Raw genomic sequence first — 140,664 nt, forward strand, 5'->3', positions numbered from 1 at the left:
GCTGTGGGCTGCAAGGCGCTGTGAGCAGCCAGGAGGTGGTGGGTGGGGGCTTTTGGCTGGACTGCCCAGCCCGTAACCGCCTCTGGCTAGGCCAGGAGGGAGGAGAGTTTGGTCCCCAAGCAGGTGTCTCTTTCTTCTCTTAGTATCAGAGCCTGTGACTCCCTTTGTCCCTCACTCACCAAGGCATCGCCACCACCCCCTGCCCCTCGAGGACTCGGTTTCCCGTCCACACGTCCACACAGGGGCTCTCGGCTCCCTGTGGGGCTGTGATAGAGCTACGCTCTGCCAGCTCCAGGAGGGAGGGGCCCGCTTTCAGCAGTGAGAGCCCTGGAACTGGGCACTTGAACTTGTAAATACGGTCGCGGGGTTGCGGTCCCTGTGTTGGCAAGGGTTCCTATCGCTTTGCTTAGGGTCGATTTAAAAAGATAACACGGCCAGATAAATCCAGGCCAAGATGTAATCATGGCCTTTGTCCTTCAAGATGTTTAACTAAGATCCTAAAATCCAAAGAGAGCCGATGGCAGATTTCAGCTGTTGGAAAAGGGGGGCTGGTGCGGGAGGCAGGATGCTGGGGTTCTCACCCCAGGGCTGCCCTACCCTGCCTTGCCCAGTGACCTTGGACTTGTCATTTCTGCGCCTGGTTGCCCAGGGGTCGTGTGATAGGCGTGTGATAGGCGTGTGGGGGGAGTCCCTCCTTAGGGCTCTGAACTTTTGGGTTTGCCTCCACAAGTGTGGGGAGTGGGAAGTGGCCCCCGCCTCTCTCCTGCAGCTCTGCTCTGTGGGGCTGGGCTGTGATGGAAACAGCCTAACTGGAACTCTCCCGGAAAGGCCTTGCGGAGAACAATAGTGCTAATTAACTGCTGCCTTTTAACCTCTCTTACCTTTGTCTCTTACCTCTATTCACATCCCATTAAATGCCCTTTTGTCTCAGTCTGCCCTTGGGTTCCCTCACAATGTCAACCCTCCCAGGCAGACCTGGGAGGGACCTTGGGGAGCCTGAGACCAGCACCCTCATTGTATAGACGGAGAAAGCGAGGCTCCAAGTTACAGGCGCGTGGGTGGCAGGACCTGGACCGATGCCCCAGATCCAGGCAGGCTACGAGCTTCGGTCTGGAGTGTGGCCCACCCGGGTTCTGCCCCGGGTATCACAGCAGGAACTGGAGCAGGGGCGGGGCTCCATCCATGACTGTGGCCCCAGGAGGATGCTGCAAGGACAAGGCAACCTACGCCCTCTGGTTGCTTGGACGGGTCCACTAAGGCCCCTATGGCCATGCCCCTACTGTGCCCTTGGCAGGCATCACTAATTGATTGTGGATGTGTGTTGGTGCTTCAGGCAGTCACGACCAGTCCATCAAGATTGGTATTTATGGTGAAAATGAATTTCCTTATTGGAAAGCCATGGACTGGCCTGAGGTCGCTCTGAGGTGGCCTCCTGCTAGGCAGAGAGAGCCAAGCAAATTTGAACTGAAGGAGGCAGTGATAAAGGCCTGGTCTGGGCTATTCTGGGAAGACATTCTGGAGGGGGAGGTGGCCAGTTGGGTGGTGGGTTGGGTCTGATGGGAGCTGAACCCCTGGAGACCTGGCAGAGGTTGGTATAGAGCAGCCTTGGGCAAACTACAGCCCGCGGGCCGGATCCGGCTGTTCTATCCGGTTCTCTTGCTCTCCCCTCCGCTCCTTTACTTTGAATTTATATTAGTTCACACAAACACTCCATCCATGCTTTTGTTCCGGCCCTCCGGTCCAGTTTAAGAACCCATTGTGGCCCTCGAGTCAAAAAGTTTGCCCACCCCTGGTATAGAGGGTCTAGGCTTTGGTGCCAGGCTCGAGTCCCCATCCTGGCTCCATCACCACGGTGAAAGCCTCTCTGAACCTCAACTTCTTCGGTGAAATGGATTGTGTTCAGGTCAAATCGGGAGAGCTCTTGGCCCACAGTGGGTGCTGTGCCTCGATGGTAGACTCCATCTTTTCCCCAGAACTGGGCGCCATCACCATTGCAGGTCGGAGCCAGGCGACTAGCAGGCAGGTCTGACTTCTTTAGTAAGCCTACCACCCACCAGAGGAACAGATGTCTGAAGTGCAGCCTTCACCCCGCCCGAGTAGTGTGTGTGTGCCCGAGGGGAGGGGGCTGTCCCTCGAAGCACAAAATTCGGTCTCGCAACTTGCTGTGTGACCTGAGGCAGGTTGCTTGCCCTCTCTGCACTCCAACTGTCAACGGTGGGACAAGACTAGGTGATACTGTCATTTCCCTCTGGAAGTTCTAATTCACCTATGTTCTTAGGTGGGTTGTCGGGGGCGGGCGGTGAGAGGAGAAAATTGCTTCCTAATTTTAGGTGATATCTTGTTTTTATTTCTCCACTCCCAATGATTTGTAGTGAGAAAGAAAGAGCGGGGGCAATAAATTGGGACACTATGGATTGATTCTCCCACTACGGGGTTTTTATTAAGTCTACGGTAATGGGAGAAGCTGTTAATTTGCCAACTATATTGAGGGCAGAGTGGGAGAGCTATTGTCCGTATCTCTGTGTACAAGGGGAAATGTCATTTGTATCGATTTTACAAAGCTCATAATTGAAATTCGTTAAGGGCTTGTTTATTTGTGCTGTGTGTTTTTTTGTGTGTGTGTGTGTGTTTTGTTTGTTTTTTTATTTGGTTGGTTTTGTGTGTTTTTTCCCCTGGGGTTGGGGTGTTAGGGAGTTGGGCAGTGCTGGGTCTGGGGTGGCTGGCTCAGTGGCATCAGGGGCCATGGGGTCAGAGGGGCAGGGGCCTGGGGAAGCTGCAGATGGAGTAGCTTTCGCTGTATTGTGGCTGTTCACAGCGTCATTATCACATTATCTTTTTAACTCTGGAGGGGGGCTAATTAAGTGAAGTAAATGAAATCAGTGGGGAGGAGGAGGGGGGCGAGCCAGGCAGGAGGAGGGCAGGGAAGGAGCCAGCTCACGTCCTTCCCTCACCTTGTTCCTCTCTCAGCCTGGCCCCCCTAGAGCTCAACCCTCCTTCCTCCTTCCTCCTCCTCCTCCTCCTCCTCCTCCTCCTCCTCCTCCTCATTGCCAGCTTTCTCTGCCCTCTACTCTTTCTCTTCCACTCTTTAACCTTCTCCCTCCACCCTACCTATCTCTCCTCTCGTCTAACTTCCTCCTTATTTATCTACTTTCTGGCTAAGAAGGAACAAGGGCTGCCTGCCCGCGTACCCACCTGCCCGCCCACCAACAGCTTCACACAGATGGAACCTTCCAGGTGGAGAATGGAGGGAGACCTGCAAAGCAAAGGCATTTGCCCTTGCAGAGGCCTGGGGCAGCCAGCCCCAGAGGCCCACCCTGATTCCCAGGAGCATAGAGGATGGTTAGAGTCCCACCATCACTTGCCTCCCCATCACCATAGCAACTGCCTCTCTCCTTGGCCCTGGTACCTAACAGGGGAGTCCTTGGGCTCCAGCCAACCTCCCTTCCCCGGGTGTTTCCAAATCCTTCCCTCTGGATACTGCTTTCTCAGAGGACCAGAGCCTCTGGTCCAGGTGCCCTCAGCCCCACCCCCACCCCCAGCCTCCGGCTGAGTTCGGATCCCGCTCAATTCTGCCAAATTGCTCAGTCCGGGCTAACCTGGCAGCCTCGGGGACCGATGAGAATGGAAGTGGCAGCAGCTGTTTTGGTCCCCACCTCTTCCTCGTTGGTCCACTCTCCTCCACCCCCGCCCCCAGCTCCTGCCCCCCGCCCCGCAGTAATTATGGTGTGATTGAAGCCGCTCCGCAGAGAACTGCTGACACCTCTGTCTTTTTCCTGCAAACACGGGGAGATGAAAATAGACACTTGGAGCCGCTGTGCGTGTCACTCCGAAGATGTCTGTTGTCTCTTCCACAGTGACACCGAGTCTCAGCTGTCATTTCCTCCTTCTTTTGCTCAGTGGTTTGTATGCTGACTGTCAAAAGCCCCAAATCCCTCGTCTTTCAGCATCAGGCTTCTGTCACCGGTTTTTTTAGTCATTTTTTTTCTCCAGAAGAAATACATAGAACTCATCTACCCTTACCCCTGTGGAGAGGAGAGATCTTAAGATTCTCTCCCTCCCTCCCTCCCTCCCTCTTACACACACACACACACACACACACACACACACACACACCAGCAGCAACCGGAAAACAAGCCTTTTGATCAGTCACAATTAACTTTAACACCTTCGTAGAAAAGGAGCAGGAATATTAATTGTGCTGGTGTGTCCTGTGGCTGCCTGGGAGGGCTGACAGCTGGAGGCGGGTTCTGAGGGCTCAGGAGGGGGTAACCCTCTCTGCACTATTGGGAAGTGATGCTGGGGAGTTGGCTGCAGTGTCCTAGGGACAAAACCACTGTACGCATGCCCCTGGGGGTGGGCTGAGAGTGGGAAGAGAGTGTCTGGGCACTTAACTTCAGGCACGTGGTGTGGGACGTCAGGGCCCCAGCCCCAGCCCTGCAAATACAGCTGACACCATGCCCCACGCTGGCCCAGCCAAGGCCAGGAAAACAGGGGGGACAGGGGACAGGTTCCCCAGGAACTGAAAGTGAGCCCCGCTGTGTCGGCCTGCCCGGGATGGCGTGGGGCGACTGCCAGGGTGAGGGCCGTTTTTCAAAACGTGGCAAAACTCATCGTCAGAAGTCTGTTTCCAAACCAGTGAATCTTGAGTTCCGAGTCTGCCTGGCCCAGGAGACCAGCAGGCCTTGACATTATTGCTTTAGGTGACTCTTGGTGATGAGGTTCCTAGGATAATTGAATACTCACCACTTTAACATTGTGGTGGGCACCGCCATTTTGGAGACAGACATTCCCAAGCGTTCTGCACGCGTTTGGCTCTGCCAAGGGCTTTTCTCGGGGGCCACTTGGTGGTGGTGCCAGGAGTTTCCATAGGTTTTCCTTGCCCCCACCCCCCGCAGTTCTCTCTCCCGTCTCCCCCGCCCCCCATGCTACCCACAATGGCTTTTCTCAGCCATCCCTCCATCTCCTCCTCCGTCTGCCTTTCTCACCCCTTTCTGGGTTGTGTCTCTCCCCTCCAAACTGCTGACAAGAGCGAGGGCCTGAGGGCCTCCCCGGGAACGTTTCCCCAGAGGTCACAGCTGGACCCCGGGCAGCGCAGCCGAACAGGTGAACCAGGCAGGCTGTTCCGTAGCAGCTGGGATCATCCGTGCTGGGGTCTGGGACCCGCAGGTCCCCTGGGACTGGGAGCCCCGGAGCCACAGCAGGAGCCCAGGCCCTTCCTCTCGGCCACGGCACCTCGGACTTGGGTGCCCCCTTTCACACGCCGGGAGCTCCTGTCACTTTGCCAAAGGCCCCGAGGCCACCTGGGGCAGAGCTAGGACACCCACGGGCAGGCCCATGTCCTTTCCCTCCCCGGGCCTCAGTCTCCCCATCTGGAAGATGAGCATGTTGGACCGGATCAGACCTTTATTATTTTTTTTTAGTATATTTTATTGATACTTTACAGAGAGGAAGGGAGAGGGATAGAGAGCCAGAAACATCGATGAGAGAGAAACATCCATCAGCTGCCTCCTGCACACCTCAAACTGGGGATGTGCCCGCAACCAAGGTACATGCCCTTGACCGGAATCGAACCTGGGACCTTTCAGTCCGCAGGCCGACGCTCCATCCACTGAGCCACACCGGTTTCGGCCAGACCAGCCCTTTAAAGACCGCTTCGGGTGGGGGCGGGTTTACAGAGAGGCCTGCTCCCCACAGCAGGGCCGGGACTCTCTGTGCCCTGTGCCAGGCGCCTGCTGGAGACCTGGAATACTGGGTTTGCCACTAAAAGCTGGGAGAACACAGGGCGATCCTAAAGGGCCTTGCCTCCGAGTTGGGACTTTCCTGTGATCCCCAGACTTGAGCCCTGGGAGGGGAGGGGGTGGAGGAAATTCCTGGCTAGTCCCATGACTCAGCCCCCTTTGGATTTCAGAATTGAAAACAGTCTCCTTTGTAGTTTTCGCAGTTTTTAAAGGATGGTTTAAAATTGCGGTAAAATATACATACCATTAAGTTCACCGATTTGATCGTTTGGAAGTGTCCAGTTCGGTGACGTTCGGTACATTCACACGGTTGTGCAGCCGCCGCCATCCATCTCCAGAACTTTCTCCTCTTCCCAAACTGAAATTGTCCCCACTAAACCCTAAGCCCCCAGCCAGCCCCCCAGCCCCGACAGCCAGCGCTCTCCCCTCTGTCTCCCGAATTCGACTTCTGGGGGCCTCCTGTCCGCGGCATCACTCTACCTGTCCTTCGGCGCCTGGCTTCTCACTCAGCATCGCGTCCTCAGGGCGCATCCCTGCGGCAGCTGGGGTCAGAGTGGCCTTTGGTTGGGGAAGAACATGTGATCGTGTGGCTGGACCCACGTCGATCCATTCGTCCGCTGGCCAGCACGTCCTCGGCTCCCGCCTTTGGCTGTGAGGAGCAGCGCCGCTACGAACATGGGCGTGCAGATCCTTTCGAGGTTTCTGTGTGTGTGTGTAAGGCAGCGAGTTTGGAAAGACGAGGTGGTGCATTGTCAGGCTAACTGAAAACTTGCCCCTTTACTGCTGTGACGCGGGGAGGAAAAAGGTACCTTTCTGGGTAGCATTCGTGCGGGTGGGAGCAGTCATGGCCCCCCCTCCACTGGGACGAACAGGGGCGTTTGTCCAAGGTCAGCCACACAGGCTCAGGTGAACTCATCCGAGAGGCCGCAGCGCTGGGCCGACAGGGATCTGGCCGCGTGTGGTGCCTCATGTCCCCACGTGGAGCGGGGGCGCTGCTAATCGGCTAGATGGTGGGTTTGGGCCCGCATCGCCGGCTGACCCGCAGCGCTGCAGACAGCACCGGTCAGGGACTAGGGGCCTGAATGCAGTTCCAGCTCCACCTTGGCGGGTCCCTTCGTGGGCCTCGGTTTCCCCACCTGCGCAGGCCTGGGTCACACAGCAGTGATGAGCCCTCTCGGGAAAGGTGGGAGTGGCATGGGACTTCTGGGCCCCAGCCCCACCCCGGCTCCGGCCCTGCCAATGCAGCCTGTGCTGGGAGTCCCTCTCAAGGTCAGGGTCGCTCTGCAGAGACACGGCACAGCCACGGGCGGAGAGAGGCCTGGCCTGGCTGTGCGCACAGCAGCCCTTCCCGGGCTCCCCGGTGGAAGGGAGGAAGGGATATTTGGGGCCCTGGGCTCCTCCGTCGTCGGTTTAATTACAGGTTTTCAGCCGCGGGCCGGTGGGCACGCGTTGGGAAGGAGGGGGGCAGCTCCGAACCCTGTCATTTTCCAACGTCTGCGGCCTCTTCAAAGGGGGGCATCCAGACATTTTCTCCGCAAGCCGCAGAGTGGACTGTCGTGGCCCCAGCATGAACATAATGACAGATGCATTTTGCAGCAAGCTGGGACTGAATGGGTCCGACCGGCTTGTCTCCTGTCAGACGAGTCATTATTTTTTTTTTTTTTTTTTTTTGTCATTTGCTGACAGTTTGGGTTTCATGTGTTTCTGTCTTTTTTTCCTCCTTTTCCCCCTGCCTGGAAAAATGGCTAGGTATCTACGAGACCCCAGCAGGGACGGTCCTTTACCACGCTCATTTAGACATCGAGGCCTTCACCATGGATCGGGAGGTGCGCAAAATCAAGCAAGGCCTGGGCTTGAAATTCGCCGAGCTGGTGTACACCGGTGCGTAGTCCCCGCCGCTGCCCCTCCCCTCCGGCCCGCCCCGCCCACGGCCACGGCCCCAAGCAAGCAGGTCAAGTGGGGACAGGGAACGAGAGAGCAAGGAGGGGATGCCAGGACCTGCCCTGCTCACAGGGTGTCGGGGGAAAGGTGCCAGTCCCCTGAGGTGTCTGCTACCCCAGCCACCTGCAGTCTGTATGACTCCAAGGATGCATCCTGTGTCTCCCCCCCCAGGCTGCCGATCTTTATTCAGCACGTGCCCGTGCCAGGCACTGTGGGGGGACAAGCGCTGTCCCAGGGGGTCCCCCCTGCAACTTTCCTAGGAGCAGCCAGCTCCTTTTACAGATGAGGAAACTGAGGCTCAGAGTGGAAAGAGCTTGTACAAAGTTACACAACAGAAAGTGGCCTCGCTGGCTGTGACCCTAGGTCAGGCTGTCTCCAGGCAGAACCTGGAGCTCCTACATTAACTGTCGCAAGCAAGGCGACGGCTGCCTTGACCAAGAACTCGGCCCCGGGCCCAGGCAGTGCGTGAGCCGGACCTTAATGGAGAAATCACCGGGACCGCCACGTGCCCGGCCCATGCGTGGAATGGGTCGGGGGTGACAGGAGCACGCCGTGTGGGTGGGTTCCTGTTTCCCAGGGAGGAGACTGAGTTTCTGTGCCTTAGCTGGGTTGGAACCCAGGCCTTCTGACCCCACGTTGTATCACCTGTTTTTGTTCAGCTCGTGAGCTAAGGCTAGTGTTTATATATGTAAGTGGTTGGGGAACGTTTTTTAACGTGACACCCCTTGGTGACACGTGGAAGGTTTTATAGGCGTTTCGGTGACGGTGAGGAGTGTTTGGGCGGGGCCATGCTCCTTTCTCAGGTCGTCTGCGGCTGCTTCTGAGCTCCCGGAGGCTGAGTGGTCTCCGCAGAGGCCGCGTGGCCACAGAGCTCAGAGGCCTGTCCAGCCCTTTCCAACAACTGTTTGCTGGCTGGCCTGCTCTCTGCCCTTCAGAGCTCCCTGATTAGAGAAATCACACCCAACGGCCCCTGGGGGACAGGCTGCTGCCTGCGGCCAATCTTGACAGGCACAGGGGCCTGGATGTCGGGGCCCCGGGGGAAGTTAACATCCTACATAATAAAAGGCGAATATGCAAATCAACCAAACGGCAGAACAACCGGTCGCTATGACGCGCACTGACCACCAGGGGGCAGACGCTCAGTGCAGGAGCTGCCCCCGGTAGTCAGTGCACTCCCACGTGGGGAGCGCCGCTCAGCCACAAGCCGGTCTCACGGCGGGGAGCGGGCCTAAGCTGTCAGTCGGACATCCCCCGGGGGCTCCTCCCTGGATAAGCCTCCGTGCTCACCTCACCCCTACTCCAACAGGGGATTTTGAATTTTTGGGAGGGGACCCTCCTAACCACTGTCACCAGTCTTGGCATTTCAAGAAGACTCTCGTGGTTATTGGCTGGCGGCGTTTCTCCTACCATTGTTTCCGGCAGCTTTGAAGCCGGGCCCCCTGCCCAGGTACAGACAGGTGTTTAAATACCATTGTCTCCTGCGGACTCCCTTGCTCTGCGGGGTTCCAGTGCTGGAAGGTGGCTTTGGGGTAGAGTGGGAGAGCCATTAAGACATGGCAGGCTGCGATGGAGGGGCGCACACCTGGCCGGGCTGCTCCCGTGCAGGGGTTTCTCAGTGGCCGAGGAGGGGCCAGGCCCCAGCCTCAGGTGAGGACACTTGTCCGAGGTGTCAGGCTGCTGAGGGGCGGCTGTGAGCCCAGGACAGGTGGCTTCACAGGGGCTGGGCCGTTAGCAGGGGTGATCCTGGGGCTCAGCAGCAGGCACGGGGGAGCCCTGGGTGTCTGAGGCACAGCGTGGCCCTGGGCTGTGGGCTCGTGCCTCTCCACCAAGCCACCTGGGTTGTATTCTTGCTCTGTCGCCCGCCGAGCCCTCTAAATCCCAAAATGAGTTACAGTGATTAGGAGGTTTCAAAGGACATAAAACCCTCAGGGTGGGGGAGCAGGGGATGAGGGAGGGTCATGGAGACATATCCCGGGTAGACATTATTCATACCCACGTGGCCCGGGTGCCCCTGATGCCCATGCCCCCCAAAGATGTCAAGATTGGCCTCGGCAGCAGCCTGTCCCCCCAACAGCTCAGAGGGGCTGTTGGATGTGATTTCTCACGTAAATGTTATAGACCAGGGATCAGCTTGAGCAAGTCACCGGACCGCCCTGTGCCTCGGCTTCTTCATCTGCAAAGTGGGGATAACGATGCTACCCGTAGGGAGGACCGTGAATATTTCCGAAGCCTCTAGAACAGTGCCTGGCACGGCGCGCCAGTCCCGGCGTGGCTTCCGAGCAAAGCGTCAGGAGACAGAGGCCACGCCTCTGGTTGGGTTCTGACCTTGGGTGGGTCCGTGGCCTCCCTGAGCCTCGGTTTCCCCTCCTGTAAATAAAGGGCACCAGGTCTATTCAGCTCCTGTGATAGAGCCCGCCACTCCGCTCTGGCGCTTGGCTTCCCCGGGGCCCCTGTAGTCTTGGAGCCCAGCCAGGGAAACTGAGGCCTACCCTATTTTCCTCAGCCCCCTGCTAGATGCCCCGTTTATCATGACCGCTGTCTCCCTCTCCTCCTGGTCTGCCTGTATGGGACTTGTAAAGACCTTCTCCCTCCAAGAGCAGTCTCAATCCCGAGAGACCCTGCCCCCACTCTGCAGGTCATCCTGGCAGAACCCCAGCTTCAGGACCCACCTCATTTGGGGGCGTAGCTCCCTTCCTCTCCCCTCACCTCGGTTTCTTCAGCAGTAAAATGGGTGTAATGTAAGCTCGCACAGAGGGTTGTCATCCCCGTCAGTACAGTGCGTGGCCCAGGCCCCACCCACAGCACATCCACAGGCCCGGGACCTGCAGGGTCTCCCCCACGCAGCACGCCAAGCTCACTGACCCCCACCCCAGGCTGGGTCTGCTGGGAAAAGAAATCTGAGCGTAAGACCCTCATGGGATGAAGACGGGAGACCCTGTGATAGCCCAGGCCGGCTGCTCCCACGGGGTCCCCATGCCCCATCGTGTCTTCCTCTGCCGCCCATCGTTCAGCCTGGGAACTTAACCGTCTAATCACTGAGTCAGAAAGGTGGGGTGTGATGGGGGTGGGGCCATCGGGGTGAGTCAGGAGCACTCACAAGCTCTTCCCATTCCGGGTGTCTGCCTCCTGGATACAGGGAGGGCTGGCGGAGGCCGTGTTCAAATCTCAGATTCCTGCATCCCCTCGGAACCCACACAGCCCCCTGGAGAGCGCTCAGCAATGGAATCTCCTCGTGCAAAAGAGCAACTGAGGCACGAAGGCATAGCCTTGCTTGTCGAGGGAGAGCTGGGATGTGAACTCCAGTGGCAGGTCACTGAGCAGAACCTGACCTCTTCTGTTCCTGCCCGGCCCTCCCCCACCTCTGCCAGCCCCTGGCCCCATCCCGGAGGCGGCCTGCGCCCCTTTCCCACCGCGAGTCCCGGCCCATGCCCCCTGGAGGCCTGGAGCCCCAACAATAGCGCAGACCCCGGGCTGACCCGGCCTTTTATCAGGGCAGGAGATCACGAACCATCTGGCCCCACAGCTGCCCAGGTGGGCTCACCTTCCCAGCTCCATTTCAGAGAAACCCTACCCCGCCAGCGTCCTGTCCCTCCCCCAACCCTGGCCAGCCGCCTGCTGGCCCCTCAGCGGCCACTAGAAAGGAGCCGCTGTCCCAGGTCTGAGCCTGCGCTTCCTGGGGACTGAGCTCAGCTCCCCTGGCCTCAGGGAGCTGGAGACGGGTGGGTGCAGTGAGAGGCGGGGGTGGGGGGGGGGGTGCAGCCTGTTTCTCAGGCCCTGGCGGGATGCTCTGGCCCAGGCCCCTGGCAGCCTATGTGGTCTGGGAGAGGTTTCTCACCGGGCTGTTCATGAGGACTCAGAGCTCGGGCCCATGTTTGTGAGTGAAAATACAACAACATGGCGAAGCCAGTTCACTGATTTCTGTGGGGCCTGCCCAGCCCGGGGGTGGGCCTTCCTGGCTCTTGGTCAAGACACCAGTGTTCGCAGCAGCCCCTGACCCAGGGCCTCCAACCGCAGGAAGCCCTCCAGCTGGGGAGGGGGCTACTGAGTGCCCCCCCCAACACATGGGGACACAGACGTGAAGGCCACATACACAGGGTCTTCTTGACCCCAAAACTGCCACCCAGCTGCTGGGCCCCGGGTGACACGAGCCTGAGTCTTGCCTGGTCCCTCCCCTTTTGTGGGCAAAGGATGGGGTGCCTTCACCGCTGTGTCCCTGCCCAGGGTCCTCCCTGAATGTCTGGCCTGAAGCAGCGGGTTAGCGTCCCCCCTGACCCTGGGGGACAACTGCTCCTCCCTGCCCACAAGGTGGTTGCTGGGTGTGGTCGTTTGCGGGAACTCAGCGCCCTCCCCTTTCCTCCCCTCAGGCTTCTGGCACAGCCCTGAGTGTGAATTCGTCCGCCACTGCATCGCCAAGTCCCAGGAGCGCGTGGAAGGGAAAGTCCAGGTGTCTGTCTTCAAGGGCCAGGTGTACATCCTCGGCCGGGAGTCCCCGCTGTCCCTCTACAACGAGGAGCTGGTGAGGTAGGTGTCCCCCACCTGCCCCCTCGGGCTCATGCCCTGATGGCCATGCCCCTTCTGACTGGCTTTCTCATCAAACATGTGCCTGCACGCGGGCAGGGGAAGGGGGGAGGTTGGGGGGGGGGGGTACAGGAAGAACTTCCAGGCCAGATGCGGGGAGAGGCACCCAAGGATCGCCCGGATGTAGCATTAGGAACCGTGGCCCCGGCTGTGCGGAGGGAGACACGGGGCGCTCGGCCGTGGTCACTGAGAAGTCATCTCTGAGCTGATCTCCAAAAGCGTTTGTCATGTGCCACGGCTTTGAGCCTTGGAAGCATCCGGAACGTTTCAGCGACTACGAACGCGAGGGACAAGGGGCCGGACCGTGAGGGTCTGAGAGCCGGATCTTAGGGGGAGGGCGTGATCGGATCTGTGTTTCCAGGGCCCCCGCCCCGGCTGCTCTAGAGAATGGATCTGGGTGGGGGTGGCAGTGGGAGTGGTGAGGGTGGGCCCTGTGGGTGGCCTGGGCCAGGCTGACGGTTCTAGGAAAGGAGGGAAGCAGACAGATCTGGCCAATCCTCAGGAGGTGGAATCCAAAGGGCCTGGCTGTGGAGGGAGACGGAAGGTCCCGAATCAGCCTGGGGCTTGGAGGCCAGGCAGCTGGGTACCTTCTGGCGGCAGAGGCTGCGTTGAGAATGTTTTTGAGGAAAGAACGTGCTCTTGGGGGAGCGTTTGCTTTGAGACAGGCCAAGGGAACCATCTGGACGTGCGGGTGGCGTTGAGGAGAAGGTGCGTTGGGGACACTGGGCAGTGGTAGACATCTCGATGTCCTCTGACCCACGAGGGGCCCGGAGGGTCCGTGAGATGGACAGGAGCGAGGAGAGAACCTTGGGGGCTTCTCAGGACGCGCCGGGCGGGGGTGGCGAGGCCAGCAGGTGCCCGTTAGCCGTGCCTGTGTTGGCGTTGTGAGTGAGCGTGGCCTTGACCGAGGAGCGAGGCATCTGTTTGGAGGTCACCTGAGCGTGGGGGACAGACCCCTGGGGGACAGACAGCTGCACCTGACTCCAGGCCCGGGCCCAGCTTCGCTCAGCCTGAGGCCCGCACCCCGTCCCGGGGGCCAGGTGAGAATTACAGCACGAGTTTTGTTTGGCAGTCAATATAATTTTTCTCTTCCCCTCTCTTTGCCATGTCGCGTTTCTCCCCCCCCTTCAATCTTTCTAAACACTTTATAAGCCATAAATATAACCGAATCAGTTTAGATCAGTCGGGGTAAATGTCAAATTATCTTCTCTCTTTCTCTCTCTGGCTCTTTCTTCCCTCCCCCTCCAAATCAACAGCCTCTAATAATCTGTCCAACCCTTCATTAAGCCTTAGAGTCTCACTCAGGGAGATTAAATGAATAAAGTAAAAAGGGAAAGGGGAAAAAAAGAGAAAAGCAGGAGCATTTATTCTCACTGTGTCTCCGACGATTTCCCCTTTCTTCTGATTTCTACATCGCTGACTTGAAAGCCCTTGAGTGACAGCGGCACAGGGACCAGCGAGGAAGCCGCGAGAGGTAGCAGAACTGGAAATGCCGCGGCACAGTAGGTAGAAAGTAACGTAATTATAGAGCAGGTCAGAGCCACTCGAATGAACAGAAATAAAAGCACAGAGGTTTTCTGCAGACTGTCAGGGGAGGTAAAAAAAAAAAATCATTGTAAACTCTTTTCCGCCCGCCCCCCCCCCCCAACCCCAGACCTCGGTTTGAAAGAGAGGTTTGTCGGTTCCTGAGGAACACCTCTGGGAACCTGGCGGCAGCCTCGCCGGACAAGTTGGCCCCTGGACGGGCCCCCACCTGGCAAGGCTGGGGGGTGGTCCAGAGGGCCCATCTGGGGAAAGGGGGGGGGTTGTTTTGCCACAGGAGAGGGGGTGGAAGGACAGATGCACAGGCTGGGAGGTGGGAACGGACTCCTGCCTTCTCCCCCATCCCCCGCCCCCAGAGGGAACGCAGGGGCCCTCAGACAGGGGGAGCGAGGCCCGTGTCCCTCGGCTGATGCTTCAGTTGGGTCCAGCTTTTCCTCTGCCCGGGGAGGGGTGCCTCACCGCAGCCCCTCTGAAGTCTGACGTCGTGTCCCTCACAGGAAAGGTGCCGGCTAGTGGCCCTGGAGGGGCCGGCAGAGGTGGAGGGGAGGGCGGGGTGGGGGCGTGGGAGTTCTGTGTGCCAGCTTCAAGCCCCATGAAGGTCAGGGCAAGGGCAGAGGGGGAACAAGTTTGGGGTGTGGGGCAGGCCTGAGATCCCATTTGTTGTTGTAAAAAGTCCACAAAGAGCCAGTCAGGCACAGCCTGGGGGGGTGAGGAGGGGGCTAAGCATGGCGGCCCCCCTGTACCCTCCCCTCCCAGCCATGTGGGATTCCCACCTCTCCCGGAGAGGGCTCCTGAGGGGACAGGCCGCCTCCTTGTCATGGAGAACCTCGAAACAGTTGTGTCCTGAGGCTGGAGTTTGGCAGACAGGAGGACAAGGGGCTGATTCAGGGCAGGACCTAAGAAGGGGCCCGTGAGAAATGGGAGGGTCCCCCTTCCCGCCGAGGATGGAGGGAGGCCCCGTGGAGTCAGATCTGAGACCACAGCGCCCTGAACTTGTCCTCAGAGAGCTTGTCACGGTCCCGATGAACTGATAGGTGATCGATTGCTTCTGTCTGCGCCCCACCCCCGGGGCACTGTGCTTCGCTTGCTCCTGGTTCCTCGGTGCCAGGCAGGGCTCCTGGCAGGCAGTAGGTGCCTCATGAATACCTGAGTAAATGAAGGAGCGGGTGAATGGATGGTGCAGTGGTGAGCCCGATCCGGACGCCAGGTGCCAGCTGTATGGTTTCACATGGAGCCCCCTTTCCAAGGGAAGCCCGCAGCCCGGGGCGCAGGCAGGGTGTTGGTGCTGAGCTCTGCGATGGGGAGCGGGGGGTGCGGGGACGCACAAGGAGGCAGCGACCTTGAAGGACTGCGGCTCAGAAGGGTTTCGGAGGGCGACTAAGGGAGAGTTCCCAACCTCCGACCCTGGGGGATGGAAGTCGGAGGTGGGGAGCGAAAATACACATCTGTCCCGTGTGTGCCGCGGCGGTTGACCCGCACTTCCCCTGGCCCTGGCGGGGGGCGGGTGTCCAGTGTGAGGATGGAGTAGACGGGGTCGGGCTGGTTGGAAGGTGAAAGCTGACGGGCACATCCTGCCCTGGAGCCTGAGGGGTGCGTTGTGCAGATCCCAGGCTGTTCCATGTGCACCCGGGGCTCCCCGGGCCCTCGGCCCTGGACTTCATCGGCTATTCCTGGACGCCCCCAGCCCCGAGGGCGGAGCCGGCTCGAACACACGTCCTCAGGTTTCCCACGCAGTGCGCTGGCTGTTGGAGGACCTGCTCTTCCCACCTGTGGGCCCCAGGGGTCCCCCGGGGGCGGGGACGAGGCCGGGGGTGCTGACAGGCTCTGCTCTCTCCTTGCAGCATGAACGTGCAGGGCGATTACGAGCCGATCGACGCCACCGGTTTTATCAACATCAACTCCCTGAGGTGAGGAGCTCTGGGCCCTGACGGGTCCTCAGCGCCCCCGGGGTGGGGAGCAGACTTTCTGGGGCCTGACCACTCTGGCTGCTGCCTGCCCTGGACAAGCCCCGCCTTCCCGTCCCTCCGTCCACAGCATCCTCGGCGGGGCCAGAAGGCACCCCTGTAACAGCCAAAAGGGTCCTGGGCACGTGGGCTCCCGATTCTGGGGTCCTGCCCTTCGAACCTGACATTTCCTGACACTCTTTCCTGGGCAGATTGGAAGGGAGCCCCAGCAGGTCACCTGGCCAGCTCCTGCCTTCAGGTCACCACACCTGAGCTGCAGGTCCAGTTGGAACCCATCTTAGCCATGGGGATCTCCAGGACCCAATGGGGTGGCACACATCTGACCCTTAGCCCTGGGTTCAAACCCTGACTGCAGGGTGGTCTCCGACCCCTTCAGAACGTGGGAATCCCACGTGGAGTTGTAAACTGTGCCTGCCTCACAGGTGCAGGGAAGGTTGGATAGGAGCTCGTGGAAATCAAGCATGCCCTCTGCGTGGGCACGGCCCTGGGGCTGGCATGCACAGGGGCAAACAGGGGCATTTCTTGCCAGCAGCTACCAAAGACTAAGCCACTTCCAGGCATCTCCTAGGTTGTCTAATTTAATTGTTACACAAATTTGCAGCTCCAGAAACAGGCCCAGAGAGGTTAGGTAACTTGCCCATGGTCACACAGCTAGGAAGCCGGGATGCTGAGTCCAGAAGGGCTGTCTGTCCCACTGTGTGTTCCCAATCACCAACTTCCTTCTCCCAAGGCTTGGGGTTGGACACATGCACCAGGAACACACCACGATCTCCTCCCAGAGCCGGTCAAGATGGGGAGAGTCTTCAAATCCAGCCCACCACCCCAGGCGCCCTTCCCTCCGAGAATCACCTACCTCCACCACCCTGGCTCCTGTGCCCTCTCTTTGTGTTTTATGACTACAAACCTTTTTAAATGTCTCCAAACACAGTGGGTTTTCATAATGGCCTCTTCATGTCTCCCATTGCCAGTTAAATGTTTTGTCTTTAACAATGACAAGCAATGTTCCCCCCGCCCCTTAAAATAAATTAATTACATTATCCTGATTGGAGGGCAGAGGAAATAGAGGGAGGAAAAAAGACAACTTCACATACATCTTACCAAACAGCTGCCCCGAGGCCCCGCTCTGCCTGCATTAATTGGAGGGAGTGCGTGTTGTTATTGTTCATTTACATTTCTCTTTGTTTTGAATCTGGTCTACAGGCTGAAGGAGTATCATCGCCTCCAGAGCAAGGTCACCGGCAAATAGACCAGCTGACAATGAGGGCTGGGCCTCCTCGCTTTGCCCATCTCCCAAGTACAGGCGCTAATTGTCCTGATAATTTGTAGTTGTGACTTGTTCTCCGGGGCGGGGCTGGCAGCTTAGTGGGGGTGCCAGCCCCCAGCTTTGTTCCCTGATCCCCTGTAGCCCACGAAAGTGGTCAGTGACAGGACGGGTGGGGGGTGGCTATGGTGGGGACCTATACGATGACAAATAAAAAACAAGATACCTTGGTCTTTTGTTTCTTTATTTCTGCAGAGACATGGGGTAAGAGTGTGTGTGTGTGTGTGTGTGTGTGTGTGTGTGTGCACGTGTGTGTGCATGTGTGTAGTCAATCATGCTTTTCTTAGACCCACCTTTGTGTGTTCTGATTTAAGTGCTCCCGAAGGCCACCTTTTGCTTGAGGATCTGTTTATGAGGAAGAATCGACCCCTCTCTCCTCCGGCAAGAAATGGGGGGTCCGGGAATGCCCACCTGGGTGCAACTCTAGCCAGCAGCCTGGCATTTGTTCCCAACTGTGGCCCTGTGGCACGTGCCAGGGAAACCAAGAAGAGTTCAGGGGCCACTTGGGAGCCATCCTGCCCACAGCGCACAGTGAACTCCTGAGAATGGAGAAGGAGAACCCGCAGTAAAAAGGAGCCCCAGGGGAAGGGAGAGAAAAAAACAACTGAGTGGGCACCTGGCCTCCAAGCTTCCTTCTATCGCCTTCACAAAACTGCGCCCCACTAGCCACGTGTGTGCTGTGACCCCGCCCCCTTGGTCGTATCTGATTGGAGCACGATGGACACCTATCCAGAGCTGGGCCAATCAGAATCTCCTTCCCAGGAATTGCACCTGGAAAAAAAATGGCCAAAAGCAAGGCTATATTTGGTCAAACATTTCATTAACTCACCCTTAATGCGGTGGCAAGGCCAGACCAAATGATTTCACGGGCCTTATACGGCCCGCAGGCGGACGTTCCCCACCCCTGACTTAGGACTTCAGCGCGGTGAGAGAGTTGCTGCTACTTACAACCAGAAGCATCTTTCCTGGGAAGACTTGAGCGCTGGTTGCTCTGGGCCCGACCATGGCTCTGACCTCCACTCCACAGCCTTTGTCAGTGAGGGTTTCTTTCCAAAGAAGCTTCGCCTTTAAAACTTTTCCTCTGGCCCTAGCCGGTTTGGCTCAGTGGCTAGAGCATCAGCCTGAGGACCCCGGGTTCAATTCTGGTCAAGGGCACATGCCCAGGTTGCGGGCTTGATGCCCAGTGTGGGGTGTGCAGGAGGCAAGCCCATCCATGATTCTCTCTCATCATTGATGTTTTTATTTCTCTCTTCCTCTCTGAAATCAATAAAAATATATTTAAAAAAAAAACTTTGATTACATAAGTTATAAATGGATTACTTACTGTTAACTTTGTGTCAGGCACAAAGCTACACACTTTATTCACATTATTTCATGGACTCTTCAAAGCAATACTGTGGAGATGCTTCTATGTCCATTTTGCAGAGAAGGGGACAGAGGCAGAGAAACTGACTTGCCCGCGCTCACTCAGCAAGTGACAGAGCCAAGAACCAAGTCCTGGCCTCACTGACCCCCCCGCCCCAATCCTGTGTGTTTATGTCTTTAACCACTGTGATACGCTCATCGTCCTTAAAAAAATAATAATCCTATAAAAATAACTACCGCCCGTCATCTTACCACCCAGGTACAAACACTGCTTACTCTTAGTGGATTTCTTTTCAGTCACATATTTCTATGCTTACAAATATTTTTGCAGAGTTATTAGGTTAAAGTATTTTTTTAATATTTTTATTGATTTCAGACAGGGACAGAGAGAGAGAAACATCCATGATGAGAAGGAATCAATGACCAGCTGCCTCCTGCACGCACCCCACTGGGGATCAAGCCCACAACCCGGGCATGTGCCCTGACCAGGAATTGAACCCTGACCTCCTGGTTCATAGGTCGACACTCAACCACTGAGCCACCATGGTTGGGCTAAGTTATATCTTAATAAAGCTGTTAAGATAAATATTGTTTTCTAATGTAATTGTTGGGGGGGACGAGGGGGGGGATGACCAGTGTTAAAGAATTGAGAAGAACATGGGCCAGGAAAGCACTGGTCTGGAGCAGAGCAAGGCTGGGGTGGAGAAGGCGCTGGTCCGAGTGGAACAAAGGATTCTCCAGCGGCAGGCGGGTGGGAAGGGGGCAGTGTGAGCAGCTCGGGGACCAGACTTGAGCTGCCTGTACTGCATCCTGGCTGCTTCCCCTTCCCTGTGAGAACTCCACCGCCCTGAGCCTGGATTTCTCCATCCGTAGGATGGGGTCGTAATGGGCCCTTCCTCCCGGGGATACTGGAGAGCCCACTGAGGCTGCGGTGGGCTGGCAGGGCAGAGCCAGGGTCATCGCTCCTCCGCGGAGGGGCACCGCCCGCCTCGGCAGCAGCCGCCCACGAGAGCGCCCTCACACGTGCCCTGGGCGGACAGTTCAGAGGCCCTTCTCCCCTCCTTTAAGCCATGGGAGCCTCACAGCTGTCATGTGAGGAAGGGAGAACCCCATTTCCCAGGGAAAAATACATGAACCTCGGGTGGACGGCTGGGGGAGTCTTCCCCTGTGTCACCGCCACTCAGATGAAGGCGGAGCGCCTCCAGTGCCCCCGAGGCTGCCTGGCGCCGTGGTGAGGCGCTTGGAAATCCTTGGGTTAAAAAAGGAAAAGGAGAATCACGCCTTCCTTTAAAGAATCATGCCTGAATGAGGGCGTGTTGGGTTAAGGAGGAAGCTCACAGCCACCTGGGCTGCCCCCATCACAGCACTGATGGCAGGGCCAGCGAGGGCAGCTAGCTTGTCTGCTGCGAGCTCTGGGCTGGCACTGCTCCCTGCCCTGCAGGTTCTCTGAAGGAGGAAGGAGGGGATGAATGAAGGAGGCTGCACCTGGCCCTGCTCCCTCACTCTCAGCTGATTTCCATGAAAATCTGCAGCTCACACGTGGCAAGGTGCCCTGCCCCGGGCTGGGGGGCGGGGGGAGGTGGCAGCATGGGCAAGGAGGGTCACACACAGCCTCTGCCCTCACAGACCTGCCCCGAGGCCCAGGCCTTCCGTTTCCCATATCCAGTTCTCCGGTGCATGAATAGAGGGAGAGGGAGCAGCCCTTTGGAGCTGCCAGGAGCCGGGCTGCTGGGGAGGAGGCTAACATCTCAAGGGGACAAGGGTGGTGTTGAGACCTGTCACCCCCTGGCCCCAAAGCTCCTCCTGTCCGCCCAAATGCTGACATCGGACCGTCCTGCCCCAACAGCAGCCTCGCCTCTCACTTGCCACTCCCAGGGCCCGGCCCGATGGCCCCTCTGGAGGCTCGAAGCGGACCGTCCCTTTCTCGGCCTCACACCTTGGCTCCCGTGAAACTCCCCTCTCATTGGGCAGTTGTTTATCGCACCGGCCCTCTCCCCACCGCCCCTCTGGGAAGGAAAGAGCGTGGAATAGAGATTCAGGGGCTAGGCCTCAGCTAGCCCAGACCCGAGCACCCTCCAACACCCCCCCCCCCCCCCCCCGCCACCACCACCACCACCGTGGGGCCTGCTGTCTGTTTCACCGGCATCTGGAAGTGCCTGGCGGCTGTGGGAGGAGCTGCAGCCCCAGCGGCTGGGCCTGGGCCGGCACAGAGCTGATCTGCACGCCTCTCAGGCTGGGGAAAGGGCTCGCCTGGGGTCAGCACAATCGATATCTCATCTGCAGCTCTCCTAGCGGAAGTGATGGCTATTGGAACACGGTAATGGGTGTTGTCTAGTGGAAGAGACTAATCTTCCCAGCTGAGGAGGGCTCCGCAGGTGGCCCGTGCCTCACCGCCGCCCCTGGGGCTGTCCAGGCACTTTTAAAGCCGCAGTGGCCTCGCTGCATGCTGGTGTCTGTCCCAGCACCTTCCTGGCACAGAGCCTCAGAGGTGACCCGACCCAGCCCTTCTGAGCACACACTGGGAGCCCGAAGCCATTGATTTGCCCACGGTCACACCCTCAGTCAGAAGAGAGCCAGCCCAGCCGGCGTGGCTCAGTGGTTGAGCATCAACCTATGAACCGGGAGGTCACGGTTCGAGTCTCATCCGGGCACAGGCCCAGGTTGCAGGCTCCATCCCAGTGTGGGGAGTGCAGGAGGCAGCCGACCCATGATTCTCTTTCATCACTGATGTTTCTATCTCTCTCGCCCTCTCCCTTCCTCTCTGAAATCAATAAATATGTACATATGCTTTTAAAAGAACCAAACTGAATTCTGGCCTTCAGACTCCTTATCCAATAGCACCCAAAACGCTGGCCATGGCAAGCCCACAGCCGTGAGCCAGACTTGGCCTTCAAGTGTGCCGGGGTTGTCTGCTGGCTGGCTCAATACTTCTTGAAAACACTAGATTTCAAATGCCATTGATGTTGCCACAGTCCCTACCCGTCTCTTACGTCTCACACTCAGCCAGCCTCACTCATTTTGACCTTGGATCAGTAAAACTGAGGTGCTGGCATAGTAGGGTGGGAAGGGAGAGACTCGGGCTCCCCGCCTGGAGAAGTGGGGTCCCCCGCACAGTCTTCCTTACCCTGGCTTACCCTTCCTTACCACGGAGGTTCAACGGCTGTGAGCCCATGACGGCCAGGGCTGGTCTGTCTTGCCCACTGCTGTGGGTGACGCTCAGGGCAGGTTTCAAACATCCTCACTGAGCAGTTGCTATACGCCAGGCCATGTGCCAGCCTCAGGGGACACATCTAATGCAAAGCCCTTTACTTACTTATTTTTTAAAATATAGTTTTATTGATTTCAGAGAGGGAGGGAGAGGGAGAGATAGAAACATCAATGATGAGAGAGAATCATTGATCGGCTGCCTCCTGCACGCCCCCTATTGAGCTCGCAGCCCAGACATGTGCCCTTGACCAGAATCAAACCCGGGACCCTTCAGTCCACAGGCCGACGCTCTACCCACTGAGCCAAATCGGCTATGGCAGTGGTTGGCAAACCGCGGCTCGCGAGCCACATGCGGCTCTTTGGCCCCTTGAGTGTGGCTCTTCCACAAAATACCATGGCCTGGGCGAGTCTATTTTGAAGAAGTGGTGTTAGAAAAAGTTTAAGTTTAAAAAATTTGGCTCTCGCCCTAACCGGTTTGGCTCAGTGGATAGAGCGTCGGCCTGCGGACTCAAGGGTCCCAGGTTCGATTCCGGTCAAGGGCATGTACCTGGGTTGCGGGCACATCCCCAGTAGGGGGCGTGCAGGAGGCAGCTGATCCATGTCTCTCTCTCATCGATGTTTCTAACTCTATCCCTCTCTCTTCCTCTCTGTAAAAAATCAATAAAATATATTTTTTAAAAAAATTGGGCTCTCCAAAGAAATTTCAATAGTTATACTGTTGATATTTGGCTCTGTTGACTAATGAGTTTGCCGACCACTGGGCTATGGCAACAAAGCCCTTTATTCTAGTGAATGGTTTCATTTGTGCCTCTGGGACCCTGGCTGTCAGCACTGACCCTCCAGCAGAACCCCAGACACCTGTGACTGCCAGCAGCTCCCTGCCACAGGAAGTTGCCAAACTGCCTCTGCCTCCGCCTTGCTGTGTGGCCTTAGAAGGTGACTTCCCTTCGGGCCTGAGGGCCGTCCTGGAGAGGGAACCATGTGCGTAAAGAGCTCACGGCAGGGCAGGCACCTGGTCACTGTGGCTCTTTTTTGCTCGTTATGGAGATCCCACCAGCTCCCCACTCCCTCCCGGGCCCCTCCCTGCACCCTGACCCCGGGGTGGGGGCAGGCACCAGTTGTTTTTCATTTGTTGGTTTGATTGATTGAATTTATTGGGTGACATTGGTTAATAAAATTATATAGGTTTCAGGTGTACAATTCTACAGGCACCAATTGTGGCTAATGATGACATGAGCCACGCCCACTGGGCTCCCAGGGACCCAGCGGCCACTCAGTCAGACGGTAATGAAGAGGCTGTGAAAGCGGAGGCCTGTCCTTCGGGTCCCTGCTGGCCCTGACTCCTGCCTGAGGTTTGAGAAATCGCCCTGGGGACCTGGAGCCCCCTCCGTGCCGCCTGTACGCCTGGTGCGATCATTGACGCGTGTCCGTTACACACCCGCGCCCCGCCCCGGCTCCCATTGGTCTTCCCGGGTCTTCCCCTGGGCCTCGCCCTGCCCCTGCCAGGCCCGGTTCATGAAGACAGATGTCCGGGGCCCTGGATCCCACGGAGGCAGCCCCCAGCCCTTCGCACCACTCGGAGGACAGAGTGTGGGATGATGAGACAGAGGTAGGGGTACGCCCCCCCCATCTCGGGGTGGGAGTGGCCCAAGGGGGACGATAGCTGTGGGAGAGAGATCTTGAGGCCCCAGAAACGCTGTGGCATTAAACACGGGTGGGCCCTAGTGATGCCCCTCCCACTTGATGCCCCTCGGGAGCAGGGACACCGCTTTCATCGGCGGGTCCCGGGGCACTCAGCACTACTCTGTGCTGGGGACAGGGCAAGGGAAGCATGCAAGTCCCCCCCTTCTCCCCCCGCACTAGAGGGCAGGCTGAGGGGAGTGAGTGGGGCAGGAGGGGGCCCCTGGATGCAGGAGTAAGGACGCCTCTGAGAGGGTGGGCAGGGGCAGCCGTGTGAGAGGCTCAGGGAAGGCTTCCAGGCAGAGGGAACAGCATGACCAAGACCTGGGGTTGAAGGAACCCGATGAGCCTGAATGGGCGGGGCGGGTGGGGGGGTCAGCAAGGGGGCCCGAGGAGGCGGTGCAGCCATGTTACTCAGGGGGTCACGAGCCTTGGTTTTACTCTGAGAGCATCGGGAAGCAATGGGGGACGCTGTGGTTGAGAAGAGTCAGATCGAGAGGTAGCCAGGGCACCCCCAATCCCAGGCGTCCTGGTATCGGGGATCCAGGCCCTCAGCCCCACGCTCTGCCCTCCTGTGCCTGGGGCTCAGGGAGGCCGATGGCCCCACTTCTGGGAGCAGCTGGCCCCCTGCACCCTGAGAGCCCCTGAGGGGAGCGTCTCCCGGGGAATGGGGTCCCTGTTCCCCAGCCCTCCCAACAAGGCTGCTTTGTCTGGCGGCTCCGAGGGCCCCAGCGCTCCTGCTCCTCCCTGGCCCCCTGCAGCCGTCGGTGCTGAGCTCTGAAAGGCAGCTTTATCTGGGTCCCAGGCCAGATTGCGGGGAAGGGGCGGCCATCGCTGGGATCCGGGCGGGCAGGAGCCCCAACCCTGACTCCGGGGCTACAAAGAGAAAGCGGGGACAAAGGCTGCCCGGGGGGAGCAGGGATCAAAGCCGCGCCCAGGGGAGAACAAGAGGACCACAGGGCCCTCCCCCTCGCCACGCCTGCAACCGGTCACTCAAGCGCAGGGGTCAGTGACAGGGCCCTTTGTGCAGCCCCCGCCCCGTGGGAGGAAGGCACAGGTGAGGCCCCTCCATCGGTAACCGGACCTCCTGGGCCTGCTCCCCCATCCCTTTCTCGGGTCCTGGGAAGCATCAGAGAGTGAGGCCAAACCATCAAGGGGGGCAGCTTTCCCAATGAGAGGAGCTTCCAGAAAGATCTGTGCCCCCAGCCACCGCGGGGCAGGCTAGAGAAGGAGAATCAGAAAGAGGTGACGTCAGGAAGGCGGGAGTGCACAGAGCAACCGCTTCCCGGCTGCGCTGGGGGGTGCCTCCCAGCCGGTCTCCATCACCCCTGCTTGGCCCTCGTTAACCTCGATAATGGCAGCCCTGACATCCATGAAGTGCCTCCTGGGGCTTATCCCTGTGTCCACACCGACCCTTCGTGGCGGGGGCGGGAGAGGCGCAGAGAGGTTACAACACCTGCCTGAAGCCGCCCAGCTGGGGAGCAGAAGAGGCAGGATTCGAACCCAGGAGCACCTGAGGCCAGAGCCCAGGCCCTGAGCGCCACGCCTCCCCACAGCTGTGTGCAGAAGACACGCCTGCTCTGTCCCCGATGTAAGAACTGGAAGGAACTCGGCCACGCCACCTGCCGCCTGCAGGGAGCCGGCTTACTGTCATCACCTACTTACCGTTTTTCCTTTAAGGGACCCCTCGGGCCCTCTCTGCTAAAAAGAGAGTTTATTAACACTGCTGAGCTGTCCATTTAAAAACGGATAAGACTACATTTCTTTTCTTTTTTTCTTTTTTTTTTTTTTCTTCCTTAGGGTCTTCCTAGCTGTATTATAACTCTTTTTTTTTTTAAATATATTTTATTGCTTTTTTACAGAGAGGAAGAGAGAGGGATAGAGAGTTAGAAACATCGATGAGAGAGAAACATCGATCCTGCACACTCCCCACTGGGTATGTGCCCGCAACCAAGGTACAATGCCCTTGACCAGAATCGAACCCGGGACCCTTGAGTCCGCAGGCCGACGCTCTATCCACTGAGCCAAACCAGTCAGGGCAAGACTGCATTTCTTGTGACGTGTCTTTTACCACAATTTTTAAAGAAGTTCATGTTCCAACACAGAAGAAAAAGGCGAGTTTAGGGAACACCCACGAGGCACTGGAAGACAAACGGACACCAACCCGTCCCCCGCACCAGGAGACGGCGGGAGGGCACAAAAGGGGGCGCGCTGATCGCAGGGGGAGGGGGGGGGCCAGGCTGTTTATTACCCAAGAGCCAGCGTCCTCTGTGGGCCACCAGCCGGGCCTGCTGTTTTGAGGAAACACCCATCGTTGTACCAGCGGGGAGACTGAGGCCCAGCGAGAAGAAGGGGCAGCTCCCGGATGCAGGGCCGGTCATCGCAGAGCCAGGCCCGAGCCTGGGCCGCCGGCCTCTGGTTGCGCCTCCCTCCTGGCCAGGGGGCCTCTCGGGGGTCCAGCCAGGACGGTGAATGCAGCCAGGAGGGCAGGGGCGGGCGCCCCCATCCCCTGCGTCACACCTGTGCTGGGCCCATCGGTGCTGGCACCCCGCAGGTGTACCCCTTCCCTCTGGGGGGAGCCGAGGGTCCATCAGAGGGATACCGAGGCCACCTGCTGGGGGAGTGGACGACCCGGGCGGCCACGGCTGTGTCCCAGGTGCTGCTGGGCCTTGCACACGCAGAGGTGAGGATGGGGACGCTGAGGCTCAGAGAGGCGAAGGCGCTTGCCCACGTCCACACAGCCGGTCAGGGGCAGGGGTGGGATTTGAACTCAGGTCTGCCAGACCGACCCCGGGAACTGTGGGGCGAGTGGCTGGGAAGATGGTGGGGGCGGGGAGTGGTGCCGGGACGGAAGCTCAAGGGCTCAGCTCCCTCACTCCAGCCCACTCTGGCCACGCAAGCGTCCCCGCTCCCCGTCCCCGGCTCCCGGTGTGAGCGTTCTGAACACAAATTGCATCGTGTCATGCCCTGCCCGAGCTGAAACCCACCTGTGGCTCCTTGGGCTACGGAGCTGGCCCCTGGCCGCCTCTGGGGCCCCGCCCCCACCCGAACGGACCCCCTTGATTTCGTCTCCCAGCCAGACGGACCCATTTGCATTTCCTCAAAACCGCACCTCAAAAGTGGGGCCAAGTGCCGAAACCGGTTTGGCTCAGTGGATAGAGCGTCGGCCTGCGGACTCAAGGGTCCCGGGTTCGATTCCGGTCAAGGGCATGTACCTTGGTTGCGGGCACATCCCCAGTAGGGGGTGTGCAGGAGGCAGCTAATCGATGTTTCTCTCTCATCATCGATGTTTCTAACTCTCTATCCCTCTCTCTTCCTCTCTGTAAAAAAGCAATAAAATATACTTTAAAAAAAAAAAAAAAAAAAGTTGGGCCAAGAAATTTTGTTTTGGAAATAATAAGGAAGCTGGGCCACCCGGGGCAAGTCTGAGCCCAGTTTCCCCCGCCATCAGGTGGGCCCGTCACAGGCTGATCCAACAGGAACGGGGCATGGGAAGCAAGCTGTAAAGGGCTGCCCCCCCCCCCCTGCCCCGCCATGACATGATGACAAAGGAGCGCAGACGAGCGAGGCTGGCCAGGGGGTGCTAGGAGTCTAGCCAGTTGGGCCACGGCCTCTCATCCCAGGCAATCCCTTCCTGGCCTCCCCCCTTCACGCCCCCCCCCCCGTCCCCTGAGAAGCAGACCCACCCCCAGATTTACTAGGGCATGTTGCTAAGAACATGGTTCGAAGCCATCTCTGAGGTCACAGGTCATGGCAGTTTGCCACGGATCTATTTGCCCCTCCCTCGGCTGGAGCCCTTTGCCCCTGCCGGCCCTGGGAGCCATATCAAACTTCAGTGGCCTCCACCCGCCTCGCCGCTCCTGAGCCAGGCCCCGAGGCACCCAAACACAGGGCAGGGCTTTCAAACAGGCAGGCGGGCGGTTTACCAGCTGGGCTGCCCAACCCCTGACCTCCGGAGAAGATGTAATGCATCTCCCTGGTTTAGCCGGATCAATGGTGCCGTGGAAAACAGCCCCATGTGGGCCAGTTAGGGTAGCAGGGCGGGACCCCTCCCCCAGAAACCCACCGAGCTGAGGTCTGCCTGCACCAGGCTGGGGCATCTCTGGGTGTTCCAGCCTTCCCCGAAACATCTCAGGGACAAGCCTGCAAGAGCTGGGGTTACTGAGTTCAGCCACCCTGGTTAAGGTGGGGAAACTGAGGCTGGGAGCCCCTCAGGTCACAGTGCGAATACAAGGAGGTCGCCAGTTTCCCCTCGGGCTCTCTCCCTGCCCAGCACTTCTGCCTTCTCCTGTGGCAGGGGTGGCCATCATGCTACTTGGGGTATCGCTGGCACCTCAGAAGGCCAAGCTTACCCGCCTGGCCATGGCTCAGTTGTTGAATGTCAGTCTATAAAGGAGAAGGTCATGGGTTCAATTCCCAGTCAGGGAACATGCCCCAGTTATGGGCTCAATCCCCAGTGTAGGTCATGCAGGAGGCAGCTGATCAATGACTCTCTCTTCATTGATGTTTCTATCTCTTCTCCCTCTTCCTTCATCTCTGAAATCAATAAAAATATACTTATTTTTTTTAAAAAAAGAACCCTAGCCGGTTTGGTTCAGTGGATAGAGCGTGGGCCTGCGGACTGAAGGGTCCCGGGTTCAATTCCGGTCAAGGGCATGTACCTTGGTTGCAGGATCCTCCTCGGCCCCAGCCCTGGCCCTGGTCAGGGCGCGTGCAGGAAGCAACCAATGGATGTGTTTCTCTCACATCACTGTTTCTGTCTTTCCCTCTCTCTTCCACTCTCTCTAAGAAATCAATGAAAAAATATCCTCAGATGAGGAAGGAAGGAAGGAAGGAAAAGAAAGAAAGAAAGAAAGAAAAGAAAGAAAGAAAGAAAGAAAGAAAGAAAGAAAGAAAGAAAGGGGAAGAAAGAAAGAGAAAGAAAGAAAGAAAGAAAGAAAGAAAGAAAGAAAGAAAGGAAGGAAGGAAGGAAGGAAGGAAGGAAGGAAGGAAGGAAGGAAGGAAAGAAAGAAAGGAAAGAAGGAAGGAAGGAAGGAAGGAAGGAAGGAAGGAAGGAAGGAAGGAAGACACCAAGCTTTCTCTTCCACAGCCTTCCGGCAGGACCACAGCGGGCCCCTGGTGCCATCAGGCTGAGCTCCCTGCCTTTGACTCAGGTGCCAGGCCTCGGGACGGCTGCAGCCCCTCTGCCAGGGCAGAGGGCAGAGACCAGAGGCACAGAGCCACCCTGTGCTCAGACCCTGCATTCCCCAGAGAGAACAGCGGCCTTTTTTTTTTTTTTTTTTTGTATAGCGAAGTTGGAAATTTATTGAGAAACAAGCACAGACTCCCACGTGGGGAGGGAGAAAGAGTCCTAAGTGGCCTTTATTTAGGGAGGAAAGTTTGCAAGAGCTAGAGGGTCCTGAGTCCAAAGCTTTCTCAGTCCCCACGTGACTGGCCATCGCCCTCGCCTGGGCCAGCGGGGGACCCGGGAGCTGGCTAGAAAGGCAGAGTCGGCCCATTTCCCCAGATCCACGGGCAGAGTCTGCATTTTATTTTATTTATTTATTTTATATTTTATTGATATTGCACAGAGAGGAAGGGAGAGGGATAGAGAGCCAGAAACATCGATGAGAGAGAAACATCCATCAGCTGCCTCCTGCACACCTCCCACTGGGGATGTGCCCGCAACCAAGGTACATGCCCTTGACCGGAATCGAACCTGGGACCTTTCAGTCCGCAGGCCGACGCTCTATCCACTGAGCCAAACTGGTTTCGGCCAGAGTCTGCATTTTAACAAAGCTCCCCGCTAGCTCACATGCACCTGAAGGCGTGAGACGTGCCCTCCTAGAGTTAAACGAGGTGGGATGTGCGCATGTGCACGTAGGCACGCACGCACGCACGCACGCACGCACGTGAGCACACTTTCAGATCTTCCCCCTAAAGAGCCTGGAAATGAACCAGGAAGGGAGGAGGGGAAGGAAGGGAAGGATACTCGCCTGTGTCCCAAAAGAATCTGAAGGAACTTCAGAGCAGCACGTGGCCACTCATTGAAACAGAAGCAAACGGAACCGATCCCACCTGAAGGAGGCGGAGGTAGGCAGGGGGCTGGGACAGGGGTGGCCCCAGGTGGGCGGTGGGTTGGCCAGGCCCCCAATCACCCAGGCTCTTGCTCCGCTGGAGGCCTTTGGACGTGGGTGACATGCTCTGATTTATAGTTTGGAAAGATGGTCATTTGAAAAGAGCGGCCACCTCTACCCTCTAAATCAGCCGTGGGCAAACTACGGCCCGCGGGCCGGATCCGGCTGTTCTATCCGGTTCTCTTGCTCTCCCCTCCGCTCCTTTACTTTGAATTTATATTAGTTCACACAAACACTCCATCCATGCTTTTGTTCCGGCCCTCCAGTCCAGTTTAAGAACCCATTGTGGCCCTCGAGTCAAAAAGTTTGCCCACCCCTGCTCTAAATGCTACCTGAGTAGCAGGAAGGGGAGGGGGACGATGGCCTTGGTGGTCCTAGGTGCCTGGCTAGGGGAGAGAGGGTGGTGGGGGCAGGGAAGGGGGGAGGCTGGGATGGAAAACCGGGATCGGTTACATAGGGTAAATTGCACAAAACTTTTTTTTAAATATATTTTTATTGCTTTCAGAGAGGACAGGAGAGGGAGAGAGAGGTAGAAACATCAATGATGAGAGAGCATCATTGATTGGTTGCCTCCTGCATGCCCCACACTGGGGATCGAGCCCGCAACCTGGGCATGTGCCCTCGACCGGAATCGAACCTGGGACCCTTCAGTCCAGAGGCTGACGCTCTATCCACTGAGCCAAACCAGCGAGGGCTGCACAAATCTTAAGTATACAGCTTGATGACGTTTTACTCCTTAGTAACCACCACCCGAATCCAGATCCAGAGCATTCCCAGCATCCCTGAGGCCCCTCGGAGTCCCTCTCCCTCCTAAGCTGCATGACAAATGACCACAAACTTAGCAACTTGAAAAAGCATCCATTCACGATCTCACAGTCTCCGTGGGCCACGAGCTTGGGCTTCATTGGCTGCAGGCAGGGTCTCCCCCGGCTGCAGGCAGGGTGTCAGCTGGGCCGCGTTGCTAGCTGGCGCTCAGGGCGGTCTCCCAAGATCTCAGAGTTGTTGGCAGAATTCAGCCCCTTGCAGCCTTGTAGGACCCGGCTCCCAGTTACCTTGCTGGCTGTCAGCTCGGGGCTGCTTGTGCCACGTGGCCCTCTCAGCTTCTGCCACAGAAACTGGCTTCTTCAAACCAGTAGAAAAGCCTCTCCTTTTGCCCGGCCGCTGTGGTTCAGTGGTTGAGCATCAACCTATGAACCAGGAGGTTACGGTTCGATTCCTGGGCAGGGCATATGCCCAGGTTGTGGGTTCAACTCCCAGTGTGGGGTGTGTAGGAGGCAGCCGGTCAATGATTCTCTCTCATTATTGATGTATCTATCTCCCTCTCCTGAAATCAACTTTTTTTAAAAAAAGAAATATGGCCCTAACTGGTTTGGCTCAGTAGATAGAGCATCGGCCTGGGGACTGAGGGGTCCCAGGTTCGATTCCGGTCAAGGGCATGTACCTTGGTTGCGGGCACATCCCCAGTGGGGAGTGTGCAGGAGGCAACTGAATCGATGTTTCTCTCTCATTGATGTTTCTGGCTCTCTATCCCTCTCCCTTCCTCTCTGTAAAAAATCAATAAAATATGTTAAAAAATTAAAAAAAGAAATATGCATATATATAAATATGCATATATATATATATATACATATATATATATATATATATGAAGTCTCTTTTTAAGGCTTCCATCTGATTTAAGTCTGGCCTACTCAAAATCAAACTGATTTGGGACCTTAATTTATCTGCGTGAAACTCCTTCATTTTGTCATGTTCTGTTGGCTAAAAGCAGCTCACTGGTCCCACCCACAGTCCAGGGGAGGAGATTATGCAGGCTGGGAGTGCCCACGTGTTCTCCCAGGTCTGTCTGCCACAATGGGAATGTCAATTCGAACATCTCACAAATGGAATATCAGTGTCTCTTTGCATCAGACTCCTGTCACTCAACTCTGTGTCTATGCCATGTACCTATGTTGTTGCCTGCATCGGTAATTCGTTTCTTTTCATGGCTGCGTAGTATGTCATTACCCGAATGCACCACGGTTTATTTCCGTATCCTCTGTTGATGGATATTTGGGTGGTTCCCAGTGTCTGGCTATTCAAATAAAGCTGCTAGCCCTGTCTGGTGTGGCTCAGTGGGTTAGGCGTTGTCCCTTGCACAGAAAGGTTGCTGGTTCGATTCCTGGTCAGGGTATATGCCCGGGGTTGCAGGCTTGATCCCCGATAGGGGGCGTGTAGGAGGCAACCAATCGATGTCCTGTTCTCACCTTGATGTTTCTCTCTTCTCCCTTCCTCTCTCTCTAAAAATGAATAAACTGCTCTTTAAAAAAATAAAAAGAGAGCTGCTAGCATGTGGGATTCCGGATTGGATTCTAGAAGAGTAAAGAGAAATGAATGGGAAAACTGAAGTCAGATGAAATCTGTAGTTACTGCTCCAGCAACGTCACTGTCTTGGCTCGGGCAAAGGCATGGTGGGCTGTCCGATGTGACTGCCGGGGAAGCTGGCTGAGGGCACACAGGAGCTCTCTGTACTGTCTTTGCAACGGTTCTGTCGCTCTACGATGATCCCAAATAAATAAATAAAATGGTTCCGAAAGGAAAACTGAATTGAAGAAGCAACCCCCTACAGCTGCTGGCCAACGTCTGCCACTGGCCAGGGCGGCGTAGGGGGTGCGCCGCTAGCCCTCCCACATACACGTCCATCAAACAGAACAAAATCTATGAGGCAGCGGCTTTCAGGCAGCACAATACTGTGCTCCCCGAGAAATGGGAAACCGTGGGGTGAGCCCACAGCCACCCCGCCCTCTGCCTGGGGCCATTTCCCCAACCACAGGTTAGAGCGCTGGAGTCCCGCTGAGCCGGGGAGCAGAGGTGGGACCCTGGGCTGGGGAAGAGGGCGCTGCACCGGGGCGGGCTTCTCAGCAAGTGTCTGTCCAGCTCTGGGCTCAGGACAAGGCTGCTTGGGTCTCTCTGAGAGAGCGGCGGCTCCGGTGGGAACCGAGATGCCATGAGTCTGGCAAGGGGGGGTTGGGGATGTTGGTGCTCTGGTCCAGCCAGAGGGGAGAGGCCTCACGCCCATAGGGAGCATCCAGCTTCGATGTTGGAAGAGTCCCCCCTGGGCACTATGGGCCGTGCCCTGGAGCGAGCCTACAGGCCCTAGGAAAGCCTAAAACCACGCCCTGGCACAATCCACAGGTGAGGAGAGGAGGGGGGTGCCCGGCAGCCGAGATGGGGAAGGGAGGTTTCTGAGCAGAGAGCCCGCCGTGAATACGGGAGGCAGGAAAGTGTCTGTGGACTGCAGGGACGCCGAGATGTATGGAAAACAAGACATCATTGTAACCATCTTCTCAAAAAAGCCCTTTAAATGATGACTGTTCGTCAGGATGGATGGATAATCGGGTGCGAGGGTGGACGGATGGATGGGTAATGGGATGTGGGGATGAGCAGATAGATGGATGGATAAACAACGGGTTAAATCAAATCTCCTCCTTTCATGGAAGCAGAAACTGAGGCCTGGCGAGAACGGGGAGCTTCCCAGGGGGGCTGTGTTGCACGGAGGCTAAGGAAAGGCTGCTCTGACCGCCGGCGGTGACAACGCTTGGCTGAGTCGGTTATTCCGTTTCACCGGAACCCTCCCCCAAGGCCAGGGCAGGCCCCTTCTGTGGCCCAGGTTGCTCAGTGTCTCTGGCCATGACTTCTCCACTCATGGGGGTGGGATGTGCGAGCGAGCCTTTCCCACTGTCTACCCCTGTGTCACGGGTGCCTGCCGGCCACGCCCTCCTGCTCCCAGGACCCTCACCCGCCCAGCACTCCCTCCAGGGTAGCCACTTCCTTGCTCGCTCCTTTTCCCAAAGCTGGAGCAGAAGCCCTGGATGAGGGTGGCGAGGAGCCGGGCCCTTTCCCAGGCCTCCCTCGGTCCAGGTGGGAGCTCGCTCCAGCCGCTCCCTCTGCCACCGCTCCTGTTGATGCGATCCACCGTTTGGCCTTGGATTGTCTGCGCGTCAGAAGAGGCTGCGTTCCCTGCAGCCGGGCAGCCATTAGCAAGAGGTGGATGCATTACCCTCTCACCATACAATGCTCGGCTAAGTCCGTTATTCTGCTTCACCTGAAACTCCCCCAGGCCAGGGCAGGCCCCATCTGTGGCCCAGGTTGCTCAGTGTCTCTGGCCATTACGCCTCCACTCGGAGGGCGGGTGGTGCGAGCAAGCCTGTCCGGCTGTCTGCCCTCTCCCTCTTGTCTCTTTATCATCCTCCCAGGCCGAGCAGGCCTCGCTTCGGAGAGTGATGTCAGATGTGTGCAAAACAGACCGATAAAGCCTAATGCACTCACTCCCTTTGTCTGCCTGACTCTCCTCCAGAACATTTTCCACTCAGAAAGCCACTTAAAACACATCAGCAATAACTCCACAAAACAGCCACTTGTTGGCTAATTGTGCTAAGCAGCTGCCAGCAGGGCTGGGGGAGGGCTGGGAAGGGGACCTCAAGCCTGGCTCTCGGGCCTCACTTCTGGGAGAAACCCTCAGCGCCCAGCCGGAGCCCAGCTCCTGGGGAAGGGTGCTGAGCACCTCCCTCCCTGCCTCTGCACCAGGGGGCTCCCCCAGGAGAAAAGAGGCAGCGGTCACTGGGTGTGGGGGGGGGTCATCCCCCCACCAACTTGCTATGGGACCCGGGGGGGGAGGAGTTGTCACTCACTGCCCATCTCTAGTCCTCAGTTTCCCCATTCACCCCAAAAGCTGTTTGGACTGTGGCTTGTAAGGTCTCTTCCAGCTCCCAAAGACTGCCTGGTGTAGTCAGTGATCCAGAACCTCGGATGGGCCCAGCCGGCATGGCTCAGTGGTTGAGCGTTGACCTATGAACTAGGAGGTCTGGGTTCAATTTCCAGTCAGGGCACATGCCTGAGTTTTGGGCTCAATCCCCAGTGCGGGGCGTGCAGGAGGCAGCTGATCCATGATTCTCTCTCATCATTGATGTTTCTTTCTCTCCCTTCCTCTCTGATATCAATAAAGACATATATTTATATATGGTAACACTAAAAATGGGAAAAAAAACCAGAACCTCGGATGGATGGACCCATAATGGGGCAACCTGACCCAGTTTCAGGAATCAGAGTGAGCTAAGCTGAGACCTGGGCTCAGCACAGAGCCAGCGCAGGGTGTGGGCGGAGGGGGCAGGATCACAGGCGGAGAAATGGCGAGAGCCGGTCAGAAGGATCTCCGGGCCACAGCAGAGCTGGGCTTTCTCCTGAGGGCAGTAGGGAGCCACGGGAAGGACAGGAGCAGCAAGGTGTTCTCACCTGTCTCTTTTTCAAAGACCCCTTCCTTGCTTCCAGGTGGAGAAGGAGTTAGGGGGCAGAGGTCAAGGGCAGGAGCTCTCCCTCCACGGCTCCAGCCACCCACGCAGGCACTGGCTGGGGGGCTGAAGTGACCAACCCTCCGTCCGATGGGAAGAGGGAGGATGCTCTGATGCTCTGGTTCTCGGACCCCTCGCTCACTCGCCGGCCTCGCTGGTGTGGCCGCCGCCCAGCCTGGAGAGGCAGGGGTTAAGCACAGAAGAGTCTCGGAAATCAGAGGATTACAGGTTTGTCACACGGGCGGCCACGCACCCTGCTATCTCTAGGCTCAACTGTCACCGCAGAGCACTGTCCGGGACTCCATTAGGGAGGCCCAGGCAGCGGCTCACAGCTGTCAGGCCGGGGCCGCTGAGGGCACAAGCCCTCACGCTGGAGGACAGCTCTGCCCACTGGGCCACGACGCAGGCTCCACCTGGCCCTCACCGGGAAGCTGGGGAGCCCTGGTGCAGCTGGCACGCCTGGTCGGTCTGAGCGGCTCGGGTGTGAAGCCCCCTCCGCCGCTTCCTGCTCCTGGACCTCGGATGCGATGCTCAAACCCTCCGAGCCTCAGTGCTCTCACCTGCACAGGGAGGCCAGGGGTGGCACCTTCCCAAGGGGCACGGAAGAGGTGGCAGCCGGACGCAAGCTTCAGCAAACGGAGTGATTCGCCGCTTCCTGAGCTCTGCCTCTCCGTGCTGTGAGATTCCGGCTATTTTTATCATCCCATCTCCGCCTCTGCCCGTTTCCCTTTGGCCTTGCCTTAGGAAGTTCGTTCCAAGTCAAAGTGAACTGTTGGTCAAAATAATCCCGCTTCCCAGGGTCCTGGTATAGTTACCGCCCCCTCCTCCTCGTGGCTTCCAATGCCTCCTCTATGTTTCCTTTGTAAACTTCACTTTAACTGTCTTTTGTGAAGGTGATTTAAAGGAGGAGAAACCTTGCAAATGAAAATGACTTAATTGCTTTTTTCAGATTTTCAAAGGAACACAAGCTCGTTATGGAAATCATGCAGACAATACAGAAAGGTCGCAGGAAGAGAACGATAATGAGATGATTCTGAAGCAGCCTCAGGTAGTTTGCAGCTGAGTTGGAATAAAGCGTCTATGAAACCACCTGCCCCCCCCAGCACTGCCCGGCTCTGGCTCCCGCTGCCCCCAGCCCCAGCGGTGCCTTCCCTCACCACCCCCCCCCCACATCTTGCCCACCCCCTAAACCCCAGCTCAGCTTCTTGCTCCCCACCAATGCTCCCTAGACCTCTACAGCCCCGTGTTCTTTCCTTCCACTGAGCTCAACCAATTCTTTTCATCTCAACAAACATTTATTGAGCATCTGTCTGTTTGGGACCAAGACACAGGATCCAGCCGGATGGACTTGCCCGCTTCTGCCTGCGCTTAAATCGTGGTACGTGATTTCATTGCCCTGCATCTAGACTTCTGCTCCCCAGCCTGGATTGTCAGCAACTTGAGGGCAGAGCCACGGCTTCTTTCTCTTTGTAGCCCCATCCTCAGCCTCTGCTGTTCCCAAATGGGACTTCCCAGGCACCTGCAGGAGAGGCCGCTGCGTGGACCACGCATGCTGGACACCGGGCCACGCTCTGCGTACCATCTCCGCTGATTCTCACGCCGACTGTGGGCGGTGGGCATTGTGATGGCTCCCGAGGGGGAGACCGAGTTCAGGCAAGTCAGGAAGCTCACCCAGGGGACCACAGCGTTGAGCGGGGACCCAGGATTTGAACCCAGTTCTCTGAGACTGAGGCCCCAGTTCTGAATTCCTACAAGGGTCTGCCTGTTTGTACAGCTCAGGTCATACAAGATAGGTGATAAATGCTCTTGGCAAGGTATGCCCAAGGCAGGCAGGACTGTTAAAAATCACCCATGGGCCCTAACCGGTTTGGCTCAGTGGATAAAGCATCGGCCTGTGGACTGAAGGGTCCCAGGTTCGATTCCGGTCAAGGGCATGTACCTTGGTTGCGGGCGCATACCCAGTAGGGAGTGTGCAGGAGGCAGCTGATCGATGTTTCTCTCTCATCGATGTTTCTAACTCTCTATCCCTCTCCCTTCCTCTCTGTAAAAAATCAATAAAATATATTTTAATAAAATAAAATATATTTTTTTAAAAAATCACCCACGGGGCCCTGGGAAGGCTCCCTGAGGGAGGTGAGTTTTGAAGGATGCATAGGAGCTAGTTAGCTGCGTGGAAAGCACTGGAAAAGGAAGGAACGGTATGTAGGACAACCCAAAGGTGTGAGTCGGTGGGAGCTGGAGAACGGTAGTGACTCGGGTGCAGTGGGGGAAGCTAGGAGGTGAGGGGACTGGGGTGGTCAGCTGGCTGCACCGGGCAGGGCACACCTGGAACTTCAGGCATTTGAACTTGCACTTGAGGCCAACCATTCAAAGTGAGCTCCTGGAATGCTAGGGCTTCCTCAGAGACATCCCGGCAACCTGGAGGAAGCTAACCCAAAGGGAAGTGGCCCCAGCGCAGCCCTGCACCCAGCTCTCCACCCCGCCCTGGTCCTGGAGAGGGAGCCGGTCTCCCGCTGCTTGTACGTGTAGGTTTTCTGTGTCACCTTCCTTGGAAGGGTTCTGCTGCAAACGTGTTTGGAACTGCCCCTGCAGGCTGGGGGCAGTTTCCGCCCTGAGTGACAGGACCTATTGAGGATGCCTTTGTTCTTCAAAAGCCTTGGCTGAGCCCCACCCTCCACTTTCCCCGCCCCACGCTGCCAGGAGGGTGTGGTGTGTTCAGGGCGTGTTCTCCTGGCTGTGGGATGCTGTGTCCTGGGCAGGTCAAGGTGGGGAGTCACATCTAGGCATGTGACTTCTTTTCTAAGAGGCTTATCTTTGCCTCAAGCAAGCTCTGCCCCTCTAGTCTGTGCGTCTCTAGGTTTATACACCATTGAGATGCCTCTCTTCACACCCTCCTCCTAACCCTGGACCACTTTTTCAGACCCCCCCCCCCTTCTAAAGAGCAAGAGGTAAGCCAGGCCCCGCCTCCGTGTCTACCATCTCCACGTGATCTTCCCGCAAAACTGCTTTTCTTTGGCGCATTTGGAATCTTGCTCTCTGACGTTTGGCTCAAGTAACCTCATAAACATTCTCTACGTGTTTAGACATTTCTTACATCAGCACTAGTGGGTGGAGACCCGTGGAGGACAGGGACAGGCGAGTGGATTGTCATCGGCAGCAACGATTGTTAAATGATTGGAATATTTGTCTGTCCATTTCCCTCACCAGGGACCCACCGCACATGCCTCGCTGCCGTGCCCACCAACGCGTGGGTAAAGCCTGCCGCCAGCGGCCCTTCTGATGGTTCGATATTGTGCATGTTACCCCAAGTGCAGGGGCTCTGAGAGCTCTGAAGGGGGCGCCTCTGGCCTGGTGGGTGGGGAGGAGGGACCTGCAAGGCTCCTGGAGGAAGGGACCTTGATTTCGGTGACATCTGGGGCTGAGTGGGAGTCAGGTGGGTGAAGAGAGAGGCGAAGAGGAAGGCAGGTGGGAGGGCGCACAGCTGCAGAGGCCCAGGGCGGAAGGAGCTGGGAAGGAGGGAGGGAATTGATGCTGAAGCTGGAGGGGAGGTTGGCGCTGGACCTGCAAGACCTTGTGGGCCACGACTTGGTTTATATCCCAAGAGGCAGAAGGGGTTCTAGGCAAGGGAGGGGCCTGGCTTGGCGGGAGGAGCCAGAGGGGGGCTGTGGCCTTGTCCAGGGCACAGGTGGCGAGTGGCCCAGACCAAGGTCAGGGAAGTGGGGTGCAGAGAGGCACAGCCCACAGGTGAGTAGGGGTAAAATGGGCTGAAAAGTGCCCCTCCCTTTTGTCCCCACCTGTCATGGTCCTGGGGCCGGAAGCTCAGATACTTCCTTGGAGCCCCAGAGCCCCCCCAATAGAACTTTCTGGAAAAGAAAGCTACTACAGCGGGTTCTGAGGCTCAGCCCTGTGCCTGGCAGGGCAGAGCAGGTGCGAGCATAGCCGTCTCCAGGCCGGACTCCCCGGAGCACCAGTTCAGGAAATGAAAAGCGGGGGCCCAAGAGGAAGCCTGGGAGTGGGCACCTGTGCGCCTGCCTGTGTATGTCGCGGGGTTTGGAAACCGCTGAGATAGATGAAAGGGAGCCACACGGAGGGGGTGCCGCCGGGCAGACGGGCGAAAGGCCCAGAGGAGCTGCCGAAGGAAACTGCTGTCCGCAGGCGGCGAGCAGGAGCCAGGGCGGAGGAGGAAGGCCTCAGGAGCGGGTGGGGGTCAGGTCAAGGGACAGCAAAGGCAAGTTCAAGACCAAAATGACACACATCGACACGGACCCTCCCAAGATGAGTTGTGGTGTGGCCGGAGATGGAGTGTGTGTGTGTGTGTGTGTGTGTGTGTGTGTGTGTATGTGTGTGCGTGTGTGTGTGTGTGTGTGTGTGTGTGATGTGGACTTTGAAGAGCAATTCAAAAGCCTCCAGCCCTTAGCCCATCTGAACACCCCCTTCTCTCTTCACCCCCCAACAGCCAAGAGGAAAAAAAAAAAAGAGCAAGAGAGAGAGAGAGAGCAAGAGAAAGAAGGAAAACAAAATATCTACAGTTGTCGAGACAAGAGGAGAAAAATAGAGGCAAACATCCGTAATTTTCTCTGTGGGGCTTTGCGGTAATTGAGCCATTTGGGTAAAAATAAAGGCAGCGGGCCCTTTAGGTAAGAAGAGCTTTTGCAATCTAAGAAGCCGGAATTATGCGTCTTGTGTCACTTGAAATCCCCCGGCCCCCCCCCTCCCGAGGGCGACCCAAACCACTTTCCCTTTTCTTATTATTTTTTTCAGTCCCCTGTCAAATGTTGTCTGTAGAGCAGAGAATTTCAGCTGTCACAACTAATTTCAATTTTTCCACCTGCTTTTCCCCTTGGCGTCCCGGGGGAGGGCCCGGCTGAGCCCCCTTTCCTTCGCTGCTGGCTCTTGCATCCACTCACTCTTTTTATTTATCACTGTTGTTATTTCAAAAACAGATTTATATCATGCATCTGTTTGCGGAGTGTTTAAGGGCTGCGGTTTGCTCCTGTGGGAGGCGGGGCCTGGCCCTGTGGGGTGTCCAGCTTCCCTCCCCCCACTGCAATCCCCACCCCCCCCCATCCATGTCCCCACCTCTGCCACCTGAGCCCCCGGGACTCCCGCCACTCTCTTCCTTTCCCCCACCCCCACCCCCACTCCCACCCCACTCCCACCATTCACCAGGGAAAATCCAGGCCTCGGACACAACACTGATCCTTTTTTTAAAAAATATTTTTTATTGATTTCAGAGAGGAAGGGAGAGGGAGAGAGAGAGAGAAACATCAATGATGAGAGAATCATTGATTAGCTGCCTCCTGCACACCCCACACTGGGGATGGAGCCCACAACCCAGACATGTGCCCTGACTGGGAATTGAACTGTGACCTCCTGGTTCATAGGTCGACACTCAACCACTGAGCTACACTGGCCAGACACAACAGGGAATCCTTTCTTCCTTCCTTCCTTCCTTTCTTCCTTCCTTTCTTTCTATACAACACTGATTCTTGAGGTTCTATCAGAACCACATAAGTCTCCTCAGTAGAGGAAAAGGCCAGAGGGGGCAAGCATCATTGGTTTGCCGCCCCCTCCTGCTTCTCCATCTTTCTTTCCTTCTCAGTTCACGCCTTAATTCTATGGGCATTGACCCAGAGCCCCTCCTGTGTGCGGGTCCTGCCAGGGTGCTGGGCACACCGAGCTCAGGAAGGCACCTGAGGAGATGACAAGCTAATGAAGACAAAGACAGGTCGGTGCGAAGCATCGGAAGTGCTGGCCGGTGGCCGTGCAAGGACAGTGTGGCCCAACGGAGGGAGGTCACTTACCTCAGCTACGTACTGTGAGGCCTCTGCCGAGACACGTGCTCGAGCTGACTTCGGAAGCAACCGGATGCTGCCTGCTAGACAACTCGAGGAAGGGAGTTGCAGGCCGAGGGAACAGCATGGCCAAAGGCTGGTGTTAGGAGTCCAATTGTCCCCTCTCCCGCAATTCCTATGTTCAAGTCCTAGCCCCCAGTACCTCAGAATATGACCTCACTTGGAAATGGGATCATTGCAGAGGTCATCAGTCAAGACAAGGTCAGACAGGAGCAGGAGGGGACCCTAATCCAATAGGACTAGACGGAGACACACACAGAGGGGAGGCCCTGCAAGATGAAGGCGAAGAGATGATGCTGCCACAGCCCAAGAGCGCCAAGGATTGCCAGCAAACCAGCAGAAGGCGGGAAGCAGGACAGGTCCCCCCCGCAGCCCTCAGAAGGCACCAACCCAGCCCTGGCCGGTGTAGCTCAGTGGATAGAGCCTCGGCCTGTGGACCGAAGGTCCCGGGTTCGATTCCGGTCAAGGACACGTACCTTGGTTGCAGGCTCCTCCCTGGCCCGGGCCCTGGTCAGGGCACGTGCAGGAGGCAACCAATTGATGTGCTTCTCTCACATCGATGTTTCCCTCTGTCTTTCCCTCTCTCTAAAAATCAATGGGAAAATATCCTCGGGGTGAGGATTAACCAAAATAAAAATACAAGAAGGAGCCAGCCCTGTAGACACCTTGCTCTCAGCCGCGTAGACCCGGAACTGGGAGTCAGTGAATTCCTGTGCCCGAAGCCGCGGCCCAGCAACTAACACGCGTGGAGACGGGAAACGTGTTCTAGGAGCGCCTGTCATTCAGCAAGGCGGGTGCTTGGAGTTGGAGAGGGTAAGGCTGGGGTGCGGCGGGCAGACTCTGCAGAGTTGGGGGCATGACGTGGAGGGTAGGGGGAGGGCATGGGAGCTTGTTAAGCAGGAGGGAGGTGGGACCAGCTGAACATCATTAAATGCACACGCTGCTTACAGCACCAGAGGGAGGAGGCATCTCTTTCTCCCATTCCCCTGCTTTCCCACCCTCCTCCACACACACTGCGTCTCGGCTGAGGGTTCCAGGGGCCAGGACAGGGCCTGTCCATCATAGGCCACAAACAGGGATTGTTGAGTGAAGAAACAGGTGGACCAGTTCCTGCTTCCCCTGGTTAACAGCCCTCGCCGAGGCCCTGGTCTGCAGACGCTGATGAGTGAGGGCGCTGCTGACTGTGTGTCCAGCTGGGAGCCCCGCCCGGGTGTGAGAGCCGAGGCTGCTGGAGGAGAAGCTGCCGCCCTGGGCAGGCTGGGCGCCGCTTCCCAATCCCCTGGTTCCTCCTTGGCCCGCCCACGTTCCCAGGTGCTGCTTGGTTTTCTTCTGTGTGGTCCTACCTTCCTCTCCTGCCCCTGCTGTCCCTGGGAGAGAGCAGGGAAGGTCCCAGAAAAGGCCAGGACCTTCCTGGGGACAGGGCGGACCTGAGGCACAGAGAGGTTACGTGACCTACCCCAAGTCACACAGCTGGTAAGAGGCGGAGGCAGGGCACTGACCCCAGGAAGTGTGAGCCAGGGCCTTCCCTCTCTGCATGCACAGCCCCCACGGGGGCCGGGTGGGTGCTCCATTCCTGCTTGTTTCACTCACACCCACTTCCAGGAGGACGGCGCTGCCTGCAGGTTAAGGGCGTGCTCCCGGATCAGAGTGCCCATGCTGAGTCCCACCTGCCCCTCCAGCCAAGCAGCTGGACCGCTCTAAGCTCGGTTTCCTCCATGCAAAACTGGATGCTGATGGGTCCAACCAGTGACAAATTCTGGCTGCTGCCCACCAACTGCTCCCTAACCCTGACCATAACCCTAATCCTAACCCTAACCCTAACCAAACCCTAACCCTGACCCTGACCCTAACCCAAACCCTAACCCTGACCCTGACCCTGACCCTAACCCTAACCCAAACCCTAACCCTGACCCTGACCCTAAACCTGACCCTGACCCTGACCCTGACCTTAACCCAAACCCTGACCCTGACCCTGACCCTAACCCTAACCCAAACCCTAACCCTGACCCTGACCCTAAACCTGACCCTGACCCTGACCCTGACCCTAACCCTAACCCTAACCCTAACCCTTACCCTTACCCTAACCCAAACACTAACCCTAACCCAACACTTAACCTAACACTAACCCTAACCCTAACCCTTACCCTTACCCTAACCCTAACCCAAACACTAACCCTAACCCAACACTAACCCTAACCCTAACCCTAACCCTAACCCAAACACTAACCCTGACCCTAACCCTAACCCTAACAATAACCCTGTCCCTAACCCTAACCCTAACCCAAACCCTAACCCTGACCCTAACCCTAACCCTCACCCTTCCAGACACTCCCCACTAGACTACATTTCCCAGGCTCCCCTGCAGGCACCATGTACTGAGTTCTGGCTGCTGTCATGTTGGAGGAAGTGATGTCACAACTCCCAGGCCTGGCTCCCAAAGCTTCCTGCACCCTTTTCCCCACGGCTGCCCTGGGCCCACGAGTGCCTGTGTGGGGCAGACCCCCTTCCCAGCGCCCCTGCCCTGCACTGGACTGTGATGTGAGCAGGAAACGAGCTCTGGTTGTGGTGATTCGTTAAGGTAGACCCTGCTCTCTGAACACACTCCCCATTGGGCTCTCGTGGGGAGTGCAGAGTGCATCTCTCCAAGTGCTCACCCAGCTCCCTCCTGCTACAGGGTGAGCCCAGCACACGCTGGTGCCCACGAATCCACGCCAGAGGCCCCTGTGCCTGTGTCTGGTGCTGGGTCATGCTCCCCTCCCGGCCTCAGTCTCTCAGAGCTGGGCTCCTTGTATCAGGGACGCCTCCGGCTGGCGGCCGTGGCCTCTGCAGCCTCTCTCCTCCCTAGAGCTGTACACCTAGCCCTGCCCCACCCCCAGTTAAGGCAGATGGGCCAGCCTCCACCTCAGGGTCCCCCAACGTGGCCATGCCTCAAGCCTTGGCTCGGGTTCTTATGCAGGGACAGGAGCTCTCCTAGGACTTGGCTTCAGAGGCCCCACTGCCCCCCAAGTCATGTGCCATAGCCTGGGCTGTGCTAGCTGCCCCCCTCCCCGTACACGTCTCTGCGAAGGCCGCCAGGGCCCACAGGGCTGCACTGCTAGCTGGCCCTGGCTTGCTAGCATTTAGGAGCCCCTCGGGGAAACGGGGAGACCTTGGGCCATCATCTCTCTGAGCTCCGAGGCCTGGCCTGTTGGTTACGACGCACAGAGTAATGGCTCAGCCCATGCGTGGGGTCAAGGCTCTGCCCACCTTTCTCATGGCAACAGACTCTGGGAGGATGGGTGGAGAGCGCCCAGGAGCTGCTTCTGAGATGACGTCACCACGGGCAGCATCAGGGCAGCCCTGGGGCAGTTCGCTCCGTGCCAGGGCTGGGAGTCGTGGGGCTGGGAAGTGGCATCCGCCAGCCAGAGCCCACGCGCGAGCTGCACTACCATGAGGGAAATCGCCCTAAATGTGAATCCACCTATGAGCCGCGGAAAGTGATTTTGACGCTCGGGAGCACAGAGCGGCAGCCCTTCCGCGCACAATGTTTTCAGCTTGTCTGCCTTGCCATCACTCCGAAATAACATGTTTTCCTTGCGGTGGCTGCTCACGGGCCCCGGTCCACCCGGCACGGGCACGGAAGCACCACGTTTAGAACCACATCTGCTTTCCATTTGTGATGAACAACACGGCTGCACACTCCCACAGCCTGCTCGCCCGGCGCCAGGAGCAGCCTCGCCCGCATCGCTTTGGGCCCCTGGCAGGCCCATCGCGTGGTTCAGAGGGTTCGGGGTGGGGGGACCTGGGCCGCGGCTGGGAAGCAGCACTTCACACCGCTGTTCCGGCTCGAACCCTGCCTCCTCCACTTCCTGGCTCTGTGACTTCAGGCTGAGCCTCATTTCCCCAGATGCGGGATAAGGTCTTTGCCCACCAGTGGTTCCCTAACCCCCATCCCCCCAGAAGGGGCCAGTAGCAGGAGTTCTTGGTTTGCCCCCACCTTGACAGCGGCTTCAAAGACAGCTTCTATATTTGTACACCATGTTCACAGGAGCATTATTCTCAGTGGCCGAAGGGTGGAAACGGCCCCAAGGTCTGCTGATGGGTGACGGATAAAGTGCCGTCTAGCCATACAATGGGGTGTTATTCAACCTTAAAAAGGAAGGAAGTTCTGGCCGATATGGCTCAGTTGGTTAGGAGACATCCTGTTTACCGAAAGGGTGCTGGTTTGAGTCCCAGTCAGGGCACATGCCTGGGTTGCAGGCTCCCTCCCCAGTGCGGGGCAGGCAGGAGGTGGGGGTGAGGTGTTTCTCTCTCTCTCTCTCTCTCTCTCTCTCTCAAATCAATTTTTAAAAATGCGAACTGTCAGTTTCTACGACGGTCCATCTCGTGTAGAAGCAGGCGCTGCTGGAGAGGCCCCTTGCTGCTCAGAGATAAGGCCAAGGCCGCTGAGATAAACCAGAAAATAGACTTACAGACTTGCCTTGTTGTCCGCGGAAATGCTGAGACCTCGGGGCGGGGGGGGGGGGGGGGGGGGGAGGGGGTAGTTCTGGATACGTCAGGGGACAGGCGTATTACCTTGATTATTGACGTGTGGCTCCACACATGCAACATGTAAATGTCACAGAACAGCTCCAGCCTGGGTCCCGGGCCTCACATTATCCCCACGGGAGTCTGCAAGCAGGACTGGGCTCCATGAAGACATGGACTCCACCCCCGAGCAGCACTGACTGGCCGGCCCGTAGCCAGGCCCCACCTCCACAACCCCAGCCCAGCCCAAGCTTGTCCGTGGGCTTCTGTCCTCTCTCTGCCTGGGCAGTGTGCTCAGCCACAGGAGAGACAAACGGAAACCACGGAGGCGTGGGAGGTAGGGCAGTTCTGAGGTGTGCCCCACACGGTCATTCAGGGGACCCCAGAACAATGGAGCTCTAGGTCCCCCCTGTTCTAGTTACATTGCTGCAGAACAAACTACCCCAAAACTTAGTGACACAAAACAACCATTGGATTATGCCTACAGATTTATGGATCAGAAATTCAGACCGAGCACATGCGGCAACTTTGACTCTGCCCCATGGTATCTGGGACTCCACAGATGGAATGATGGCATAGCGAAGGGCCAGGGGCAACTTCAATGCCTGGGGATTAGCGTCATCCGCAGTGCCTTTACTCACACGCCTGGCTCTGAGCGGGGATGCCTTGAAGGCTCAGGTCAGGGGCTGCTGACGGAAGTGCACACACGTGGCCTCTTCATGTAGCTTGAGCTTCCTCACTGCATGGCGGCTTCAGGGCAGCCAAACTTCTTACGTGGCAGCTGAAGGCTCCAAAAGTAAGTGTCCCAGGAGCCCAGGCAGGAAGGTGCATTGCCTTTTATGACCTCACTTCAGAGGTCATATAGTGTCACTTCTGCTTTATTAGTGACGTAGATCTCACCTCTTAGTGGAAATCTGTGACCATTGCCAACCATCACCAGCTTAGGGAGCCTCTATCGGCTCTCCTCCTGCCCTGCTCCCCGTGGCCTCTCCCCCATTCTATTTGCACCCAGATCCTTGTCCCAGGGTCGATTTCTGGGGCAACTCAGCTACTTACCGTGTAAGTCCCTAACCTCTCCCAGCCTCAGTTTCCTCATCTATAAAATGTGGACACAAATGGTCCCTCCTCCTAGAGTCAGTATGAGGCTGGGATGATACAGTGAGTGTGAGGTGAGTGAAGCAGCGAGTCTGGCATGGAAAAAGTCCTCTGTGGGGGTGACTGGTTTTATGAGCTTGGCCAGAGCCAGCCCATCCCCACTCAAAAGAAATCGCTGATGCTCCACTGCCTTCGGGGTCCCCAGTCGCACCTGCCACTGGCTGGCCACTCCCTTGAGGAGGACAGCAGGTGACCAACCCAGAGGACGTAAGGTTATGGCAGGATGTGAGCCATTGCTTCTGCCAACCATGTCCCTCACCCGGTGCTTGCTGACAAGGTGACTGACATTCATCCAGAAGTGTGTCCCCTCTCCGTGGATCTGAGTGGGGTTTTGTTCCTGGTGCGGCTCATAGAGGAGGGCAGAGGTGAGTTTCCCGGGCGAGATCAAAGAGGTGTGTTCAGAGACTACCTCGCAGGGCTGCCTCATGGGATATCTGTCCTCAAAGCCTCAACCACCTTGTGACCAGTCCAGCTGCCCTGAGGCTGCCATAGTGTGCGGGAGCCCAATCGAGCCCCTGTGGAGAGATGTGTGGAGGAGACTTGAGACTTCATGATGAGAGAAGGATGCTCAGTAGCCCCCAGCCATCCCCAAACCACCACCCCCAGCAGTGGCTCCTGTCCCCACCCCTGCTGTTCCAGCTCACCAGCTTCTGACTACAGCTGCCTGCACAAGCCCCTCTCCCCCCCGCCCCCCTGCCTCCACACACACACACCAGAAACATCAGCCGAGCCTCTCCTAGATCCCTGGCCTGCAAATACTGAGCAAAACAAAACGGCTGTTTTAAAGTGGGGACACTTGCCTTAACTGGTTTGGCTCAGTGGATAGAGCATTGGCCTGCGGACTGAAGGGTCCCAGGTTCGATTCCGGTCAAGGGCATGTACCCGGGTTGCGGGCACATCCCCAGCAGGGGGAGTGTACAGGAGGCAGCTGATCGATGTTTCTCTCTCATCGATGTTTCTAACTCTCTATCCCTCTCCCTTCCTATCTACAAAAAATCAATAAAATATATTTAAAAATAAATAAATAAATAAAGTGGGGACACTTGGGGCAGTTTGTTACTTAGTGAGAGCCACCAGAAAAGAGATGGGGGGCCATTCTGCAGCAGGGAAATCGGTTAACAAAATCATCTCCCCTTAGCTTGCTGCTCTCTGAGACAGTCTGCCTACGGGAAGCAACGGAGGTTAACCTTCCTATGCCCAGGTTACCCAGCCAGGCACCTCCACGCTCCATGGCCGCAATGGTGCATGGCTTTATGGCCGCCACAGGGTTAAAATGTGCCAGATCATCTGACACTCCTGCAACTTCTCAGTAAGAGCCAAGAAATTGTTAAGGGCTTAGCAACCTGGACTGCCTCCCACCCAGGCCTTCCAAAAGGAATCCCTCGGCCCCGCGGCCCTCCTGTGATTGATGGGGACGCCGCTGCAGGGCCCGGCATTGGCAAAAGCTGCTGTCTCTGTTGAAGGATGGTGTTCCGGGTCTGGGCCTTGGCCAGGGCTGATCTGCCCTCAGGGCACCTCCGCCCACGAAGCACCCTCAGGGGAGAGGCAGGCCCGGCTGGGACCTGGGACTGGGACCGGAGCGCCTCCTGCTGCCGTGCATGCCCTGGCCTCACTTGCTCAGTCTCTGGGACACGGCCTTCAGCCCCGCTGGTGATGCCAATCCTAATAACTGGCACTTCCAGCTAGAAACCCAGCCGCTCTGTAACGTACCAACCTTGAGCAAGTCCCTTTCACTCTCTGAACCTCCGGTTCCTCGTCTGTAAAATGGGAATCACTAAAGGTACCCGATCCATAAGGTTACAGGCTTAAATTAGATAATAGAGATGAAGGGCTTTCCACAGCGGCTGCTCCTAGGCAATAAATGTTCCCTGCCATGTCCCCCCACCACGCCCACTGTCTCCATGCATGTGCATGTATGTGCATGCATGTGCATGTATGTGCACCCATCCTCCGAAATAAGCTGAGTGGTTTGTCTGGGTGGTGCGCTGCGTTTGTTTTTACACAAAAGGAAGGAGGGGGGGGTGGGGGTCCCAGGTCTGGGAGCGGGGCAAGCACGGTGACCTTGACATAGAGCCTGTAACACACACTACTTGTTAGTCCCCGGGGGCACTTGACTTTGGCGCACTCACCTTTGCTCACCCTGTGGCTTATCTATGTCATCTTTGCAAACAAACCACAGCCCTTCCCTGCCTGAATCGCCCTCAAGCCTCAGATGCTATAAAACAACATCCCTCTCTCCACTCAGCCCAGCTATCCATCAACTCTGGCCCATGGGAGGGGGCTCTGTGAGCTGCGTTTATTTCTTCTCTGCAAGAGAATGGAAAGGCAGGCAGCTCACGGACTGCAAGGCCTGTTGTCAAGGACTCTTTTCTTGAGCCCCGAATCTCTGGCAGCCGTGATAATCCACAGGAAAAACCAGAAAGGCTCACGCGTGGCTAAGCGTGGCATGCCCACCTGAGTGTCACAAAAGCAGCCTGAGAATGGCTCACGCCAGGGAAGCGGAGCCCAGAGACAGTGAAGGCAGGTCTCAGCGACCCGGTCTGAGTCCCCGCATCAGGCTCCAGGTCAGTTAAGCTGCTGTCCACATGGAAGCCACCTTTCCTCGCACCTGTGCTCACACGGGTCCCGTCACCAGGAACGCCCTGAGGCCACGTCTGCAAATATCCACGTGTCCCATCTGAGATGCCACCTTTTTCATCAAATTTCCTCTGCTCTCTCGTGTGTGTGTGTATGTGTGTGTGTGTGTGTGCCCATGCTGAAGTGACTTCCTCCTCTTCTGGGTGCTGAATATTATGGATGCCTCTTAGCGTTACTTATAACCATGTACTATTCCTAGTATGCATTATTTTGAAACAAAACGGTCAGCTCATTTGTGCTTGGATCCATGTCTGATCTTGGCTTTCTTCTCATAGCATGGCCTCTGAGAATATGTACTGGGAGAGATTTCTGGAGGTGGGAGCACAGGGAACCTTCGTTTTCTGCATGAGGCATTCCTGGGATGATTTATAAAAGCCAGGTGTTGCTTTTGTATTCAGAAATACATATATATAGACTTTCAAACTCATTGAATGAATTAACCACTGAATGCATTCAGGAGCTTTCATTCCACTCCCAGGTTTCTACAGGATGCAACCAATGCTATGTTCCCCTTTTGCTAGCCCTCCCACTTGCTCACATCCTTTTCACTTTATTTTATCCCCCATCAAGTTCTCCTTCCCTCCTGAAAGCACAAAGCGACAATCAGGGCGGCTGAGGGAGGCGGACTGGTGCATAAGGAGGGTGATCTTCAGCTTTCACAGGTCTGTTTCTTCCACTCCGTGAGTGACCAACTCATCCCAGTTTTCCTAGGACAGTCCTGATTTTAGCACAAAAAATCCCACATTCCCTAGACACCATTTCCAGGCAAAACTGAATGGTTGATCACCCTCTCTACTCCTCCCAAACCCACACATCTTAAGACATGGAAGATGAACTTTCATTGGTTCCTGTGGTGGACGGAATTGTAAGATGGCAGAGCTCCTGTCCCCTCCTGCAGGCATCCTGTGTGGACGTAGATGGGACCTATGAATATGGTGGGATAGCATTCCTGGGATTAGTTTACCAATGCCTTGGCTTTGCTTTGTGTTCATCAAAACAGAGATTCTCCTGGGTGAGCCTGACCTAATCAGGTGTGCCTTTAAAAGAAAATGAATTGTCAGAGAGATGTGCTCCGGCGGGTCATGAACGCCAGCCTCCACGAGTTCGACAGCCACAAAGAAATGAATCAAAAAAACCACATGAGCTTGGACCCCAAGCCTCAGATTAGGCCTCAGCCCCAGTGAACACCTTGACTTCAGCCCAGGTACACTGTGACATGATTCTCACCTACAGAATGTAAGATAACAAGTTTGTTTGAAGATGCTAAACTTGTGGGCATTTGTTACACGACAAAAGAAAGCATATACAATCCCATAAAGGACACGCTTGCCATAGAAGAGAAAGCTGAGCGGCTGTGGCAAGTTCCTCAGCCCGTCTGAGTCTTGATGTCCTTATCTATAGAACTAGAAGCCCGGTGCACGAATTCGTGCACAGGTGGGGTCCCTCCGCCTGGCTGGCGATCAGGGCCGATGTGGGAGGCCGGCCAGCCAGGGTGAGGGACCACAGGAGGTTGGCCCCAGCAGCAAGCTAACCAATGGCCAATTCCATGAGTAATCAGACTCGCTCCTCCCTCCTGTCTGGGTCCAAGGTGCAGTGAACCAGATTCAGGGCTGTCAGGGTCCCAGCAGCAAGGTCTGGGTCAGCGCATGGCAAGCTATGGGCCGGTCGGCCAGTCATTTTGGTCATTCTGGCCGTTGGATTGTAACGTTGCTTAGGCTTTTATATATAGAGAGGAGGAGGCCAGTACCCCATTCTGCACATATTCCTTGGAAATCCACTCCCTCCACTATCCCTGGCTCTCCGCTAAGCACCTGCAAATCTTGAACAGCCAAGGTCAAAGGTCAGTAGTTGGCTGTGCTATGCTTTGACTACCTTCCTTTGATGAACAAAGTGCTTCCTATCTCATGTAGCAACTATTTTGCTAGCAGTGAATAAGAACAAAACCCCAGCCCTGGCCGGTTTGGCTCAGTGGATAGAGCGTCGGCCTGCAGACTCAAGGGTCCCAGGTTCGATTCCGCTCAAGGGCATGTACCTGGGTTGCGGGCACATCCCCAGTAGGGGGTGTACAGGAGGCAGCTGATCAATGTTTCTCTCTCATCGATGTTTCTAACTCTATCCCTCTCCCTTCCTCTCTGTAAAAAATCAATAAAATATATTAAAAAAAAAAAAAAGAACAAAACCCCAAGTGGTCAGGTCTGGCTTAGAGAGCATGGTCCTTAGGACAATTCCTGTTGCTAAGAGGACATGGAACCTCCCTGTGAATAATCATAGGGAAGCCTGCCCATCAGACACCTAACCATGCCCAGATGAGGGTGAAATCTGACCTCTTTCTATCCAGGTGCCAATCATTCTTTTCTGAGTACATCTCAAGGGACCTACCTTCCCAGAGAGCTAGTATGAGCTCAACCTATGAAAAGAGCACGAATTAAAATTCATTTTTTGTGGCTACATTGAGACAGGTTATGCTTCCATCACAGTAATTTTATTACAGTGGTGACAATGAGACCTGTAACATTTAAAAAAATAAAATAAAAAAATTCATTTTTATTGAAATATCAGAGAGATATTTGCACAGCCATGTTTATAGCAACATTAGTCACAACCCAAATGTCCATCCACACACAAATGCATAGACAAAATATGGTCTGTTCATCCAATGGAATATCATTCAGTCTGAAGAAGGAAGGGAATTCTGACACATGCTGCAGTATGGGTGGAACCTGAAGACACTCGCTGAGTGAGATCAGCCAGTTACAAGAGGATAAATAGCACGAACCCATTGATGTGAGGTCCCGAGAGCAGTCAAACTCTCAGAGACAGAAAGGAGAAGGGTGGTCGCCGGGCCTCAGAGAGGGGGAAGCAGAGAGACCAGTTTTAACGGGGACAGTTCCATTCTGGAAAGATGAAGAAGTTCTGGAGATGGATGGTGGTGTGATTGCACCGCAATATGAATGCACTGAACGCCACGGAACTGTACACTTAAAAGTGGTTAACATGGTATTTTTTTTTAAATATATTTTATTGATATTTTACAGAGAGGAAGGGAGAGGGATAGAGAGTCAGAAACATTGATGAGAGAGAAACATCGATCAGCTGCCTCCTGCACACCTCCCACTGGGGATGTGCCCGCAACCAAGTTACATGCCCTTGACCGGAATCGAACCCGGGACCCTTGAGTCCGCAGGCCGACGCTCTATCCACTGAGCCAAACCGGTTTTGGCAAACATGGTATTTTTTATGTTATCTATATTTTACCACAGTATCACATTTTAATTTTAAAATTTATTTTTAAAATTTTAACTCATTAGATCTCAAAAAATAAAAATTCAGTCAGCAAGGAGGAGGCGTAGCAAGAGCTCCCTGCAGCTGGTGGGATGTGTGCCTCCCTTGGGAGATACTGTCCGGAATGGAGAGCAGTCAGCTTCTCTAGCAAAGGGAGGGCATATTCCCTACTCACTCTCATTCCCAGCAACTTCACCCCCGGGCACCTATCCTAGAAATCTCTCCCACAAGGTCACCGGAGACAAGTTCAAGATAGCTTGTTTGCAACAACATTTATAACGGAGAAAAAAATGGAAACAATCTAAATGGTTATACACAGGAGAAAGGATACATCATTTCTGGTTTATTCACATAGTGGACTCTAATGGAGCAAAAGCAACTGAAATATGGCTCCATATGTGAACTTTAGATAAACCTCAAAACAAAAAGGACTCAAACTACAGAAGGATACATAGAGCTTGGTCCCATTTATATACTGTTTAAAAGTGCTTGATTTTTATACACATAAGAGCAATCACTAAAAAACACACAAGAGAATATATCCAAAAAGCTCATTGGTAAATGAAACTGGAATCCTAAAAAAAATTTCCAAATAATCCACAATAAGACATAAAAGGGAAACAGGTGACAATATAGACAGGGGACAAACAGTAAACAAACAGTAAATGGGTAGTCCGAAGTCAAACCAAATCGATAATTACATTAAATGCAACTGATCTAAGCACACCAATGAACAGGCAGAGATTGTCAGATTGGATTTTATTAAAATTCATCGTTAAAACTTTAAAGCAATAACAACAAAAACACAAACAAAGCCTTCTAGGCCCAGATGTCTTCACTAGCAAATTCTACAAAACATTTAGGGAAGTAATAAAATCAGCTGCATCTTCCAGTAAATGGAAGAGAAGAAGGCAATACCTCTTAACGCGTTTTATGAGGCCAGCATTACCCTGATACCAAGCCAGACAAATAAATTACAAGTAAACTATAGACCAATATCCCTCATAAATGCCAAAACGCTCGACGAAATATTAGCAAATCAAATCCAGCTAAAGGATAAAATGCAATGAAAGGGATAGTCATCATGATTCAGTAGGGTTTATTATGGGAAAGAAAGACTGATTCAACACTTGAAAATCAATCAATGTAGTTCACCACGTGAACAGACTAAAAAGACAAAATGCTTATCGTCATCTTAATAAATATGGAAAAAGCATTTTGATAAAAATTCTCAACTGATTAGGAATAGAAGGGGAGTTCCTTAACTTGATAAAGGAGGTCTGCAAAAATGTACAAGGAATGTCCTGCACAATGGTAGAATGAATGCCACCCCCTGAGATCAGGAACATGTCAAGGATGTCCGCTCTCACCGCAGACAAGAAATAAGTAGTAAGAGACATGCAAATTGGGAAGGAAGAACTAAAACATCTCTATTGGTAGCTGACATAATTGTCAACATAGCAAAAATCTCAAGAAATCTACCCCCAAAAGCCACTAAAAGTAATAAATGAGTTTAACAAAGTTTTGGTTTTGTTTTTAGTTTTAAAACAAGAGGAAAAATAGCGTGAACCCATTGATATGAGGTCAAGTTTAAGGATAAAAGTTTAATATAAAAGATCAATATTTATATACCAGCAATGAACAATTGGAAATCACATTTTTAAAAGAGTTCCATTTACAATAGTAGAAAAAAAACATAAAAATTTAGGTCTATAGCTAACAAAACATATTCTGGATCTTTATGCTGACAGCTACAAAACAATGGTGAAAGAAATGAAAGAAAATGAAAATAAATACAGAGATACATAATGTCAATTGATTGGATGACTTGCAATTGTTAAGATGTTTCCCCCAAACTAATCTATAGATCCAACACAATTTCAATCAAGATCTCAATAAGATTTTTGTAGATACCAACAGGCTGATGTTTTGCTAAGATAAGGGAGCTTAAATAGCCAAGCAATTTTGATCAAGAATAAAGTTGGGGGACTTATCCTACCTAATTTTAAGATATACTATAAATCTACAGTAATCAAGACAGCATGGTGTTGGTGAAAAGATAGGCATATATGTCAACGGAGAGAAAAGAAATAGACCTGCACGTATGTGGTTGATATTTTTGACAAAAGTACAAAGCCAATTCCATACAGAGAGGCTCATCCCGTTTATGATTAGTGCAGAAACAATAGGATATGCTCATGAAAAGGAAATTCATTTGACCCATACTACACACCTTATGCCAAAGTGAACACAAAACGGATTAGTGCCTACAAAATGCCAGGCATTGCGCTAGGTGGTAGGGAGAGCAATGATAAAGGCAAGCACGGTGTGTCTCAGCAGAAGTTTTATTATAACAGAAAAGACAGCAAATAAACAAATAATTACATGGTGACGTAAAAGCAGTGGTGATAAGCATCAAGATGATGAAGTCCAGGGTGATAGTAGAACATATAACAGCAGACTTGAAGGGGTTTGGGTGATCTTCTTCTTCTGTGCCCCAAGAAATAAGTGAGTTGCCCAAAGTTGGTCAACCAGTAAAAGAGGGAGAAACAGAACCTTGTCTTCCTACCCATTCTGTGGTCTTGGGAGCAAACTTTAATGTACCTTATATTTGGGCCAATAACCCTGATTTCGCTATTTATACTCAGGGAGAGAACCAGCTGGAATTTGGATGAATAAACATACGAGATTTTTTTAAAATATTCAAAACACAAGTCTCACTAAAATTGGGTCAGTGAAACCATCCCTGTTCCTGAAGGCTGATGACGTATCTTTGACTTTTACAAGCAGAGCGAAGTTAGAACCATCAACCCACCAGGCTGGGCCACAACAGATATGCTGGCAGGTGTTGGTCCAGCCCCATGAAAGCAGTGACAGCAATGAACCCACTACCTGCTTTCCTACATGGGTTGAAACATTTTGTCTGAAAATGATCATCTTCCATGTTGCAATTTCCCCAAATTCTTTTATTTCCCCACAACCTAGGAATTATTCTAATTTGGCATTACTCAGTTCTAAAGAAGTTTCCTACGCACCTACTGTGTGCCAAACTCTAGAGATACAGGAACAAATAAAACTCAGACTCTGTTCCTAAGGAATTCACAGTCTGGTAATGAAGTCACTAACAAACGAAGAACTGCTCTTGTTATCGGCCAGTTATTGGTCTAGCATGCTGACACAAGGGATCAAGAGAAGTCACAATGAATTTTACTTCTTTTTTTATATGTTTTTATTGATTTCAGAGAGGAATGGAGAGGGGGAGAGAGATAGAAACATCAATGATGAGAGAGAATCATTGATCGGCTGCACACACCATACTGGGGATGGAGCCCACCACCCGGGCATATACCCTGACTGGGAATCCAACCGTGACCTGGGTCATAGGTGGACGCTCAACCACTGAGTCACACCGGCCAGGCGGATTTTACTTCTTTATTTCCCTTTCTCAGTGCCTATCTGCCTTCGTAACTTGAAATCAGGCATAAAATGCTTGACATGACTCTCCATTAAAATCCAACTCCTGGGTATCATACTTGCCTCCAACAAGATGTATTTAGAAACCCCTAAGCCTTGTTTCTTTTCTGGGGTTTTGTTTGCTCCTTTCTAAGATCCATCTCAAAGGCTCCGTGTGTTCCTGCAGGAGGACTCCTTCCCTTGCCTTGAAATATCTATACCAGCTACTACCATGGGAAAAATGCCAAGCATTCCAAGAAGCCCTCTTGCAATGACGTCAGTCTTGACTCAACAGGCACGCAAGCAAAGGTGGTCCTGCGGTGGGAGTTCCAGCTTCCTCCGAGTCCCAGAGTAAGTAATGTGCAAGAGGACGCCTTGCTGGTTTTCCACTGGGAGCGTCCTCCCCGCCCCCCCCAGCTGGGTCGCTAGGCAACCCCAGCTGTGTTGTTAGCCCATCCTCGAGCAAACCGATGAGGGTGCAGGAACTCAGATCTGGGACTCCCTGCAAACATGGGGCCCGGACATTGGTGGTCCTTTGTCCGCCAGCCTCCCTTTGGGTCCTCACCGTGCCATTTCAAAAAGCTCAGTTCCCAATATTCCCAAATCAATGGCCATGCCTGGGAGGGCTGCCAGGGTCAGGCTCTTCGTGAGCCAGCACTGCGGGGTGCTGTCTAGGAAGAGCCACGTCACCCTCTCTCAGTTTTCAAGCGGCCGAAAGCCGGACGCCTCGGCCCCATCCGAGCCGCAAGAGCCCGTTAGCATCATGGAGCAACCTGGACCAAATCACGCCTGGGGGGCGGGCCCCGACCAGTCCTCCCAGACCCGACGGCGGCCGCACGCGTTGGACCCGCCCCCCACTTCCGGCCGGACCGCAGTCACGTGGCCTGACCGGTCCCTCAGACGCGACGCGGCTTCTCTCGCGTCGAGTGTCCCGTCTTCCCTTCCGCCGGAAGTGGGGCGACTTTCCCTTTCCGGCTACGGGTCCCCAAGCGGCGGGGGAGGCCGGACCGGGAGCCGAGCGGCGGCGGGGGCGGTAATGGCGGAGCTGGTGCAGGGGCAGAGCGCTCCGGTGGGGATGAAGGCCGAGGGCTTCGTGGACGCCCTGCACCGGGTCCGGCAGGTACGGGCGCGGCCGGCTGGCGGGAGCAGGGGAGCCCGAGGCGGGGCCAGCCCGAGTCCGATGGGAGGAGGGGTCGTCTGGGGGCGGGAGGCAGCCCGGCTGACGCCTCAGTCGGGGTTGGCGGTTCCTTGGGGCTCCTGCAGCCCGAGGAACCCAGGCATGAGGCGCCTCCGCGAGGCCCAGGCCCAGCCTGTCGGGCGGGTCTCCCAGGTGCCGGCGGCCGCTGGGGAAGGGGCTGCCCCGGACGCCTGGCCCCGTCGCGTGGGGCCGGAGCTGGACCTTCAGGGCAGCCAGCGCGGGGTTCTGAGGCTCGCGATTGGGGAGCTCACGGTGAGGACTCGGGTATAGACAGAAGGCGGCTGTGTCAGGCCCAGCAGCTTCTTAAGACTTGGGAAACATCGTCTTGGGACTTTCTCTAATTCAGGAGTCTTTTATTTTTGAGGGTCCCCTTGGAGAGGGGAGAAAGGAGAATGTTAAGTGGATGTGGGTGGTCCATAAGAGGTAGAAATTCCTTATGAGCCATAGATTCTCTTCTCCGGGAGAATGTGATAGGGACTCATTCCAGCAATGAAACTTTATCACCTGACAGTGTAGTGCGTTTTGTCAGAATTAAATAAACTGATTTTAAGAGGTTACATGCTTCCCTGGAGAATGAATATCGGGCCTGCCATATGGAGCTTGGGGCATGGGACTTTGAATAGAACACATCCTTGTATTGTGGGTAAAGCTTGCAAGTTATAGCTCTAACACTTCAACTTCTGCTGTGTTCATCGCCTCTTCCTCTTTAATTGTAGGCATACTAAGTGACGTTTTAAAAGCCGGGCTGTAACTAATTACTGCTTGATTCCTAACAGAAAGCCACAGGACTCATTGTATTAGAAGATCCACTCGGTCGCTTGAAGATGTGGTCTTTACATCTCTTTCCAGTATTCCAGGGGAGGGAACCCTCCCTGTGTCCCAGATACTGACTTTCCATTTTAATACTGTTGCTCCTGTAGACATTCTGTTGGATCCCAGAACTTTCCAAACCTATGGTTCCACCTAAAATTTTATCTGATGACCTGTCACTGCCTAGGCACCAACCAGTACGTAGTGAGAATCCATCTTACTTAGACTTCAGAGCCAACCAGGGGCCTTAATGGATGAACATGCCATCCCGTTCCCCTTCCACTACTCTGCGTGCCAGCGTGTTACATGCTCTCCTCTCCAGCACAAGGTCCTGAACCTTGTTTCTCACTGGCTGCTAATATGTAACGGCTTTCGCTCTGTGCTGCTGTGTGACAGTCACCTTGTGGCCTCCTGTATCCAGGAAGAATTATAGTCACTACCCTAAAAGAGCTCAGACCCTCAGTTTGCAGAAGGCCTATGTAGTTGAACGTAAAATGAATTTTGGATCATTGAGAAGACTTTCTGCTTCTCTTGAGCCAGTGGTTGAACTCATATTCTTGGACAACCTCCTCAGGAGGGAGGGAGACCCTCTGTTAAATGCTGACCCAATGTGGATTGTTGGAGCAGTAGTTGTACTACTAGCAAAGGAACTTCATTGGAAATGTTCCCAGCTCTGAAATGCACCATTGCCTGGAGCAGTAATAAGCCCAATGAAGATACTGCTGTAAGTGTATTACGTCTGAATATTAACTGCTGGAGGTCGATACTGTCTCCAAGGATTTGATGGCCTTTAAAAACTAAAGAAAAAACCAGGTTTGTGGGTAATTTTAGATTTATTTATAGATTTACATTGGGCGAGAATGGCATGTTGGAGGTCTAAAATATTGTATGCTTATAGTAAAACTTACCTGAAAGGATCTCACGTTACTTGGTCATCTGGATGATGGTGGTTCTGCTTCTCCATTGTATACACAGCGTGTTGCAGAGACGTGGTTCTTCCCCAGCAGTAACTGGAAGTAAAAGCTATTTATTTAAATGATTGCAAAGCTTTTCCTCTCTTAGTGCCCTCATAAACACCCGCAACCGTCTGTAAGGCCCTCACCAGTTTGTCAGAGAGCAGGAAGCTCTGTGGTGCTCATTTGTCTAGATCTGTGGTCGGCAAACTGCGGCTCGCGAGCCACAGGCGGCTCTTTGGCCCCTTGAGTGTGGCTCTTCCACAAAATACCATGGCCTGGGCGAGTCTATTTTGAAGTAAAGTTAGAAGAAGTTTTAAGTTTAAAAAATTTGGCTCAAAAGAAATGTCCATCGTTGTACTGTTGATATTTGGCTCTGTTGACTAATGAGTTTGCCGACTGCTGATCTAGATCATAATAGCATCTGAGTTGATCCTGCTGGGATTTGAACCTGCAGTTTATTAAATCTGGGTACTTAGGGTTCAGTACCCAATCTACTCAACTTCCCTGCTAGCATCTAGAAGGCTCCTCGTGCCTTTGCTTACTTAATATATGATATTTCTGACTCATAAAGTCAAGTGTGCTGAATGCTCAGTCAGTTTCAGTTATACATCAATGTTTGGCACAAATGGATAATGCAGCCATTCTGTAGGGAAGTACACAAGTGTGGAAATGTGATCTGATTCAGTCCCAACGATGAATATCAGAAACTGCTGGGTATTAAAAAAACCATCCTGTTCAGTTCTCCTGTCATTGGCAGGTTAGCAAAAATGAAGTACTATTTTTTTCAACTTGTTTAGAGAGGGCAGGATCCTAGTAAGGGTGGGATGTGGACTTAAAACCAAAATAGGTTATCCTATAGTTACACTGCACCTCTACCCTGTCTGTCTAGGTCAGTGGTCGGCAAACCGCGGCTCGCGAGCCACATGCGGCTCTTTGGCCCCTTGAGTGTGGCTCTTCCACAAAATACCACGGCCTGGGCGAGTCTATGTTGAAGAAGTGGCGTTAGAAGAAGTTTAAGTTTAAAAAATTTGGCTCTCAAGAGATTTCCATCGTTGTCCTGCTGATATTGGGCTCTGTGGACAAATGAGTTTGCCGACCACTGGTCTAGATTATAAGGGGACCTTGTAGAGATTTTGGATGAGTAGATAAAAATCTGTTTTATCTTGTTTCCTAAGCATATAAAATCTTTCCAGAAAGCCCACTGCTGGTTTAGTAGCATCTGTCATCAAATGTCATCATTTGCATGTTAACAAGACAGTGCGAAATCCAGTGTATTACTCCCAGCAGCCTTCCATCAGCTCTACCAACTGTCTGCCGGTCATCAACTGCTAGTAAATAGAAGAAAGGATCTGGCCAAACTGCTAATGTTTTTTAGGACTTGAAGGTTCTATTTTGATCTAGACCCAGTCAGTGCCTCTGCATTGCGTAACTCCAGAGTATTCTATCCACATGTATACAGTGTAATGGGTGCCTCAGGGAGTTGATTGAGCATTATGTTGATTCTGCATTCAAATGATTTTGATCAAGCCATTGTAGAATCAATAGAGAGTAACATTAGAACCTATCCTTTACCAGCACTTTAAAAAAATATATATTGATTAGTGAGGGGCCTCCAGAGATTGCTTCCCCAGGCTGCTGTTTCACACGTTGAGCCTGGGCAGTAGGTGATTTGGCGTGAGTGCTGTTCACAAGCACCAGATCTCCTTCAAGGGAATGTGCATCCACCATTACAAGAAAAAGCCTCTGCTCGTTGGCTGTTGGGTACTCCCTGAGAAATACTGCCTTCACTTAATATATGATGTTTCTGACTCCTAAAGCCAAGTGTGCTGAATGTTCAGTCAGTTTAAGTTGTACTCCACTGAGATCATCTCTGACATGTTCAGTGGCTCAGTCTCTCAAGTCATTTCACTAGGGACTTACTCCTGCATGTACGTTCGTTTTAGCTTTCTCAGACACTCGAAGAAAACCAATGCCTACAGGAAATCTATGGGCTGCTTCTGTATCTTTGACAGGACCCAGCAGAGCACCCTGCAAAGAGCGAGCCCTTGTTAAAGAATTGGCAATTGGATTGAGTCCATTTGAGTCACCACACTGTAATGCAAACACTGAACCTCATGTTTGGTATTGAAAGGTAGACTCTAAGTGAATGGTATGTGTGCCTCTAAGGTTTTTCTCATTTTCATCTGAGACTTTCTTTAAAATTTTTTTAAATATATTTTTTTTATTGATTTCAGATGGGAAGGGATGGTTCTTTGAAGTCCCAATTATTTGTAGATACAAATTTACCTAGACCAGAGTTCTTAAACCCATGGCCCACGGGCTGGGGAAGGCTCACAGTGGGCCTGCAGGCGTGCTTTGTTTGACTCACACAGTGCCAGCACTTAGAAACCAGAATGATTTCACATAAAAATGGAGACTTCTAGCTCCCGCACTGCTCCCGCATTTTGCAGTGGCAGTATTCGGCAGGAGCTGGGTGGCCTCTGCCCCTTTGCACAGGCGTTGACTCTCGTTGCCTTCCTTCCCACCACTTTGCTCATGTTTTACACTGCCCGTTGGGATGCCTAGTCCACAGCCTTTTTTTCTTATCCTTTTTCAATTGTGAGCCCATCATTTCTAGGTTTTATTTGAAATTTATAATGAAAAAAACTGGGAGGAGAGTTGGGCAATCTAAGGCTCCTGCAAGCAGCTGTGTGACCTTGGACTAGGTTAGTCTTTCCTAACATTTGATCTACAGGCTGTTACTATCTTCCATGGGGAAAACAGGATTAAATAAAGTGAATTGGCTTCTTTACTACAAGACTTCTTGGAGCCTTTAATATGCTTACGTGCATTAAGGCCTAAATGTCCTGAAGTTAAATCACTTCATACCCTCTTTCCATAAAACCAAATTCTTTTTTTTTTTTTTTAAATATATTTTATTGATATTTTTACAGAGAGGAAGGGAGAGGGATAGAGAGTTAGAAACATCGATGAGAGAGAAACATCAGTCAGCTGCCTCCTGCACACCTCCCACTGGGGATGTGCCCGCAACCAAGGTACATGCCCTTGACTGGAATCGAACCCGGGACCCTTCAGTCTGCAGGCCGACGCTCTATCCACTGAGCCAAACCGGTTTCGGCCATAAAACCAAATTCTATTCTGTGGATCAAACTTAGGAAATGTTGACCTAAATAATCTCAGTGGTCCCTTCAACGCCATGAGCTGGATTTGAAAAAGAAAATTGGTCATATTATTTTCACTCTTTTGCTTTGTAATACACTAGAGGCCCGGTGCACGAAATTCATGCACAGGAGGGGGGAGGGTCCCCTCAGCCCAGCCTGCACCCTCTCCAATCCGGGACCCCTCAGGGGATGTCTGACAATCCTGGACCGCTGGCTCCTAACCACTCACCTGCCTGCCTGCCTGATTGCCCCTAACTGCCTCCGCCTGCTGGCCTGATCACCCCTAACTGCCTCTGCAGGCATGATTGCCCCCAACTGCCCCCCCCCCCAGCTGGCCTGGTCGCCCCTAACTGCCCCCCTCTGCCAGCCTGGTCGCCCCTAACTGCCCCCCCCACCCCCCGCTGGCCTGGTCACCCCACGCAGCCTGCTGTTCAGTTGTTTGGTTGTCCCTCACTGGCCCCCCCTGCTGACCTGGTCACCCCACGCAGCCTGCTGTTCAGCCATTTGTTCATCCCTCACTAATCCCCCTGCCGGCCTGGTTGCCCCACACAGCCTTTTCGGTAGTCCAGTTGTTTTGGTTGCAACGGTCGCTTAGGCTTTTATATATATAGATTATGCAGTAGGTCCTCAAATAACGTCTTTTCGTTCAATATTGTTTTGTTGTAATGTTGATGAGATGCCATAGGAATTTTACCCTTACTTATGTCGATTAGCGTAGTAAAATTAGTTTCTTTATATGTTGTTTCCTTGCAGTTCCAAGAACCTTTTGATGACATTAAGGGAGGACTTACTGTATTGGGTGTCTGTTAAAACTTTCCTCTCCCTAGCTTTTCTGTGCAGTCCTTTTACTCTTAAGAACTGTCTCTCTCGAAAATGTTTTGCATTTTGAGTTTCATTATAAGGACACGTGGGAAAGAATAGCCGATGTTTCTATTGGAGGCACTTTTCTCCTAATACCAGATGAAAACAAATCACTTGCAAGACTGAGGGGTGTTAATGGAAGTAGTGTTGTGATTCAGATTACCTACCTGCCATTATTTGAGTATCTGCTGAGTCCAAGGCTGCTTGCTGGATGCTGGGACAGTGCAAAGGTAAATAAGACAACTTTGCAGCTGGTTTTATCTTAACTGGATTAAATTCTCACAACAACCAGGTGCAATATTCAGGACAAGGGTTATATTTCTCATTTCATATTTGAAAATAAGCCAAAGGGAAACAGCAGTTTTCTCAGAGGCACACAAATAATGTATACATTGTTCTTGCACCCATGTCTTGTGCGTTCTAAGAAGGATTCGGTTCCTTTGCAGAGGTAGTTGCATAGTTTTCATCTCGCTGAGACATCAGCAGAGTCTTTGAACAAAGCATTGCAAGGATGCTGGTGAATTAGATGGCATGGAGGGGAGAAAACGAATGGACATGTCATCTTTAGGGCCTTTGGTGGGGCAATCCCAGCTGGAACAGTATTTCAGCGTACAGCCTCAAGTGGTCGTCTTAGCATTTTGCCCACAGATGGGTTTCTCCGTGTGCACTTTAAATTTAGCAAATGTTTTGTTTGTTTTTTGTTAATCCTCACCCAAGGATATTTTTCCATTGATTTTTAGGGAGAGTGGAAGAGAGAGGGAAAGACAGAAATATCGATGTGAGAGAAACACATCGATTGGTTGTCTCCTGTGTGAGCCCTGACCAGGGCCTGGGCTGCGGAGGAGCCTGCAGCCAAGGTATAATATGCCCTTGACTGGAATCAAACCTGGGACCCTTTGGTCCTCAAGCCAAGGCTCTATCCACTGAGCCAAACCAGCTAGGGAAATTTAGCAAATGTTTAATGAGAACCTTCCATGTGCCAAGCATTTTGCTATGCATTAGGGAAGCTGTTCTTTAACTTTGGTAACATGGGCCTTTTATTTTTTTAAGATATATTTTTATTGATTTTTTTTTTTAAGAAGGAGAGGGTGAGAGAGGTAGAAACATTGATGAGAAAGACACATTTATCAGCTGCCTCCTGCACTCCCCTCACTGGGGATCCAGGCCCAAACCCAGGCATGTGCCCTGACCGGGTATCGAACCAGCGGCTTCTTGGTTCATGGGTTGCAACCACTGAGCCACACCGGCTAGGCAGAACATGGACCTTTTAAAGACTCTCGAAAACTTTGAACTCCTCAGAATATTTATTGGTTTTGTATATAAATTCAAGAGTTTCTCAAGCTGAGGCCTGGAGCTCCCAGTTAAGGAATCTTTGTCCCAGGGTTACCGAGGCGATTGAGAAGATCCACTCTTCAAAGAGCTCCTTGTGAGGAGACCGTGGAGCCAATAACTGTCTCGTGAGATTCTGCTATTTAGAGCTGGGTTATCAAGTGCTTTGCCATCACAGATAAGGGAGTATTTAATTCTCCCCAATGTGGGCGGCACAAAGTTGTCAGGAAAAGGTACTAAGAAGAGCTGCTATCTTACTTGATTGGTACATAGAATTCCTTGTTTTGGCAATGCCAGTAAATAGGGCAGGACCAGCCGGGGCCCCCTCTCTGCCGACACTTACGCTGCCATTTGTTGAGCTTGTGTTCTGCTCGGTGCCAGGCACAACTTTTATAGACGTTCTCTCATTTGATAGTCACAAAATCCCAGGTGGTAGTGAAGTGAAGTGGTTCTTAAGAGCTTGACTTCAGACTCTATGAGCTCAAGTTCTGGTTATGCCACTTACTAGCTTAGTCATTGGACAAGTTATCTGTCTCCTTTAAGCCAAAGTTTGCTCATGTGTAAAATGGAGATCATTGATGTTAGTAATAATTTTTTTTAAATAGCTAATATTAAGTCAGCCCTCGACACAAGGGTTTGTAAAAAAAAAAAAAAAAAAGTAGCTAATATTAGAAGTTAGGAGGTTACTAGAGGCTAATATTAGAAGTTGGGGGAGGTGGGGTTGTGTAGTGACTGAGGGGGGCCTGAGGCAGGCTTCTGGGGTCCTGGTGATGTTCTGTTTCTTGACCTGGATGCTAGTTGCACAGGCATTTTCGTTAGTGAAAATTCAGTGAGCTGTAAACATATCCGTGTACTTTTCTGGAGCATTATTCTTCAGCTAGTGGCCCGGTACACAAAATTTGTGCACCTTAAAAGGGGATTAATTAGAGGAAATAATTTAATATTGCTATTTGCCCTTTCTCTATAATAGAAGTGTCAGAGACGAAAGAAAATTAGTAAAATGTATATGAAAACCTTCCTCCTGTCAGAGTCTGGGGCTCACCATGGGACCCAGAGTCAAGTCTCCACCCACCCACATGCACCTCAAAATTGTGTGAGACCCAGACCCGGCTGGCCCTCTACCCCATTGAGCTAGATCCAGACCCCACTGGGTGGGGGGCACGGCCTGAGGTCCCCTGTCAAGCCCAGCCAGGCAGGGGGGCGCAGCCTCAGGTCCCCCGGCCTGGTGCCGGGGTGGGGGGCGTGGCCTGAAGTCCCCTGTCAAGCCCCACCTGGTGGGGGGTGAGGCCTGAGGTCCACTGGCCTGGTGCCAAGGCGGGGGGCACGCCCTGAGGTCCCCTGTCAAGCCCCACTGGGGAGGGGGAGGGCGTAGCTTCAGGTCCCTACTGATTGCTCGTTAAGGCTCCTTAAGGGAACTTGGCCTCAGCTGTGGGTGCAGCCATCTTTTGTGACGGATGGTGGTCAATTAGCATATTCCCTCTTATTAGATAGGATTAAAGGTTAAAATAGCAAACGGTTCTTATTCCTTACCATGTGCCTGGCATTGTTCTACATTGTTACCCTGTCATCCCCATGGATACAGTTCCAGGCAGGCTCCAAACCCCACAGTGGTGAGAGTAGTAGCTACTTTATAAAGTCACTGTGAAGATTAAATGAGGGCAGCAGCAGGCTTTTAGTGGTTGTGCTGTAAATTTGACACAGTGCTGTCTTCACTGTGACCCACCAGGTAGTGGGGTGCAGAACTAGGACTTGCCCCTGGGCACTGACTCCAGCCCCTGCCCTCTGGAACTCCTCTTAGCCCCGACTCGGCCGCTCTGGCCACATCATGCTCCTGCCGTGGGCAGCACAGACTCTCAGTCCAGCCTGTGCATTCTCCAGGGCCCGAGCAGGCCACTCTGGGGAACTGTAGAGCAGAGGTTCCAGGGGGTAAGATGGGTTCCTGCTCCCTGGGTGGTCTGAGCTTCCACCTCTAGTTGCTGGATCCGTGAAAAGCATCAGAAGCCATATTGATAGCATGGACATCGTATGTGAATGACTTGGTGGTGCTCGATGGCTTTGCCCATTTCCATTTAGTATGAAGTTCTAATCAGTGTAAAGTTGTGGACATAGTCACAAGCTTCCTGTTGGGATTTAGAGGATGAACTACTTTGATTACAAAACCTGTCAACAGAGAAATTTAGTTCTAAAGGTGTGCACTGGGAATAATTAATTGCCATGCTTATGCACTTCAGTAATTTGTGTCCTACCTTTGTGATTTTTGCCATAGCAGTGAACCCTCAATATTCTGTTAATTTAAAATCATCTTAAAATTTGGATTTGTGCCCTAACTGGTTTGGCTTAGTGGCTAGAGCGTCGGCCTGCGGACTCAAGGGTCCCAGGTTCGATTCCGGTCAAGGGCATGGACCTTGGTTGCGGGCACATACTCAGTAGGGAGTATGCAGGAGGCAGCTGATAGATGTTTCTCTCTCATCGATGTTTCTAACTCTCTATCCTTCTCCCTTCCTCTCTGTAAAAAAATCAATAAAATATATTTTAAAAAATTGGGATTTTTTTGAAATATTTTTCAAAGGAAATGAAATCACTGTCATAAATGAAGAACTGTGCCATGTATTGAAGGTAACTGTAAAAAATATATATTCATCCATGCACCTTTCAAAATCACCTGTGCACCCCCCTGTGGAAAACACTGCATTTTACAGGTGTGTACACCAAGGCGCAAGGCCATTGAGGGTCGTGCCCAAGGTCACACACTGGAAGATCTGGATGGAAAACCAGACTCTTGACTGACTCCTGGTCCAGTGCTCCCTTCCTTCGTATTTCCGCTCACTACTGGCAGTGGAGGTTAAATTTAGTCTATCACATTTTCATCTTTTACTGTGCTTAAAATAGCACAGGTGGTGAGGTAACCCATCCTCTTCCCCACCTACCCTCCGAAGCAGGAAAAGTAATTGAGGTGGCAGAAAATCAGTAGCAGAGTCCCCTCAAGGTCATGCTTTCAGATAAGGACTGGAGTGGCCTTGGTTTTGTTGGAATATTCTGGCTTCGGTGACTTATTTTCTGGCCTATGCCCTTAACTGAGAATGTACCCCACTTTCCTCAGCAGGTGATGTTCAGAATGATCCGTTGCGGTGTGAGGAATTGGCTGAGGTCTGTGTACTGTGAACCACTAGGTTTAAGTCCTTGAGAAGTGAAATACGTTTAAGAAAGTATTCGGTGGAGGAAAGAGAGGTAGCTTAGTGCTGTGGTTATAGACTTGAGTCAGGCATGCCTGGGCTTAAATACCGTTTCTGCTACTTACAAGATGTGTGACTTTTGACAGGTCACTCAGCTTCTCTGAGCCTCACTTTTCCTTATCTTAAAAATGGAAATAATGCCCTAGACCGATGGTCGGCAAACGGCGGCTCGCGAGCCATATGTGGCTCTTTGGCCCCTTGAGTGTGGTTCTTCCACAAAATACCACGGCCTGGGCGAGTCTATTTTGAAGAAGTGGCGTTAGAAGAAGTTTAAGTTTAAAAAAATTGGCTCTCAAAAGAAATTTCAATTGTTGTACTGTTGATATTTGGCTCTGTTGACTAATGAGTTTGCTGACCACTGCCCTAGACCATTTTGCTCAGTGGATAGAGCGTCTGCCTGTGGACCGAAGGGTCCCAGGTTCGATTCCAGTCAGGGACACATGCCTGGGTTGTGGGCTCAGTCCACCGTGCAGGAGGCAGCCAATCAATGATTCCCTCTCATCATTGATGTTTCTATCTCTCTCTTCCTCTTTGCAATCAATAAAAAAAAATATTTTTAAAAAATGGAAATAATAACACCAGCTTCCTAGAGAATCATTGTAAGGAATAAATGAAATAGCATGTTTAAAATGCTCCTAGAGTACCTAGCACATAGTGAGCACTTATTAAATTTCAACTGGATATTTTAGTAGATATTTCATATCATTTCCTAGAATAAAGTTACATTTATATGAAGAAACGAACACATTGAATTTTATGGTATATTGTAATATACAATGAAATATCAATGTAAATTGTGATGCAATTGTATATTTTAATGTTAAACTTGTATCTGACATTTGTTTAGCCAAAGTTTAAATGCAATCTATTGACTTCAGAGCTACACCTCTTAACCATTATTACAAATTTCCCTAGTTATAGATGCCTGAAGCAAACATGACTTAACAAATCTGGCCCTGGCCAGATAAGTCAGTAGGTTAGAGCATTGTACCAACAGGCCAAGGTTGCAGGTTCAATCCCTGGTCAGGGCACATGCAAGAATCAACCAATGAATGCACAATTAAGAGGAACAACAAATCAATGTCTGTCTCTCTCTCTCTCCGTCCCACTGTCCCTCTGTCCCTCCTCCCTCTCTCTCTAAATTTTAAAAAATTAAAAATAAAATAGTGGATTAAAAAAACATTTGAAAGTCTCAGTCACAAATTTGAAAGAACACGTATTGATATAATCAATATTAGGAACAGGAAACTGTTGTAACATGTTTACCATTTGGCTTTGGGAGGAAAATAAGGCCGAGGACTCAGGAGTAACATTTAGCGAGGTTGGCAGGAAGAAAGAAGATTTGGGAGATGAGGTATCATCAGAAAGGAGCAGGGAGCGTGCCTAATGTGTAGAGTGTACGTATTGAGGCCCTGTCTTTGAGAGTGATGTCACATGCACACTGTTGGGGGACTCCACTGATAGTCATACCCTTTTCTTTTGTGATTTGGGGTAATCATGTCTTCTGAGAATGTTTTGGTCTGTCTTTAAAAAGACAACTAGACCAATCTTTTTTTTTTATTTTAGTTGATTTCAGAGAGGAAAGGAGAGGGAGAGATAGAAACATCAATGATGAGAGAGAATCATTGATTGGCTGCCTCCTGCACACCCCCTACTGGGGACTGAGCCTGCAACCCAGACATGTGCCCTTTTCCGGAATCAAACCTGGGACCCTTCAGTCCGCAGGCCGACGCTCTACCCATTGAGCCAAACTGGCTAGGGCAACTGGGCCCATTTTGAAAACCCTTACATTAGCCAGTTTATTGTGGCAGACGAGAGGGTCTCCGTGGACACAAGCTCTTGCAGTGTTCTCACCTTTTTAACCCACCTGCTTTACCAGCTGAGTCCTTATAGGGAACTTTTGCATCTTAAATTAAGTAGCCAACCTCTACAAGCTTTTCCAAAACAAATAAGGGGAGCAAGCTTGCAAGTAGATGATAGAACGCTGTTAGGCAGGTTATATATGGCCTTTTGTTTAAGAGCAAATGGCCATTTGCCCTTAGAGACTTACTTGGATATAGGAGGTGGGGTTTCTATCAGCTGTCTATCTTTAGTATTTGAGATTGTCAAACTTTTTCTTTAAAGGTCCAAATAGTATGGCTTTGCATACTATGGTCTCTGCAACTCCTTACCGATAACAGATGGGTGTGGCTCTGTTCTAATAAAGCTTTCCTTACAAAAGCAGGTGGTTCACCAAGCATAGTTTGCTTACCCTTGGCTTAGAATACCTCCCATTAGAACACCTAATGGTGTTTCTATTCTTGACCACTTAGAATCTATTTGTCTTGTCTAAGAGCATCCTTTAAAAACAAATTAGCACATTACTTCCCTTAGAAAGCCTCGTAGTTGCTTCTGATCACCCTTCCTATAAAATCCAAGCCCCTTACCATGATCAATAAAGCCCTGTGTGAGCTGGCTCTTGCCCACTTCTTAGTACACATCTAGTTCCTTCTCCTCTAATGACATTAACTTCTCTCTTTTAGGCTTAGACCTGCCAAACTTGCTCCTGCCTCAGGGCCTTCGTACAAGCTGTTTCTTCTCCCTGGACAGCTCTTCCTCAGATTTTTGTGTAGCCAGCTGCTGCTCATCATTTAGGTCTCAGATTACATGTCACCTCCCAGTGTCCTGCCCTGATCGCCCTATATAAAGTACCTCTCCCAAGCACTCCCTAAATGTCATTGTATTTTATTGGCATCATGCTGTTGCCACCTGAAATGCTCAGTTTATTGTGTACCCGTGACTCCCCACTGACTGCTGACTCCAGGGAACAGGGGCTTGGTTATTCTTGTTCGCCACAGGAGCCTTGGTGCCTGGAACAGCCTAGCACATAGTAGGCAGTCACCATTTGTTGGGTGATTTGCCTTGTTTTACAGCCCTGGTATTTGTGAAGTGCTTTTCAGTGTACAAAGCTCTTTTGTGTTCAGAGTATGTTGTTATCTTTTCAAAAACTATGAAGCAGATGGTATTATATCCAGAGGATCTTAAGCAGAGAAGAAATGGACTTGCCCAACATCATAGAACCAGTAAATGGAAGGGACAGGCGCTGACCCCAGGACATTTAAGTCTTGCCTGGGGTTTTCGTGATTGTCTTTAACTGTTTGTTTAAGGTAATTTATCTTCATGTTGGTCCTGGAAGGTCTCAGACTTCTGGGCACATTGGGACACGTTCAGAATTTCCACTAAAGATTTTGCTCTCTGAGACAGGTGTGCTAGGCTTAATTCAGGGAGTAACATCAAGAGCAACTGCTATAGACATTGATTAAATCAAAGAGTTGATTTATTGCGAAGATCACAATAATTTCCTAATGAGAACAAAGTAGATAAGTCTATGTAGCATTTGTTTCTGGGGGAAATTTTTTAATAGCTATGTTCTGTTATTTAACTTATAATAAATAAAGTATTAAAAGTTGAAATGGGTCTCAGATTATCTTATTTTCTCAAGTGCAGGAATCTTACAATAGTCTGGACAGTCATCCCCCCCCCCCCCCCCCGTTCAGACACTTCCAATGAAAAGCAGCTTATTGCCTTATATGATTGCATCATCACTTTTATAGATGTTACAGTTAATAGGATGGATATATTCTTAAAGGGTTGTCAGTTGAGCAAACATCGCCTTTTAAGTATTGTTGGGGAATTTGTTTCTTAAAGGAATCCTGTGATAAAACCTTTTGAGCAAAGTTTTTCTTATTGTTGGCCTGCTTTTTTTCTTCAAATGCAGTATGCCTGTATTTTAAGTGATGGCTCAGAAACACTAATTGCTTGTAAAAGACACATTTTTGGTACTATTTTATTTCTAAAGACACATTATTATTAAGACCAAAAGAAAACTCAGTTAACAGTGAAAAGTGTTTATCCTACCATGGCACGCCTTACTTACTGTAGGTTGGGGTGGGGGAGGGTGAAAAACAGCCTCTAAAGAGGACTCTCTGACAGAGCCGTGATTTGTTCCTGAATGTTTAAATCTGCTTCTTCTGTAGATTGCTGCTAAAATTGACTCAATTCCTCACTTGAATAACTCCACACCTCTAGTGGACCCCTCCATGTATGGGTATGGAGTCCAGAAACGGCCCCTGGATGATGGAGGTAAGTTGTTGCCAGTGCCTGCCTTTCAGGCGGTGGTGAACCTGTCAGTGCAGTTGGTGTCAGCCATTTCCTTAGCGGCGCTCCAGCACCGCTCTGAAGAGGAGTGGCTGAGGGAGGTATTTAGGGTGATTTTTCTCAGCACTTCTCCAGCATTTGAGTTCTTATTTGCCTTGATAATACAGGAATCTTCCAAGCTGGGCTCTCAGGGAAAGACTGGCCTTTGAGCGTCAGCTTGGAAGTAATTGGCAGATTTGATAGCTTTGCTGGATTTAGCCTTCCGTTCTTCCAGTGCCCATGTAAGAATTGAAGTTTCCACTTTGCTCAAAAGAAAAGCTAAGTTTTGGTGCATAGCTCTGAGGAAGCCATGGCTATATCTTGACCCTAAAGAAAGGAAAAGGGGGAGGGAGATGACCTTTCTCTGGTCTATCTGCTGGTTTTTCATCATTCCCATTTATGACAAGTTCTTTCTAGAAACATTCCTTTTCCTTTCACTCATTCATTTGTTATTTTGCTGGTTTGTTTATATATTCAACTCCACTCCACCCCCCCCAAAATTTGAAACCAATTAGCAGTGCCTATCACCAGCACCCTGGCAGAGAATCTACCAAATGTGCTTCTGCAGAGAACTTGGCCTTTCTTTATCTGATTTGGTCTTCCACAAAGTATGACTATAACAGGGATTGTGAAATATACTAGATGGTACATGAATGTTCACATAGTGGTGGGCCAGTGTCTCCTTCTGTCCTGCCAGTCTGCATATGCATCCAACCATGTATGTGTGTACGTATTTCTGTGATATGTTAAGTGAAAAAAAACAAGGTGTGCAACAAGATGTATTATATATGTAATCCCTTTTTCTGAAAAAATACATGTTTTTATATACATAGGAAAAATGTAATTTGGCTTGATTGATTTTTCTCTGGTTTCCTTGGGAATCTAAAAGAGGAGATTGCCATTATTTTTAGAATAGAGGCCCAGCACATGAAATCGTGCGCGGGTAGGGTCCCTAGGCCTAGCCTGCGATCGGGGCCATCTTCCGCCCGCTCACCAGTCCCGCCCCGCCGCCACCCACCCTGGTTCCCCGTGGTTCCCCGTTCGCCATCCTGCGATCGGGGGCTGAGGGGAGGGACCAAGAGGTCGGCTGTTCCACCCACTCGCCAGCCCCCAGTCCCGTCCCCCCCACCGCCACCCACCCCGGTTCCCCGTTCACCATCCTATGGGGCTGGGGGGAGGGCGGGACCGAGAGGTGTTCAATGCACCTCATAGTGACTGGTCGAGTGGTCATTCTGGTCGTTAAGCCGTTATGGTCACTGGGCTTTTATTATATAGGATGTGGGAACCTTTTTGGAATAACTGTATAGATTCACACTGTGAAGATTTTAAGGGGATAACATTTGGGTGTACAAGTTCTCTGTTTAAAACAACGGTTTATGTTTATGATCACGCATAGAAAGTCTATTCCAGGCCATTGGAACTGCGGTGACCATTTAAACTGCTGCTTCCAAACAATACGCCATGAGCTTCTTTTATTTGACTGGTGTTAGTGAGATCTTAGACCAAATATGACTAATGGCATTCTCTGCATTTTGCCTTAGCAAAAAGCTTTTTACCTTTTTAGGGCAATTATGCTTCTGCTTCTCCTATGAGACATCAATAGGAAAGTAGAACTGAGTTGTCTGGCACTGAACACGTATCTTGTTAATGGACAGAGTCTCGCTGGCCCACTGTTTCCAGAAATCGAGATCAATACGTTTCACAACTCTCGGCCTTGTTTTCACCCACGTGTGCAGTCGAGTTGCAGTGGAAACGGCACCCAGTGACTGGTGTGCACTGTGTTCTTTGCGTGGGAACACCCACATATTTGCAAATGTGACCATTGGCATTTTGCAGGCATTTTTCCCCGTTAATCCTCTGATACCCATTTGAAAGAAATGAGCAGAAGGTTCTGAACTTAATGAGAAAGAGACCTAGGAAGCCAGCAGCTGTAGTTAGTAAGTCACCAGTAAGTCCAGGATCTCCCTTGAAAGTTCAGTGCATTATCCTATTGTTTATTTCCACATTTTGTTGTTGTTGAACCTTTTACAGATTACCTTCATTTTCCCCCCTTTGCCCTCCTCCGCCCAGCTCCCGCACCTCTTTTTTGAGAACCATGCTTTTTTGCACGCCTGCCTTTTGGGGACTAAGTCCTTGTAATCAGAAAATGAACACAATTTCTCTCTTTCCTTCTTCTAAATAGGAAGCCATCTTACTAGTATAGTAGGCACGAACTGAGAGAGAACCTTTTGGCACCATGTTCGGCCTCTGGCATCCCTGGATGCCTGTGTCTTACACAACAGATGTATTCGGAGAACAAGAAATGTCACTCAGGCTTTTTGCATCCTGCATTACAGTTCGATGAAGTCAATCCTCTTCTTCTGAGCACCGTTTAAATAACAGAATCACAGGAATTCTTTTCCTCCACGTTGGTCCCCACATGTAGAGTTTGAGATTTGCTGTTGATCTTAGAGAAAACCCTGGGCAGTGGGGCCCGCCTCAGCCTCTGTAGTCAGCTGTCAACTTATTCTGATGGGGATAGGTCACTGGGCCAGTTCTGTTCCCCTGACTAGATATGTGAATAAACAGATCCTGTCAAGGAAAGTGTTTGTGTTTGCCCCACAGCTTTCTAGGGGGCACAGTCTTGCTGTTTGTGAGAGGAAAGGTTAGCAAAGCAGAGACAGACAACAAGCAGGAATTCCATCGCTTTTCCTTCGCAATGAGGATTTCCGAAGGCCTGCGGAGTTTGGTTCGGGTTGGCCTGGGCTTTCTGACAGAAGTGCACCAGATCACGTTTAGCAATGTGAACTTTCTAACTTGCCAGTGAATTGGAGTTCTTCAACCTTCAGGAGGTTAAAGTTCAGTCCACTAGCCGTTTTTGGAGGTGTTACTTAGGTCTCTGAAAGTATTTCAACTCTGAAGTTGACCACAAAGAACCTTAACCCAGGGTTTATTCGGGACACTGAGATAGACAGACAGGTGTGTGAATAGGAGGATTAGAACAAGTGCTAGGCCAGAAAGCCAGGGGACAGGTTTATTCCTGGTGCAGACGGGATTGGCGTGAGTGGTGTTGCCGCAGTTTGAGCCGTCTGTGAGCCTGCCCGTCAGCAGCCGCCTGGAACCCAGCAGGAAGCGTTTGGAGCTCAGCCTTCAGAGCCTGCCTTGGCGCCCTGCCCTCCAGCTTTGGGTCACATAACTTTAATTGTTAGCATCTTCAGTCTTGGCACCCACGCTTTCTACCAGCCTTTGAGGTGTAGAATCTTCAGTTCGGGAATCTCCCTGCTGGTGTCGGGTGTGGCACCCTTTCCATCCAGTACTTTCTTCTTGCCACTACTGGAGCCAGTCTGACCAGTTTCTGCCTCTTCTGTAAGGCCTGGGGCAGGTTCCAGTAACCAGGGAGGTCCAGCCTAACCTGGCTGTCACCTACCTGGCCTTCTGGTCTCTCCCCCATTCAGCAGCCTGATCATCTGTTCTCTTCGCTCTCCCAGAAACATGTCCTCCATCCCAGCTCTTACCTGGCTGATTCCCACTCAGCCCATAGGTCTCGAAATTGATAGGTAAGACTTCCTCCTAGCAGCCTGTCCTCATCCTCATCTTCTGCCTTTCTTCAACACCCGCTCAGGTGACACCCAGCCTCTTTATCTTCTCTTGTCTCCTGTTCTTCCTTCCTCCTCCTCTCCCTCTCTTCCTCCCTTTTTCCTACAGTCCCCTCACCATTCTGCTCTGGACTGCTAAGGTTCATTTGTCCCTTAAGGTACATGTCATTTCCTGCTTTATTCTGCAGATCCTAGGTGTCCTTCTCTGGCCAGACCCTACATGCCCTCACTCACCATCGAGGTGTTCTCTGTTTCTAGCCTGCCTTACGGCGGGAGGGAATAGATGCTCAATGCTAAATTCTCCTTCGTATCCTGTGATTTGCATTTAGAAAATTTTCTGAAAAGTAAGCTCCACATGTACGAGAACAGCATTGGCCACGTGTTTTAAAACTGTGAATTTCAGTTTAATCGAAATTAGGACTTGGCAAGCTTTTTCTTAAAGGAGCAGATAGTAAATATTTTAGGCTTTCAGGTCCTGGTCTCTGCCCACCTGCTCAGCTCTGCCATGAGCTTGGAAGCAGCCATGGACACACGTAAACAAATGTGGTGGCTGAGCTCCAGGACCTCCTTGTTTACAGAAACAGGCAGCTGGCCCTCAGGCTCGGCTTGCCAGCCTCTGATCTCAAACCAGCCTTGTCAAATGATTAACTCTAACACTTTCTTAATCTGCAGTTAGAGAGGCGTACAGAGGGTTCCCCCTCCCCCCTAATTTCCTTAAACAAGTCTCCCTGTCTCAGGTTCCACTGCTAACTGCCTCGCTGAGAAAACGAGTGATTTCTAATGTTTAGCCCAGAGCTGGCAGACAGATGGCAAAGCCGCTCTTCTTATCGTCCCCTCCGTCTTTCCAGGGGCAGTGGGAGCGTCTTCTCCAGGTTTCTACCCTGGGAGAGTCTGAGGTAATTATTGCCTCTTGGGCTTTTTACTTGAATCTAATAAAGCTCACTCTCCCTGCCCTCTCTGTAAAATGCGACTCCAAATCAGAACTTCGGTGAATGCAGCACTGTTTCTGTCATTGCTGGGGGCGGGGAGCGCACACAAGCAACTTTGAAATGGGCCTGCCTTTTCTACCAAAGGCTTCTCTCTGATATGGGTGCAGAACCTTTCCAATAGCCCCACACCTTCTGCTTCTATCTCCATGATGTTTCTGTGGGGTGACGGAAGAAGAATTTTTGGGTGTACTATCAAATGAAGTATTTACAGGAAAAATTGGAATAGAATTTTTTTTCTCTTTTAAAACAATTCATTTTGCCCTAGCTAGTTTTGCTCAGTGGATAGAGCCTCAGCCTGTGGACTGAAGGGTCCCAGGTTCGATTCCCATCAAGAGCACATGCCTGGGTTGCAGGCTCGATCCCCAGTGGGGGGTGTGCAGGAGGCAGCCAATCAATGATTCTCTCTCATTAATGTTTCTATCTCTCTCTCCCTCTCCCTTCTTATCTGAAATCAATAAAAATATATTTTTTTAAAAAAATCTTTTTGCATTCTGCACATTGACATAGAGGTAAAAAGAAAATGACTGAAACATTTAGATGAAAATTCTTTTTTTAAAAAAATGTATGTTGCCAAAACCGGTTTGGCTCAGTGGATAGAGCGTCGGCCTGCGGACTGAAAGGTCCCAGGTTCAATTCCGGTCAAGGGCATGTAACTTGGTTGCAGGCACATCCCCAGTAGGAGGTGTGCAGGAGGCAGCTGATCGATGTTTCTCTCTCATCAATGTTTCTGACTATCCCTCTTCCTTCCTCTCTGTAAAAAAAATCAATAAAATATATTTTTTTAAAAATGTATGTTTTTTATTTATTTCAGAGAGGAAGAGAGAGAGAAACATCAATGATAGAGAGTCATTGGCCTCCTGCACACCCGCTACTGGGGATGGAGCCCACAACCTGGGCATATGCCCTGACCGGGAATCGAACTGTGACCTCTTGGTTCATAGGTTGATGTTCAACTACTGATCCACACCAGCAAGGCAAATGAAGGATTCTTTACAATTAAATCCACAGTCCTAGCTAATAAAGAGGGAATATGCTAATTGACCATCATGCCCTCACAAGATGGTGGCGCCCAGTCTCCTCAGCCCTGCCTCATCCAACCGGAGTCCCCCAGTCCCCTCAGCCCCGCAGGGGAAGACAGTGGGGGCTATCGGGCCAGCAGGGGAGGGCAGTTGGGGACGATCATGCCAGCAGGGGAGTAGTTAGGCGTCAATCAGGCTGACAGGGGAGTGGTTAGGGGGCTATCAAGCTGGCAAGCAGAGGGGTTAGGGGCAATCAGGCACGCAGGCAGGTGAGTGGTTAGGAGCCAGTAGTCCCAATTGTGAGAGGGATGTCGACTGCCTGGATCAGACCTAAACCGGCAGTCGGACATCCCCTAAGGGGTCCCAGATTGGAGAGGGTGCAGGCTGGGCTGAGGGACACACACACCCCCACCCCATGCATGAATTTCGTGCACTGGGCCTCTGGTTTTATATATTTATATAAAATATGTATATATTTTATATATTTCTTTTACATGTCAGTGAGAAATCACCAACTATTATGAAATGACAAATTACATTTTAAAAACTAAAAGATCTCATAAAAAATATATCCACGGATGAAAAGTACTGTACTCTTGATGCTGTCACTTCCTCCTCTTCTGTGTGCTTAATGTGTAACACGTTGTTTCCTTGGATAAATGCATCTCTATACTCATTCCTCAGTTTTCAAAGTCTTCACCTACTCCAGGGCTCTATTCATGTAGCCACCCAGGCAAGCCAGGCCCCTGGATAATCCAGTCCAGAATTTCATTTTACCACTGGCGTCCAGGGATGTGCTTTAAGACGATGCTGGGGGTTTGCTCCCGCAGACTTACTTTAATCCTGATCAGAAATCGGGGAGGTGGGACACCTGAGTTCTAATCCCAGCTCTGCCACTTAATTAGCTGTGGGCCTTAGGTGACAGTTACACCTCTCAGGCCCTGCAGGTCCTCATCTCATGACTGGGACCCGGGATTACTACTCTAGGCGCCCCACAAGCCCGGCCTCCACCACCTGGAATAGAAGACTTCCGTGGCCCTTTCCAAGTGTTTTTCTCCCCCCTGGCACTTGGGGCATAGAGCAAAGACAAAAAGAGAGTGAGGAAGAACGTTGTTGTTTTTTTACTGATTAAGGTATTACATAGGTGTCCCTATACCCCCAATCCCCCCCCAACCCCTCCAGGAAGAAAGATTTTTGAAATTCCAAACTTTCAAGGAGGACAGTAGTGAGAGCCAAAGTTCTTGCTGCCAGCGGGCATGGGCGTCCAGGCGGCCTGTAGCCCGCACCACTCAGGTAGGAGCCCGCAAGTACCAGAGCTCTGCTTTGGAAAGAGAAAAGTGAATCTCAGAGATGTTGGTGCTTTCCCTCAGCGGAGGGTAATGATGGATGCTGCAGGGATAAAGGGCCAGGACGGAAACTCAGTTCCTGAGAGGTGGGAGGCGTAGGGGAAGGGGCAGATTGGCCTTTTCCGAAGGAAATGAAGTAAACCAGGGCCCCAGCTCTCAAGGGGTAGTCTTTAGGCTAGGTGAAGGAAGACCCACCAGGGGTTAGGTGGGCCTGATGGGTTTAAAGCAGCCTCTTCCAGCTCTTCACTTCTGTGCACTCTTTCCGAAAGTGGAGCTCTCTGAGACTGTGTCTGTGCTGGAGACGTGCCTTTTCACCTGTGTGTAAAATCCTCAAACACCTGCCGAAACCAGTTTGGCTCAGTGGATAGAGCGTCAGCCTGCGGACTGAAGGGTCCCGGGTTCGGTTCTGGTCAAGGGCATGTACCTTGGTTGCGGGCACATCCCCAGTGGGAGGTGTGCAGGAGGCAGCTGATCGATGTTTCTCTCTCATCGATGTTTCTAGCTCTCTATCCCTCTCCCTTCCTCTCTGTAAAATATCAATAAAAATATGTTTAAAAAAAATAAAAAAATAAAAATAAAATCCTCAAACCCCTCAAAGGGTGGGGAATCCCAAGGTAACAAGGCATGAGAGTCTTGACAAGAAATATGGGCCCTAGTCGATTTGGCTCAGTGGATAGAGTGTCGGCCTGCGAATGATGGGTCCTGGGTTTGATTCTGGTCAAGGGCACATGCCCAGGTTGTGGGCTCCATCCCCAGTAGAAGGCAGCTGATCAATGATTCTCTCTCATCATTGATGTTTCTCTCTCTCTCCCTGTCCCTTCTCTAAAATCAATTTAAAAAATATATGGTAGTGACAGGATCGGATTTTGATTTTATCCACGTAACTTGTGACAAAGGCTCATGCAGTCACCTCCCTTTCATCCATCCATTCATTTTAGGGTCAGAATTCAGAAGTGAGTGGCCGTTAAACAGTAGCCATTTTCCACAAAAATGAATGATCTAGACCTGTTTGCAGTTATTGATCTAGGGGCTAATTTTAGATGTCAAATTGAAAGGGGATTCATAGTTTATTCAAAATCCTTTTAGAAAGTATGTGACCCAGAGTGGCTTTCTACCCTGGCTGAGTGTTAGAACCACCGGAAGAGTTTTTTTGTTTGTTTGTACATCTGGTAAAACCCCTTTTTTTTATTATTTAAAATTTTTATTGTTTAAAGTATTACATGAGTCTCCTTTTCCCCCATTGACCTCTCCCCAGCCGCTCCCACCCCCAGCACATGCCTTCCCCCCACTGTCTGTGCCCATTGGTTATGCTCATAGGCAGCACCTGAGGAGCTTTTAAAACACATCAGCCTCTAGGAAATTTATAAGACGAAACATGCATTTCCATTTCCAGTCCACAGTTCTACTCCTGGGCTTTTATTCCTGAGAAGAGAAAACTTATTTACACAAAAACCTACCCACAGATCTTCATAGCAGCCCCACACTGAAAACAGCCCAGATGTCCTTCAGCAGGTGACGGCTAACAAACGGCTCCATCCAACACTCCTCAGCAGTAAAGGGAGCAAACTGGTGATGCACACAAGAGCCTGGCCGAAATCTCCAGGGAGTTGTGCCAAGTGAAAAAGCCAACGCAAATGGTTCAGACTGTACGAGCTCATTTCTCTAACCCTTTGGAATGAAGAAGAGATTAGTGATTGCCAGGTTTAAAGATGGAGTGCTGGGGGCTCCTGTATAGATTAAGAGTAGGTTAATCATTCGGTTCCTTCGCTTCTGGAAGGAACGTTGGTGCTTAAATTCCTTATTGTATAGCTAAAGAAACATGTTGAGAAATGATCTGACCAAGCTGATTCCTGATAAGAACCAGAAGGAAGACTTCAAACCTGGGGTCTCTGTCTCAAAGGCCATGATAGTGTCTGCTTGAAAATGTGGACTCCAAAGTCTGGTGGGTTAGGGCTTGAATCCTAGCTCTGCCAGTTAACTGTGTGACTTTGGGCATATTGCTTCACCATTCTGAGCCTTTGTTTTCTTACCTCAAGTTAAGATAATATCTACTTAATGAGACTACCATCGGGATTATAACAGGTTATTTTCAAACTTTCTAAATACTACTTACCATGTGACAAATGTTCACATTTCCACCAGAACTAGTTAGTAAACATATGTTGAAACATGTATAACTGAAGTAAAAGCTGTATTACTATATATGTGTATATTACTATATAAACACTTCGTTTTCTATTTCATTTTTTTATAAAGTTGGTCATGACCCTCTAAATGAATGTCATAACCACTGGATTAAATGAAAATAAGGCATAGTGCTGTCAATCAGTAGTGTTGACGTACTTTTCCTCTTAATTTGACTATAGAGACCCTTGGGTCAGGCCTTCAGTAGGCACTTGAACTGGGGTTCCTAACTCCTCCACATCCCTGGAGGCCAGGCCAGGTTTCTGCTCATGGAGCTTTCTGCTTTCCCAGCTGGACTCTGAAGCTTCTTGAGGGCAGAGATGATCTTGCTCACCATTTTATCCCCGGGACCTGGCACAGTGCCCAGCTCCCAGCACCTGGAAGGCGCGATGGGAAGAGGGCACGTGGGCACAGGCACTCATGGGCACTGTTCTGAGGGCCCGGGTGTGTTCGAACCTTCCTGGTTGGGTACCGTGGGACTGCTCATACCAGCGCCTGCCTCTTAGGGCTCTGTAGGACTAAGGGGGTGCATGCCGCTGCGGCACCGAGGAAAGCACCTTGGGAAGTAGAGCTGGTGTTCTTAGCCACTCACAAGAGCGTATTAGACTGCAAGTGAGGGGCATTCTTGAGATCAACTTGAATTTATTCTCACTTTTAAAAATAATAATTTGCAGAATTAGTAACAGATTACTTGTCTAGGGACTTGCAGCTGAACTCAGCATGTCAGTGTTTTGAGGCCCCGGGGCGAGAGTTGCTGCTTAGAACACAGGAAGCCTTTGTATTGTCCTTGGAAGAAAAGCTTTTTAAAATCGCTTGGAAAACTGCAGAAATGGCTGCAGCTAGCTCCAGAGACAGAGGAGTCTGGAATCCAAGCCAAGCACAGGAGGATTGTTTTCAAAACCTGAAGAGGAAGGTCTGGCTTATTTATTATTTTTGTCAGTTCTGCAAAAACAGCTGACATCTCTCTGCTGACCGCCACTCACCTGCCTCTGGTCCCTGCTGTGCGCGAGGCCAGCGTGCTGTCTGCGCTGGCGGAGGAGCGAGGGCGCTTTTCTTCCTGGGGCTTTTCTGAGGGAGGGTGGGGCTCACTATTCCATTTGATACCGGTTATAAGGTTGGCTGTGCTCCCCAGCGACACTTGTTAGCATTTCTTTTGGGGGAAGAAAAAATGAAGACTTTCTCCTTACTGATGGGTAAATAAATGTGTCCAGCTGCCGTTTTTCCCCCCAAAAAAATCATTATTGAAATTGGCAGAGTATTACTCTTCAGAAAGAGTTTCTCATGTTGTAGTGTGAATATTTTCTGTGGGGAGCTCATTTTTCCGTAGCCCAGGGGGCTGCCCATTATATAGTGGGCGAGACAAATGAGAACGACACCGGTGTGTGTGTTTACGCGTGCGTGCTAGAATTGAGCGCGCAGGTGAATTTCCGAGGCAAGAGGAACTGTTGTCAACCAGCATGCACCATTAGGGGAAATAGGACTGATATTTCAGCAGTTTTCCTTTTTGCAGTAAAATGATGGTAGTTACCATTAAATTGAGCTTTATAGGTGTTCCCATATGTCTCCCTCATTTGACCCCCTTCATCATGAAGACGGAGCAGAACCCCCCCAGGCCCCCACCCCCCTTTCGTGGAGTTGGACATTATCAGTGCGCTGAGTGAGTGCCCAGTGCCCCTGCCTAACTGCCGCTTTTCATTTTTAAGCACCAAATGGGAATGTTTTTGAAGGGAGTGCAACTTTAAATCAGGCGTCTCAGCCTTGGCTGCAGCACTGGCGTGGAGGATGGAGGCCATTTATCCTTAAGAGTCCACTAACTGAGAGTTGGGTCTGGATTTGAACTGATTGCCTTCCTGGGTGGTGTGGCTCTCAGCAGTCCATCTGTTTGTGTGCTGAGGGTGTGTGCGCTCTTGTTTTTGGTTTGTAAGCACCTGCACTCGTCAGCAGAGCAGTTGGCCATCAGAAAGGACACCGTGCGTGGTACCTGTGACACATACTTTGTCACCAAAAAGGAATTTCCTTTTCCGTGGTGAGCACAAAATTTCAAATGGCTTTTTGACCAGGAGCCTTCGAATGCTCCCCAGATCTCATGGAGTCCTTTACGGTAGCCTTGCCCTTTACTCTCCGTGCGTTTCTGTCTGAAATAGCTGAAGATCATCAGCCTTTTGACAAGTCTTTTTTTTAAAAATATATTTGATTGATTTTTTACAGAGAGGAAGGGAGAGGGATAGAGAGTTAGAAACATTGATGAGAGAGAAACATCGATCAGCTGCCTCCTGCACACTCCCTACTGGGTATGTGCCCGCAACCAAGGTACATGCCCTTGACCAGAATCGAACCTGGGACCCTTCAGTCCACAAGCCGACGCTCTGTCCACCGAGCCAAACCAGTTAGGGCCTTTTGACAAGTCTTAACCGCACAGCATGCAGGCCAGGAGCCACGGTCTGGCCGAGGTGCTCTGTTTAGGGAGCAGACGCCTCTCCTCTGTGTTCTCATCAGTTCCAGGCATTTAGGTTCCTCAGTCTGCAGTGGATTTTGTGCCCCTAAGAGAAGAATTCTGGCAGTAAGCAGGGAGGCTGAGCTTGACCCTTCACCGGGACAGCTGACCCAGCTGGAGGGCACTCTGAGCTTTTCCTTCCATTCCCACTGCCTTAGGTGATGGGCCTTCCTCTCTCACACATTCAGGGCTTGAGTGTGTGGTGAGGATTTCTTCCCTAAGCTGCTAATTGTCCCGTTTTCATGTGGAGTGAGAGTCCCCAAGCCAGAGCGTTTGTCATATGCAAACTGGAAATGCAAAAAGAAAAACTTAGGAGTCAATGCAAAACAACTCTTATCCCCGAGATAAGCAGGTTAATAGTATATGATGTCAATATTTTGGCTGCAGACCATTATCTTGCTATTGATCCAGAAGAAATACGGTATTGACTCAGTAGCTTCATTTACTTTTTGCTGGCATTATTTCTCTAGGTGTTTTTCTTCTCCTTTTAAAATAGCAGCATCTGGCTTCTTTTTTTTTTTTTTTTTTTTTTTTTTTTTTTTTTTTTTAAATATATTTTATTGATTTTTTACAGAGAGGAAGAGAGGAAGGGAGAGGGATAGAGAGTTAGAAACATCGATGAGAGAGAAACATCGATCAGCTGCCTCTTGCACGCCCCCTACTGGGGATGTGCCCGCAACCAAGGTACATGCCCTTGACCGGAATCGAACCTGGGACCCTTGAGTCCGCAGGCCGACGCTCTATCCACTGAGCCAAACCGGTTTTGGCACATCTGGCTTCTTTTTATGACCAGATCCTGTCCAGTCAGAGAAAGACGGTCAAGTTTAAGCAGAAGGAAGAGCAATTGGAATCCTGTATTTCAGATGCTAAACCATGTCACTCTTTGTCCTGAGGGTCATGTCATTGATCCTTCACACTTATCTCCTATCTGTCCTGCTTAGAACTTGCCCTAGCCATGTTTTTGAATGCTCTCATTAGCACATTATAAGGCTCATTCAGTTTCTTGCAATATGTGTAGGATTTATACTGTGCACTGTCTGCTGACTGTGTCTCCTGGGCTGCATTTGCCAGGAGAGAAACACCACAGAATCGTTTTTGCTCAGCAGTGACAGGGACACGAAAGAGGAGGAACTGAAATAAAAAGCGGAGCTGAGGAGGTTCGGTGGGAATGTGATGACGGAGCTGGTTTTCACAATCAGAGGCTGTTCGGCACTGTTATCTCTGTGAAATGGGCTTGAAAGGCAGGAGTTGTTCATTCGGAGCGTCTCACAGATTGCTAGGTGGGTCAGTGAAGAGGCCCGAGGAGGGAGGAAGCCAGATCCCCTCCTTGAGTTTATGCTCCTGGGAGGGTGGGGAGAATGGGGGCGCCCCATGGCAGGCAGGAGCATATGTGCATGGTCTTAGTGACTGCAGCTGCCAAGGGGCCGTCCCTAACAATGCTTCTGAGCTAGGGGGTCAGATCTTCTCATTTGTTTTAAAAAGAGAAAGAAGGAACCCTCGGTATCTTTGCATTGAGTTTGGATCCAGAGCAGGAGGGAGGGAGGAAGTGAGAGGGCTTTAGGCAAGCAGGATTTTCTCCCAGGCTTCTCAGCATGTGGACACACAGATCAATTTCTTATCCTGCGTTCAGCTGGACACTGAGTTAGAGACTGTGCTGATCAACACGTCCCCTCCTGTTTCATATCATATAACGCATTCATTTCAGCCACTGAGCCTAAATTACTATTTGCTTTCTTTCTGCCTTTCTTTTTTTCCCCTTGAAATGGTAAGAACTTGTGTAAGGATGAAGTTAGTTTATCCGCGCTAATGCTTTGATATTTCTTTTCTCTTTCTCTTTGCCACAGTAGGTAACCAGTTAGGGGCCTTGGTACATCAAAGGTAAGCAGTGGGTTATGTTTTATTATTTATTGATCATTTCTAATTGTTTATTGATCCACCATCTGTACTAGAGTGTTAGAAAGTCAGAGGTTGAGAGTGTGGAAAACCATGGGCTAATCTTTAAGACTTAAGTTTTTGTAGCCCTTTTTAAGCTCAAAGGATAAACTAACACAACGTATTAAAGATCAGCCGTTAGTGTATGTAAACTTAAAAGACTTCTAGAATGTTGGAGCTGTTCTTTCTGCTCACATACATTTAATTTAATTTAAAATGAGACAATGAAATTTTCCCTCTTGTTTTAACATTTTTCCCCGTGTTTTATGAATCCTTAACCTCTTCACTTCAGAAAATAGGTCCTTTTCCCAAGTGAAGATACAGCTTTTGGTCCTCAAGGAATCAGGGGCCTGGGAGGCCAGGAACCTGGTCTCTTCCCCCCCCGCCCCCCCCCCCAATAGTGATAGGGCCTTGCCAGAGAACCTTGGATCAGTACCCAGTTGATTCCCTGCCTCACTTTCCCCTCACGGCCTTCCCTTAAACACTGAGGATTAGAAAAATGAAAAGACCTCTGGGCTTAAAAAAGACCAGTCTGTAAGATAGGGTATTGTGGTCACATAGTTACCCTTCAAAAAGGATAAAATGTACTGGAACCGATGCTTTCGCTGCTTCTTGTGATGGATGAAATTGTGTGTTTTGTATCCGTTACTGTAACATATCCTTAACCTTCACCGGCAATTGTGTATGCGACACAATTCTTAGCGAGTTCCTAGCCATCCCCAGGCATCAGCTAATCAGAAGATTTATCCTGGGTTTTTTGTTCCCTTGTTTGCTTTGTTTTTGAATGAATTAAAGTACTTTAAATAAGGTTGTTAGTATCAAATGTAACTTTCCTATAAGACCTTAATTAATCAGGATTTCACTTTCCAAAACGATAATACTTTGTGCTCTAGACAAGTTTCAGCCTTGCATTTAAAATAGAGCTTTGTTTTGCTGGAGGCCCAAAGCAGTTCATCTTAATATGTTTCCTCCTCAATGAGAGTCTGCGAAACTTGTTCCTGAGGGCTGAGTTTTGTGACATTTTGTATTGTGATAGTGTTGAACCGCTTCTAGTACATTCCCCAGTATTATTTTTTGAGAATATAGATAGTTTGTGCTACACACGTGAGCAGCAGTCTCTTAGCTACAGGGACCCCGGCCTCTTGCAAGATGTTAGACCTGCTAAGGTTTAGCACCAGCATGCACAGTGTTACCGGTTAGGAAGCCCAGACTTGCCTGATGTGGGGATGAACCGAAGATCCCAAGAGGCAGAGAGCATCCCTGGGCATATGTAAACCTGAGGATGAAAACTCCACGAGGAAAAGACAGTTCGCGCTCATCATGATGTTACAGTGACAAGTGCTGTTTATGCCATTGCAGTTCTCCTAAGTGCTGCACGTTCCCTGAAAACATGCACTTTCTCCAGTTCTCTCCGTGATGGGTAAAACCCAGCTGTGTGCGAGATGTTTAAAAATGCTTACCTTTTTTTTTAAACTACTTGCATTTAGCTTCCTCCTAAGATACATGTTTAGATTTAATTGCTTCCTGGGGTGTTGGGCAAATTGGATATTGTCCACAATACTCTATATGGCAAATCTGACAGTTTGTTTGAAAGAGCCAGTGCAGTAGTTGTTTTTTTTAAAAAAAAGAAAGCAAGCACATAATGGATGGGATAGCATTTAACAGACGTACCGTGCAGAGTAACAGGTCATTATTCTGTCCTGGTCAACACTGATTAGGCCTCCGCTGGGTTCTGGCTCCATTTGGGGCGTTTCACCCTAAAAGACAGACAAATTAGAGGGAGGCCAGAAAGCAACACAAAGATAGGGAAACGGGTGCTGAAGAAAAGTTGGGTATTTCTCCGTCTAGAAAGGACACCAGAAGGAAGTCCAGCTTCCCCCCACTTCCCAAAGGATCTTTAAGTGTCCTGGCCTTGGTGATCTTTCAGCACTTGGCCACGCTCCTGGACACTGTCGCCGTATGAAGAAAAAGCAGTGTGAGAGGAGCTGATGGTTTCAATGACAGCCCAGAGGTTTCTTCCACTGACACAAGGTGATGGAAGCTTGGATCTTTTTTCTTTTCTTTCTTTTTTTTTTTTTTTTTTTTTTGCGAGAGAGAGAGAGAAAGAGAGAGAGAGAGAGAGAGAGAGAGAGAGAGAAAGAGAGAAAGAGAAAGAGAAAGAGAAACATGGATTTATTGTCCTATTTATTCATGCATTCATTGGTTGATTCTTGTCTGCACCTTGACTGGGGATCAAACCCACAACCTTGGCATTTCGGGACAATGCTCTAACCAACTGAGCTGCCTGGCCAGGGCGAGGCGTTATCTCTTCCAAGAGTGATTGACCAAGAGGTTCATCAGATGGTGCCCCTTGTAGATGGTTATGGACCTGCTGGCCAAGTTGGCACGATTCCTTTAAGCCTTATCTTCCAACATGGTCAGCATGGGACATGTGGGGAACCTCAAGTGGCTTCAGAATTCTTCTACATGGTTTTCCAAAATGTTCTTTGTTTTAGGGCGGTAATAACAGAAGAATTCAAAGTGCCTGATAAAATGGTTGGATTCAGTAAGTATCCACGTGTTGCACTTTCCCCCATTCCTGTCTGTCCCTTTCATTCCCGCTCTCGGCGTGAGCATCACCTTTAGTAGAATGCTTTTGCACACTCCGCTCCAGTCTCCTAGAGCTGCAGGCCTCGGTCCAGGCTGAGACCACCCTGCACTCTTCCCCCCCCCCCCCACTCTCCTTCCCGAGCTCGAGCACCCCCGGTCTGCTATGTTTCACATATGGTTGCTGTGGGCTTGCTGAAGCCAACCTGGTTTGTCTAGCTGTGAGCCATGTGTGAATGTTGGTCGGATTAAGTCATCCATGCATGGCTAAATATGGATGGGGGGCATATTCTGACCCTGTTCAATTTGTTTCAGTTATTGGCAGGGGAGGTGAGCAGATTTCACGGATTCAGACAGAATCTGGTTGCAAAATTCAGATTGCTTCAGGTAAGGGCTGCCTTTTTTTTTTTTTTTTCTTCCATAGATCTCAGTTTGGTAGAAATGAGTGTTATGCCAAGTTTTCCAGATTCAGTACTTTGCTTGTTGCTAGAAGTGTAGGAACATGGGTAAGTATGTGTGATTGCTGCTCTCCTCGCACTTCTGGAGCTGGACTCCCAGGAGGGAACCAGAGCAGAAGCAGGCTCAGAGGCGAGGCTGCCCCTCTGACCTCGTTGGAGACCCTCCACCGTTCCGTGGCCTGGCGTGGCCCCTCCCAAACACCCACCACTCTAGGACCTCTGTTTTCTGCACCAGAACGTTATGGCAGACACAGTGGGGCCTGCAGGGGGCCTGTGGCTTTGGAGTCACTCCTGGGGATTGCTCCCCGGCTCCCCGGGCTCGCACCATCCCTGCCCTTTGTGGAAAGAGGCCCCTGGCAGCTCTGGCTGAATCAGCACATGTTGAACACAGTGGGGAGGACCTTTCCCAGCTGGGTCCATTTTGACTGCAATATGGAGAGAGACAGATTGAGAAGAAGAGTTTATATTTTATTTATCCTTTTATCTAATTTGAGTTCTATCTCTTTCCATAGTGGAAGAGGGCGTTTAAAGGACATTTGACTAGAGAAACGTTTGTCATTTTAAAGGATACTTACTAGTATAATGTCTTGAAGGCAGTAACTGCTGTTTCTCTTTCTTTTTTGAGTAAAAATGTGGAGGCAGTATTTTTAGGAACAAAGTAAAGTGTCATGTGTGGTGTTGGAAAGTAAGACTTCCCTTTCTTGTCAAAGGGCCCAGAACCAATTCTACATCGATATCACTGGTCAGGATATTCACACAGTAACTGGCAGTAGTCCCAATGTGCATACCATGACATTTCTCCGCCCCCTCCCCTTTTGGTGGCAGCGGTGGGATACGAACCCATGACATTTCTTACTAGTGTGCCTCAGAGCTGTTTGCAAATAATGACCAGTAAACTACTCTGCACACAGAGAAACTGGGGAGTAGCGGGTTAAGTGACTCAAGCATTTACTAGCACACAATGGGTCAGAAGTGAAGTTGAAACTGGGAATTAGGACCAACTCACAAACCTCTGCTGCATTCTCCCACCTTCCCCTAGGGACTCGCTTCTGCTTTGAGAATCTTAGGGTACAGCCACCAGCTTAACATTCTGTCCACAAGCGGAAGCAAACTGTCTTTTTCTGGGAGCCCGGGCTTCTGTGGGGCCGGTGGAGGCACCAGCCCAGAGGCCGCCTTACACAGAGGCAAGGTGCATGGTTGCCCGATGCCCACCAACACACCTCGTCTTCTTGATTCTTCTTATAGAGAGTTCTGGGATTCCAGAGAGGCCCTGTGTACTTACCGGAACCCCAGAAAGTATTGAGTAAGTTTATTTTATTTACTTTCTCCTTTCACTCTTCTTCCTCCTTCCCCAAACGGGGAGAAATGGAAGGGCAAACTGTTACTGAACACTTTCGATCTGTGCTACATACAGTCCGGCCACAAAAGCAGGTGCTTCTGTAGAGAAGGATCTAGGAGGCTGCCACACCAGGGGAGTTGTTCTGTTCCCTAAACACACACGGTATCACCTTCTTAAAAACCCTGCAGAATCCTCACAGCTGTCATAACAACTACTTCATACACTGGGTTCTAAAGAGTGTGCGTCCACCCGCCTGAATGCTCTAATCAGCCCACTTCTTCCTCATTAATACCTCCTTTACCTGAACAGGTGTGGAGTAGTGAGCCTCTGACTTTGCGAGCCTTTGGGAATCCCGGGGCCGGGTCCTCTGCCTGAGTGCGATTCCATTGCTCTTCTGATACTCGTGAGCCCCATGAATTGACTTCCTGGCCATTGCTCCACTCAGAGGGCCACCTGGACCGGCCAGGGGGTGTTTCGGCTTTTGGGGCCCTGGTGACCGCCTGAAATCTAGTGTTGCATTCCTGCGTGGTGGAGCCTCGTGCCAGGCGGAGGCCTCATAAACCCAAGAGCCTCCTGGGGAGAGGGATGTACTAACTTCGCTTCGGCTCACTTTCCTCTTTCAGTCTGCTGAGCGGCATTGCCTTTGGGGGTAGGGGCGCTGAGATTATGCCCAGCTCAGGAGGTAGGGCTCTTTTTATTGTTTCCATTTCTCAGCGAGTCTAGATGAGTTGAAACTCTCGTGTTTTGCTGGAACATCGCAAGCAGTGGACCAGAATAAATAAGTCTGGCAGGCGTGCATCACAGGGCAAGCGAGATGGTTTTCTGGTGTGCGGGCACTTTCCTTCCGGCGCAGGTTAATCTAGCACACAAGCAAAATGCTAAGAAGCTGCTGTAACCGAGAAGACACACGAGGCTGATTCTGCACACAAAGGCTCAAGACTACAAAGGGCAACATCTATTTCCTGCCTTTTCCTTCTTCCCTCCTCCTCTTCTATTCCTGCTTCCTGTCCTGCCCGAGCATGGAGGCCACGGGATTATAACCTAAGGAAGAAACAATTTTGCTTTCTTCGGGGCACAGTACAGCCAGCCTGTTTAGTAGCAGAATTGTTTCCGAGTAGAGGAACCAAAAAAGAGATTGTGCCTGGTGATTTGAAGAGGAAACAATGCAAGTAACAGCCAGGGGAGATTCTGGTGCAGAAAAGGAAATGGTCTGACAGATGACCTCCTAGGCTGCAGTGTGCTGTTTCAGCATTGTAGCTTTCCCCCACCTCCTGATAAGTCAGCGCACAGTAGCGGTGCGTATGCAGTGCGGGCCCTGCACACCCAGCGGGGAAAGCGCAGAGCGGGTGTGTACGGCTGTGGGACTGCGCCAGGCACTGCCGCCTCCTTCTTCCCCCCGTGAAACCCACCTGGTGATGCGTAGCCTTAAAATCGGCTCAAAAATCAGGGCATTCTGGTTGGTGATGGAGAAATTTGGCACTTTGGGGATTCAAATGACTACTAACCCTCGCTTTCTTTCTTCCCGTCTTTCTCATTTCTTTCTCTCCTGCCCTTACTTAACAAATCTCTGTTGAGTGTATACGCTCTGGATTGGGGAACAGAGAGATGCAGAGGGTTCAGAGGTGGTCTCTGCCACCAGAGCAGCTGACATCCTAACGGGAGAAGAGTCACGTTTGTGGAGTGAACACAGACGCGAGCACAAGCAGAGGGCACACTTGAAAGGGGCCGTGCGGCGCGGTGGTATTGTGTGCGTTGTTTTTAAATTCCAGCCCAGTAGCTGGCGGATGGCAGAGGCTTCCCGGGTTGTGGGGGCAGGAGCTGGAGCTGGACGAGGGCTGCCTTGACTCCTCCATGTGTTCCCCGGTGCTGCTCCCCTTCGTGGGTACCTGCAGCGTTCCCTTAATGCCGCTGTCCTTGTGGTTCTCTCCCTCCCAAAGACAAGCCAAGCGACTCCTGGGCCAGATTGTGGACCGCTGTCGGAATGGGCCTGGCTTTCACAATGACATAGACAGCAACAGCACAATCCAGGAGATCCTCATCCCCGCGTCTAAAGTGGGTCTGGTCATCGGCAAAGGAGGGGAAACGATAAAGCAGTTGCAGGTATGTGAGCCCCGAGCAGAGGCCTTCGTCTTCCTCACCTTCCTGGTTTGGGAGGTCTTGTCATGACTCTCGCTTCCCTGGGTGACCTGGCTGTGCCTGCCATGGGCCAGAGCCCCCCTCCACCCCTGCCCGAGTGGTTCCACGCTTCTTCCGTTCGACTGCTGTGTTCTGGACACTTCCTGTAGCCAGGCCTGCTGCCAGGGATGATGTCGGTCCTGGGGCTTCGTGGCGGTGAAGCTCTGGTGCCATCACGTGACAGCATCTCAGATGAAGAGGCTGCATCCAGAGGCAGCAGCACTGCCTGCGCCAGTCGCGGGAGCTTGAATGTGTTCATGCACGAGGCCTGGGTCCTCGTCTGGGAGCGGGGGGAAGTGCCAGCCTCACTTGTACTGAAGCTGAACTAACACCATTATTTTATATTAAATGAGACCCTTAGCACCAGGCCTCTCACTGAGCTCATGCTCATGAACATTAGCTGCTGCTGGCTGTAGAATCCCTCATCTGAGACACGTGGGGCCGAACACGGTTCAGGATTTAACACCCAGCCAGTTCCGCGCTGCACCCTGTAGCCAAATGCTTATTTCCATAGCCAAGCAGAATAATAGCCACACTCAGGGAGAGTGACTAGAAATATGCTTCCATGCGTTCAGGGACACTCCAGTGTGTGCTCGAAGAGTTCAGGGTTTGGACTCCCAGAATCCAAGTTGTGGCCTCCACTCATCAGCCTGGACAGCTCTTGGGCAGCTGCCTGTCTGAGCCTCCTCACCCGGGGATGGCAGCACTGGCCTCACGTGCTGTGCACAAGCCCTTACCGGGTGTATTCGATCGAGTGCTCAGCTGAGGGCCTGGCGTTCCATAGAAAGGGCTCATTTGTATCTAGATGTTCTAGAGGCTGGACAGGAGGAGAGTGGGGAGTGGTTCTGTGTCACGCTTGGAAGCTCTCTAGCACGGTCTGTATGTCCGCAGTCTCAGAGGCCAGCCTCGTGGCCGGGTCTGAGGGCAGTGCCCTGCGGTAGGAGGGACATGTCTTCTGTGGACGTGATCCGGCCCCCGGCACCGTCTTGTGCCCTCCTGCATGTTCATGCATGGCAGTGAGGGGTGCACCTGTGTGTGTGTCCACAGGAGCGGACGGGTGTGAAAATGGTCATGATCCAGGACGGCCCGCTGCCTACGGGAGCAGACAAGCCTCTTCGCATCACTGGAGACCCGTTTAAAGTACAGGTAGGAAAGAAGCGAGCGGGCAGGTCCTGGTGTGATGAAAGAATCTAGGGTTGTGTTGCTCAATGCCAGAGCCACTGGCCACGTGTGGCTATCATTAAAATTAAGTAGACATTGAGTTCTTCATTTACACTGGCTATATTTCAAGTCCTTGGGCTACATGAGGATCGTGGCTGCTGTCATGGGCAGTGTATATTCGGAGCATTTCCTTAAATGCAGGTTTTGGTGGATGGCGTAGCACTGCTCAGGTGCAGTTTGTGACTTGTTCCCTGTCAGCTCAGATGCAGGCTCCATTTGGCTTTTATTTGCTTGTTCTCTCAACTCTTAAAAAAATTTTTTTAAATTGATTTTAGAGAGAGAAGGGAGAGGGATAGAGAGAAACATCGATTGGCTGCCTCCTGCACGCCCCCCACCAGGGATGGAGCCCACAAACCCCGGGCATGTGCCCTGGCTGGGAATCGAACCAGCGACCTCTTAATTCATGGGTTGATGCTCAGCCCATTTTTTTTTTTTAAATATATTTTATTGATATTTTACAGAGAGGAAGGGAGAGGGATAGAGAGCTAGAAACATCGATGAGAGAGAAACATCGATCAGCTGCCTCCTGCACACACCCCACTGGGGTTGTGCCTGCAACCAAGGTACATGCCCTTGACCGGAATCGAACCTGGGACCCTTCAGTCCACAGGCCGACGCTCTATCCACTGAGCCAAACCGGTTTCGGCACTCAGCCCATTTTTGCAAGAGCTCCAGCTGGTGTGGGAAGTAAGCAAAGGTGCCGGCACCCCCGAGGCATGTGTGCCCTCCTAGCAAGCATCCTGTGTTCTGAGCTCCTGGCCACAGAGGACAGTCCCAGTTGCTAAAAGCAGTGAGAGGCCCGGTTTTACATCACCTGGGGTGGTTTTACCTTGCTGTTAGCAGGACCGTGTATGGACTGTGGGTGTAGTGCCTGCCTGTGGAATAGGAACACTCTTTTTCTGCCTCTGCGACCTTCCTTGTCTTTGCTGCACTTAGTGTAGCTCCAGGGTGATGCTCCTGGGTGAGCCAGTCCATCAGGCAGCTGTTCCTCTGCAGGAGCTTTGGGGCTTGGATGAAGTGGAGGTTACCAGACTCAGGAAAATACTTCCCCCCCCCTTCTTAACACTGTCAAACTCAAATTGATATCATGGTTGCTTTTCCAAGGTACATTGTAAAACAGTGGTTTCAAAACTGGGTGGAAGGCGGTGATTGCAATGGCTTCTTCTCTGAGGCTCAGCCAGTACTGCAGCCCTTCACCCCCTCCTGCAGGCCAGGACCCCCTGGCTTTCCTCCCCCAGGGTCCCTAACCTCTCTGAATGGGAACAGGTGGGCTTTTAAAAAGACAGATGGCATCTAACCTCTCTTCATTTGGCTTATCCAGTCCGGCTGGCGGGGCTCCATGCGTGATATGGGGAAGTGTGGAAGGAACTGGAGGGCGGGCATTCCCCGAGAATGCTGGGCAACAGAGCCTGTCTCCCGGCAGCCCTCCCCTGCCTTCTCTTCTGGAACCTTTGGTTTTATCTGTGGCAGAAAAAAATACCCGAGCAAGGAGCTTATCTCATGGACGTTTCAGGAATTTGCAGGAAAATAATTGTAACAAAAGGTTTTTAGTGCTGGTGTTTTTATAATGTACTCTGCGTTTTGGGAGGGCGGGGAGCAGCTATTGTAGTTAGGGTAAATTGTTATTTGGGGTGTTTTTTTCTTTCTCCAACTTTTTATTATGAGAAACTTCAAACATCTAGAAAATTCGAAAAGCTAGCAAATATCCGTATAACCTCATCGTACCTATCATTTTGCCATTCATATGCATGCATTTGTTTGTTTGTTTTGTTTTTCCATTTATATGTAAGTGGCAGGTATTGTGACTCTCCACCCCTAAACCCTACAGTATGTGTCTGCTAAGAATAAGAACTTTTTGCTATATACCAGGCCAGAGAAAATGACAGTAACCCCATAATATCTCTTGAGCCAGAGTTCATAATATCTCATATTCAGAGTTCTCTGAGTGTCCTGAGACCTTAATTAATTGCTGTTTGGAGGTTGGGCAGGGGAGACGGTTGTTTTGGTTTGGTTTGGTTTGGTTTGGTTTGGTTTGGTTTGGTTTTTTCCAGAACCAAGACTCAGTCTGAGTTCCCACATTACCTTGAGTTGTTAGGTACAGTTGATCCTTAGTGCAGATTCCTGTGGGGCTGAGGCTGGCGTGGACAGGATAGACCAGTGGTCGGCAAACGGCGGCTTGCGAGCCATATGCTGCTCTTTGACCCCTTGAATGTGGCTCTTCCACAAAATACCACGTGCAGGCGCGCACGTACAGTGCGATTGAAACTTCGTGGCCCATGCGCAGAAGTCAGTTTTCGGCTCTCTAAAGAAAGTTCAATCGTTGTGCTGTGGATATTTGACTCTGTTGACTAATGAGTTTGCCGACCACTGGGATAGACTAACAAGTGCGTCCTTTGGGGAGAGGACACGGGGTGTGCCTTGGAGACAGTCAGGTCTGGGGGTCGTCTTGCCAGGCAGTAATCGGATATTTGATCTCTGAATGCTGGGAGGTACTCTGGGGCTCCAGGACTGGCCTTTTCCCTTGACCTTCCTGGAGCTCCGTTGTGGTAGATGCCTTGGTAACGTCTGTCTCCTGGAACCTGCCCACAGTCAGAGCTCTCAGAAAAACCCTCCCCTCACTAAGAAACGGCTGCTGGAAACACCTCGGGGCGACAGGAAACAAGTTCAAACCCAGCACAAAAATGCTAGTCCTACTATGGCTTTCAAGACAGTGGGCCCTTATCTGAGCATTTTGGGCAGTGTGAAAAAACCCATGTCATTTAAGATTTGATTTATGCAACCCTAAGCAGCAGCCTGCCCAGGCCCCGTCCATATATATAAAAGCCTAAGCGACCATCACAACCAAACGGACAACTAAACAGGCTGCGTGGGGCGACCAGGCCGGCAGGGGGGTTAGTGAGGGGCCACCAAACGACTGAGCAGCAGGCTGCGTGGGGCGACCAGGCCGGCAGGGGGGTTAGTGAGGGGCCACCAAACGACTGAGCAGCAGGCTGCGTGGGGCAACCAGGCTGGCGGGAGGGTTACTGAGGGGCCATCAAATGACCGAGCAGCAGGCTATGTGGGGCGATCAGGCTGTCGGGGGGTTAGTGAGGGGCCACCAAACGACCGAGCAGCAGGCTGCGTGGGGCAACCAGGCCGGCAGGGGGGTTAGTGAGGGGCGACCCAAACGACTGAGCAGCAGGCTGCGTGGGGCAACCAGACCCGCGGGGGGGGCAGTTGGGGGCGACCAGGACAGCATGGGGGGCAGTAAGGGGCGACCAGACCCACGGGGTTGGGGGGAGGGCGACTAGGCTGGCAAGGGGGTGCAGTTGGGGGTGACCAGGCCAGCAGGGGGAGCAGTTAGGGGCGATCAGGCAGGCAGGCAGGTGAGCAGTTAGAAGCCAGTGGTCCCGGATTGTGAGAGAGATGTCTGAGGGGTCCCAGATTGGAGAGGGTGCAGGCTAGGCTGAGGGGACCCCCCACCCCCCGCGTGCACGAATTTCGTGCACCGGGCCTCTAGTATAACAATAATAGAATAAGGGAGTTCTCCCATTGCTGAGCACCTTCTGAGTCTTTAAGCCCAACATAGAGGGTCTGATCTTGAAGTTTTACCTGGTGTCATGTCTTTTTTTAGGATTTTGTGTTCCATAACATCTTTTATCTGTGTTTACACAGCAAGCAAGAGAAATGGTATTAGAGATCATCCGAGAAAAAGACCAAGCTGACTTTCGAGGTGTACGTGGTGACTTCACCTCCCGAATGGGAGGAGGCAGTATAGAGGTATGCTTGAATCACAGGTTAGTAGGCAAATGAGATTAGGATCAAGGTCGTAGGTCGCACATCTGTTGGCTCTTTAACCTTGAGCAAGTTATTTCATTTTTGTCTCATCTGTGAAATCCTACAAGGACGCTTACTTCTCAGGGTGGGTGTGAGACTGAGACAGTCAGCCGTAGTGAGGGAGCTACTGCATGCTCTTGGGGCTTGGGGCCATCCCCTGGTTTTGAAGTTGTGCTTCAAAGCTTATCCCACTGCCCAGGTGAAGACCAAAGTCCACGTTTTCTCAGTGATCTGTGTTGTGATTGTATCAAACTTGGGAACCGTATTTATTGACAAGATGGAATGGGATCAGAATCTACCCTTCAGAGTGAAGTTTTGATAATATGCTACAATATGGATGGACCTTGCCATCATTATGCTTATAAAATAAGCCAGATACAGAAGGATAAGTATTGTGTCATTCCACTTATACCTAGAGTAGGCAAATCTGTAGAGTCAGAAAGTAGACTGGAGGTTGCCAGAGGCTGGGGAAAGCAGGAGCTACTGTTTAATGGATAGTTTTTATTGGGGATGATGAAAAGGTCTAGGGTATAGGTATCTGGGATGGTTACACAATATTGCGAATATACACCGAGTGGCCAGATTATTATGATCTCTGAACGCATAATAATCTGGCCACTCAGTGTATATCCTATGTAATAAAAGGCTAAAATGCAAATTGTCCCCTCGACCAGGAATTTGACCAGCAGCAGGCAGGCTGGCCAACCGCCCATGTCCCCTCCCTCTGGCCAGGCTGTCCGGACCCCTCATATATATATATATATATATATATATATATATATATATATATATATATTATTATTCTGTATATAATACACACACACACACACACACACACACCCCCGACCGAGTGGCCAGATTATTATGCGTTCAGAGATCATAATAATCTGGCCACTCAGTGTATTTAATACCACTGAATTGTGTAATTACGAATGGTTAAGATGATAAATGTTATATGTATATATCTTTTTTGTTAATCCTCACCCGAGGATATTTTTCCATTGATTTTTAAAGAGAGGGGAGAGCTGGGGGGGAGACACAGAGAGAAACATCGATGTGAGAGTGGCACATCGATTGGTTGCCTCCTGCACACGCCCCGACCAGGCCCCTGATTGATCTTGCATCTGAGGTATGTGCCCTTGACTGGAATTGAATCCGGGGGCCCTTCAGTCTGCAGGCCAACACTTATCCACTGAGCCAAAGAGGCTAGGGCTGAAAAACATACTTCGAAGGACCACTATAAATGTTTATGACATACTTAGGCTTATTTCATAGAGTTTAGAAGATAAATTTGTCATTTTTAATCTTTTATCTATGTATGCAGTTTATTCTTGCTTTTCTTCATTTTTATAACTATTTTGATCAAATCATGTATGCAGACTTAAATCTGCATTTAGCAGACAGAAATGTAATCATTAACCACAAAATTGTTCTTAAAAGAGAAAAAATATGCTTTATTATATCACTTCCACGAATGCACAGTAATACAAATCAAGTTGCACGCGCGCACACACACACACACACACACACACACACACCCATTGAGAAAAGACAGGTTTGCCAAAAGCTCTGATGAGGCTGTTTCTCATTGCTCAGGTGTCTGTGCCTAGGTTTGCTGTTGGGATTGTAATAGGAAGAAATGGGGAAATGATCAAAAAGATCCAGAATGACGCTGGTGTGAGGATTCAGTTCAAACCAGGTTGGTTTTGATAGTTCTCAAAAATCCTTTAATTAGCTGGGAGGATGGGGGGGGCGGGGGAGGGGGGGTGCGTTGCAGGAAGAAATTAACCAAAGAACTTACATGCATAGGTGCATAACCCGTGGACACAGACAATAGTGAGGGGAAGGGGGGCCAATGGGGTGACAAAGGGGGCATCTGTAATACTTCAATAATAAAGATAAATTTTTAAGAAATCCTTTAATTGGAAAACACCTCACAAAACAGGACTTTGTAACCAGCCCCTTTGGGTTCTTTCCTCTCCCTTTCTCTACCTCTGCTTCTGTCTGTCTTTTGCAACATTCTGTTACCAAGTGCCCGGGTCTGGGTTTCTCCCCCAGGCCCTCATTTCTTTCTTTGGATTTGTTGGTTTGGTTACCCTTGTGCCTGAACACACCAGCCCCGGTTTTCCAGGGCTTCACCCCCGCCCCCCCCGCCCCAGACTAATAAAATTGGGGAAAATCAACATAGCATTTCCAGTTTTTAATTTTGCCAATTAAAAACTTAAAAAAAATATGTTATTGTAATTTTATAAAATTAAAGATAACTTAAAACCATAAAAAAAGGGACAAACATTTTGGAATGAAGGACAATTCTTTAAATTTTGTAAGTTTATCTTTATAAGCAAACTTACAGTGTCTTTATTTTCTTTATTTCTCTAAAGATGGAAAAACATGGTGATGGGCTAATTTTGGGAAAATATTGCCATAGCTCAACTCTATTTTCCTTGTAATTTTTATGTTTGTTTTTGTTTTGTTTTTTTTACTGATATCTCCTTTAAATGTCTGGAATTGCATAAGTATTGGCAGGGGCCATGCAAAAAGGTGTATTCATACACCTTTCCCCAGCGAAAGAGGCCCTGAACCTGGTGAAAGGCCAGCCCTCTGACACTGGGAGGGATATTGATGGCAAATCAGATGGACCTTCGTCTCTAAAGCTGGCCTGCCCTAACCCCACCTCTCGCCTTGTTCCACAGACGATGGAATTAGTCCAGAGAGAGCTGCACAGGTCATGGGACCCCCCGACCGATGTCAGCATGCAGCGCATGTCATCAACGAGCTTATTCTTACAGCCCAGGTGGGTCTGGCTGGGTGGGATCACCTCACTGGCCATAGTGACAGGTGCCACTCGGGGCTCTAGCCTGTCGGGGCTCGGGGGCCGCTCCACAGCTGCTCTTTCCTGCTGGTTTATTACTCTGCTGCCTTGGTTGTCCCAGAAGTTAGGTTTTCTGACCAGTTAACGGGGGATACAGTGCAGATCCCAAGTTTCAAACAGTTGAGTAATTTAAGACTATAAGCAAAATATCATCCTAGCTTTAGAACGCACTTCAGGACCCACAGAGTCTTAAAGCTGTTTTCATGCACTGACTCCGGGCTCCTCCTCTGGAAAGGGAGCGGCCTTGTGTGCTGTTGGCATCTCCACTGGCCCCCTTGCTAGGAGCTCTGGGAAGCGCTGTAACGGGCGGTAGATTGGCACGTCCCCCCAGGTGTGTAGGGCTGAGGAAATTTGAGAACGATTGGAGCTGAAGAAAGCATTAGAAATTGTTGCCCAGCTCTGCCATCCGCCAAGTGACCTTGGATGAGCCTTTGAACCTGTCTAGGCCACGTATTCTCAGCAGCAAACGGTTTCGCACCAGATGGTCCCCTAAGTCACCTGAGAGTACAGGCCGGAGTAGCAAATTTGTAGAACCCTACCAAGATCTACTGAATCAAAATATCCAAGTCAGGGGCTTGGGTCGCAGCTGTAGCTAAATCCCAGCAATTCTTAGGATTAGACAAGTTCTAAAAAGAGTCACGAAGGGACCTCTCACGTCCTTTTTACTAGCAAGAGGGCGTGAGCCCAGAACTGCAGAGGCTTGAGAGAATGAGGAGGAGGCAGTCCTGTCCTCGAGACCCTGTGGCACACCCAGCAAATGGCTGTGTGCGTGTGTTTTAACATACGTCGCTAGGTTACCTTGTGTGTTTGTCCTCGGCCTCTCATAAAAGCAGAGTGCAGGAAGAAAGCACTGCAGTGACCCCTGCTTTCTGCTGGTTTAGATTCTGGTTAAACGTTCAATTTTCTCGTAATTGATATGGGCAGGTTTTGCCAAAATGTTCCTTCACCATGTTGAACCTCTGTTCAGCTTCTCCCTCCCATGAGGGGAGCTGGGCTTTTCCTCTGAGTTTAAAGGGTTTAAATGCTTCCGCTCCAGAGGGACTCGGGAATGAGATTTGTTGCCCTCAAATGAGAGGAAGCTTCCTCTGTTAGGTGCCCGGTGTGGGTTTGCTCTCTGGGGAGGGGGACGCGAGAATGAGTCCGATACTTCTCCAGCCCCAACCAGGCACCAGCCTGGCTTGGTCCCTCCCTCCTCTGGGGAGTGGGACAACCAGTTTTTCTCTTTTTCCTTTTAAATATATTTTTTATTGACTTCAGAGAGGAAGGGAGAGGGAGAGATAGAAACATCAATGATGAGAGAGAATCATTGATCAGCTGCCTCCTGCACGCCCCCTACTGGGGATCAAGCCCGCAACCCAGGCATGTGCCCTTGTCCGGAATCGAACCCAGGACCCTTCAGTCCACAGGCTCTATCCACTGAGCCAAACCAGCTAGGGCCAGTTTTTCTTTAAAATCCTTTTTGCTGGTTGGATTGCAATGTGTTCTGACTCATGTAGCGGTGTCTGAATGGTTCCTTACAGCAGTCTAGTCAGGGAAGATCAGAAGTCATCCATTGTCACTCATGTGTCACTGCAAATGGCCGTGGCTCTTCAGCATCTAGTATCTGGTTTCTGGTCGGCCACGGTGTGTTAGCCCCTGGGAAAGGCAGCTTCATTGAAAAGAAAATCACCTCTGACCCTGTAGGTTAGGGCCCAGTAATGCAAACTCCAGGGAAAGGGGCACTGGGCTTCGGACCTAGGAGTTCATATCTGCCCTGTTTCGTCGGGACTGTTTGTGCTGTTTATGTAACACATGCATTTATCGTCACATGTGCTCCTTGAATACACCTGTGATTTGCGCTAATTCTGCTTTTAAAGAGCCTTCACAATTTGAAATGTGGAATGATGCTCAGGTCCCGATGTGTGGCACTGATTACATCCTGTCACTGCACCTCCTCCCTGGGGATGAAAGTGGTGCCGGCGGCAGTGGCAGGAGTCTTCACCTGAGCTTTGCTCCTTTCCCAGGAGAGGGATGGCTTTGGAGGCCTCGCAGTAGCCCGAGGACGGGGCCGAGGCCGCGGCGACTGGAGCATGGGAACCCCGGGCGGCGTCCAGGAGATAACATACACGGTGCCAGCGGATAAGTGTGGCCTCGTCATCGGCAAAGGTAAGAGGCAGCTGCTGGGGTTTTAGGTTGCCTCTCCGGTATTTAACTTGAGAGCACATGGGTCACATACCTCCAGCGCACGCACGGCGTGGAGGCTGGTTGCTGCGCTTGCCTGAAGGCACCGGGTCTGTAGCATCAGCTGCCTTCTGCGGGGGCCCTGCTGTGCCTGGGCCTTCTCGTGAACGGGGCAGGGCGAGCAACAGATGATCCACGTCACCACTGCCTGGCGAAGCAGCTCAGTTGTTGAAAAGGCCGAATGTTTGCCTTTGGATGTTTGTGGATCGACTGGTCAGTAATTAATGCGCCTCCAAGGAACTTAGAGGACCAGTTAAGATGGTCTCCTCAAGGGAAGATGCTTTCTGAGAGGGTGTCCCTCACTGGGCTTGGGTATTTGGCCTTTATTGACACAACATGTGAAAATGGTTTTTATCCTTCCACCACTTTGACTGCGACACCCTGTGGAGAATAAAAAGAGATGGTTAGTTGTTTCTAGGCACTTAGAGAGCATGAGGTGAAGCCATCGTTACTGGCTGCTTCCTGCCCAGCTGTAGGTGAAAAGCGAAGGAGGGAGCAGGCGGATGTCTAGGCTGTCGGGCTGGTCCATCGGGGCTGGCCTTGCCTGGAACCAAGAAAGGCCCCTGAGAGCAGGTCTGTGCTCACCGGGCCCTTCCCCAGCCGCCGGCTCAGCTTCTCTCTGTGCTCCAGACAGTCTCCATGCCAACAGGAGACTCAAATTCAGTTGGGTGTTGTATTTGAGGAAATAATAGTCTTCTCCCCAGAGTTCCTCCAATTTCTGTGGTCACCAGGCTTGTGTTCGCTGTGGGAGGGGTGCTAGTATTCCACGGAATGTGATTTGGGAATGTCTCCACCAACAGAAAGGTGGGACCGAAGCGGCACATCCTCACGAGCTGGCGTGGGGTGGGCATTCCTCCTGCGCTGTCACTCACCTCCCAGAGTCTGCATTTGGCCCTGCCCTGGCCCTGCCCGTGGGCAGTGTTTTACGCTCTTTTCAAACGTTTATCTCCTGTGTCTGTGTCCTTCGGAGATTCTCATTGTGGGCTTGTTTTCATCTTCGGTGGGTGTCCATGCTGAGAAGTGTTTGACAGATACTGTTAGCTGCCCAAATGCTGTGATAAGCCAGTCACCCCCCCGCTTCCCCCCAGCCCTACGCCAGCCTGCCTGAGCATCAGTTCTGTGGATGCCGTAGGTTGAGAGTCCCCTCTGGGTTTCTGTGCCTTGTGAAAACCGTCTTTATCAACGAGGTTTTCCTGTGACTGCGTCTCCTCTAGAGCCGGGCTGCCCTCGCTGGGACAGTCCTCGTAGTCAGGGAGGCCTCGGTGCTCACAGGACGGCCTCTGCTGGCTCACCCGCCAGTCGCCCCAGTGACGCCCGGAGGGAAGCGACAGCAGAGGACGCGCTGTGGGTACTGTGGCGCTGCTCCAGTCGCAGCCTGGACAAGCCCAGGAGAAGTTTTGTTGGGGGTTGGGGGGCTTTCTGTCCCCACAAGGGCTGGGTATGAGGTGCTCCTCCTCCTTGGGAAAGATGCGTGGGGAGGAGGGGGAGAGCAGAGGGAGCCCCGCTCCTTCGGGCCCTGCTCCCCCTGCGCCAGCCCTTGGGCAGACGCTGCGCCTCCCGGGCCCCTGCTGGATTTCCATGATAAATACAGCAATAGTGACAGATAGTGTGGCCAGCCCTGCTCTTGTCACCAGGCCTTTTAGCAGGTTTGATTAATTGCTTTACGATTTCACAAGCAGCCAGGGGGCCACTGGGGGTGGCTTCTGCCCCCCATCAGGTGGAAGAATGGAGCAGGCTGCTGAATGAGTCTATAGACAGCCACCATGTGCCAAGCTGGTGACCTCATTTTGAAGGAAGATAAACTTAAATTAACTCCTTCCGGCCCCATGCAGTTTTGTGGGGCCTCCTCACCTCATTAGCATGCTCCCAAGGCCTCGGAAGAGGGGCTGTGGGTCTGCTGGGCTGAGTGCCCGCCGGATGGAGGGGGCTGCCGGGTCTCTGTCTCAGACAGACATGCGCGCCCTTTGTGCTCCTGCGCCACAGCCAAGCGGCGGCTGGGATTGCGTGGAAAGGTCTCCGCTGAGTCTAGGCTCTTCGTTGCTCCCCCAAAACGCTAATGCCGAGGAGCAAAGCTGCTCACTTTTCATGATGCCAAGATCAAATCCACCCCTCCGAGTGCAGGGCAGTAGGTACAGGCCTGGGACTTTCTGCATCGGCCACTGCTGTCCCGAGACAAGCATGTTTGCTCGAGGTGGAACATGTAAGGACACTTTCCTTAAACTGTCATAACTTTCTTAAACTGTCACGATTTTTTACAAAAATCGTGTACACAAGACTGTGGTCTGCTGAGTTCTTTTTTTAATGTGCTTTTAAATTTAAAGCCTCCCCATACTACCCAAGCTGATGTTGAACGAAGCTTTATCCAAACCCTCAGTTTCTTTCCCTGTGTGAGCGCCTCCAGCAAGGACGCCTGGACCCGGCTCCAGCTTTGCTTCTTGAGCCCTGGAGAGTCCCTCGGAGGGGACGGGGGTCCGCTGCTCACTTCCTCGGTGCAGGTTGTTCAGCCCAGGCCTCCCCTGTGCGGGTGGAGGCAGGTAGAGTGTTGAAGGTTGTGGACATGTTACAGGAAATGACATGTCATGTGAAGTTCGTTTTGACTCCGGGCAGGGAGGAGTGTCACAGACTGGCCTTCAGTCATTGCTTTTGATCATTGGGGCTCCCTGGTCCCCTGCACCAGATTTTCCACCGAGTGTCTTTTTCCAATTTTGCAAAAACTCTACTAGGCGTTTTCCTTGTATTCTGGCTCCCCCCATTGAGCCGTGCTGATCTGTAAGTTCTGTGAAATCTCAAAAGAAGAATCAAACCATTGTTACCCTGGTGCAGCTTTTGTTACACAAATTTCATTAAGAGACTGGGACTGTCACAGGTTTTTCAAAGAGTCCAACTAAATTTTCATTAGCCCGGCTCCACCCAGGCCTCTGTGACCCCCATCCTCCGGCTGACTCTCTGTCTAGACCTGTCCCCCCCACCCCATGGAGGAGGCAGGGACTTGAGAGTGACAGGATGAGATGGGATATTAAAGGCCCGAGTGGGCTTCAGGCATTGTCGGGGCCTGTGGCCGTCTGTTTGACCTGTGGAGGGAGGGAGAGCAGCAATGAGGTGGCCCACGCAGGGGCTGAAGGACCCCATTGTGCCATGGAGGGGCCATCAGGTCGCCATTCTTGTGCTGAGAAGGATGGAGTGCCTTTTCCGGGTGAGGCCTCTGGCTGGGGTGGGAGCTGGGCGCTGGCCTCCAGGGGCTGAGCTCCATGTGTGCAAATCCCTGGGCCTCCGCGCCTGGTTCCCGGCCTCTGCGAGGGGGAAGCCAGCAGGTGCAGGTGCCCGCGGTGTCTGTAGGGTCAGCCTGACTGGAGGAAAGGACCAGCTTCGCAGCCTGAACCTGGTTTCTGAGAAAGCGGGTGCAGGAAATGCCTTTCCTTTCTCCTGGAGCAGAGCACTGCGCAGCGTTGGGCTCCTCCTCATCCTTCTGTCTCGTGTCCTCCTGCCCACAGGGGGTGAGAACATCAAAAGCATAAACCAGCAGTCGGGAGCACACGTGGAGCTGCAGCGGAACCCCCCTCCCAACACCGACCCCAGCCTGCGGATATTCACCATCAGGGGGATTCCTCAGCAGATCGAGGTGGCCAGACATCTCATAGATGAGAAAGTTGGCGTACGTACAAGGTCCTTTCCCCACCGGGCTTACTAATAGCTGGATGTTCTGGTGGATGTCCAAGGTACCTGTCTTTCCCCAGAACCTTGTACTTCCTCAACCTTTTTCACCCTCACATCACGTGAGGGCCCCTCCTCTCACTTTGCCGAGGGGGAAGGTCGGGGCCCAGGGATGCCAGGGCCAGGCCCCGGCGATGAAGGAAGCCTTCTGGCAGATCTCCCCAAGGCCACCAGCTCAGGCCCTAGAGCCATGGCCCCTGCAGGCTTAGATGAGCAGCTGGGGCAGCAGCCTACCCCCAGTCCTGCCCCGGGACGCTGCCGTGGCCGCCAGCGCTGCCGGCAGCTCTCATTGACTCTGGCTTTAGTTTCAGGCGCCTCAAAGCAGATAAAGAAAGGGAGTGTTGATGGAGGACAGATGGGCCACTGCTCACCTCAAAGGGGACGTAGAATGGCAGAAAGAGCCATGGGCCAGCCTAAATTGACGGGAGAGTCAAGCAGGTTGGTCCCTACCCCCAGGGTGACATGCCAGGGCAAATGTGGTGGTGCCAGTATTGGCTGTGTGGTGGTATTGGTCACTCAAGGGGAAGGAAGGCTAGTGTGAGTGCCATAGGGTGTCTTTCCTTCACTTGGCTCTGTCTCCCCAAAAGCTGTGGTCTGCCTTGGGGGGCCCGGGCAGAGGGCAGAGCTGCGCCCAGCAGGAGGTGAGAGTTCCCTCTGTGCCACGACAGGGTACCAGTCTGGGAGCACCTGGAGCCTTTGGACAGAGCCCCTTCAGCCAGCCACCTGCCGCACCTCATCAGAAGTGAGTCTCTTACAGCCACCGGCCAGAAGAGTGCCCTCCCTCGTGAGAGACCCTCCTTTCCAGCTGCTCGTAGGGCACGGCAGCCTGGAGTTCTGCGTGTGGCAGGGCTGGGCAGGGCTCCTCCCACCGCTTCCCAGTGGCCCCTCCGGCCCCCCCCGTAGCTCACTGACCGGTGCAGGGGTGCGGGCCTCCCAGGGGCAGCATTCCTGAGGAGCACTCACCATCCTGGGACTGAGGGGCGGTTTTTTCGAAAGTCTTTGTGTTCGCCCTTTAACTGAGTTCTTCACTTTCTCTAGCACCTTTCCTCCGCGGAGCTCAGGGTGCTTCCCAAACATCGCTGCTAAAGTGAACGGGAACCCTCACAGCACCCCTGTGAGGTGGGTGCCCTGCTCCTGCTCGTCCGTGTAGTTCCCAGTCGGGACTGGGGTCGTGGTCACCTGGCCACTGTTGGGGGGCCGTTGTGCTTGCCTGGGGTGGAGGGGTGAGTGACAAAGAGACAGACCGCGGGATTACGGGCGGTGGACACGGGTTGGAGGGGGTGTGACCTGCGCTAGGAAAAGTGACTCCTTTTGTTCTCTGCAGTGGCCCTCCGGCCTTTCTGACCCAGGGCTGGGGCAGCACCTACCAGGCATGGCAGCAGCCCACACAGCAAGTCCCAAGTAAGTTTCTCCGGAGGCGGTGGAAGGGGTACCCCCGCCCCCATGGAAAGGCTCGAGGGGGGACGGGCCTGAAATGCTCTCATCCCAGCTCTGCCCACAGGCCCAGGATGCCCCTTCCCGGGGATGGCAGGGCGCCTCCTGGGCCATCGGGAGCTGTCGGCAGAGGAGGCTTCTCTGCAGATGGCACTGGCTTCCAGCCGGGCAGGGCAGAGGGGGCTGGCCCACCTTCTCAGACCTGTCTTTGCCATCCACTCTGTCCTCAGAGCTAGGGGTCAGAAAGCCTGTGGGCCACGGGCATGGTTTGGTGAGCCCCTCGGTTCCTCCTTCCTGCAGCTCTGCCTCTCGCTCTGCGTTCTCCTGAGCAGCCCCCTGCTTGCTGGGTGCCCTTCCCTCGCCCCTCCTTTGGCCACAAGGTGACCATCTCCCTCTTTTTCCAGCACCACCTCAGGGGCTCTTCCTGTCTCCGGGGCGTTTGGGAAAGCACACCTTAGAGGGCTCTGCTCAGTGGCGTCTGGGGGAAAGCTGATGTAAGAGGGGAGCTGTGTGGGGATGAGACCGCCCCCATGTCGGGCCCACTCTCGGTCAGGAGTTACTCCTGTTGTACTGCTGGTGGAGCCCACCTTGCAGCCTGCCCACAAACACAAACCTGACCTTGGGCCTTTCTGGCCCTCTCAGGGCCCGCCTGTGCCTGGAAGGCTGTCCCGTCTTCGGTGCGTCTGCGCGCATCTTCCCTGCGCACTGGGCTGCAGGACCGGGCATCACAGCTTTGCTCACGGGGACCGAGCCCGGGGCCCGGTGTGCCACCCCTTCCCCTTGAGCAGAGCGCTGCCAGACAGCGCTGCCCCCGACCCCAGTCATGGTCACAGCTGGGTGACACCCACGGGTCTGGAGGCCAGTGCTGTTCTCTGAGCTCAGTCTCGTGGTCTGAAAAGAAGGGTTTGGATTTGATTTCTAAAGTAACAGCGAGCCCTGAAATTGGTGGTTGTATTGTTCCTCCTCTGCAGTGTTTCTTAGGAAACATATTAAATATGCAGAATGTTTCAGAGAGTTTCCCCTGAGCACCTAACACTACCCTGACCCTTCCGTTCCCTGTCACTGGGCTACCTTTACCCTGGAGCTGGTCTGTTTGGTTTCCTCCTGTTCTGACCATCGGAGGGCGACCCCAGGCTGTGAGCTGACCTGGGGTGGGCTCACATGTGCCCCGTTGTCCAGGGCAGGACGGGACTGTGTCTTTACACTGAAGCCCAAGGGAACACGTCCTTCTGCCAGGGGGACGTCGACCCTGGGGCTGTGGTTCTTCAGAGGCCCGGCCTGCTGCTTGCCCGCGCCCAGGCAGGCCCGGAGGAGCTGGAAGCAGCATCGGCATGAGGAAGAGGACAGGGCAGATGCCTGGTTTCGTCCTCTGTTCACTAGCCTGCGTCTTTTTTTTTTTTTTTTTTTAATGTATTTTTATTGATGTCAGAGAGGAAGGGAGAGGGAGAGAGAGAAAGAAACATCTATGATGAGAATCATTGATCGGCTGCCTCCTGCACACACCCCCTCTGGGGATTGAGCCCGTAACCTGGGCATGTCCCCTGACTGGGGATTGAACTGTGACCTCCTGTTCACAGGTTGACGCTCAACCCCTGAGTCACGCCGGCCGGGCACCAGCCTGCATCTTGCGTGGAGCTTTGTTGCTTTACTCGGGGGATTTAGGAATTGAGAATTGGTTTTGGTCAGTGAAACCTTGTTTGAAAGAAAAACCCTGCTTGCCCGCATTCCTCACGCCTCGCCTTCCCCCCAACCAGGTCCTTCTACCCCTATGTCCTGGTCTGAGTTTCTTCCTGCCCTGGTGGGAGAGGAGGATGAGGGGGGCTTCTCCCCTCTCTTACCCTCCCCCCTCTTTTCTGTCCCCAGCCCACACCCAGGCCCCATGCCCCTCTGTCTTCAGTGAGTTCACTAGCAGGACGGATGCTGTGAGATGGCTGCTGGCAGGCCCGCCGTGCTGCTGCAGGCTCTTCTCACTGCAGCCAGCCTGGCCTCGGCACAAAGATCCCAACTAACTGAGCCACCGGCAGGGCTTGCTGAGTTCATTGAATGCTCTTCATGCACCTGGGCAGGCAGAGTCTACTCTACCCCTAGCCCGCCTTTACTGCCCCTGCTGCACAGAGCAGGCACCGGCTTGTGTACGGAAGAGGAGGGCGGGAGCGAGCCCACACATCCTCTCTCCTGCTCCTGCCCCAAAGGCAAAAGGCTGGCCTGTGTCGGGTGCATGTTGTGGCCACAGCCCCTTGCTGTGTGGGCCTCACCTTTGTCACCACCTTGAGCTCAGTGTCTGGACAGTTTCCCGAGTGTCTGCTCTATGGCTCTGCTTGTGCAGAGGTGCAGCCGTCAGTCTTTGAACAGAAGGCTCAGCTCAGGTGGAGAGTGGCTTAGCCCCATTTGGACTCTGTGTCCCATTTGAAGCCCCTCCAGGAAGCTTAGACGACAGTCAGTCTGGCCCTCGGGCTCTGCGCACCCACAGCACCTGTGTGAAGGGTGTGGGGTGTTCCCGACGGTCGCCCTGGAGGGGCATCAGTCTGCCCACCCCAGCCTCACGGGATCTTAGTTGCACACACACACCTGGGGCCTGAGCAGAGGCCCTCTTGGGTGTTGACATATCTCCTCCACAGCCATCTGCTGCCACCTTCCTCCCAGGCCACAGGGCCTGGAGCGGCTGTAGAGCGGTGTGTGGCCCCGGGGCGAGAGAGCCAGCGCAGAGCAGGGCCTGGAGTCGCCAGGCTGGGGCCTGACTGCTTTTGTGTTCTTCGCACAGGCCAGCAGAGCCAGCCGCAGAGCAGCCAGCACGACTACAGCAAGGCCTGGGAAGACTATTACAAAAAACAGAGTGAGTGCGATGGCCGTCCTGACAACCAGGTCCCCAGCCACAGAGCCCCTCGCCTGTAGCCTTCACTGCTCATGGTTCCCTGTCCCTGTCTAGCCCTCTGTGCGTCTCACAGAGGAGACGTGGGGTAGCCATTTGCTTTCCCCTCCCCCCCCCCTCTTTCCTCCCCCTTCTGAACTCTAAAGGACGTGCACCTCCCCTGGGGGGCCAGGGACCGCTGTCCTGGGCCCTTTTAGAGCTGCGTGGCCAGGACACAGACCAGCCGCCTCTTGCTCCCTGTGTAGCCGCCACCCGGCTCTTCTGGCTGCTTCAGAGCAGGTGAAGAGAAGAGAACAGTGGGACTCGGGGAAGGGAGCCTACAGTTGGAGTGAGTGATGAGAGGTTCGGTTTTCTTCAGAAACGAAAGCAGTCTTTTTAAAAAGAGGAGGGAAAACTGACAGCAGCCAGAAAACCCCAGGCGAATGATTGAAATGAGTGCTCGGTCCTCCGTGGGTATTCCAGAGCTCTGAGCCCGGTGGCCGGGCCTGGGGAGAGCTGTGTCGTGTGGCTTGCCTCTGAAGGATGTTACTGGCTGGTTGGAAGAGCTCAGGTCAAAGGCCATCCAAGAAACAGTCACCTGGTGTTTGAGTGATCACTGGGCCAGGAGGTCACCACCACCTGAGGGACCTGGTGGAAGGCCAGGCGCCCGTCTCCCCCACACCTCCCAAACCCAGAATCCCACACGGGGGCCTGGATACCCTGGGCAGGTGCACGCACACACTCCAGCCAGGCAGCCCTCCTCCCGCTCCCTCTCCCTGGGCGCTCACGAGTCAGGTGACGAAGGCAGAGAGTGATTCTGAAGAGACAGCCGGGAAGGTCGCGGGGACGCGGGGACGGAGCAGGGAGCAGCAGGGAAGAGCTAACGGGGACGGAGCAGGGAGCAGCAGGGAAGAGCCAACGGGGACGGAGCAGGGAGCAGCAGGGAAGAGCTAACGGGGACGGAGCAGGGAGCAGCAGGGAAGAGCTAACGGGGACGGAGCAGGGAGCAGCAGGGAAGAGCTAACGGGGACGGAGCAGGGAGCAGCAGGGAAGAGCTAACGGGGACGGAGCAGGGAGCAGCAGGGAAGAGCTAACCGTGTTTTTGCAGCCAGCACTCAGGCCCTCCTCACCGACATCCAGCGGCACTGCTTCCGGATGCCCACGTCTGTAGGAAGCGTCTCCAAGCTCCCTCCACGTCCCCGAGCACATCCCCGCCTGATGAGCTGTGTGTCCCTCTGTCCCCCAGGTCATGCTGCCAGCGCCGCTCCTCAGGCCAGCTCCCCGCCGGACTACACCATGGCCTGGGCGGAGTATTACCGACAGCAGGTTGCTTTCTACGGGCAGACGTTAGGGCAGGCTCAGGCCCACAGCCAGGTGTGTAGCCAGTGCCAGCACTGTGGAGACCTCCCAGACCAGCCCTACCCTACAGCCCCTCCTCCCGGGCCTCTGCGCCTGCTCCTGGGGCAAAAACACCAGCTCCGGGCTCGGGGCGGGGCGGGGGGGGGTGGGCAGCGCAGGCCCAGTGCTGCTCAGCATGGCCGCCATCTGCTCAGAGCCCAGCAGCAGCCGCTGGCCCCTCCTCGCCCCAGAGGGAGTAAGTGTGGGCCAAGTGGGAGAGGAGTTGGTTGGGCAGTCCCTCCAAGACAGTGCCTGGTCGTCCTTCAGATCCAGGCCCCAGCCCGCAGCGCTGAGTGGCCTCCGTTTCCCCAGCTGTGAATGAGAGCCCCAGGCTTGGATGGTTCTGGGCAAGCTTGGCACTGCGAGCAGGGACTGGAGCTCACGCCACTGCTGTTCTTGAGGGTGCGGGGGCAGGGGCAGGGCCCGTCCACCCCCTCGGAAGGCTGGGCAGGGCAGAGTGCCAGCTCTTCGTCCTGCCCAGAAACCTGGAGGGCTCTGTCCAGTCAGAGGCCAAAAACGGATTTCTTATTAATCGAGGGAGGAGGGCCAAGTGCTCCCGCAGGGCGTATTTCAGGTGACCCGATGCCGCTCAGATCCCCATGGACGGCATGGCAGTTACCAGAAGCCCTGGACCTAAAGTTGACTGGCCATCTCACTACCAAATTGGCCCCTTTGTGCCTGGGCGCAGTGGAAACAGGTGTCCAAGGCTGGGGGGTGACGGAGAAGTATCGCGAGCTCACTTCCCTCTCCCCTTCCCAGTATCCCCCACAGAAAGAGATGCCCGGGACCTCCTTCAAGGGAGGTTCCGTCTGGGCCAGAGACCCTGGCGGGGAGGCGCTGAGACACTGGCTGGTTCCGGTGTGTCAGCGCCTGCGGTGGAGCCAAGGGAAGGGGGTGACCTGCCACCTCCCATCAGCAAGCCCTTGAGAGCTGCCACAGGCTGACCTCTCCCCTTCCTTCCACAGGAGCAGTAGGACAGTGACCTGTGACCCCCTCCCCGAAATCATCGTGAGCGAAAGCCTATTTGTAACAGGCTTTTAGATTTGCAAACCTTTTGATGAAGAACCTTTGTTCTGTGAAACACTATATTTAGATTAACAGAATTTTTCTAAAAATCGGGAAATTAGTTACTAAAGATTGCTGATCATTTTTGTTTCCTTACTTTTGTTATTTCAAATGTGGAAGCTCTGGGATTCTTTTTGGAGCAATATCTGCAAATGCAGGCACCGGAATGTGCCTCGTAGCAGTGACATTTCAACTGGTGTGTTTTGTTCTGTTCTGTTTTGTGTCGTGTCTTTTTATTTACAGTTGTTTCTGTTGCAATGGAAAGTGGCTTGGAAGTCCTAGGAGGTGTGTAACAAATTATTTTTAAAAAATTTTAAACAGTATTTAAATGTGTAAATTCATTAAATGTTTTCTAATTTCTTGTATCTTGGCTGTCAATGGTTTTATTGCATTTTTTAAAAAACTGAACTATTCTGTATTGTAATTAATTATGTGAATTCTGAATTGAGACAGAGAATTGTACTGCTGTCCAAAGGGATCGGGCGGGGCATTTTTTAGGGTTTGTATAATTTCTAGAGTTCTAAAGGGTAATATAAAAATGTGTTCATGTGTCTAGCATATGTTTTTTTTTTTTTCATGTCTCATTACCAGTTGCAATTGTGTATCTAAGACCTCCAAGCTTGTTTTAAAAACAAAACAAAAAACCTTTCTCTATTCTCTCAGAAATATAAATGCTGTTATTTTTAATATTAAGAGGAAGTTGATATAACTTTTAACAAACACTGTGGAACATTAAACCGCATAAAAATGTAGTAACTATTTTTTAATTCCGAGGCATTTTTTTGCTTTTTTCTTTTAAATATTTTTTAATATTTGTCAAATTAACTAGATGAATAAATAAACCTAGTATTAACCACAATATGAATTCAATGATTTTGATTTAATAAAAGGGATACTATGATTTCCAGTGTTTACTGTAGTGTGTCTTGTACAGATAACATGTATTTTTAAAGGAAAGAAAAACGGAATTAAAGCTATTTTTTCTTGCATTTTTAATTGACCTGGGGGACATTCCGTTTGAAATGTGCTAAAGTTACTTTTCTGTTTTTTTTCTCCTTATTTTCTTTATAATGCTTGAAATGTCTAACTATTAAAAATAAATATTTGGAGAATGTTATGCATGTTGTTTTTAAAAAGAAAAGTGTTCTTTTTATTTGACTGACAATTCATTTTACACTCTATGTAATAAAATTTCCACAAGACGTCTTGTGGGTGAAATATTGTGAGTCTGTTTGCTTTCCATTCGCTTGTCCCTCCCTCCGCCCTCTGCCCGCTGCCCCCTGAAATCAAAGCAAGAGTTCATAGCCGACCCCCTTGCTCTACAGTCAGCCCCACTTGGTGCACACCTAGATTCCTAGCTACTTGGTTAAGCTCCTTTCAATGGTTTTGTAGAATTTGACAGTTTGCCTTGAGAGCTTGGGTCACGGTCAGCCCCTCCCTCTTTCTTACCTGTCACGTCTGAGCATCTCTGGCCGTGGGTGTGGCACAGAGAAATCAATAGCGTCTCCTCCCAGAGGCGCTGTCATCGGGAGTGCAGCTGGAAGATGCATTTAAGGGAGCCTCGATGAAAAGGCCGTGATCAGCTCTGCCGCTGGGTGAGCACGCTTCCCGGTAACGGAGTCAGCACCGCGCCCCTCACCCCTCAGCACTGCGCCCCCTCACCCCTCAGCATGCTTCCCCAGCACCCGCCTGAGAAACGGGCTGCTCCTACCTAAAATTGGAACGAGAAATACGGAGGTCAGCATGGCCCCTGCTCAGGGGTGTCCTGCGAACCCCTGAAGTGTTTCAAATTTAAAAAGTAAATAAATTAGGACCAGGCTGGTCTTGGCCTGGTGAGTTGGCTGCTGCCTTCCTCGGTGGCAGGTACCTGCCTTGGCTGCAGCTGCTGTGACCCGCTCAGCCTCTGGCTGTGTCCTGGGTGGCATTTGTTCTCTCAGCCCCGGTCTGCTGTGGGCCACTGGGCTGGGAGAGCTGGTAAGGTGCTCATTCTGTTTTTTCAATAAGGAAACAAAAAGGGGGTGTCCTTACCCACGGTTTAAATTCTGGAGGGTCCTGCGGTTTCAGGACACATAATGACAATGCGGGCCCTGGACTAGGATACTGAGGAATAAAGATCAGCCTTCAGCTCTTTCTTCCCTCCTTCCTTCCCTGTTGATGGAAGCAACTGGCTTTGCACCCAGCTCTCCGCTTTAATATTTGAACACGCCTGCCTCTGCTGCTGGCTGCATGGGTGCGTCATCCCTTCATTTAGATGGGCTTGTGTGGGTCCTCCTGATGGCTCATACTCGTGTGTGTGTTTCCAATTCTGGTCCTTTTTCTTTTCTCGACCCCAAGCTCTAAGAGGAGGGGAAAAGCATCTGTGGCTCCTTTAGGCCAAAAAGGGGTGTGGAGAGCAGCCCATCTGCAGCCATTCTGAGGCCTGTGAGAGCCGGAAGACAAAAAGGAGATAGGGCGTCTTTAACTACACCTCTAGAGAATCGAGTTTGACGTTGAGAAATTGAATAGTAAAAGCCACTTGAGAAGAAGGAGGGGGTTGAGCCAGAGGAGGGCATAAACGCTGATGATGGGGGTGGGAATTAGGGAGAGGGCATTACAGAGAAGACTTCCTTCTAATTCATCTTCCAAGCTCTGTGCCAAAACAGCATTTGGCATGGTTCACAGGGAGCGATTGTGTGATAATGAACCCTAAGGTGTCCCTTAATTGAAGACTGAGCATTGCGGTTTGTGCCAAGAGTCATAAATGGTGCAGGCTTGCGGGAGGATGCATTTTCTTAAATGTATCGGTAAGTACAGATTAGCGCTTGTCCCCAGTGAAATGCCCATACTATAAATTATGGAAATCTCTCTCTCTGATGCAACCTTTTATTGAGGGGGAAGGCGGGGTGTAATACAGCAGGAGGCAGGGGGGGAAAGTTTGCAAGCGTATGAAATTTGGCCTCTCATTAACATGGCGCCCACGGAAGATGGTTTTCATCAGCAGTCTGGTGTCCTGGAAGGCTAAAGTGCTTGAAATGTACCAAGTTCAGCGATTGTGTTCCATTAGGAAAGCTGCATGGTCATCACTGAAAGGACAGTCTGTGTGTTTGGGAGGCAGGGGGCGGGGCAGGTGCCCAGTCTGTCTTCCGAGTTCTTGCCCCACCTCCCACTCCACCGCACATGCACACTTGGTCTCTGCCAGCTGCCCAGGTTCACTAGGCCAGGACCCAGCTGTGCTGTTTCAAACCCACTTAGGAGTTTGGGCCAGGGGTAGGGAGTTTTCTAGCCAGTGTGCGTCCATCAATACCCCTGGCCTCTCATGAGCTCGGAGGCACTGTCTTTCCAATGTCCCTCTCAAATGGTGACCATCCATGATGTCCTACAGCCCCATGGTAGGGTTGGCTGGGGCACAGCTGGCACATTGCAGGGCCTGGTCCAAGAGGGCTTTGGGACACCATGGACTCCGCTTCCAGCTGGCTCCAGCATGCAGCTTCCTGAGCCCCACTTCTGGCCCACTGGGGCCCAGCTGGGGTTTTGTAAGAGGGGCTAATGCAAATGGTCCTGATAGACTCTTAGAGATTAATGGCCAGAAAGTGACACTCAATTCCGCGGAGAGTGCTGGCCCTGGGTCTGCGTCTCGTGTGGGGTGGAAAGGGAAGTGAAAATGAGCCATTGAAACGCTGGACATCCTTGCTGGCGGTTGTGAGGAAGCATCTACCAAGGGAGTTCTGGCCCTTTCCAGGCATCTCCTTTGATGGGGGTCTCCACACCTTGGCAGGTCGACGGGACTATTCTTCTCATCTTACAGATGAGGGTTCAGAGTCAGAAGCTCAGTGGGTAGGGGCCAGTTCTGTGCCAAGTTCTATGCTGCACAGTGGGGCTTTCATCGAGAGCAGAATGGCTGCCCACAAAGAGCTCACGGTCAAATAGGGGGTCACCACCAAGTGAAGTAGTTGACAGGACGGAGAAGCGGCTCTAAAAAGTTAGTGTCACGTGCTCTTGACTTAGACTAACGTGAGGAGGGCTGCCAACTGGGAACTTCCGTTCAACTCTCTTAAGTTCCTCCCGTTTTTCTTTCTTTTTTTCCCTCCCGTTTTTAAATATAAACCTTGAGTTATGCCAACACCTAAGGTCAAGCCCACTTCACTAAACCTTAGTAATGTCCAAATATTTCTGAGTGCCTGCTGATTCAATACGCCTATCACATACTACAAAGGCTGAAGCACCAGCTTACACATTTCAAATGGACTGCAAATGAGTAAGCAAATAATGGAAATGTTCACAATTGTGGTGAAGAGTCCTCCATGGTAACAAACAGTGAGTAACGACGGAAAACAGTATCTCATAAACAGATGTGAGATGGGGCATCAAGAAAGGTTTCAGTTTCATGGACGGGGCGCTTCTATCAAAACCAGTCTTCTTAAAGGACCTGAACACAACACAGCTCTTGCAGGCTCCCCAATGCCTGGCGCATTCACATTCAGTCTTCCCATTGCTAATACCCATCTTCTTCTGATGTTTTCATCTGTGGGGAACCATTAGCAGCAAAGGCAGTGACTAACGTTAACAAAGCTTTCGACTCCCTTCGCTTCCACCACGTGGCCCCCAGGACCGGAAATCCGGCTGCCCCGAGTCACGTGTTCTGCCGCCATATTGGCTCTGGTAGCAGCTGCGAGCCTGGGAGGGTGTGCTCGAGCAGCACCGCTTCTCTGGGCGGAGTTTTACTCCTGGGAGAAGGGCCCACAGGCTGTGGGGGCAGGTGGAGGAGATGGAGGGGCTGTGGGGGCAGGTGGAGGAGATGGAGGGGCTGTGGGAGCAAGTGGAGGAGATGGATGGGCTGTGGGGGCAGGTGGAGGAGGTGGAGGGGCTGTGGGGGCAGGTGGAGGAGATGGAGGGGCTGTGGGGGCAGGTGGAGATGGAGGGGCTGTGGGGGCAGGTGGAGATGGAGGGGCTGTGGGGGCAGGTGGAGGAGATGGAGGGGCTGTGGGGGCAGGTGGAGGAGATGGAGGGGCTGTGGGGGCAGGTGGAGATGGAGGGGCTGTGGGGGCAGGTGGAGGAGATGGAGAAGATGGAGGAGATGGAGGGGCTGTGGGGGCAGGTGGAGGAGATGGAGGGGCTGTGGGGGCAGGTGGAGGAGATGGAGGGGCTGTGGGGGCAGGTGGAGGAGATGGAGGGGCTGTGGGGGCAGGTGGAGGAGATGGAGGGGCTGTGGGGGCAGGTGGAGGAGGTGGAGGGGCTGTGGGGCACGTGGAGGAGATGGAGGGGCTGTGGGGCAGGTGGAGATGGAGGGGCTGTGGGGGCAGGTGGAGATGGAGGGACTGTGGGGGCAGGTGGAGATGGAGGGGCTGTGGGAACAGGTGGAGGAGATGGAGGGGCTCTGGGGCAGGTGGAGGAGATGGAGGGGCTGTGGGGGCAGGTGGAGGAGATGGAGGGGCTGTGGGAACAGGTGGAGGAGATGGAGGGGTCTGGGGGCAGGTGGAGGAGATGGAGGGGCTGTGGGGGCAGGTGGAGGAGATGGAGGCCTCCGCTAGGGCAGACGGGCTTCGAGCGTGATGAGAGTATGTCTCCTGCAGGTGAAGACTTCATGGGGCCTCAGCCAGTCATTACCTCCCGCATATGCAAATCACCCTGAAACGTACGTATCACCCTACAACCAATACTCACCGCACCATTGCGGTCATTCGGAGCACAGTCTAGTTGCCTGATGTGCGTGTTCCTCCAGAGGCGAGCAGGACAAGCCTGCCCTCTGGTTTCAGCGCTCACGCTGTACGCAGGTGACCTCGTCATCCAGAGCCTCGCTTTCAGCACTTTTACGCTTTCTGTTGCTGATTTTGCTGTTGAAAATGGCCCCAGCATAGTGCCGTCTGCTGTCCCTAAGAGAAGCCCTTGCCGTGAATTCAGTGTCAATGAATGGACAACACGCATTGAACAAGGTGTCTTGGAGGACAAGCGCACGTGAGCAATGTTATGTACCGATGGGTTGATGAAAACGCTGTGACCACAGCTGGGAGGAGCCTCCCCGTGTTTCCCTCGGAGCGATGATGGTCCAGTATTGGCTGATTGGGGTTCACAGGGACTCGGTAGAACACAGCTACCACACACAGCAGGAGTCAGCCGTGTTGTGCTTCCCTCTGAGGGCCCACGACTCTTGAGACCCATTTTAGGTTTGAAGAGGTTCTTGCCAGCGTCATGCCAGGACTCTGTGGCCAGGGCTCAGGCCTCAGTCTGCCCACTTTTCCCGTGGAAGGGACACCTAGCTTGTCCAGTCCACCTGGGCAGCAGAGCCGGAGGAATAAACGTTCGGACACTCGGGCTTGGATTTGAGTCCCGTCTTCACCCCTCAACAGCTCTGTGACCTGAGGCAGGTTATTTACCGCGCTGGGCTTCCATTTCCTTATCTGCAGAATGGGGATAATAACTTAATAACTACCTCCCCGATCAGAGGTCTGAGGTGGATCAGTGACATGCATGTAACGGACTTGAGGCCTGGCTCACCATGAGCACTTAGAAAATGGCAGCCTGTAGTAATAATTGAGTGCAGGGCTTCTGGCTGCCTTGGGGGCTTGTCCTGCTCCACTGTGAGCATGAGGACAGACTGCGTGATCTGCAAAAAACGTCGGCCTCACCACTGACCCTCTCGCTTCTCCTGGGCTCTTCTATCCACCCCCCTCCCCCCCCATACACTGGCCCCAGGTCCAGCTCTTCTGTCCCCTGAGGTCAAGGCAGCTAGGCCATTTGTAAAGAACAGCCCAGCCCCCGAGGGGCAGGTGAGGCAACTATGGGAGAAGCCAACCTATACACCGATAGGTGGGGAATGACTTTGGCCCACCCTTGGGTGGGTTAAGGCTGCTCAGTTCCGGCCACGTGATAACATTTAAGGAAATCCTGTTTCAAGCACATTGCCAAGGAGTCTGTGACCCATTGGCCTCTCCTTCGTACATCAGATTCTCGCAGGTGCTTTTCTTCCCTGAGGAGGGTCCCTGCCCTCCCTCACTGCAGCCACTCTGCCAGTTACACTCAGCCCAGAAACCCACATGCTTCCATTCCTGGGGTGCTCTCAGCAGCAGGTCTGTGTTTAAGAAAAGGATGATGACAAAGATTGGGTGGTGACAGGACTGGGATAATGATGTCGTTCTTGGGATTGGTGCCATCCCCTAGGTCACCTGAGGGTATATGGGGGGAGGTTCTTCCCCAGCCCTGCCTTTCCTCGAGTCAAGGGGAGAGAACAGTCACCTGGGGAGTCCAGAGGTCTGGCTTTTGTTCCCTATTCGGACGGACGGCTGACGTCCTCTGTGCCTTGAACAGGTCCCATCTCTTCCTGTCAGTTTCCCCTCCTTGAGAATTGGACCACAGCAGTGGTTTCCGAATTGTGTTAGGCTGGGGTCTAGGGTTGCTCAACTGTTTGATTCAAATTCCAATAGAAAACAGTAAATGTTTTTAAAACCTTTTAATTTTTTTTAAAAAAATACCATGCACTCAAGGGTTTCTATATGCTGCCTTGAAAAAAATATATTTTTTTATTGATTACAGGGAGGAAGGGAGAGGGAGAGATAGAAACATCCACGATGACAATCATTGATCGGCTGTCTCCTGCACACCCACCCCTGGGGATGGAGCCCACAACCTGGGCATGTGCCCTGACCAGGAATCGAACTGTGACCTCCCAAGTTCATAGGTCAACACTCAACTACTAAGCCACACCAATGGGGCCATATGCATCCTTTCACTTTTCAATCTGCTCGTCTTTGTGCCAATACAACACTACCTTAATTACTGTACCTTTACAGTCAGTCTGTCAGCTCTGTTGTTCTTCAGATTACCTTGGCTTTTCTCAGCCCTTTGCATTTCCATATAAATTTTAGAGTCAGTTTATCAATTCCCTACCCCTCACAAAAGTGTTTTCAGTCTGGGATTTTTATTAGAATTATATGGAATCTGTTGGTCAATTTGGTAAGAATTGACAACCCAACACGAGTCTTCTAATGCATGAACGTGGTCTATCCCTTCTTTTGTTCAGTTCTTTGATTTATTTCTGTAATTTTAGTAGTTTTCAGTATAGAGTTGGCACAGCTTTCTTTCCGTTTATTCTTGGGTCTTTGATGTTATTGAAAATGGTCTACTTAAAATATTATTTTTCATTTTTTGTTACTGGTTGTAGAAATACAATTTATTTTTATATAGTGACCTGATTCCAATGGACTTACCTAAATTCCTTTTTAGTTGTAATAGATTCATATGGATTCTTAATATTAAGAATCATATCATTTATGAATAATGATGATGTCATTTTCCCTTCCTAATACTTACGCCATTTGTTTCTTTTCATTGCACTGGCCTAGACTACCGGTACGCTGTTGACTGAGAGTAGTGAGAGTGGGCATCCTGGTCTTACCAGAGGGAACACTTTCAATAATTCACATTAATTATGTTTGTTCTACATTTGTTGGACATATCTAGTATCAGATAAGGGAGTTCCCTTCTGTTTCTAGTTTGCCACAAGTTTTGTCATAAGTGGGTGTTGCAGTTTTCGGGTGCTTTTTCTGCATCTTACAGAGATCATCACATGATGTACCTCCTTTTTTACTTTAATAATAGTGGGTACATTTTGGTCTCCCAAATGTTAAATCAGCCTGGCATTCCTAGAACAAACCTCATTTGGTCGTAAAGAATTACCTGTCCTTTTTATGTATCATTGGATTAGTTTACTAATATTTTTGTTTAGAATTTTTGCATGTATATTCATGAGAGCAGTTGGCCTGTACTCTGTACCATAATCTAACCCAGCCTTGGGCAAACTACGGCCCGCGGGCCGGATCCGGCTGTTCTATCCGGTTCTCTTGCTCTCCCCTCCGCTCCTTTACTTTGAATTTATATTAGTTCACACAAACACTCCATCCATGCTTTTGTTCCGGCCCTCCGGTCCAGTTTAAGAACCCATGGTGGCCCTCGAGTCAAAAAGTTTGCCCACCCCTGAACCTGCAACATGTCCGCTGGTGTTACGAACTTCAATCATTTCTGTTCACGTATGTCGTCACTGTTCACATTCCTGATGAGGAATGTTGTAACTCTGGACTGGCGTTTGAATTCAGGCCTGCATGCAGACATCTGCTCCAGCCAGATCGCACCAAAACGTTCATTACTCTGTCCCTTACTGAATCCCACGCTTCGTTAGATGCCATTGTGCCGTTCAAACCACAATTAACGTTGCTGGAGCACCAGCCATAGTCCAGGCCCTGTGCTCAGAGCCGGGGGGATGGGGCGCAGCCACTTCTCTGTGAGTAGAGCTTGCCTTCCAGAAGAGGGGCTTGCTTACGCCAGGGCGTGGTCGCTTAACAATTCAACTTGTAATGAAGAGCTCCTCCTACATCTCTCTCAATCTTTGGAATTATTTTTTGTTTTAATGTGTTAACAAGGTAAGCAGTTCAAATACTGTGGTCATCTACAACTGCTGATGTGTCTGAATTGGGATGATAGGCATACTGTGCATACTGTGATTTAGAAATAACCTGGATGCTGAGGCTCATGGGAAACTGCCATTGCCAAACCCCTTGTTTTGAATCTGTCATCAGCCTCACTGCTGCTATTGATTGACTCTCCAGCAAGTACACTGTCCACGTAAACTTTCAAATCTATTGCGATTCAAAGGCCCTCCTCCCCAGGAGCTTCCCCCCATCTCCCCACTTCCTCTCTTCTTACCTCCCCTCCTCCTCTTCCCCCTCACCCCGCAAAAAAAAAAAAAAAAAGTAAATGCCACCTGTATCTGTTTCCTTTTATTTTCTGCAGTTTGAATATATTATGCCTAGATGTGGTACGTTTTGTGTGTTTTTTATTGTTTTTTTCTTTTCTGGGGCTTTTAAAATTTATTATTCTTTTTTAAAAAATATATTTTTATTGATTTCAGAGAGGAAGGGAGAGAGAGATAGACACATCAATGATGTGACCACAGGGGACCGAGCCCACAACCCGGGCATGTGCCCTGACTGGGAATTGAACCATGACTTCCTGGTTCATAGGTTGCACTCAACCACTGAGCCATGTCAGTTGGGCAAAATTTATTATGCCTTATCCTGCTTGGTATTCTCTGAGATTCCTGGATCTGTGGTTTGCTGCCTGTCATTATTATTTATTTGTATTTTTAAATTGTTTTTAGAGAGGAAGGGAGAGGGAGAGAGAGATAGAAACATCAGTGATGAGAGAGAATCATTGATTAGCTTCCTCCTGCATGCCCCCCACTGGGGATCAAGCCCACAACCCAGGCATGTGCCCTTGACCAAAATCAAACCTGGGACCCTTCAGTCCGCAGGCCGACGCTCTATCCAAACTGGCTAGGGCTCATTAATTTTTGAAAGTTCTTGGCCGTTAGTACTTCAAGTATTTCTTCTGCTCTGTCTCATTTTCTTCTCCTTCTGGTAATCCAATCATGTGTGTCACACATTGACACTGCCCCACATGACGGACTACCCTCTTGTTTCTTTCCATCTCTTTTCTCTTCGCACTTCAGTTTGGGACATTTCCATGGACATATCCTCAGGCTCACTGATTCTTTTCTCAGCTGTGTCTGGTCTGTTGCTCAGCCCATCCAAGGCACTTTTCATTGCTGTTACAGTGGTTTTTGTTTCTAGCATTTCCCTGCATTTTTTCTTAGCGTTTCCATCTCTTTGCTTACATTATCCATCTGTTCTTGCATGTTGCCCACTTTTTCAATTAGAGGCTTTAACATATTAATCATGGTTATTTTAAATTCCCTGTCTGATCATTCCAGCACTGAAGTCACATCTGAGTCTAGTTCTGATTATTGCTTTGTCTCTTTAGAGATTTTTTGTTTGTTTATGGGTTTTGTTTTGTTTTGTTTTGTTTGTGTTTTTTTTTTACCTTTTAGCATACCTTGCCATTTTAGTAGAAATGGGAATGTGTTGCATCAGGATCTGTGATAAATTGGCATTTAGTGTGATGATGTATGTTAATCTGCCTAGCATTGAGGCTGTGTGTGAAGTTTACTGTAAGTGCCAGAGACTTCAAATTCTCTTTTGGTCTCCCCTCTTGACTTTGGGCTTTGCTGAGCACTCCTCGGACCGAGTCTGAGTCCTGCAGCTTTTTCAGCTCTGGTCCATGTTAGCCTGCTGGGCCCTGCTGCTGTGGTGGTGAGGGGGGGTTGATGGACAGCACAGTGGGCCAGTGGCTTTATGCACCCACACACAAGAGCTGTGGGGAACAAGAGGACCTCCCGACCAGCTGGAGAACAAGGATGTGAGCCTTTTCTCCTTGAAATTCCACAGAGGAGAAATCAGTGACTCCGGCTAACATCCTTCAGTTTGGCCTGGGTATGGTGGACATGCCAGCTTGCTCAGGGAACAGCAGTGTCTCAGAGAGACCTGATGGCTCCTCCTTGGCGTCTCCTCAGTGCTCAGACAAGGCTGGCACACTGCAAGCTCTCAGTAGATGCCGCCTGAACTAATTCACCTTGAACTGCTATTCTCAGGGACCAGAAGCTGCCAGGGCTGGGCTGAGGTTTCAAGGCACGACTTGCCTTTGCTCCGTGCCCCCATGCTCCAGGTCCAGTCTAGCACATTGTGGGTTTGCAATCAATATTTGCATAATTAGCCTAACTTAGGCTCAGTGGATAGAGCCTCGGCCTGTGGACTGAGGGGTCTCAGGTTTGATTCCAGTCAGGGGCGTGTACCTTGGTTGCGTGCACATCCCCAGTGGGATGTGTGCAGGAGGCAGCTGATGGATGTTTCTGTCTCATCGATGTTTCTAACTCTCTGTCCCTCTCCCTTCCTCTCTGTTAAAAATAAATAAATAAATATATATATACATATATTAAAAATATTTGCATAATTAAAATAAATGCATGATGATCTGAGAGTCTGCAGTGTCCATAAGGCTCCAGAATAAATGCATCTTGCGACTTATTGGACATTTAGAGCAGCAAATGCCCCCTTCATTGTAACTACAGCTCATGTAAGCGGTCTTCCAGTGAGTCTGTCTTCTCTGATTGCCCAAAGTCTGCCTCTGGACAGAGGAGGGGAGGGGTAGGCACAGGTAACAGTGGGAGGAGTAAATGAGTCTAAAATTAAGCCTTTATTCAGCCCAGTTTCACACATTGCCCGACACCCGTTCAGAACTGGGCTTGCACAGGGGCACATGGATACGAAGATACAGTGTCCGAGGGTTCTCCTCTCCGGCTGCAGAGAGCAAAGGAAGGGATGGAGGGAAGGGGCACAGGCTTAGAGGGCTCTCATTACTCTCACTGGGCTCAGCGTCCTTGGCTGTAAGACAGGGTGCACGTTGGAACATACCTTGCAGACTTGCTATGCATTGTCAGTAGTCATACGTACATGTGCGTGACCCAGTGCTCCGCATGGGAGCAAAAAGGGGCTCTCAGAGAGTGGGAGCCACCACCCCTTTATCCTTGATGCTGTTGGCAGCTTTGGAACCAGGACTGCAATGAGGATAAAGGTGCTATCGGAGAGGCATCTTGCTGTGTGGACGGCATATGGGCTGGAGGCAGAGAGGCCTAGGGCGTCTGAGGCCCAGCTGGGACAAGTGGGAGGGAAGAGGGGCCTTGAATGGGCCGGCCTCCTGCAGTGGGTCCCTCTGGCTCGGGCTTTCAGGTCTGAGAACATGTCCCACTTGCTCATGTGACTTTGGTAGGAGCATTTGTGGCTGGACCTTAGCATCTCTTCCCACACCTTGACTGGGCCCCAGGGTTTGGAGGTCTGGGCTGCCCTGGCCTGTTGGCTCTGCCCGGTTGATAGGGGCTAGAGGTCCCCAGATGCTACTTAGCTGTGACACAGAGGCTTCCTCGTGGCACCCAGAGGAGGTAGGCAAGCCCGGAGGCCTTGTTGTCCTACACAGCCTGTTCATGCTTCTGTCCACCCCGTTGTTCACTCACTGGCTGGGCACCCACTGTGTGCCAGGCCCCAGAGCTGACGGTGGAGACAAGCAAGACTAGGACAAGGTCTCTGCCCTGAGAAGCTCCCAGTCCAATTACCAGGCTGCTGAGATGGGTCAGAAGGGACCACAGAGTTCATTTCTGCACACCTCGTGCCTAATTTCTCCACAGTGAATGGAAGCTGCTCTCCTACCCACTGGGACAGCCTCTTGGAGTTGGCAGGCGGTGTACAGGTCCTCCTACGTCACAGGTCCTTTGTCCCAGCAGCCCCAGCCTGGAAGCTGTACCGGATGGTGGTTACGGCCTTGCCTGGAGTCAGGTTGCCGGGGTGCGTCTCGGCTCTGCTCTTTGCTCGCTGTGTGTTACCATGGGGATGTCAAAGAAGCTTGCCCTTCCTCCCTCCTTTCTTGATTGTGGTGGTAGGGCTGCAGCAGCCATTTTGTGATCATGAGAACAGGGGGCACCTCTGGCCTCTCATCTTTGAACTGCTGAGCCAAGGCCCACAGACACACACCTCTCTCTGTAGTCTTTTATGTGAGAAAATAAACCCCTTGCTGTAGCTGGTGTGGCTCAGTGGATAGAGCGTCAGCCTGCAGACTCAGGGGTCCGGGATTCGATTTTGATCAAGGGCACATGCCTAGGTTGCAGGCTCGATCCTCAGTAGGGGGCGTGCAGGACGCAGCCAATCAATGCTTCTCTCTCATCATTGATGTTTCTCTCTCTCTCTCCCTCTCCCTTCCTCTCTGAAATCAATGAAGATATATATTTTTTTTAAAAAAGGAAGAAAATAAACCCCTTGTTACAGCAGCCATTGAGGTCACTTTTCTGTGGCTCAGTTTCCTCTTCTGAGAAATGGGAATAATTATAGCAGCTACCTCAGTGTGTTCGATGAGGATAGACTGAGAAAATCCTTGTGATGTACTTAAAAGTACTGGTATTTAGTGAGTGCCTAGCAAATATTAATAATAATAATAATAATAGTTATTATTATTATTGTGGGGTTTTTTTCCTTTCCAACCACTCCTTGTAAGACATGGCCCACATCCTCTTTTTTTAAAAAAATATATGTTATTGACTTTTTACAGAGAGGAAGGGAGAGGGAAAGAGAGTTAGAAACATCGATGAGAGAGAAACATCAATCAGCTGCCTCCTGCACACCCCCTACTGGGGATGTGCCCGCAACCAAGGGACATGCCCTTGGCCGGAATCGAACCTGGGACCCTTGAGTCCCCAGGCCGACACTCTATCCGCTGAGCCAAACCGGTCAGGGCCCCCCACACTCTTTAGCATACTGGTCAGCTTCCTTAGCGTATGGTTTTGCTTTTCAACACCCCTTTGTAGGCAATATTTGGTACCTACGTTCCTCCATACTTTCATATTTCACAAATTTCCAAGCATGGTCACGTGTTACTTTTTAAATGTAATGACTTGCTAATATTTTCCATATTCCAAGTACATTCACTGTCCTATGAGGTTTTCATGCTTTATTGTTTTTTTTCCTTATGACATCCCTCCCAGTGGAGGTTCTATCATTATTCCCATTTTGCAGATAAAGAAACTGAGGCTCAAAGAAGGGGAGTGAGTGCCTTGGCTCCCAGCAGTACTTACTGGAGCCAGGATTGGACTCATTTTTTAAAATTTTATCATCATTTTTTTAAAATATATTTTATTGATATTTTACAGAGAGGAAGGGAGAGGGATAGAGAGTCAGAAACATCGATGAGAGAGAAACATTGATCAGCTGCCTCCTGCACACCCCCTACTGGGGATGTGCCCACAACCAAGGTACATGCCCTTGACCGGAATCGAACCTGGGACCTTTCAGTCCGCAGGCCGACGCTCTATTCACTGAGCCAAACCGGTTTCGGCTATCATCATTATTATTAGTTTTATTTTTTAAATCCTTACCCGAGGATATTTTTCCGTTGATTTTTAAGAGAGAGTGGAAGAGAAAGAGAGAGACAGAGAGAAACATCGATGTGAGAGAAACACATCAATTGGTTGCCTCCTGCATGAGCCCCGACCAGGACCCCGGGCCAGGGAGGAACCTGCAACCCAGGTATGTGCCCTTGACCGGAATCGAACCCGGGACCCTTTGGTCTGCAGGCCGACCCTCTATCCACCAAGCAAAACTGGCTAGGGCAGGATTGGCCTCATCTGAAGGTCTCCTGGGCTCGGGGTGTCTCCTGATGGGATCAGGGGGCCTTTACATGCGGGCCAAGTGCTCTTTGGAGAGGAGGCAATAGGAGGAATGAGAGCCACGGGTGTCCCTTCAGTGTGAGCTCGCTCAGCGGGCACATCAGGCTGCATGAGGCAGGCAAGGCCACTGTTCCCACTTCACGGGGACGTTGAAGCCACTCGGACAAGAACCCTCAGAGAAGCTGGCCTCTGACGGGCTGCCACCCCCTCTTGCCCCACCAGGATGCACGCCTGCACTTCCGGAAGCTGGTCTGAGAGGGCAAGGACGGGGTCTGGTGCCCGCAGGGCCTTGTACAGGGCCTGACACACAGTAGGTGCTCCATAAGTATTTGTTGAGCGAAGGAATAGTCAGAGCCTCCAGGATCCCTGAGAAGCGGTGATGGGGTGATGGCGTGGGTGGCAGCAGGTGGTGAGTCCGGAATTAGGCTGTCACTCCCTCTGGCAACCTCCTCTCTGCTCTGGGGACACGAGCAGGTGGAAGGATGGCAGGAACAGGGCTGGCAGCAGGAAGTCCGGGCAGTGGAGATGGTGCAGGAGACCAGGCAGGCTGAGGGTGGGGTGGGAAGGGCCTCTGGAGAAGGAAGGGGGTTGAGTGATGGGAGCTTTCTTCTGGCTGCTCACAGGAAGGGCCGAGGCCAGAGGGTCCGAAGAAAAGGGGGCAGGGAGGGACGCCGCCCATCACTCCCCTACCCCCCCCAAACTCTTTCCCTCTTCACCCTCCTGCATGCTTTCTCCATACTCCTTCCGCCCCCCCCCCATCCCAATCTCTGTGCCTGAAGCGCCCCCATTCCTCCCTCTCCCTCCCTGCCTCTTGGCCAACTCGCTAACTCTCAAAATTCTCCTCGGGTCTCTTTATCTCAGACTATCCCCTATCTCTGATTCCTTCACCTCAGACTAAGACTTTCATCTGGACCCTTCCCCCTCGGCCTCTCTCTGCCTCAGTCTCCCTCGGCCTCTCTCTGCCTCAGTCTCCCTCTCCCCGGACCCTCTGCCTCCAAAAGCCTGCGCCCCCTTCTCCCCAAGCCGCGTCTCTTCTGGCCGCTGAGCCTCCCCGAGCAGCGTCTCTCCCTCGTCCCGCCGCATTGATCTGCCGGGACATTGGCGCTGGCATCTCGGAGCCGGGGGGGGGGGGGGGGCGTGCGTGGGTGACGGGGTGGGGGAGAGATTCCGGGAGGCTCAGCTCCCAGAGAGACTCGCGTGCCAGTCAGCTGCCCGACCCGGAGCAGGCTCCGCGCCCCCGAACCCGACGTGGCGCCCCAGGGCGCGCCTTTGTCTCCGGGCCTCGGAGGCCGATTCCATTGCGGGAGGGCGCTGTGCCGTCCCTGTTCACGCTGTTGCCGCTGCCGCCCCGCGCACAGTCGCGTCTATGGAAGCCGTCTTGGCGGCCCGCACCCCCACGCCACCACCGCAGCCGTCGAGCCTTTGTGGCGCCCTGAAGCCCAGAGCCGGCCTGCGAGGACGGGGCGGGAAGAACACGCGGGGCCCGGGCGGGAAGACACTCCCCTAGGCCAGGGCGGGAATGGGGGCCGGGAAGACTGAGGCCCGGGGGGCCCCCCCCACGAGAGAGAAAGGGCGTAGGGAGCGGGGAGGGCGTGAGAAAGGCGGCGCGGGGAAGGAGGGTGAGAAGAAGGAACAAGTGGAGACGCCCAAGTGGAGAGCGCGACGGTGGCGGCCAGCGAGCCGAGTAGGAACGGGAGCGGGGAGACCGGGCCCCGCAGGCGGGCGAGGGGAGGACCGGGGAAGGGGTTGGGAAGCCCCCAAGCAGACGGACGACGGGACGCAAGGACGGCGCAGGGGCCCCACTCCCGCCGCCAGGTTGGGGCGCAGTGGTGGGGTCCAGGGTGGGGGGGAGGGGGGGTCGGGGCGCGGTGCATCCACATTCTTCGCCTTTTCTCCCTCGGGCTCATTCCGGCCGATCGATGCCTGCGCGGGAGCCGCCCCCCCCCCCCCCGCTAATATCTTTTTAATGAGTTCGCGGGGCTTAGAGCGAGCGCGGTCTGCCCTCCAGGGTGGATTTCCCCAGCAGATGTTTCGGGAGGAGGCGGCGAGCGGGCCGGTGCGGGGGGGACAAATCTCTCCCTCCGAGGGCAAGGGCAGAAGACTCTTTTAAAGTTTAAAAGAAAGACGGGCTTTCACTCGGCCCCCAAAAATGTATTTCCCAGCGGACAATGGGCTCCTTTCTGCGCCTCCCAGGGCCAGCGGGGCGGAGGAGCGGGGATCTGTGAGCCTCGGCCCCGCCTGACCGACTCGCACCCCCTCCGCCCGCGTGCCCTCCAAGCACCCCCCTGAAGCGCGCTCCCCAGACCTGGGCGCACAGGCGGGAGCCTCAGTGCCCTGCAGGTCTGGCCGCGGGGCCTGGGGAGCCCCTCACGCTGTGCGCCGGGCCTCTGGGTGCGGCCCCTCAGCCGAAGGGGCGCGCACCGCTGCCTGGAGGGGCGGCAGGACGGCTCCCGGGCCTTAGGCGCGGCCCTCGTTCTCTCCGCGCTCCGCCCTGCGCGGGGCAACAGGTAGAAACCACCCGGTCCAGGTGGCCGCGGGGCCCTGCGTTCCTCTTAACCTGCCGGGGCCGGCACACCCCGCCCGGTGCTGCCCTGCGCCCCACCCCTGTCCCCCCTAAGCCGCAGGTCCGTCAGCCTGCCTCAGCCTCCCTCCACTCCCGTGGGCTCGGCGAGAAGGGAGAGACAGGCCACGAGGATGACCTCCGAAGAGCCGCGGCCGATTGATTCGTTCTGCCCGGAGCCCGGGCCGCGTGAATGGGGGCCCGGACGGCGGCTGCGGGGATAAAGATGTTCTCTCTGCAAGGGGGTGGGGGCGCGGGGCGGGAAGCGGGGCCATTCACTCCTGGCCCGGCCCCTCGGGAAACGGCACCGAAGAAAGGGGGCCGGAGCCTATTCAAGCCCTACGAGCTGCCCACAAAGGACCGATATACTGGGGGCCTCTCTATTAACGCCCATGAATATTAAAGAGATCGCGGAGCAGCGGCCCGCGGGGGCGGGGCGGCGCCTGCGAGCTCTGGCCCGGCCCGGGCTAGCGGAGGGGGCTCTCGTGCCCGCACACCGGCCTCCGTGGAAAACGATAGGGCTCGTCCGCGGGGAACCCCCCCCCCCCGAAGGTGCAGTGTTTTCCCTCGCGGTCTCGGCCAGGGGAGATGAAAACGCAAGGTTCTTGGCTCCCCAATTTCAAGGGGCCCTGAGACTGGGGCGCTGCCTATAGGATTCCCTCCTGGAGCGCGATCCGGGCGGGTCGGCGGCTAGACCCGAAGCACAGAATTTGAGCTCACGGCGGAGCCCCGTGGGGCTAGCGGGCGGGCGCACGAGCTGGGTGGCTATTCTGGGCTCTGCGTCCACCCACCCCCCAACACCGCGCCCTGGATTTGTGGGTCTCCGGAAAAGGAAGAGGGCTCCCTGGCGGTCGGAGCCCTCGATCCTTGCACCTTCTGACCCCTAGGTGGGGTTAGGACACAAATGTTGCCCGCCGGAGGACTTTTCTTAGTGGGGTGGGGTCTGGAATTGGCAAAATCCTCAGGGCTTGCAGAAGGAAGTCACCTGACCCAAAGACAGACCTCAGTTCACACAGTGCAGCCCCAACAACTGCACGCACCGGGGCACGGAGCCCAGCGCGGAGAAGGGCCGGTGTCCTCACCCGCCTGGGTCTCCCGGAGGCGCTGAGGCTGGCTGCGCGGCCCTGGCAGCGCTCCCCGGAGTAGTCTCCCCTGCCTCGGGCGCATTTCCTCCTCTACCAAGTCTTCGCAGAAGCCAAGTCCTTGGCGCCGGTGAGACTCCCGTGCCAGCCCCCTCGGCTCAAGCCAGAGCCACTGTGACTCGCTGGAGGCGTCTAGAAGGGACCCTAACTCGGGGCTGCGCGCTCTCCTCCGCAGCGCTGCCCTCTGCTGGCGCAGGCCCGAAGGTCGCGCCTTCTGCCCGGTGCAACCTCCCCAGGCGTCAGCCTCCGGCGGCTCTGGACCCCGGCTCTGAAAGCCGGCGGTTGCCCACGTCCTAGTCTACGACCCGGGATGTCGGAGATCACTGGCCAGAACCCAGAATGCAGAGGCCGGGGACCCAGGGCTGCCGGGTGTGAGGATGGCTTAGTAAAGGCCGAACCCCCATGGTGGAGAGGGCTCTTTGCCAAGGGGCCTGAGGACAACCACTCCTGGTGGGAAGGCCTGTCCGGCTGCCTCTCCACCCGAGTATCCACCCTGCGGAGAAGGCCTGGGAGCCGGCTTCCTCCAGCTAACCCGATCCCGTTAACGGAAACTGAAATAACGTGGGCGCAGGAGCTCTGCAGGTTGGGGGAGGTGTCCCCATGCCTCCCTCCCTTGTCTGGCACTGGAGTTGGGGACCTGAAACTAACCCCAGGAGTCAGCAGTGCCTGCAGGAAGCCATGGCCTTCCCGCCTTGGCTGTGGGCTCAGCAGCTCCCGACCCGGAGATGTCGGAGATCACCGGCCAGAACCCAGAATGCAGAGGCCGGGGATCCAGGGCCGCCGGGAGAGAGGCCAAGAGAGAGGCCGCTGCTGGCACGCAGGTGCCTTGGAGCCTCGGAGCAGAAAGCCTCATGGCGGGGTCGGGGCAGAGGAGTAGGGAGGAAAGGGGAGAAGATGGAGGTTGAAGGAGAAAGAGAGGCAGGCGGCAAGAAGGGAGGAGTGCGGGGATGCAACGGGTTTCCCAAGATCACAACTGAGCGAAGGAGCCAGGAGGCCTGAGTATGGAGCCCAGTGCCCACGGGCCTGGCCAGGAACGGCCTGCACTTTCGGAGGACATGGCTCTGGGGCTCGGCTGCTCCCGCTCAGTACAGTCCGGGAAACCCTTTCCACCCCACCTCCCCCCTATCCGGCTGGAAAGCCTTTTGCGAGCAACCCGTGGCTAGTGCAGATTTCCGTCCGCCCCTCCGGACCTAGCCCCGGCCAGGAGCCCGTCGCCCATCCCTGTCAGTCATGGCCCAGCGGGGCAGCGACTGCAGCGGCGTCCGGCAGCCCTCTTCTCCCAGGGATGGTTTCACCCCGACTGTGAGCAGCAAGCAGGGTGATTGGAGCGCCCGTTTGAAGCGAAGCGCTCAGGCAGATCCATCTGCGCGCTGGGCCTGCGGGTTCTGGGGCGACTACACAGCCCAGGACTTGGTGCCCCGGAGCCCTAGGTTGGGCCAAGGCGCTTAGGACCTGTCCGGGCCTGGGACAATGAGTGAGCCCGGCCCCGGCCCGAGGCCAGCGTCTCCTCCTGCCCAGTAGAGTCTCTGGGGTCCAAGCAAACTGAACTTCGCGGAGCCCCTTCCCCAGCTCCATACCGTCCTCTCTGGGAGGCGAGCGGAGCCTCCCTCCCAGCCCCGGCTTCCCAAAGCGAGAGGAGGAGGAAGAGGAGGGCGGGGGAGGAAGGGCTGGGGAGGGGCGGGAGGAGCGAATGGGGAGCTGTGGTGGCTAAGGCTCCTGAGCCGGCCGGGTACAACAAGTCTGTCCTCCGACGTCAGGGCGTCATTAATAACCAATTAGGAGGGTCACTGGGAGTCTTATAAAGGCGCTGAGATTTTGCCAAGGCGAAGACCGACCCGGCCCGTGTGCAAGAGGCGAGCGCACGACCGAGAGCCCCCGGCCGCCGCTGATTCTCCGCAGCCACCCGCCTCCCACCCGCCCGCACCCACCCGCACCCACCGACTTCGCTTCCATCCCCGTCTCAGCCGCCCTCCACGCCGCCTCTGCCATCGCCGCTGCTCTCTCCATCTCCCTTCCTCTCCGCCTGGCTCCCCCTAGTCCCCCTTCCTCCCAGCCACCCCCGCCCGCCCTCCTGCATCTCCTCCTCCCCCGCTCCTCTGCCTTCCCCTTCCTCTCGCTCCTCCGCTCCCCTCTCTCGCTCAACCCATCTTCGCGTCTGCCCGGCCGTCCGTCCCCGGCGCCGGCGAGCCCTGGGCCGCCCATGATGGGCTCCGTGCTCCCGGCGGAGGCCCTGGTGCTCAAGACGGGGCTCAAGGGTCCGGGGCTCGCGCTGGCCGAGGTCATCACCTCCGACATCCTGCACAGCTTCCTGTACGGCCGCTGGCGCAACGTGCTGGGCGAGCAGCTCTTCGAGGACAAGAGCCACCACGCCAGCCCCAAGACGGCCTTCACCGCCGAGGTCCTGGCGCAGTCCTTCTCGGGCGGTGAGTCACGCCGTCGGGCCGGCCCGTCCCCTGCTCCGGGCGGACCGATCCCTCGCCGGGCGACGCGCGGGCTGCGGCGGGGACAAGAGGCGTTGCAGCTGCTCCGTGTGCCTCGGTTTCCCAGAAGCCGAACCCGGACGCGAGCAGCCCAGCCCGGGCGGGGCGGGGCGGAGCGGGGCGGAGGACAGCTCCCCGCCCCGCAGCTCCGAGAAGGCCGGGGAGAAGGATGGCGGCGCCGAGGCTGCGGAGCCGGCGGCCCCCCGCGCGCCCCTGCCCGCCCCTCACCCCTTGGAGCCGGCGGGCTCCTGGCATTTAAAGCCTTACTAGGCGTGTAATAGCACTTGACTCCAGAAGAAGGGGTTTTAAATTCATTTGGTTAACTTGGGCTTGACCCGCTCAAGTTCCCACTTAAACCGAGAACTTTAAAAGGCGGCGGGGGCTTGGGGAGGGGGCGGAGGGCGGGCCGGCGGGGAGAGCAAGCCTCGGAGGGAGCGGGCGAGAGAAAGAGCGAGGAAAGTTTCTTTTCTTTAAGATGTCTCAAGTTCTCACTCCTCATTCATCACCCCGCGAACAATCTCTCCCGGCGCTGGCATCCCTGCGCGGCGCCCTCTCTTCCCCCTGGACGATCTCTGTTCCTCTCTTAATTTACCGTGCAGACTAATTCCACTTCCATTCACGCTATGTCAACCATCTAATCCCCCCTTTTTGTAAGGGGAATTCCTCGGCCCCTTTTAAACAAGTCCCCTCCGCATTGAGCTACAATTTACTGCTACAGCATTCTTCCAGGGCTAATGAATTTAGAATTAGCAATTTCTTTCGAATGGAGCCGAATGAATGCGATCACTTTAACAGCGTGACAAATTGCCGCCTCGCTGCAACGGACACCGTTTAACCCCCCTTTCAGCCGGCCGGCGCGCGGGCATTTTCCCAGGTAGCTTAGAGGGGAATCTTGTAAGACATGGAGGCCGCCCCCGTGCGCCTCGCCGTTCCCACATCGGCTGCCAGGCCCGGCAGGGGGACCCCCAGGGACGGCGGGTCGCCCTAGCTCTTCCAGGCCCAGAGAGGCGACTTCAGGGCTCGCCTGGGTTCGGGAGCCGCCCTTCCTGGCATCCCCGATTCTGGAGGCGCAGAGGGCCACCGGCGCGCCCTGCCCGGGGTCACACGGGGAGCGATGCGCCCCGCGTTTCTCTTGAGCCCCCTTGGCCTCGCAGTCCGAGGTCTGTTCCCGGTGCTGCCAGCCCATCCCGGGGAAGGGGCCTCCCGCACCCGGCGGGAGTCAGAGCCCCGGACCGCACCCTGGGGCCTCCGTGCTCGGTGCCCCGAAGCTGTGCGCTTGCAGCGCGGTGAGCTCCGTGGGAGCGACGGGGCGCGGGGCGGGCGTGGGGAGGGAGAAGAACACAAAACCGGACTTGGGCAAAGAGTGTCGGCTTGGCCATCACCACCTCCAGGGACCTGGCCTCAGTTTACCCCTGCGCGGAATCACTCACTAGATTGGTTCAGTGGTTCTTAAACTTTTCCGGGGTGAAGGCAGGGGAAAAGATGGGTGCTTTGAGACTTCGTGGAGAGACTAAACAAACCAAAACAAAACAAAACACAAAAACAAAACAAAACTAGAAATAAGCCCCAAAGCACAGCTTTCAAGGGCACGGAGGGCTCCAGGGTTGCACACAGCACGCGGAGCCTCCACAGCCGCAGCCCGCCTCCCCGCACCGTCCCTGCGCACACGCGCGGGAGTCACCCGGGCGCTTGGGGTTGGGCAGGGAGGGGGCAGGCGGGAAGGGCTCCGGGGCGCTGACCCTGTCCGGCTGCCCCTGCGGCTACAGAGGTGCAGAAGCTGTCCAGCCTGGTGCTGCCGGCGGAGGTGATCATCGCGCAGAGCTCCATCCCCGGCGAGGGCCTCGGCATCTTCTCCAAGACCTGGATCAAGGCTGGCACCGAGATGGGCCCCTTCACCGGCCGCGTCATCGCCCCGGAGCACGTAGACATCTGCAAGAACAACAACCTCATGTGGGAGGTAGGCGCGGGGTGGGGGGGGGGGGGAAGGGGGGAGCCCGGGGTCGGGTGGGGGGTGGGGAGGGGAGCTCCGCTTGCCCAGCAGCTGCTTCTGCCCTGGTTGGGAGCTGCGGCCTTGAGGAGCGGCAGGACCCTATGCGGCTGGATCCCCCCAACCCGCCCCAGTACGCTCCCCCCTCTCCCCCGCCCCCCAAATCCGATCCTCTTTCCTCTGGCCAAATCTATGGAGTATGCTGGCTAGCCCAGGGCCTATGGAGACTGGGAGCCGCCTCCTCGCCACCTGCATTTCCCCTCAGCCTCCTCGCCTCACCTCCTCCCTCCCCTGGAGGCCCAAGCCCTGGTCACTTTCTCTCCCTGTTGCTGCGTTAGGAAGCTGGGGTCCAGTTTGAGCTCTGCAGATCCCTGGCAGCTCCCCCAAAGGGCTTAGGCCGGGCCAGGCGCCACCTTGAGCCAGCCTTGCCTCTCTGGGCTCCTGTGTGCCCTCTGTGGTGTGGCCAGTGCCTTCCGCTGCTTTGGGGAACCCTCTCCATCCCACCCCCCAGAGCTGGCGGGGGTGCTTCTTTGTCTCCTCCGTGATCCCTTGGAGACCCTTTTCTAATGGGGATGGGGAGGACTTGGCAGCAGGAAGGAGCTGTGGCCCCTAGAGATGGACTCCCTCTTGGCCACTCGTAGCCAGCTGGCCTAAGACAAGTCACTGTGCCGCTCGGAGCCTCTCTTTTCTCAGCCGGGAAACTGAGACGGGAAGAGCCGGGTCCACTTCCTGGGGCTGCTCTGAGGACGGAGGGAGAGCGCCTGGCCTGGAGCCTGGGCTGGCCACAGGTGGCACCCCCGACAGAGCCCTGCCTCACCGGGCCCCCGATTCCCCTGTGCCCAGGTGTTCAATGAGGATGGCACGGTGCGCTACTTTATCGATGCCAGCCAGGAGGACCACCGCAGCTGGATGACCTACATCAAATGCGCGCGGAACGAGCAGGAGCAGAACCTGGAGGTCGTCCAGATTGGCACCAGCATCTTCTACAAGGCCATCGAGGTGAGCGTGTGCGCTGCCGCCACCGAGGGAGCCGGGGAGCAGCTGGGTGCGGTGCGGGCAGCTGTGTTTGAGGTCTGCTCTGCACCGAGGGGCCTGACAGCAGCCCAGCGGCCCCGCCCAGGCTGTAGGGCTGAGGCCCACGCACCACGGTCTTCAGGAGCGCCACCTCCAGGCACGCTTTCTGCCGCGGATCGGGAAGGACGGGACTTTTGAGGTGATGCCGTTGGGAATGTCATGAGCACCTCAACCGTGAGGTCCCCGGGCAGCGGCCGAGGGTGTCCTGGGGTTCGGAAGCCACAGCGACACAGAGAGCCAGACCAGAAGGCAGCCCAGGGCAAGCGTTGGGGGGGGGCGTTGTGTCTGCAGCGGCTTAGTGGTGTGTTGCCCCTCATTCTGCATGCGTGGGACACTGATGACACGGGGGTCACAATCTAGTCTCAGCTGTCACACACCGGTCGCTCCGGGTGTCAGGCTTCTCCTAGCTGCTGTACCGCATTATCCTGTTTAATCCTCACGTATTTAATCCACAAGGGAGGATTCTGTGATTGCTACAGTTTACAGACATGGGACCTGGGTCTCAGTCGGAGGCAGGCAGACGCAGGAGCTCTTACAGGGCATCGGGGGCGATGTTAACACTAATGCCTTTCTCTCTCAGAGGAGAGAGAAAGGGGGAGATAGCAGACAGGTAAATATCACTTCCCATGGTCTTGTGCGGGGGGAGCTAAGTCAGGCCCAGGGCATGAGAAGGTTCAAGAAGATGGGAGAAAGAGATGCTTGGGCAGACACAGACAAGCTCACAGTGTTTGGGGGGGAGCTGATGGCGAGCTGACTGGTGGTAGCCAAGGAGGACCAGCCTGTGGGGACCTTCCTGGGCAGTGTCCCTTGGTAGGAAATTCACTCAGCATCTGGCCCAGGACGGGGCATGCTGCCTGGCCTCCCCCCGGCAGGCGGCAGGTTGTCGGGGAGGCTGTTCCAGGGTGTTGGGGTTGTTTGCCCCCCACTTTTCCGGACCTCCTGCTTCTGCTTGCAGGTGGGGAGAGGCACAGTGCCCCCTGGGTGGGGCTGGGCGTGGCTGAGTTGTAGGGTGGCCTGAAGGAGCTTCCCCAGAGTCTGGGAGTGACTTCTTGTTAGCCTATGCTCCCTTTTCTCCCGGGGACTCAGATCCCCAAGTCCTTCCAAGGCCCAAGGGGCATTGGGGCCTAGAAGCTTCTGGAATTGAGGTCCGGTTGTCCCTGAATAACGAGGCCTCAGGGAATCTCCTAGGGATGACCCCGGAATGGTATTTGCCCGGTGTGGTGTGGCCGGGGAGTGGGCCCCAGCTGAGGTGTGTGTGGGGAACCCCGGGAGGGCCGGGAAGTGGAAGAGAAGGAAGGTGAGCATTCCTAGATTGGGGTTCAGGTGAGGCGGGACAGTGGGAGGCGGTGTGACGGAGGACGGAGGTGGCCAGGCCCAGGACAGGTGGTTCCTGTGACCATCCAGCACGGCTGACACCCTGAGGGAGCAGCCATCCTAGAATCGGCCTCAGGGGTGGCCGAACCCCACTTCTGATAGAGAACACCCTTCCAGGTCCTCACCCCTCTCGCCCTCACACACACACCCTCACATGTGTACAGGGCCACCCAGCCATCCCGATTCAGATGAGCCTGGGGACCCACACCCACACGTCCCTCCCACACAGACACGCACACGCACCGCGGAGGCCCACAGGGGAGGGGCGCCTGGGGGGTTTTGGCCGAAGGGCTTCTGGCTCGGGCAGACGCGGGGGCTGGTCTCATCTCACTGTGCACCGTCTCTCCTCCTGCGGGCTGAAAGCTGAGCGGAGCCAGGACACATTAACAGACATTTATTCGGGGTCAGAGGGCCGGCGGCCCAAGAACTCTGCAAGGAGGGACCTGGGTTTATGAGGGTTTGAAAAAGTCATCCACATTTGATCAGGAGTGTGAGTTGATGAAAGAAGATCAGGAAAAAGCCCTATCATTTATTTATTTATTTTAAAAATATATTTTATTGATATTTTACAGAGAGGAAGGGAGAGGGATAGAGAGTTAGAAACATCGATCAGCTGCCTCCTGCACACCTCCTACTGGGGATGTGCCTGCAACCAAGGTACATGCCCTTGACCGGAATCGAACCTGGGACCCTTGAGTCCGCAGGCCGACGCTCTATCCACTGAGCCAAACCGGTTTCGGCAAAAGCCCTATCATTTATGATATTGGTAGCTAGATAGCACCTGCTGGCCAAGGATGCTCTAACTTCGTCCAGCAGCACGTCTGCGAAGACGGGCCTGGTTGAGGGAGGGGCAAGGAAACAGAACATCACCCATGTTATTTTTATTAGGTTTGGCTTTTACTCGGTTGAGAGAGAGAGGGAGAGAGAGAGGGAGATAGAGAGAGGAAGAGAGAGAGAGGGAGAGATAGAGGGAGAGATAGAGGGAGAGAGAGAGAGGTTAATTTGTTGTTCCACTTACGCACTCATCGGTTGATTCTTGTATGTGCCCTGACTGGGGATCGAACCTGCAACCTTAGCCTATCAGGACGACGCTCCAACCAACCAAGCTACGCAGCCAGGGCTTCCTCATTTTATTTTTACAGCGTGCAGTTGGGCACACTTTTCCGTGGTGACGGTTTTCTCAGGTTGTGTTGTAATGTCCGATTCCACCTACCAGACTACGCCAGTGTGTGGGCGTGCGTGGCCATCGCGCTGCGGGTCCAAGGCCGCAGCTCACGCGGCCCTCCTAGGCTCCGCCAGAAGACATGGTGCACCCAGACCCCTCCCCAGAAGGCCCCTGGGAGCCTCGGCTCTTTGTTCTGGGCCCGTGGGCAAGTTAGCCAAGGAGAGAGGCCTCTGCGTGATCGGTTTTCTTCATCTTTCTGTCACTCAGAACTATTTATGTTTCGTAACAGTAACCCATTGCTTGCCAAAAAAAAGTAAATAAGAAGGAAGATCTTTATTCAATAAGCGGGATCTACTGCTGCTGCGCCACCATTTTCAGCCCTCCACACGGAGACCAGGGTGGGAGTTCAAGGCCAGCCAGCCCGTGGAGAGCACCCAGGCCTGTTGTGCATCTGGCTTATCTCCAGGCGTGTTATCCCTGGGGCACCCTCCTTGCTCATTGCGACTCTAACCTCAGGGGCCTACAATGACACTTCTAGAAAGTTCCCAGCCCATGGCAAGTGGGAGCTCCATGTTGAATGAATACTTCTTTCTGTAGGTGAGGAGGGGCTGAGTTGAAAGGGGGACACATGGACCCAGTTCTCCCAGGAAAACACCCCCACCCCCCCGGAAGCAAGACCTTTGACTCCAAAACTCAGCACAAGAAAAGGATGTGGGAATAAGAGATGGTGGGGTTTTGGGATTTGGGAACGAGGAAGAGCATTCCCAGTCTTTTCCCTCCCGTGTTTTGACAAGTTCCTGGCCCTGAAATGTGGGCTGGTCTTCTTGCTACTTTCCTTCTCAGTTCAGGCCGTTGAGCTTTTTCCCCTGGAGTGCATAGCCCCACCGCTCCTTTCTCTGGCCCTAGGGGGATAAGCTCGGCTTTCCTTCGACCTTGTTCATTGGTGGGTGCAGGTAAGGTGCTCTGATTATTAATGAGCAACATTAATGACACTGTGTGAGCCTGTACCATGTGCCGGCACCTTGCTAAGGCTTAGCAACTTTTTTTTTTTTTAAATATAGTTTATTGATTTTTTTTACAGAGAGGAAGGGAGAGGGATAGAGAGTTAGAAACATTGATGAGACAGAAACATGGATCAGCTGCCTCCTGCACACCTCCCACTGGGGATGTGCCCGAAACCAAGGTACATGCCCTTGATCGGAATCGAATCTGGGACCCTTCAGTCTGCAGGCCGACGCTCTATCCACTGAGCCAAACCGGTTAGGGCTTAGGAACTTTTTAGAAATAGAATCCTCTCCACCCCGTGAGGTGCTCTCCATCACTCTCCCTATTTTAATGACGATGGAACTAGGGTTCAGGGAGACTGAGGGGGGTTGCTGGGCTGTAATTCGAACTCAGGCCTGTCCGCGACCCCAGAGCCGAGCCTTTGGCTACCACGGGGCCTCCCTGGCCAATATCTATTTGCTGGAACTCTATTAATTGGTGTGTCAGGACATCTGTGGTACAATGGAAATTGATATCCGCCCAGATGACACGGAGATTCTTCTAGACCAGGGCTTCTGCACCGCCTGGGGAAGGGAGGGCAGCGGAGCCCCTGGGAGCATGTTCAATAGTGTGGCGTGAATTTGTATCAGGAAGACAAACCCCAAACCCCGTCATTTCAATGTATGAAAATTCAGAAGTGGAAATGGGGCAGGGCAAAACTTGTGGGCTGATAAATAAGGCTAAGAAGCATGAGC

The 140,664-nt window shown here is 53.0% G+C and overlaps 3 protein-coding genes across 12 annotated transcripts in view; all 3 read left to right on the forward strand.

Annotated features, from left to right (window-relative positions):
- Positions 1–17,257, forward strand: part of ASS1 (argininosuccinate synthase 1) — a 51,987-nt gene extending 34,730 nt beyond the window's left edge. For all 8 annotated transcript variants that reach the window (XM_080668793.1, XM_080668791.1, XM_080668794.1 and 5 more), the window contains exons 13-16: positions 7,488–7,619; positions 12,044–12,200; positions 15,641–15,706; positions 16,964–17,257. In XM_080668793.1, the coding sequence (XP_080524919.1) occupies positions 7,488–7,619; positions 12,044–12,200; positions 15,641–15,706; positions 16,964–17,009 (401 nt within the window). In that variant the 3' untranslated portion in view covers positions 17,010–17,257. The remainder of the gene's footprint in view (positions 1–7,487; positions 7,620–12,043; positions 12,201–15,640; positions 15,707–16,963) is intronic.
- A 39,314-nt stretch (positions 17,258–56,571) lies between these two features.
- Positions 56,572–113,298, forward strand: FUBP3 (far upstream element binding protein 3). 3 transcript variants are annotated; one of them, XM_080667760.1, is made up of 19 exons: positions 56,572–56,787; positions 71,232–71,337; positions 84,843–84,876; positions 87,426–87,475; positions 87,832–87,903; positions 89,220–89,277; positions 91,251–91,413; positions 92,536–92,634; positions 96,364–96,468; positions 98,122–98,224; positions 99,219–99,319; positions 101,401–101,542; positions 105,109–105,269; positions 105,997–106,070; positions 106,367–106,447; positions 106,653–106,729; positions 109,524–109,595; positions 110,857–110,984; positions 111,974–113,298. In XM_080667760.1, exons 1-19 carry the CDS (start codon positions 56,704–56,706, stop codon positions 111,980–111,982), a joined length of 1,719 nt encoding a protein of 572 aa, XP_080523886.1. In that variant the 5' UTR covers positions 56,572–56,703; the 3' UTR covers positions 111,983–113,298. The 3 variants fall into 3 exon arrangements, with proteins under 3 accessions (XP_080523886.1, XP_080523888.1, XP_080523887.1); XM_080667761.1 differs by having other exon boundaries at positions 56,657–56,787; positions 84,846–84,876; XM_080667762.1 differs by lacking the exon at positions 71,232–71,337 and having other exon boundaries at positions 56,653–56,787.
- Positions 113,299–133,045: 19,747 nt separating this feature from the next.
- PRDM12 (PR/SET domain 12) overlaps positions 133,046–140,664 on the forward strand; it is a gene marked incomplete at both ends in the record, with an annotated part of 13,883 nt that continues 6,264 nt past the window's right edge. The window contains 3 exons of the mRNA XM_080668040.1: positions 133,046–133,268; positions 135,092–135,282; positions 136,156–136,311. Of these exons, the coding sequence (XP_080524166.1) occupies positions 133,046–133,268; positions 135,092–135,282; positions 136,156–136,311 (570 nt within the window). The remainder of the gene's footprint in view (positions 133,269–135,091; positions 135,283–136,155; positions 136,312–140,664) is intronic.

This window comes from Plecotus auritus (assembly GCF_963455305.1).
Source record: "Plecotus auritus genome assembly, chromosome: 5".
Classification (NCBI taxonomy): domain Eukaryota; kingdom Metazoa; phylum Chordata; class Mammalia; order Chiroptera; family Vespertilionidae; genus Plecotus; species Plecotus auritus.

Coding starts and splice junctions, on each gene's coding strand:
- FUBP3 (XM_080667760.1), top strand. CDS start 56,704: ATGGCGGAGCTGGTGCAGGGGCAGAGCGCTCCGGTGGGGATGAAGGCC. Junction 84,877..87,425: donor GGGGCCTTGGTACATCAAAG/GTAAGCAGTGGG, acceptor TCTTTGTTTTAG/GGCGGTAATAACAGAAGAAT. Junction 106,730..109,523: donor GCCCACACAGCAAGTCCCAA/GTAAGTTTCTCC, acceptor TTCTTCGCACAG/GCCAGCAGAGCCAGCCGCAG.